We start from the raw sequence: 144,179 nt of genomic DNA, 5'->3' as shown, positions 1-144,179 counted from the left end.
TTCGGTTACTAATTTGATTGCGTGACTGGAAACGTACTCATTCAGTAGGTTGCAATCATGTATTAATCTTGTCCGGAACATATAAACATACAAAATAAAACATCTCCTTTTATAATATTAGTATATATACTACCCTCAAAGGGTAGCCTGAAATGCATGCAAAATTAACTTTTAGAATCACGAATTAATATTCTATATATGCACTACTTGAATTCAAAAATTAATTTGCTCGAAACGAATCCCAGTTAGAATTCATTTGAATAAATTTTGATGCATTAACATTCTGCGACTCTAAATGTTTCGCTATGTTCAAGACTAATAGAGTGCTATATACCTTATCCTCTGCAGCCTCAAACACATGTCAACGTTTTGTTGGTTCTTATGCCACCATCGTGATTTTTTTTTTTTTTTTTTCACTTCTCTCTATTCCTTAGCATTCAGTTCAAACGGAGCCTTCAACTATTTTGTCATTGCAAGTGCGGTCAATCAAGGTCAATCAATACGTAATATTCTTATATGCGTGTTTACGTATATAAGAATAGATCAATACATAACCATAAACTGGTAGCGAAGACAAACTTTTGAGTTAAAAATTAGTATAAGTACACATATCATAATTTATAGCTTATGTCACTCAGTAAGAATGCACCTTTCATATAGTGAATTTTTTTTTTCAAATAACTGCAATGGTTTCAGAGATAAAAATCTGTCCTCTTGCTTTATAATATTAGTATAGATCATGGGTGCTCATAAGAAGGGTTTCGTGGCATTGGCTGCGCCATTGAAATTTTCAAAGCATTAATTTTAGAGTTTTTGAGTTAATTTCAATTGGCCTCGTTCCTCGGAGGGGGGCACCAATGCACAATTGGCCTAGGACAGGATGTTGACACCCAAGGCCGTAGCGAGAGGGAGGTCAGGGGATCAGACCCCCCCCCCCCCCCGCCCCCCGAAAATTTCAAAGTTTCACATAATATTTTAAAAAATGCCAAAAATTTCGTTTTCGGACTTCAATTCGGAAATATTCAAGTTGACCCCGACTCCCCCCTCCTCCCAGCCCAAAATATCACCGAAGATTGTCTAAACTTTCGGTTTTAGGGCTTCAATTCGAAAAAAATTCCGGGGGAGCGCCTTCGAAAATTTACCGAAAAATGGCCCCCAAACCTGTAATCCCACTAAAACTACCGAAGATCATCTAAAACCTGCCTTTTTAAAGGCCAACTTCAAAAATGTTTCGAGGGATTGTCTCTCCGCCCCTCCCCCTTCTCACCCGAGCATCATTAAAGATAGTTTTAAATTGAATTTTCAGGGCTTTAATTTTGAAAATATTCTGGAGAGGAAAGCTTTCAAAAACTAACCTTACCACTAACTAAAGTCGGTTTGGGGTCAAAATGTCGCCACCGAAATGTCGCGGGACGAAATGTCGCGGGACAAAATGTCGCGGCCAAAATGTCGCGGGTGCAAAATGTCGCCGGGCCGAAATGTCGCTTGTCCAAAATGTCGCCAGGCCAAAATGTCGCCAGGCCAAAATGTCGCCAATCCAAAATGTCGCCGGTCCAAAATGTCGCTTGTCCAAAATGTCGCCAGGCCAAAATGTCGCCGATCCAAAATGTCGCCGCCCAAAATGTCTCCGGGCCGAAATGTCGCCAGGCCAAAATGTCGCCGGGCCAAAATGTCGCCGGGTCAAAATATTGCCGATCCAAAATGTCGCCTGTTCAAGATGTCGCCGATCCAAAATGTCGCCGGGCCAAAATGTCGCCTGTCCAAAATGTCGTAGAACCAAAATTCGCTCATTCAGTTGGTAAGAAAAATGCAAATGCACAAAAATGCTGTTTAACACCAAATTTGCAGAATAAATGATTACTGCCTTTAATGAATGTCTCCGTTAAAAATGGGACTGAACTAACTGAGTTTCTTGATGAATTCTAAAAAGATTATTCCGTTTTGATTCGCAACTCTCGGCTGTTTTTCAGCAAACAAATAGAATACAAGCGTTACGTTATCTTATTTCTTGTGACTCGCTATCTACCAACTGTAAAACGTTCTGACGGCGTTCAGTTCTGACGTTCGATAAATTATTTTAAACTTTTCTTCAAGAATAGTGTGCGTTTGTATGTGACCGATTTTTTGGGGCCATTCTACGTCAAAACCTGTAGTAAGAATTCGAACGATACCCGCAAGTACCCATATATGATTTAGGGCTGCGTGGTTTTTTTTGCGTCAATTCGTTCAAGATAGTGGAGTAACTGAACGTTTTCATTGATATGCGTGACTGTCATTGGTCAAAAAATGATGAACGGAATCAAATAAAATGTTAGGAAGCAGCAGGGGGACAGATTTTGGGGCCAATAACACCAGAGGGTGGAGCAATCGAATGTTTTTTTTTCCTTTCTTTTTTATTATCTGTGACTGATATATCTCAAAAAGTAATACAGTAGACCCTCGTTTTCAGCAGGTTTATTTTACGCGGTTTCGATTATACGCGGTTGAAGATTTGACACCTTTGTTTTATTTACGCAGATGAGTTTCGGTTTTACGCTGATGCGGCAATGCAAACAGGTAACATTTTCCTCTCTTTCAAAACCCAAGCTCCTATAGATTGCAGATTACTCGTAACTAACTTGATTTTGGCGTGCTAAAAATCGAACTTGGGTCCTTGGAGACATTTTATGCGATTGGTTCCAGAGCTTTTTCTATTAGAAGTAAAGTGATTAAACTCACACAGTTCAGAACTCACTGGAAGAAGAGATTTTAGGAGTGACAAAGGAGGTCGAAACCAACGAGGATACCGACTCCGGTGACACACAACCAAAAACGCTCACATTGAAAATTTTGAACCATTCGTAGACAATAGAAATAATCTTTTTTTCTGATTTGTTAGTAAAGGAAGATTTTATCAAGGAAATGACGCAAGTGGTCATGGATGCGTTAATGCTCAGCAAAGAATTAGAGGAAAAATTCTTAATGACTACCAAAAGACTATCATAGCCAGCTCTTCTTCATAAACAGAACACGAAATTAGTTTGTTTTCTTTATGCATATTAGGCATAAAAATCGATATAAGTACACATTAAACTTTTTATACAATTAGTCATCACTAGAATGAAGTATTTTTTTTATCTACGGAACCTAATCCCTATTTTGAACCCATTCCCTATTTTTGATATTAGGTCTCAATTTACGTGGTTTCGATTTACGCAGCATTTCCGTGGAACATAACACCCGCGTAAAACGAGTGTCTACTGTACAAGGGTTAAGACAAAATTTGGTCTACAGGTATATCTTAAAGGGCGAGTTGCTCATTTATTTTTGGCTTCAGTCATCCCAAAAGGATGGATCACCGAATAATTTTTATCGTTTTATGTGACTGCTATATCTCAAGAAGTAATGCGAGGATTCATACAAAAATGTAGTATGCAAGTGAAATTAAACGAAAACAAGCCTTATTTTCGTTCTAAGTTGAGTTTCGTAATCGTTTACGTGAGTCAGTGAAATTAAATAAACAATGAAAAATATACTGAATTTAAATATGAGAGGTTGAGCAAGATATCAATAAAATCTTAATTAGCCGTGTATTTCTCTCATTTTTGTAGCACTTTAACTAGCGTGGGTGTTAAATAAAAACTGAGTTTGCATTCTTATACAATTTGCGTAGTAAAAATTCAATAATTAAAACAGCAATTTTTTCTGAGAGGGAAAAACTTATTTGTTTATTATTATTATCAGTATTCTTTTCTTTCTCAATTACCAAGCTATATTGAGCTGGAACTATTACTTTTTGAAACTCATTTTAAAAATAAGTCTAGGTCAAAATTGATCTCAATAATCTCATTGATATCAGTTATTTCACCCTACATTATGAATTTTTTTCTTTTCTATTTAAAATTGGAAAATGTGATTCAGCTGACAAGCGCTACTCCGCAAGCATGAAAGTATCCTCTTGAAAACCTCTAATAAAATAGCTGTTTTGAAATTGTCCCCCTTGATGTTCTATCGAATATATAAATTTCATGAATGTTGAGAATTGAAAATATTTGTCATCGCGTAGAGTCGTTTTTCAAAAATCTGAGTGAAAGACACCTGTTTTAGCAGTAAGGGGTATTATTGATTTCAAAAGATTTGACGGTGAACATTTCGACGTAATTTCAGAATTTTACTCATAAGACATGGGAGTTTCCACGGCAATAATCTGTCATATCTGTTAAACATTTGTTTTGCTGTCCCAAAATCCCACAAATGTCCTCTCAGAGGAAGGTCTCGAGCAGTCTTGTTAAACTTCTTCAGTTTCATTTCCAGAAAAAGTCTCAGAACAGTTTTGATCTTACTTTAACCAACGTATATCTCACTGAAAACGTACAGATTTTTTTTTTTTTTTTTTTTTTTTTTTTACAGTTCTTAGGGTGATGTTAAAAAATCTATGAGAAAATTAAATTTCATTAAGATACCTTTCTACTTTATTTCCACTCTGGCCCTTGATTTCGAATTTTTCCAGTGAAAGGGGAGAGGGAGGATAACGGGCATATAACCAATGCAAATTTCATAGGATTGCTATAAAAACCACTTCCACTTGTATATATAAAAAAAAATTCAAAGTCGGGGGCCATTCCGACTGATCCCCTAAATGACTGACTTGTCGCTAAGGTAATAATATGCTAGAGTGAAGGAGTTATTTGTTTTTACTTCATTACGCCAAAAAATACAAACCGCCTATTCTCTTGCCATATTCACATCGCGCCTCACTATTCTTTCATTCGCCTTTAGAACAGTTTAGTTTTACTTCCATACCAATTTTTCGTCTGAATCCTTGCGTTACATCTTGATCCTTTGCGTTACATCTTGAGTATTATTATTAATCAGATTAAACGAGAAAGAGAAATCCGTAACAGCAGCCTTTCGCATGTTTACGTTCGTAATAGTATACAGAAAAACGTATGTTTTTCTGAAAACTATTAATTTTCTGGAATTAATCTGATGTTTACGAATTAAGACAGGAGAAAACGTTTGGAATTTTTGAAGGAACTTACTTTGAAAGGCAATTAATATTCTTTCGCAACTTTTATGCTGAAAAGCATCGACGTACATTTAAATTTTTCGTACCAATTGAACTAGCGAATTTTGGGCCGGCGACATTTTGGACCGGCGACATTTTGGACCGGCGATATTTTGGACCGGCGACATTTTGGGCCGACGACATTGTGGACTGGCGAATTTTGGACTAGCGACATTTTGGACTGGCGACATTTTGGGACGGCGACATTTTGAACCGGCGACATTTTGGACCGGCGACATTTTGGCCGCGACATTTTGGGCGTATACCACTAAGGTTAACCAAAATTACGTTTTTGGAGCTTCAATTGGGAAAGATTTCCAGTCCCTTTAACGTTAACAAAGATAGTATTACAACCGTGTTTTAAAGATTTCAATTTCAAAAAAGTCCCGGGGCTGGGCCCCAAATCTCTCTTCCCTTAAACATTACCAAAGATCACCTAAAACTGCGTTTTTGTAACTATAATTTCGAAAAATTTTGGGAGGTTTTCTCTCCCCCGACCCCCACCCCCACAGCATAATAGGTCATAATCAACACTTGCATTTAAAAAAATTTAATTTCAAAAAAGGACCGGGGGAGCGCCCTTGAACCTCCCCCCCCCCCCCACTACAATACCAAAAATTACATAATTAGGGATATAACAATTGCAGTGGCGAAAAATGGACGGAGGAGCAACCTCAAACCTCTTCTCCCCTCTAACATTACCAAATATCGTCAAAATTGCTTTTTGAAGACTACAAATCCATAAACTTTCAAGGGAGATGCCCCTGTATTTAAGACACACGTGATGTAAAAAAGATGTCTTCAATTTCATAAACCTCCCATTCATTTTTCGACTTCGGAATGACCCAGAGTTTTGGATCATGCCGCGGCAGTAACTTCTGATTAAGAGCGGTAAGTTTAAGTGTTGCGATAAAAACACTTACTGGTGATCCAAAATAGGGTTTTAACCCCTTTGACAAAACCAGAAAGAGTTCAAAATTGCGTTTTTAGGGCCTTATTTGGAAACTTTTAAGGTCAGAGTCCCCGATCCCTGCTATCTTCCCTAATATCACTAAAAGTAACTTAAAACTGCATTTTCCGAATTTTGATTTTGAAAATTTACGGAAAGGCAGCAACTGCTTATTCGCCCCTTATGCCGTCGTACCAAACAAAATAGGAAATCATATTTTTTCGACTTCGATTGCAAACAGTTTCCCCTGTAGAACCTCTTTTTTTAGTCTAATGTTGCCAAAGAGAACTTTAGAATGTGTTTTAAGAAGGGAAAACTATTAAATTTCCATTTCCTTCCCGTAAACTCGCAAAAAGAAAATTTGTAGTGGCATTTTTAAAGTCTTATTGTCAAAAATTTGAGAAGTCCCGAACCTTCTTCCAATTTGAGAACTCCCAGCGTCATCAAGCATAGGTTTCATAACTTTAAAAAAAAAAATCCGAGTTAGAGCAACCACCTCCTCCTCTAACATGTCAACATGTACCCCAAAATTGCGTTTTTACAACTTCAGTAACAAAATTTTCCGGGGACAGTCCCAAATGCGTTTTTAAGGAAAAATTCCCAGGTAAGTGAACACAAACCAATTCCTTTCCTTTGGGTTACTACCAAATGTAGCCTGAATTGCGTTTTAAAAAAATGTCTATTGAAATTGCGTCTAAAGTACGGTACCGAACCCAGTATCAGTTTGGCATGTATTTCAAAATATTAAAAATACTCTTAGGTCTGCTCCTCCCTTACAAACAGTTATTTGTGCCCTCCTGACCCTCAGAGCTCATGAAAAGTGATTAGTGGTACATATTATTTTTCATGTCCAACTTGAGGGCCAATTAAAGGTCCTAAATGTCATTGATATGTTTTGCAATTGCGACATTTACGACACCACACATTTTTCTGAACCAACAAAACTTGTACATTATTAAATTTGTACATTATTAAAATGATATAATAAATTTAAACCATCCGAGAAAACATTTGCCCCGATTTTGATAAAGTAACTTTAACTCTCGGTAATTCAGTAAAGTTACTGTTCAAAAGAAAAAAAATCCAAACAAAAAAAAAAAAAAACAATAATACCGCCAACCCACTCCCACGTCTCCCTCCAAAATGTTTTTAATTTTGCTGCAGTGCGCCCCCCCCCCCACTGCCATATGTCTACCAATGCGTAATGTGCTTCAAAAATCATAGCAACAGGTGATGTTTCGTCGAAAATTTTTGACCCCCCCCCCCCCCCCGAAACAAAATCCTGGCTACGGTCTTGGTGACGTCTGTGTGTTTCATTTTGAAAGGGAAAAAAGATTATCATTGCTTTTTGATTGCAGTATTTAGCTTGAACGAAATTCTGAGAAATTTATGCAAAACCGAAAGTTTGAGGAGCAAAGAGCAATCAACAAAGCAAAGAAATTCGGAATGAGAAACGAAAAGTTTTAAATTAAAAAAAAAAAAAAACATTTCATGGATTGTAAAAACAATTTCTTGAAACAAATTCATTTATTTTTTAACTTTAATGGTCAAAAAAAAAAAAGGAAAAGTTTTCTCTCTTGTTATTTTTTTTAATATCATGTTTAAATGTGTGATATTAGAGAGATTTTATTACTGTTATTGAGCCACAGATGGCGCAACGTGGCTAAGCACCCACTTGTTGATCTATTTAAAAAACACTAGTTTCTCTTATGAAACTTTTTCATGCATCTTTCCTAAATCTACAGAGATTTATGAACTGTTTTAAATAAAGACCTTTCAACAAACAAGGTTTGTTCAGGTACATTTCCAGATTGATTTTATTTCTCACCCTTACGATTTCCTCCATTTAACACCTTGGCAAGTTTTCATTCAACCACATCCTTAAAATTATCGATTGAGTGGTCAAACATGACTTTAATAACGCAATGTTTCATCTTTTAATTTTAGATATATTTACCTACAACATCACGTTTTAGGAAAGAAATTAGGCATAAGTTGTTTCGTAGAAGAATTTTGCATATCAGATTGATGTATGATGTTCAATTCACTTACATTCATTAACAAAATTGTTGCCTTTTGTTTTATGTAACAAAAACTAATCAGCTTCTCACAATATAATTAATCAATTATTAATGTGTCATTAATTGCTTTAAATAATAAAAAAAATTATTATTTTAAATTCTACAATGTTTTTCATTGCGTCTCATAGAAAATAATGGAAACTTTGGACTCGTGTTTGTTGCATTATTTTCAGAAAAATTTGAAGAGGCAGGATGAGTGTTTTGCGAACGATGACGAGATTTGTAAACGTTTTATTTGTCATTGATGGTACTTAAAAAGTACAGAATGCGCCTTTTTTTAGTTTTTTGGTTACAATTTTTGTTAACTTCCGGCAGAACATTTTTTTAACTTTATATTTTAACGATGGCAAAAAGTTTTTCTATTTTCAGTTTGATTTTTTATTTTTATAATTTATTTCCAACTTTAAACCTAATGTTTATTAAAATTATTTAACGTCACTCTTTAGTTCGTTATTTTTGGTTTCTGAGTGTGTATCTTAGTTTAGCTGTTGTCATCCATTTGTTTTAAGCTATTATCTCTAAAAGTTCAGAATAAGCTTTCTTGAGAAAGGGGGCACCTGAACGCCTTTAGCTTATATTGTACTAATGAGATAAAAACTTGATGATATAAGGATCAAATTATTTTTAAAAAATCATGTAAAATATTGAGTTTTTCAATATATCGTTGCCTCAGAGCAACAGAAAGACATCTAATCCCAGAAATAACAGTAAGATATCCTACAGTTTCTTTGAGGCGACGATATATTTTTTTTAAATCTCTATAGCTTTTTTTATTTTTTAATAAAGTTTATTTATTAGTGCAAGATTCTGCAAACACCTTTTATTTCGTTACGAACTTCGAATCAAGTTATTTTATTTGCAAAGCCGTAATGCGATTGAAATTGTAATTTGGTACCGCATTCCGTCTCCATTAATATTATGGTTATACCAAGAAGGTACCATGTGATTTCTTTCATTTTTCACTTTTCTAAGCTGAAGCATAAGTCCACAATTCCTCAATTTGGTTTCTCGACCAAAATGGCAGAAAAAAAGCACTTATAAGGCAAAACTTAAAATAGAGAAATTTTCTTGTCGCTTAGGGCGAAAATTAAGTGCATCTTATGAAAAAGGACTTTTGAGATTTTTTTTTTTTTTTTTTTTTTTTTAGCAATGCGGTTTTCAAATTTACCGAATCGTTAGACAGAATTAGCAGAATAAGGATTTTTTCGGAGGTCCCATTGACCTAAGTGACCTATCGTGACGCCCCTAATAAAATCAAGGGTTATTTATGTGGAAAGGAACGTGCTACATTTTTAAGAGGAATGTTTTAAGCCTGAGAACTTAAAATTTTTATTCCCTTTCACTCGTAAATTACTTTTATCTAAGAATAAAAAATATCTTTGTGATAACAACTTTAACAAAATTAAAATCTCTCTCTCCATATATATATATATATATATATATATATATATATATATATATATATATATATATATATATATATATATATATATATATATATATATATATTCTGTCTTTCGCTTTTCCTCCACTTAATATCAAACGCTAGTTCTGCGAAATGCTCATTGAAATACCAGAGATATGGCAATTTTTCGACGGCCAAAGTTAATATTTCTGGGTTTGACTCTTTGTATGCTGCAAGGCGCTTCAGAAATTTTGAATAATTTATTAGTGCAGGAAGTGGTGCTACTAACCAATGTCTCAGAAATTCTTTCACAGTGAAGATACATGTGTTATTGGTTCTTTTGCTTCAGAGAATCTTTGACATCCACCTGGAATGATGGGTAACTCCTGGGACACAAAAGCTTACGCAATGAAATAGTGTTCCATACAGAAAAAATAAAATAAGCTAAGATCTCCCCCCACCATCAACCTTCTCTTACATGGAGAATCAGAAGTCAGCTTGAGAGAATTATCTTATTTATTTCATATCGTTCTGAATAGTTGTGTACCAGGCCCGTCATTAAGTAGGGATCAAAAGGGGACAATTGAACTCCCCTGGTTTTGAGAAATTAATGCATTTACATATAAGTGGGTGTGATTTTGGTTGTTTTTCGGTGTAATTCGCATTGAGTATACAACTTTTGAACCCCCCCCCCTACTCCTGGAAAAAAAGTCGAAATTACGGAACTACTCTCTACGCCTCAGCGTTTTTACACTTCCGCTTCAAAGTTAAAGTAGTCTATCGACCATGACAACTGAAATCATTCTAAAAACAGTACAGGTACTGCAATGAAATTTATTGCACAAAAATCTACTACCCTTATAGTATTTTCCGACATAACTGCCGTGATTTTCCTGGTATATTCAAAACGTGTTACAAAGTTTTGTATACCCTCTTCGTTGAAATGGTGCCGCCTGTGTAGTCAACCCCGGAATAACATGTTCTTTTAGTTCACTATCGCTGTTGTACCACCGATCGCCTGGGAAAGACTTCAGATAGCCAAACAAATGAAAGTTGCTGGGAGTGGGTTCACGGCTGTATGGAGGATTGTCAAAAGCGTCCCAGCTAAGTCCCCCTGTAAAAGTCCTCATGGATGATCACGCAGGCGGCAACATTCCACAAATCGGTATAGAAAAGTTTGTACCACGCTACGACAAATGTTTCGAAAATTACGGGAGCAATGTCAAAAAATAGTGTGTGGGTGGTAGATTTTTGTGCAATAAACTTTTTTGCTCGATCTCTACTTGTTCTTTTTTTTTTTATTTGAAAACGGAACTTACTTTCCGAACGTCACCCGTATGCTGTATCCAAGCAAATACCCCGTATGCGCTCATGAAGCGCCTGTTATTTAAAACCCCCTGCCAACCCCTGCCTGCCCCCTATTTAAACCTGCCAATATTTTTTTAATAATAGCTTTTATTTTAGTATATTTTTGGTTCACAACATTTGAATTCTCCCCTCCGTGGCATGTGACACACCTGGTGTGACTGTTTATGTTGCTTAAAATCTTGTTTCATTAAAAGTATATACTTATTTATTATTCTTTTCACAAGGGTCTCAAATACTAATTGTTTAAGTATATTTATTTTTTTAATTTTGTGTTTTAGTTCGTTTTAGTAGGACATGGAGTCATGTCACACAATAAATTCTCACCTCCGTTACCTAAACCCAAAATGCCATTCCTCATTAACATGTGGCAGTAATGACATCAAATTTTATTTTCTATGATGCAAGGGAGCCACCTTGTTTATTTTTAGCCATAGTTGAAGTTGTGAGATTTTTGTCGAAAAACAAGAAGATACATTTTGCTTTAAAAACTTGGTGTGGTTATTCTGAGTTCTCACCTCCGTGAACTTAAATTTCAGAGATGTAAATTAATGTAAAAAAAGAAATGAACGTGTTTTCATATGCTTAACATGTGCAGATGGTAGCAACGAAGAAAAAAAAATTTCCTGAAAAATGTATCTATTAGGCCTATATTAATGGGAAATTCCTCACATCCGTGACAGACATTATCAATGTCCTTATTTCCGACGTGATAATAAATGATGAAAGGGAAATACATCAGTAATAGGAATTCTACCAAAATTATAAATTGCCAGTATATCTTCAAATTTACTAAATACTATTTTTAACATACATTTGAAACTACTAATTAAGCCGTATTTTAATTAAGAGAGCTTAATATTATGCTCCCACTAATCATTGAAATAGCCGATTGTTTGCACAATCAACAAAATTACTACTTTGATATTATTGGCCTCGATTTTTAAATATTAAAAGTTTTTTTTCCCGTAAACAAGGCATCTTTTTATTTTTTTTATTTATGAGTAAAATAATTGGAACTTAGCCGGGCCATTGTTTATGGCTACTTCTAGTAGGTAACACTTTCATGTAAGAATGAAAAAAAAAAGAAAGAAATGAAAACAAAAGGTTTTAAAATTGAAAAATAGTTGCGTTCAAAAAATGACCCATATATATATATATATATATATATATATATATATATATATATATATATATATATTATCTCTAAATAAAAAATATGGTTTAAATCAAAAAATATCTTCTGCCATCAAAACAAAAAAAAAAAAAAACCGTGGTTTAATTGTCCAAAAAGTAGGTATTTTCCAAAATATATACTTTATACCTTTTTTTTTAATTTGACCAGCACTATGGAGACATGAGGTCTCAACCGAGCTGGATACTAAATAATTTTTTACAGTTAATATTAAATAGATATTGGGTAAATTTTGAGCACTATTAGAAAGCAACGCAACTGAAAACATTTTTTTTTTTTTTTTTTTGATGAAAAAAAACCTTTTTGGTGAGTTTGAACCCCTTGGGAAGGCAAAAAGTAACAACTTATTGCGATAAAACATTTCACATTAGATCTTGTTCACAAATGATGTCACGGTTTGACGGGGAGGCGAGTTTTCGAAATTGTGACAGTTTGCTACAAGGGGGTGGGAAAGGTAACGATCAGTGTGACATCACGCATTATTTTAATAAGATGTTTCTTAAAAATAGCGTAACATGTAACAAGAGGAGGGAAGGAAGTAAGGCGAAGTGTGACACTTGGAGACAAAATGGGGAATTTGGGATCAAAATATTGAAAAAAAATTCGATATTATTTATGGTCAGTTTCTTAATTCCACTGCACCACTGCATAGAAAGGAATTCTGCACTGTTTTATGCAATGCCGAAGAAACCATCTTTTTTTTCTTCTTGTGGACAAGATGGTCATTTGGATGGGAGAAGAGAGAAAAAAGGATATTTATATTATAGCGTATTTCAAAAAAAAAAAATTCCCCTAATCAGTTTCTAATAGCGCGGAAACCTTGCACATTGGCATCCTAATAACGGGTAAAATAATTTAAAAAAATATTTTAAAAAATTGAAATCGCGCAAGAGCCCTCAAGTTGAGAATCCAAGTCCACAGTTGAATAAATTAACAGAAATTATAATAAAAGTTTAAGCACCCTGATAATTCACAGTCGAGTTTCAACCGGAGATAATTCATGCACCAAATTTTTTTTTTTCAGATAATACCGTCAGATAGAGTGACTTATGACAGCAGGGGTTACATTGTGGCACAAATATTTAAGAGATCGGATACGGTTTTTATAATAGATAGAAGGTTCTAAATGAACTGCACTCTGCTTTAGTTTTTGCGTAACTTAATCTAACCTCATTGTAATAGTACTGATACATAAGATGCGACTTAATCTCATCCCATTCTGACCCCACCCCATTCCACGGTGCATTACAGTAAGTGTTAAGATGCAGATTTCAAACATATTGTATATTTAAAACAGCAAAGAAATGCTTTTATAGTTCAGCCAGAGCATCATAATTTTAGAAAATATTCTTTAACTGTCTTAAACATTTTAGCTGACTTTTACTCAGCAAAATTTAAAGCGCACATTAAATAAAAGAAGGTATATAAGTTTTTTAAACTTTCCAAAATGAATTTCTAGGCTGTAGATTGCGTTATACTTAAGTAATTCTGAACCTACAATTATTACAGAGCCACCCCTCGTGACAGAGGTAAGTATTGCGGTGTTGAAATCGATTGCGGAATTTGATCTTAGTGAAATAAAATAATTTAAAAGTCTAACACACGTACAAGATATCAGGAATCGAGAATATTGTTAAAGAAAGCACCAAGTCTTCAAAACACGTGAACGGTATTTAATTATTTAAGTTTTGTAACTTGAAATTATTTCAAATGTATTCTAATTTTTTTTTAAATATATTAAATTATTTTGAAGAAAACTATAAATATAGTGGAGGAAACTTAAATACTTTTTGAACTTGGGGAAGAAAAATTGTGGGATATGTAGGAGCACTTGAAATCTTGAATTTCCAAAAGATTTTCTATTGCATTCCAAATATATAAATATGTTTGTATAGTTCTTATTTTCAAACTATTTTTTTTTCATTCCTAGCATTAGCTGCGCATATTGTGTATCAAATGCTGTATTCAACAGTAACGTGATGGGTACAAGATTCACGTGCTGCTGACAAAGAATGGAAGATACATGTTAAACGTGCCTGGAGGAGGCGAAGAAGGTTCAGGAAGGAGAAATTTGAATCCGTGTTGCTCTAAATGAATAAAATCTATTCTTAAGATTTTCAGTTTTGCAAAGACAACGTGAGTCACGTGTTGAATGTTCATTCAAAGCCACGTGCACATGAATTCAACAGTGGTCAATATAATGAACTATTTATATAAAGTAGGGTAAAAAGAACTGCCTACTATAAATGCCACCTAAACTACGAAGCCAGTCGGAATTGAGACAGTATCTGTTGATGAAATGATCTTTGTGTTTACAGCAACAAGTAAGTAATATTCCTCAAGATCAAGTTGGTTTCTTGTTTATAACTCTGAAACTTCTTTGGTTTCAAACACGTTGAATGTTGTTTAATAGAGATGATGGTAAGGTTTTTGAGCTTCTGGAAAAAAGAAGATGTTTCTAAACCACTCTTCAAAATGCAAAGGTAAGTGGGTTATAACAAGTTTTTTTTCGTAATTATCTTGATAATAAAAAAGGAATGTCTTACATTATATTGTTTTGATAAAAATTTATTCAGTGATTTCTCTGAATGAGGCAGAATGATCCTGTAGTTTATTTTATTTTTTATTTTATTTATTTATTTATTTATTGTGAGTTAAGACAATGCGACTCAAATGTTATCATTATTTAAACAACAAAAAGATCAATTTTATGTCGTCGAAGCGTGTGCGAGAAAATATTCGTGACCTGAGAAAAAGAAAAGGGCTCAAATGTTCAACTAAAAATTGAACATTTAAGGATCAGAAATCTCTGATTTAAACGTGCTTTTTTTATCATGAATGCTGTTACGGGATAGGTATCAGAAAGAAGTTACCGTATGTGGTCCACATGAGAGGCTGTCCAGAATAGAGAGAAAATCATGTTGCTATCACTTAATTTAAACTTTTCTTTCTGTTTACATTTTTTTTCTTTTTTTTAGTAAGAGTATTTTGTCTTCAATCAGGAAAAGGAAGGAATGCAATGATAATTTAATATATATATAATATACCGTAAAAGCGGGTGAGAATGGTTTTGAGGGTGAGAATGATACAAACCTCAGTTTTGACGTAATAAGCGTTCGTAGTGCATTCTGGGCTAGCTCAGTTTCAATAGGAACTATTGTGCAACCTTCTCTGGTGATGAGAGAGTTGTTATCGCTGTCAAATCGACCTGCCAAGCGAATAACCTGGTGATTGTGAGTTTATTTGTAGTGAGCAACTGATGCTACGTGTTTGTAGGTAGCTCGAAAATTTATGTTGGTGGACTTTTAGTGCAGAAGGAATACAAATATCTTAAGTACCTTTCGCTTTCATATTACATAAAGAAAATTACTTCCAATTTTCATTCAAAACTAAAATATTTTGATGTTTATACAGTTACGAATGTGTAAAGTTTACAATTTGGACGGTGAGTATGGTACAGTAATTAGTCGGGTGCGTTGGGTTATCGGGGGAAAAGTACCCAGGAAAAATCACGGGTGTAGATGCAAGTGAGTTAGAAGTTATAGCGAGGTATTTTGCAGTGGCCAAAAAATGATGATAAGGTTTGTATCAATCTTCAAAAATCATGAAGAAAATGAAGCCTTTGTTTTTTTTTCTCGATTTCATGATGTACCTGACTCTACAAAGCTCAATTTTCAGCATAACTTACATCTACGATTCTCCCGTTAAAATATAAGAGAGGTAGATTATGGTACAAACCACCGAAACCTATATGTAAACGTTGAAACATGTGCTGTACCATTCTCACTTGCAATGAGAGGTTGAGATTAGTACAAAGAAACACCGCTCTGGAGGGGGTGTGGGTAAGGTATCAAATTATTTCAGGGTCTGAATCGAAAGCCAAAGTCCTAAATTATAATAAAAACGCAACTTCAATTTTTTCAAATGAATGTTGAGTAATTACAGTCAGAAAGGTATTAAAACTGTACCATAGTCACCGGCTTCTACGGTGTAATTATATATTATATATATATATATATATATATATATATATATATATAATGAAAAAAGGAAAGTGAACTAACAAAAAACGCCTAAACTTGAAATCGAATTAGACCTTTACATTATTGTTCCTTTTAAAACCCTCAAATCTAAAGCAAACCAGGTATTCCTAAGGTTCCCGCTTCGATCCCAAGCTCAGGCAATTTTTCATCTCTTTGTCTCATTTCAAGTTAAGTATTTCAATGTGCTATGTATTATATGTAGATATGATGTATAAGCTGGTTTTAATGTCAGCTGAGTTCCACTTAGCGCCATCAACGAAGCTGTTAATGATTTGAAATAAAACCACTTGAAGTCTTTATGATTTTATTGGGAGCAAATAGCGGTTTTGCAGTTTGAATGATTTATGACATAACACATTGTCATTGGCATATACTATAAGAGAAATATGAATCTAATTTTTAAAATCATTTTAAAACGATGCAAGCGGTGTTAAAATCATGATGTAATGCAATTATAAAACAAAGAGAATTCATAAATGTTCAATCACGAGTAGTTAGTTTCACTTCGTTTTAAATTACAGAAAATTTCGCTGTTCCTAAAGACGATATTAGTTGGTGGCAGGGAAGAAAATCAGAGATAATGTGACAGTTCTGAAATAAGGAAATCGTTTAAATAGTTGGGAAAAAATAATTATGACTCTTCGAGAGTCTATATTTTATTGTCCTTTTGAAAATGTACAGGTATTTACATTTTTTAGAACTTATTTCCGATTTTCAGAATTTATTATCACATTTTAGTAACCCATACTCATTTTTTTATTCTGAGAATATCACATGGTTATTGTTGTACTTTGATACTTTTCTCTGTTATAATTCATCTCAGAAATTAAAAAAAAAAAAAACAATCCTGTCACAAATTTCTGGGACCCCCTTTTCTCATATTCCTTATTTTATTGATTAAAACTTATTAATCTCCGATTCTTTTCCTTAGTCAAATTTCATTATTTCACCCAATTGAAAGGAATTTTCGAAAGCGTAAATCAGGGAGAGGGAAAAAAATCACTTTTTTAAAAAAAATTTCTTCTAAACATTATAAAATTTTTAAATGTTGCACTAGAACTCATTATTCGAGAAATAAAATGCTGTATTGGCTATAAAGATGAATTTAATCAGATCATTATTCATAGGCCTTAAAAAAAATTAAATAGCACTAAAACTCATTCTTCAAGAAATGAAATGCTTTATTTCCATAAAAATGAATAAAATCAGATCATTATTCATAGGCAATTAAAGAGTGTTGCCATTACTGCTGTTATTAACATACTATTTTTTTCTTTTGATGAAAAAGTACATATCGATGAAATGTTTTTTTCTCCTTGAGCATCGAAAATACGACTAAATTTGCCTAGTTTCGTGACCGGGATGTTTAAATATTATTTACAAGACTTATAATATAGTAATAAATATATTAAATTTAGCTAAAACGGAAAAAAATGAGAGAAATGTCAATTGCTAGGATCAAAAAGTCATTGTTAAAAGGCACCAAGAGAGAAACATTTAGAAAACCTGATCAAAGCAAAAAGATTTTTTTTTTTAATGCATCTTTTTTGCTTAAGAATACGCATTAGACCAAAGGATTTGTTAATGAAAACAAATCAAAACCAGAATATTATACAGAACATTAGAACAAAAAATCTATTAATAAATTTGTGCGAACATTTTTTTCTTTTTGGATCATATAAGTAAAATCAACATTTAAATAAATCAATTGCAACTGCATGCCTTTCCAGTGAAACATACAAAGGTTCTTGAAACTAATGTAGTTCATTGACATCGATTCTTTTTTCATTAGTTTTGATCAGTGTAATCGATCTGCTTGAAATTATTTACAGTGAAAACTAATTCAAAAGTTCAAATGGAGGCAAAATTATTGTGCCGTGTCAATACGGTGCTTTGAGCGTTGTATGACATCATTTCCATTTTCTCATGCGTTAAAGAAAAGGTGAAATGTTTGCTGGGCAGAGGAGGTCGCCTTATCCCCCACCCCCCCGACAAATGAGAGCAAATGTTAATAAACCTTCAAAAGGAAAAGAAGGTTTGGTTGTTGAAATTAAAATCTAAAGATTTTTATAAAACAACTGAGACCGTAAAAAGAAACAGAAATTAATACTCTTCATTAAATTGATTACCTATCTCATGAAGAAGCTTTAAACTTTCAGGTAATTTGTAAAACCTTGATTATGACGATGAGAATTTAAAGAAACATAAGGAAGTTCAGGTATATTTAGAGAACATTAGTTTTTAAAAAGTGTTGTAACTATTAAACAAACCCATGAAGCATATAATTACCTATTAAACACTATTTTCAAAAAGATTTCCTTCATTTTTAAACGACAACTAAAGCAAACCATGAAACTCTTTTTAGATTGTATGTAACGTGAAGGAAACGAAGACCCCCCCCCCCTTTTTTTTAATTCATTAAACTCCCGATTATCCGCGGAATAGGGTGGCACCGAATTCGCGGATGATCCGCAAAGTAAGTAAAATATGATACTAATGTGTACAATAGCTGAAAAAAGGATCGCTCATTATTACATATGGATTACACACATAATCGAGCTGAAACAGTTTAAGCAAGAATCATGCATACCAAAAATGCTTAGGAGAGGGGAGAGGATTTTTTTTTTTTGAAGTAGAAGAAGACTGATTCGGTCACTCTTTTATACACATAAGTCGTGCTAATCTGAAATCTAGTAAGTAGTGTCGATTCAAAAATCAGTTTTCAAGTAGTCAGGTTTCGATGACCATTGAAAATTTTATATCATTAAAAGGGGAGGGAAAGATAGAAGTAAGACTGTCTAGAAATAGATTCTGCACAAGTGAAAATGTGTTCACGTGTCTGCATTCAATTTAACATAGCCGGTTTTTTTTTTTTTTTTTTTTTTTTTTTTTTTTAATGAAAGGCCGCGAATAATCCAGCCTGCGGATAAACCGAAGACGGATAATTAGGAGTTTACTGTATTGCGAAGACCTAGCGTTGAAAAATATGGGTGAAGAAAGTATACTGATATTGTTTTTTTAGTTTGGACTTTTGCTTCATATTTTATTATATTTAGAATAATACTGAGAGGACTCAGTATTATTCAGTTTGCTAACACTGAGAGTATTAGCAAACATTTTATTTACATTTCAGCTAAGAGTGCAACTAATGAGAGAGTTGGAGTATTAAATCTAATATGTAGGGTAAGGGGGGATAAAATGAGTCACTTTTATCTCACTACAATTTTCACTCTCGAAATTGTGTAACACTGAAATGAACGATATATATTTTCTCCTTTTTTTTTTACCTTCATTTTGACATTAGAGGCATCCGTGGCTTTGTGGTAGAAGCTTCGTCTTCTAAGCCGGAGGTCGTGGATTCGATTCCCGCCGGTGCCCTGGGTGTTATTACCTTCTCTTTTGTTGTAAATCTTTCCTATGTGTTTCAGGAAGCAATGCGCTTGGCACGTAGTCCTCTATGTATGTGATGCTGTTTAGCTTCTAAATAAATCTTGACGTTACATTCTTTAGAATAATTTTATGCAATTTTAACATAATTTTTTTAATTATAAACTAGTTAAACCAAACTTAAAAGTTCTGGCCCATCTCACCCCACCTTGAGGTAAAGCGGGTCACCATGGTGTAAAATGACTAGTTATTACTTTAAATTCCTTGCAGTAATAAAAGATGGCCTATTGCACATTCTGCTTGAACATTCAAACTTTATAGTAATATTGTCGATGGTTATTGCAAAAATGACTCTTCTTAAAACTTCTACATCATTTTTTTCCACGATATCAATAATCTTTCTTTTCTGGGGGAAAACCATAATAATCCTCTATTCTTGATTTAATTAAATGCTGCACGTGTATCTTTCTCATCACTAACAACAAGTACGATTTGAACAGTAAGTCATTTAATTGACTTTTTACCTTGTTGACTTGTACTCTCAGTCAACTATCGGCATTTTTACGACTGGCAAATATTTAATGCTACCAAGTACCTATTGCGTCTTAATTATTGATTTGGAACTTAAAATTTCTAGTTCACATTGAATTGTGCTGATTAGACTGTCTCCTTTGAAGGACTTGAGAAAATAATGAATCTTCTGCTACGCCAATTGACCATGTGCTACAGTTTCATGTACTTGTAGCACCAGCCAATTGGCGTTGATTGGAGAGATCAGTCAACTGCAGTCGAACGGTATGTTTGTTTTTTGCACATAGACACAATTAAAATGGGACAAAACGTCAAATGTCACAATGTTTTATTGGTCCACTTATTTTGCACCTATGATTGGAGACATTACACCACAAGTACACCTGAAAGTAAGTACTTCTAATTTGTTTTACTATGGTGTTCCTTAATTGAATGGGTATCTAGAAGAAGGGCAAATATGTTACACTTAATTTTCACTACTATTTAGTCCTTCCTGTAAAATTTTAAATGTGTAAAAAATGCCCTTCATCTGGGGACCTAGTCAATTGTCTTTTGCAATGTTGCGTCATTGAAAAGAAACCTGAGGTAAGATCATAATAATCATACTGAATTACTTCGCATTCTGATAATGTGAAAGATGAAGCTGTTTATTTACATATATATTTTTTCCTTTCTTAAACGTAATATTTCTAAACTTTGATAACTTTGCAAAAATCTTTAAAATTCTTTAAGTATTTCTTTTGCTGTACATGCATCGTTCTATAATTGAAGAAAGGATTATGATATAGTTATCCTACCAGAGATGATGGCAGATCAACTAGACTTAATTTTGTAGTAGGTATGGTCAGAGTGCGCACGTGCACGTTGCAAACGGGTTATAAAAAATGTAATGTTTTTGTTTTCGCGAGGACGCGTTAATTGCGCTCTAATAGTTTCAGCTTTTTAAGTCATTGTTTTTCCAATGTAGTACATAGTAGTCGTTGGGTCCTGCACTGTACGGGTTTTAAATGCAATATGTCACTCAGAAGAGAGGAACAAATAATAAAGAACTAAAACAGCAGAAAATAACCCATCTCTCCTAGGTGTGTATCGTAGCAGGCCCCCTCGTGGTGCACCCTGGGTAACGCAAAATCTGCTACAGCTTTGCCACTCCTCCAGTGTTCTTTGATTTAATGTTTTTTCCAACATGACATTTAAATATCATTTTAAACAGGATGCTCTGAAGATATCAAGGGGCAAGTCCTGGGCAGTTGTGAAACCCTTCTTGTGTCCCTGAAGCTCCCAAAAAGGCGGCTTTGGCTACCTTGAGACTACTAACAGGGCATGATTGTCTACGGTCACATATTCACAAAATTGGAATTGCTGACTTTAATAACTAAATAAATAAATAAAATCTTTCCTAAAATCACTTGCACATGACAGTTATTTCACATTGTCCTAAACATAAAATATAAGGAAAAATTATCCGCATTAGAAACAAATCGTTCTATGATAATGTCGCTAAAATCGTCAAGCAAACGTACCTTTTCATGCACACTATAAATTCAAATTTGCTTGGGAAAATTGCTTTCTTCGAATGTGCCTTCTCAGAAAGCAGGGTCTGACTACCTCACAGTTCCGCGGGTTCGTAGACCTGAGCACCATGATATTATAGGCACTAAAATACCGTAAATTTCTTTCTTTATCCCTCGACCGTTCTTCTGAAAGAGGAGCATCAATTTGTATCAGGATTAGTATGGAATAAATAGGCATATTTGAATGACTATTTAATACAACTATGAAACGGAACGAATTTTCTTGCCAGGGGGCACAACTTCTATCTGGCTATAGGCGTCACTTTGGCTTGATCGGGTCTAGAAAACAATGTATATATTATGGCTGATTCAATTTTATTTTTCTGCCTTTATCGATTGTGACAAAGCCTCAAGCATGCAACTTGTAGTCAATTACCATTTTTTACACTTTCAATTTTACTTGTTCCGCACGGTATCGAAGTCCCGTTTAAAAAAAAACAATAAATCGCAATGTAACAATACATATGTCGTTTATAATGACTTATTTTTATTAGTAAATTTCTGATCTAAATTTCCATATAATCTAAACTCATTGCAGGATTCTGAATTACAGATCTGTTGTGGTTAAAACGTTTATTTTGCGTTGGAAAAATCGCAATATAACTTTTTAAAAGTATAGCACAACAAAATAATTTATTATCTTGAGCAGTGCATAAATGAATAGTATCTCAAGCTATACATTTATGTACTGTTAGCCGAGGTGGTTAGAGTAACTTGCTAACGCAAATTACTCTAACCACTTTATTTTATTAATTAATTGATATTATTTTAGCTGAATTCTGATTCAAATTTCCATAAATATATAACCTAAACTCATTGCAAAATTCTAAACCACAAATGTGTTGTTGCATTAAAATCAGAAAAGAAAATCGGTTATTTTAACATGGTAAATCGCAGTGTCATCTTTTATTATTTCACAAGGGTGTTTTTTAGGAATATGCCATAACTTCCTTAATAGTTCAACAAACATCTTAAGTAAGGCATCCTTCTAAAAGTTTTTTTCATGTATATCGGTAAAATACAAATAAGCAATTCACATTTTATTTTATTTTTTTTTTTTTTCAAGTCTCTCATTATTTCTTATACCCTCACGAACATGTGCTTAATCACCCCCAAACCAAAGTACATCTTTACTTTACATCAGTGAGGACAACTTAAAGGCGATAAGTCATTCATTTTAAAGAGGGGGCACCACGCAAAGGTGACTGATATCACCTCCCCCTACCGTTTTTTCAGCCTAATTTTCCTTAAAATTTTATTAAAAAAGAACAAAAAAGCATGAAAGAAGGCGTAATGCATTTTAAAAACATCGCTAAAAAAAGGTCGAAAGTAAAAAAAATTATAATTGAAGGTATATCGATTATTTAAAAATTGGAAAGTAGAGTATTGAGATGCCGAAAATGTGTGTCTGTCGGTCTGTCTGTCTGTCTTTCCCAAAATAACTTAAGTGACTAGTCCAATTTGAAAAAACTTTTTTGTTCAAAAGATTTCAGTGAGGGCACCTCATTCCTATGTTTCACTTTCTGGTTTGAACAATTTTTTGTTCAATTTTGAACAGTTCAAAAAAAACTACTAACATTCGCGCCTATGGGGATATTTAAGGCATACATAAATTCCAAACTTAAAGGCGGATTTGTTTCTAACAAACTTTCTTGGAAAAGCAAGTTCGTTATTGCTTCAAGCAAACTTTCTTGTATGGGAAAGATCTTTTTGATTTGAACAATTTTTCGTCCAATTTTGAGCAGTTCAAAACATTTAACATTAGCGTCTACTTGGAAGTTTAATGCAAAAAAAAATATTTGATTGGAGGTCAAAATTTCAAAAGTTACTGTTAAATGGGAAGCCTTTATTTTGAGCGCTAAAAAAAGCTGTAAACGGAAAGTTAATTAAAAATACTTATATTTCAAAATCTCTTAATAGCGGTCATAATTAGAGCTCAATTGGAGTAGCTATTCTTCAAAAAAGACTGAATTACACAAGTTCAGCTTAAAACTATTCAACGTCGCTACATATTTTATATTTATAGCTGAAACGCCTTAAGATAATGTTTACTAGTGTTTTAAATGTTATGCTATCTACAGAGTCCATAAACATCTGATAACTTTTACGTAATTTGTTTTTTTCTTTCGTCATCTACTTGTCAATTTATCTTCCATGAATATGTAATAATTCGCTTGAAATTCAAGCTAGTTTTAAATGTTAGCAATATAGTTGATGCAAATTAGCTCAGTAGTTTTCTTGCTAATAAAGTCGTAATCACTTTTACTACAGTGTAGTTATTTAAGGAAGGATTTTAGTCAGTTTTCAAAAATGTCTTATTTTGACTTTGTACGGAGAATTCTTATGTTTAAATAAATATAGCTTGAAATTTCAGCATTTGATATTTTTAATTTTTAAAGTTCATTCGTGAATTCTAAAGGATGTTATTAATTCATTTTTAGCCGAAAAACGAAGCAGACGGACCTTAAATCTGACTAATTCAAAAATAAAAGTGGAAGCTACCAAAAGTTTAACGACCTTGATAAGGCATAAGAAAAAATGATAACATAAGTAGTCTCTTTGTTTGGTTTCGCGGGAAAGACGAGGGTTGCTTTCTTGCACTTAAGTAGTGCCATAAGGAGCAGCATCTTGCATTAGCAGTCCCGTTTACTCTCTCGATCGGTGAAGTTAACGTCGTTTTCGTTGCTTACAACTGTTTCCAAGTAGTAATAGCTGCCATTTATGTATGTCATTAACAGATTTACCATTGTCGCAACATCAAAAATTTTGCTGATGGAAAATAAAATTTAGAAATACTAAATCTTGGGTAGGAAAAGTCAAAAAAAAAAAAAAAAGAAAATTAATTTGAATTCTGAAATTTCGAATTCAAATTATGTTTTTCGCAATCACGAACTGAGACAGGACCCTACTCATTGGAGTTATTGTTTCTAGAAACAGCTCCTGCTCCCCCCCCCCCAAGCCTGCCTCTCCTCCTGGGCGGTTACGTGTGCATAGTTGTGTGTGTAAGTGTGTAGGCTTGTGTGTGTGCGTAGACCTGTGTGTATGCACGTAGGCGTGTGTGTATGTGTATGTGAGCGTGCGTGTGTGTAGGACATGGATGCCTCCGACCAGGAGAAGCGGATAGCTCAGGACCGGAGCAGCCGCGCCGCGCTGCCTGCAGAGGACTGTGGGCAGTGGTGCTGCAGAGGCTTCTGGTCCAAGTTGAAAAAGGCACGGAGCTCAAAAACGGTCAAATGAGAACAATAAGCAATCGTGATTGCTCAAAAAAATAGAAGAGCAAATATTTATTTTTTTACGCATCCAGTGTAAGCAGAATTAAGCAGGGCGTTGCATTCACTGAAGATCAGTGTTTGCGATTGCATCCTGAGTAGGCTATGCCGTTTAATTCAAGTTTCGCGCTTTCAGTGGGAGCTAGTGGCTGCTGCTACGGAGTTTTGTATATGATTATAGGTGACAGCGGTGCTAAGAGTTTCGTTTTTCAAATAAGTTAAAAATTTGTTAGAAAAACTTAGCATTAGAGTTATTATTCTGAATTTAAATTAGAGTATGATATACCCCTTTGAGATTCAGATTGTTTTTTGAGCTGCATTTTGTAACTTTTTTTTTTAGATTGTGTTTTTAAGAAGATTAATTGCGTTTTCAATTTACACCTCCAATAATGATAAAGTCCCACACAGATACAATCAGGCTAAACTCGGAAAGGAGAAGCTGCAGTCTCTGGCTCTAATGGTGACTGAAAAGATGGCGTAATTAAGCTCTAGAACAGGGGTTCTCAAACTGTTTGGACTCGCGGCGCCTTTCAAAGAATCAGAATTTTATCACGGCATCCTAGTCTATCTCTATTATATACATATATATATATATTTCAAAATTCCTTCCGGGGTTTGAAAGCCTAATTGAAACAAATATGTACTACCAATGCAGCAACAATATTGTCTAGAGAATGAAACTGTACAAGTTTCTTACTGCGTTGATCAATTCGATATCTGGTGGAAGAGAACTGAAGAGCTGACGCAAAATATGAAGCGTGTGTTTAAATTTTAGGAGAATGCCATAGCAATGTATAACTAAAAATATAAATGTGTAGGGTCCGGATCATGTGATCGTGGTATTTCCTTGGGTAATCTAAGAGTGTTTGGGAATTTATGTTCTCGACAGATGATGAAATGCTTGGGTTTTTCCAAGGCCAGCTGCCGATATAGTCACGAGACGTCGTGGCACTTAAAGCCCTGGTTTCCTAGAAGCGAATCGCCGATCTTCGACGTCGCTCATCGACGTAACGCTGAAATCAAAGTTAAGTGGATTCCGACGTGACCACTCAGAACGCCGAATCGGCTCGGGCGCGCATGAGCAGAAGAATCAAGTTTTCGCCTCGGCGAGGAACGACGCCGACGCTAAGCGTGTTCGCTTCTAGGAAACCAAGGCTTAAAGCCCGGTTTCCTAGAAGCGAATCGCCGATCTTCGACGTCGCTCATCGACGTAACGCTGAAATCAAAGTTAAGTGGATTCCGACGTGACCACTCAGAACGCCGAATCGGCTCGGGCGCGCATGAGCAGAAGAATCAAGTTTTCGCCTCGGCGAGGAACGACGCCGACGCTAAGCGTGTTCGCTTCTAGGAAACCAATGCTTAAGAGAACAGAGCGGAATCGAGTAAGACGTTGACGGGCGAAGACGGTCGCCGAAAGAATATGTGTCTTTTGTGTGTGTGTTCTATGTTGTGTAACGTCTATTTTGTGGAATAAACTCTTTATGTTAACTGTGGCTTGAAGTCATTTCCCATAAATGTTTCTCACATAAATTAAAAAAGCGGGATATGCGAAGTTTTGGAGAAAAACGAATTTCAAAAACGTAATTGTGAATCCTTTTCGTTAAACAAAAAATTTTTAATGGAGAAAATTAATTAATCTTTCCAGAAATGAATATCTGAGTTTTGATGCATTATAGATTTGATGAGACTATTAAAACTAATGCGCCATTTAAATTGGATAGTGCAACATTTATTAGGAATTCATGAACAAAACAATTAATTAAACATTTAATTTGCATTTACAAGTATTTCGGCCAGTCTGATTTAAAAAAAAAATCTATAGCCTTCCTCAATAAATGGACTGTTCAACACAAAATTAATTTTTCAATTCGAACCAGTAGTTCGTGAGATTCGTGCGTTCAAACAAACGAACTCTTCAGCTTTATATTATTAGTATAGATATAAATTTTCCCGTTTTTATAGCATTTTTAATGTTGTTGCACTCATATTAGTCATAGCGTGATAATATGCAGCCTATAGCCTTCCTCAAAAAAAAAACACTATTCAACAAAAAAACGAATTTTTCAGTTCGAACCAATAGTTCCTGAGATTAGCGCATTCAAAGAAACAAACTCTACAGCTTTATATTATTAGTTAATTAATAAGAAAAATATATATAAGTGATACGTATACATATTTTTTTACAAATCAATTTTTAGCATCGTTTAGGATTTTCTCTGAAATTTGCCATCGAGATTTGCCTCGTCGTTGACTCTAACCTACGCCCACTGGATCGCCAAGCCCGCAATTTCAGGTCGAGCCACTGTGGCCACGCCTGTTTTGCGTTCCAAGCATTTTGGTTAATAACATAAATTTTTCCCGTTTTCATGACATTTTTTATTGCTGCTGTAATCCTATAAGTCATAACGAGATGTTATATAGCCTATAGCTTTCCTCAATGAATGGACTATTCAGTCCAAAAAGAATTTTTCAACTCAAACCAGTTGTTCCTGAGATTAGTTCGTTCAAACAAACTCTGCTGCTTTATATTATTAGTATGGATTTAATTGAACTTTAATCAAAAGATAGAAGAATTAAGCCATATTAGAATGTTGTTCCTAGTATAAATCTTAAATTGTGAAAAAAAAAGATGTAAAAAAAAAAATACTTTTTTTAGTTTTACATTTAGAAAAATATATATATCAAAAGGTTAATTGCCTGAACCGGGTATCGAGCCCTGGACTACCTGCTTATGAGAGGAATATGCTAACCACCGCACCATTCAGGCTTCGAAACTCAGGCTCTTTAACGTGAAAAATACAAAACATGCATCTTACTTATATCACTTGAATCAAAAGACAGCAAAATTACGTTATTTTTGAACTTTGCTCCTTGTGTAAATCTTTATTTCTGAAAAAAAAAAAGAAAATTTAAAAAAATATTTTTTTTTATTTTATCATTTAGAAAAAATAAATATCAAAGCTTAATCGCCCAAACCGGGAATCGAACAGTGGACCACCTACTCTCAAGCTGAGAGCACTATCAACTGCGCTATTCATGCTTCGGCGGGGTTTTAAAAAAAGGTAAAAGCAAAAAATACGTCTTAATTATATTATTGATTTAATTGCACTTTAATCAAACGACAGCAAAATTTAGTCATATTGGAACTTTGTTACATGCATAAATCTATAGTTTTGAAAAAGGAGAAAAAAAATTGAAGTTTTACATTCAGAAAAATATAATTTAGATACGTTGACTGATCCGGGTATCGAACGCACTAACCACCGCGCTATTCGGGATTAACAGCTGTTGGTCTTAAACGTGAAATATACGAAAAATGCATTTTCTTTATTTTTCTTTTTTTTTTTTTTCTATTTAAGAGTCACAACTGACTACAACTGTATTTATGTCGAGGTCTGCATACTAGTGCCTTGCCTCCATTATTTTATATACCGATAGATGGCAGCACCATCACCGGATCGAACAGTTAATGAGAATTTAGAACTAGTTCAAGAGCTAATAGCTACCTGGTACTAGCACCCCAGAGGTATCGTTTCACTTGGAGGACATTGAGACCACGAGCATATTTAACGTCGCCCAGTCCCCTTTAATGACGACGGTGGGTCTTCGACCAGCGGGATCGAACGAGCCCCTCCGGCCCTGAGTCCAATGCCCTACCGATCAGGCTACAACGGCCCCATTTTCTTTATATTATTGATTTAAAAATGCACTTGAATCAAAAGACAGAAATTACGTCATTTCTTAACATTGTTCCAAGTGTAAATCTTTATTTTTGAAATTAAAAGAAATATAAAAAAAAAACTTTTTTGAGTTTTACATTTAGAAAAAAAATATATTAAAAGGCTATAGGCCGAACCGAGTATCGAACCCCAGACCACCTGCTCACAAGACGAACGTGCTAACCACCGCACCCTTCGGACTTCGAAACACTGCGTCTTAAACGTGAAAAATACAAAAAACGCATCTTCTATTTATTATTGGTTTAATCGCACTTGAATCAAAAGACAGCAAAATTACGTCATTTTCAAATTTTGCTCCTTGTGTAAATCATTATTTTTGAAATTTAAAGAAAAAAAAGGTATTTTTTGGAGTTTTAAGATTAGAAAAAAATATATTAAAAGGCTTATTGGCCGAACCGAGCATCGAACCTTGGACTACATGCTCACTAGACGAAAGTGCTAACCATCACACCATTCGGGCTTCGAAGCTCGGCCTCTTTAACAAGAAAAAAAAAATACGTCTTAATTATATTATTGATTTAATTGCACTTGAATCACAAGATAGCATAACTACGTCATTTTTGAACTTTGCTCCTTGTGTAAATCTTTATTTTTGAAAAAAAAAGAGATATAAAAAATATTTTTTTAGTTTTACATTTAGAAAAAAAAAAAAAACATTGAAAGCTTAATTGGCCGAACGGGGTATCGAACCCCAGACCACCTGCTCATAAGACGGACGTGCTAACTACCGCACCATTTGGGCTTCGGAGATCGGCCTCTTAAACATGAAAAGTACAAAAAATGCATCTTACTTATTGATTTAATTGCACTTGAATCAAAAGACAGCAAAATTACGTCATTTTTGAACTCTGCTCCTTGTGTAAATCATTATTTTTGAAAAAAAAAAAGATATATAAAAAATATTTAGAAAAAAAAACTTTGAAAACTTATTTGGCCGAACCGGGTATCGTACCTCAGACTACCTGCTCACTAGACGAACGTGCTAACCACCGCACCCTTCGGGCTTCGAAAAACGATGTCTTAAACGTGAAAAATACAAAAAAAGCATCATCTTTATGTTATTGATTTAATTGCACTTGAATCAAAAGACAGCAAAATTACGTCATTTTTGAACTTTGCTCCTTTTGTAAATCATTATTTTTGAAATTAAAAGAAATATAAAAATATTTAGTAAAAAAACTTTGAAAACTTATTTGGCCGAACGGGTATCGTACCCTCAGACTACCTGCTCACTAGACAGATATGCCTTACCGCACCCTTCAGGGCTTCGAAAACGACGTCTTAAACGTGAAAAATACAAAAAAAGCATCATGTTTATGTTATTGATTTAACTACACTTGAATCAAAGAACAGCAAAATTACGTCATTTTTGAACTTTGCTCCTTTTGTAAATCATTATTTTGAAATTAAAAAGAAATATAAAAATATAACCTTCACCTGCGTTCGGGTTACGATGCTCGGGGTCATTAACAGAAAAGTACAAATGTGTCTTAATTATTGGGGCCGTGGTAGCCCGATCGGTAGAGTGTCGGATTCGGGGCCGGAGGGTCCTGAGTTCGAACCTCGATGGTCGAAGACCCACCGTCGTCATTAAAGGGGACTGGGCGACGTTAAATATGCTCGTGGTCTCAATGTCCTCCAAGTGAAACGATACCTCTGGGGGTGCTAGCACCAGGTAGCTATTAGCTCCTGGACTAGTTCTAAATTCTCATTAACTGTTCGATCCGGTGATGCTGCTGCCATCTATCGGTATATAAAATAATGGAGGCAAGGCACTTAGTATGCAGTCCTCGACATAAATACAGTTGTAGTCAGTTGTGACTCTGAATAGGAATTATAATATTGATTTATTTGCACTTGAATTAAAAGACAGTAAAATTACGTCATTTTTAAACTTTGCTCCTTGTGTAAATCTTTATTTATGAAAAAAAAAGACGTATAAAAAATATTTTTTTAGTTTTACATTTAGAAAAAAAAACATTGAAAGCTTAATTGGCCGAACGGGGTATCGAACCCCAGACCACCTGCTCATAATACGAACGTGTTAACTACCGCACCATTTGAGCTTCGGAGCTCGGCCTCTTAAATGTGAAAAGGACAAAAAATGCATCTTACTTATATTATTGATTTATTTGCACTTGAATCAAAAGACAGCAAAATTACGTCATTTTTTAACTTTGCTTCTTGTGTAAATCTTTATTTTTGAAAAAAAAAGATATAAAAATTATTTTTTCAGTTTTACATTTAGAAAATAAACTTTGAAAACTTAATTGGCCGAACCGGGTATCGAACCACAGACCACCTGCTCACAAGACGAACGTGCTAATCACCGCATTATTCTGGCTTCGAAGTTCATAGCCATATTAGAACATCGTTCCTAGTATAAATCTTCAATTTAAAAAAAAATGAAATTTTTTAATTAGTTTTACATTTAGAAAAAAATATGTTAAAATGTTCATCCGCCAAACCGGATACCGAACTTTGGAGTACCTGTTCACAAGACGAACGTGCTGACCACCGCACTATTCGAGCTTCGAAGTTCAGGGTGTTAATGCGAAAATACAAAAAACGCATCTTATTTATATTATTGATTTAATTGAACGTGAATTAAAAGATAGAAAAAATAAGCCATATTAGAACATTGCTCCTTGTATAAATCTTTAATTTTTACTAAGTAAAATTAATTGTGAAAAAGAACCAGGAAGATAAATCGCTTTTTGAAAGATTTTGTAATTATTTCAAGAAGGAATACCATCCAATTCTCCCTCCTTGCTACACATTTTAATGTTTGTGAACTGTTCACTTCAATTTCTCCTGAAGAATGCTAACGGTTAATGTGATGCTGCCAGCCACTACAATATAAAGAAATGGCCTAAAATGGTCTAAAAGTGAAAAAAAAAGAAAGCGAGGATAGCTATTTTCAAAAAATGATGTACAATGGGGGAAACTTGTGGAATATTTGGAATAAGGAGGTTTTTTGCATAACATATGCTGGAATATCGTCAGAAGCATTTTTTCGCCACGCAGGGTTTATTAATTTCATCATATTGAACTACTCATTTTTTTAGTTCTGTGCGAAGACCTCAATATTACGTAAGAGTAAGACCTTTTTACTTCCTTTTAAGAAAAAAAGTATTGTATTCACGAAAAACTTTTGTCCCAAAATTACGCCTTTATTTCCATTTTGCTCACCCCCGAATGAACGTCGAGTTTTTCTTTTCAACCCAACAACAAGTGGATATATATCTAAGGACGAAATAGACACCAGAAATATCCATTTTGACAATCCCCGAATTCATTACGAGTTTTCTCGCGAACGTGCGTATGTATCTCGCATAACTCAAAAACGGTATGTCCTGGAAAGTTAAAATTTGGGGTCTACGTACCAAATTTTAACTTGTGCAATGTTGTGCACCTCCTCTTTTGGTTGCATTCGGATGCTCTTAAGGTGGTCTTTTACACCTTTTTGGGAGGAAATCATTGTTAATATCAATGCAAACTCATGTGGTATTACAATTTGGTAAGCAGTTGGCGACATTATCGTCTCGCTTTTGATCGGCAAATTTTTTTTCGCCAACTTAGCGAAAAATATTTCGCCTTTTTTTTATTTGGTTTCATTTTGCCCACTATTGGCAATAATTAGAAAGTTAACCATTGAATCACATTAAATTGAAATTAATCTGTACAAAACAGTTCCTTTTTTTGCTCCAATTTGCAACAATCTTCGTTTATCTTTGTTTGTGCAAAGTTTCATGTTGAGATCTTAATGGGATCATAATTTTATGAATTTTTGAATGAAATTTGATTTAATAAGTAATGATATTTTTCAGATTCTACTAAGTTAAATATGGGGTTTTCTTACTAGTGATGGTCTAGTGAGTTGCAAGTAAACATGACTATGCTTGAAATGAGCTTTCATGAACTTGTAGATTATTATGCCCCCCCCCCCTTCTCCCCCACGCACTGCTACTTTTAATTTTTTTTTCCAAAACTGTTTTAAAAATGTAAAAAATAAGATAAAACATAATGAATAGTAAACTTATAAAAAGTTGGTAAATATTCTTCTTTAAATCAAGACGATGTACATTTCCTCCCTCTCACCCTCCCAACCATACTTAACACTGTACTAGTATCACACCTCACCTGGGGATTAAGTTGAGGATTTTTTTTACCTCTTTTTTTTTCAAAAACTTCAAAAAGTGTAATTAATTAATTCAAATCTGATATGGAAAGTTATGATTCATTCCATCTTCTACCGCATCACCAACCTTCAATTTTGGAGGGAGGAAAGAAATAGTTTGCCACAAGATCATAGCAAAATAGTAGTCAAAAACAACCGTTGAAGAAATAAAGAAAACAAAACCCAATCCTTCATAATTAAGTGTACTATTCAACACAAAAAGATTTTTTTTCAATTTGAACTGGTAATTCCAGAGATTAGCGCGTTCAAACAATATCTTCAGCTTTGTTATTAGTTAAGAAGAAAATATATTGATACGTATATATCTATATTTTTACAACTCATTTTTAGCATCGTTTAGGAACTTTTTTTTTTGAAAAATACCCTCAGTAATGTTTTTATTGTTGCTCTACTCCTGTTAGTCATAGCGTTCCTCAATAAACGGACTATTCCACAAAAAAAAAATGTTTCAATTCGAACCAGTAGTTCCTGAGATTAGGACGTCCAAACAAACAAATGAAGGATGATGGCTGACAATCGCCTGTTGAGTTTCTATCAAAAGAATTTTGGTGTAGCACCATCATGCGATGTCCAACGCCCCTACCCATCCATGACGGCTCGTCTTCTTAGTTGAGCATCCATCCTCCAACAGGCCAGATTCAGAGTCAGAGCATTGACTGGTAATAAATGCAGTCTAAAACTATGTTGATGTGGATCTCATTCAAGATCAGTCACTAAGTTAGAAAAAATGAAGCATTAATACACGCAAGGCAACAAAAGGTTACTTAAAATCTTTTTCAAACATCATTTTTCTACAGCTGATACATTAGGGTTGTTTCCTTGAGTCTAAAGTACTTATTTTTGTCACTACAATTGATAGAAATACTAAAAATAAATAACATGGAGCCAGAAAAAAACTTTTATTCTCCCAACAGTTCTTTTTGGTTATTTTATTAAGTGTACAATTTTGGAAATACATGTAAGGAGTGGTTTTATAACGTCACAAGTGATGTACTGAGCTTCCATTGCTGCGCTAAATGTTTACGCTTTGCTGTCAACCGCGATGATAATTTGAGCTGTACACTAATGGCATCAATGAATCACTTGTGCTGTGCAGAAGGGCAAATATGAGTTTCAATCTGCGCACCGATTAAAATAATTGTTAAAAAAAATTAAACTTTGTCATTTATTTAAAACTGTTAAATCCTATGTTTTTAAGTATGCTCTTTCAGGAAAAAATGCTTTCAAACTTTCGGAAACAACCCCTTTATTGCATTGCAATGCATTTACTGTCCTAGTAATCCGTCATCCTTACATAAGAGGCATATATAGATAAATCAAAGCATTGGGCAGGGTGGGGGAGCGAGCAAATGTGTGACATTTATAGACAGCACTTTAGGGATTGTCCACAAATGGTGTCACGCTTTAAGGCCGGAGGGGGTTTGTAAGCTATTGACAGATTGTGGTCAATCTTAGGAAGCTGGTAACAAGAAGATTGACGACACACTTTTTTTTTTTTTTACAGAAATATGCATATGAAAAGTAGTGTGGAAAATGACAAGGCAAAAAGGGGCTAAGGTGAAGTGGGAACTTTTTTGACTAAGGGCGGGAAAAAATTATTCAAATAACAATGTGACATTTATTGACATCTATTTATGATTATTTCTTGATTTTACTGCAAGCGGGATAATTTTACTTTGGAATTGTTTATTTTTTACTGTTTGGAAAATTCATTTATATTCTGATTGCGACACTATTTTACTTTTTTTATTTTTTAATGTGATTGTTTTTTGTTTTTACAGCATGCTTGTTTGATTTACTGTGAATTGTTCGTTGTTTTTTTAACTGATTTCTCTTTAATTTTTCTGTAAGCGGGACTAGTTTATTTTCTATAAGTTTTATTTTTATTGCTTGGTAGTTTCATGGTTCTATTGCATGCAGTACTATTTTACTGTTTGTATGTTAATCATAATTTTGTGTGAAAGATCTTTAATTTTCGTGTATGTTTTTTGCTTAACTTGACTGTGACTGTTCTGATTTTACTGCAAACAGGAATATTTTACTGCAAATTTGCTCTGTATTTTTACTGTTTGGAAATTCCATATATATTCTGTTCGCGGGAATATTTCACTATGAATAAGTTTTATAACTTTGGAAATTTCTCGATTTAATTGTCTGCGGGAGTATTTCTCTGAGAGCGTGATCATTATTTTTCTGTCTGAGTTTTGATTTTACTGTGTGTGTGTGTGTTTTTTAATTTTAAGCGTGACTATTTCATGATTTTACGGCGTGTAGGTTTATTTTACTGTGTGTGTTCTCCATTTTTGCACTGTGTTCAGTAATTTCTTTGAGTTTTAATTTCACTGTCTGCGGGTGTTCTTTCTTTTTCATTTTTTACTGTGACTAATACATGCTTTTAGTGCAAGCAGAATTATTTTACTGAATGTGGTTCCTCCTTATTTTTCTGTCTGGGAGATCTTAATTTTCTAATTGTAATTTTTATTATGACTGTTCCATGATTTCTTTCTATCCGTAGGTTCTTTAGTTTTATTGTGTTTCATTTTTTTAATACAATTTAAGTTTAACTCTTTCATTATTTTACTGCATCTGGTATTATCTTACTGTCTGTGTGTGTTTATTTCTCTAGCTGCGTTTATTATCTTGACTGTGTGTTTCAATTTTTTACACACGTTTTGATCCAACATTTAGTACTTATATTTTGAATGTCTCTGTTTTACTCTTTTTAAATGGACATTTAGGAAGGAATTATTTAATCCTTGTATCAGCCAGGGTGACGCTATTCTCAATTTCTCTCGACGATCACGGATGTGTTTGACTAGGTTGCATTTTTTCGTGGGTTTTCAGTTTTATCCTGTGTGTGTTCCTCTTATTTTCGTTTGTAAATTTATATTTAACTGTGTGTGTGCAATATATGATTTTACTGCTGCGCTTTTTACTGCGAGTGTGGGTTTTTTCGGTCCTTATTTTTCAATCTGTGAGTTCTTTAACTTTACTGTGTACTTTAGTTTTCGACATTTGCTTTTTATACGTTTTCTATTTCTTCTTTTTTTTCGTACCGAGAGTGCTTTAATATTATCCCCTTGTTAGTTTATGTTATTGTGCGTGTTTGCGTTGTTTTTTCAGTTTGAGCTCGAATTTTTCTGTGTAAGTTTCAATCTTCTTCACAAGTTTTAATTTTGCATTGTGCTACTAATATTTTAACAGACTTTTAAAATAATCTGTTTTATTAAAGTAAAATGATATTTTGATGCACATATTAAAGTTTTATCTTCGAACGGGACACTGCTTTTGGCTTTTCTTCTTCCTTGGGATGTTTCATAACTGTGGATGAACATAACTGTGTTTTTCATTTTGACTTTATTTTTGCATTTAGAAATATGCACGCAGGACTAACGGTTGCAAAAATCGAGGTTGTGCGGGTTAAACGGAGATCCTATATTTTGCTAAGGAAATTAAATCATCTATTTAGGATTATTTTTGCGATTACTGTATTTCGTGTTCAAATGTGTTTGCGTTTTTTACGACTCATGAATATGGAGAAGTCAGTTTTGCTTCTAATCTATTTCGTTATATTTTTTATGCTTTATAATCGCACTTATGTATCTCGCATTAGAGCGATGCTTGATGGTTTCAAACTAAACGCAGCGCGACTAATTTTTCTTCTTTTTTACTTCCTTTTACAAAAAAGGAAGTATTGTATTCGCGAAAAAATTTTCACTCAAAAAGCGACCTTAATTTCCACTTTACTCACCCCCGAATGAATGTTGTTGTTTTTTTTTTTTTTTTTCGACTCGACCACACGTGGATAAGTGCCTAAGAACGTTAGACACGCGAAATACCCATTTTGACAACTCCCGAGTTTTCTCGTGACGTCTGTATGTACGTATGTATGTAGCACAACTCAAGAACGGTATGTTCCAGAAAGTGGAAATTTGGTACGTAGACTCCCAGTGGAGTCTAGTTGTACACCTCCTCCCTTTTTGGTTGCATTGGCGACAAATTTGGCGGTTTTTATTTATTTTTTAATCTGGTTTCAATTTGTCCACTGTTGGTGATATTTAGAGAGTGAACTATTGAATCACATATAAAATGCCAATAATGAGGAAATGACATTAAATTGGAGTAAAAGGAAGTCATGTGATGCACACATCAGCTCGTTGGTTTGATAATAATATAATGATTTTATGTAATCAGATTTTAAGTTTAAAGCAATAATTTGTTTCACCTGAGAAACATTCCATTTATCGCGGCAATCATTTACAACTGTCTGTTAGAAATCACCCAAACAACACTTACAAATACTACAAAATCAAGAACAGTGAAACTTTTTTGGATCTTCTAATTCGCATAGCCTTAAAAATCTTTTTTTTTTTTAACGTTGATTGTTCTCTATGGTTTTACTGTGTGTGTTTTAGTTTTAATGTGTGCTCTCCCCCCCCCCCGCCATTTTTAATGTAACTGTTCCATGATTTGTAATATTTTGTGTAAGTGCTTTCTCCGTGGAGTTTTTATTTTTAAGTAAGTGTTTTTCTGTCGATGTGTTCCGTAACTACACTTTCTATATTTTTTTTTTTTTACCTTTTACTGTGAATGTTTCATGTTCCATAATTTTACTGCCTGCATCTTTATTTTACAGAATGTTTGTCCTTTTTTTTTTACTGTCTCTAACTTCTTTAACTGTGCAGTCTCTGTTTTTAAATTTTTACTCTTCCTGTTCAATGATTCTACTGCATGCGAGATTACTTTCCTATCCGCGTGTTCCTTATTTTTCTGTATTGTTTCTTTTACTTTACTGTATGCGTGTTACTTTTTTTGTCTTTAAGTTCTTCTGACTCTGACTCTTAAAATTTCAACTTCACTATCTGCGTTTTATTATATTTTAATGTAACCGCTTATTGATTTTACTACATGCGGAAAAATTTCTTGCCTACTTTCTTATTAAAAGTCAGAGAAAGAAGAAAAAAGCATTGACAGAATGCTTAATATATCATAAAAATATCACTGAAAAAAAAACAAATAAAAATCGAAAAACTAAAATTTGAAAAGAAGGGTTTTGAGATGGGGAGATTTGTCTGTCGATCTGTCGACTCGGAAACTTAACATTAGAGCCTACGGAGAAATTCAAGGAAAAAATACGTACTCTAAGGCGGATGTTTCAAACAAACTTTGTAGGAAAAAGTTTTTGGAGAAGAAAATGTATTTAAAATAACTTTTTTATTTGAACAATTTTTTGTTCGATTTTGCGCAGTTCAAGTCCCTTAACATTAGCGCATACAGCGAAACCGAAATAAAAGGCAGACTTTCTTCAAATTTTGTTGGAAATAGCTCTTGATGAGCAACTCTCGACTCAGACTCCTAGAATTTTACGGCAGTCGATCAGACTCCTGTACCCGAAAATAAGTTGTACTCCGACTCCACAGCTTTGGCAAAAATTTAGACACGGGGGGAAAATGACCGACTCTGACTCTTAAAAATTTTAAGTCTTCGACTCCTTATCCCAAAATAAGTCCGACTCCGACCACATTGACAGAGTTGAGGACTTTAAGGGGAAATGACAGATTCAGAATCCGAGGCTTTGAATTAAAAATCTTCCGACACCCGAATCTGTCTCATTTACACTAAAATTTAATTGACTCCGGCTCCGCAGCCATGGTTTTTACAGTGAAATAATTACTGTTGATATGATTTGTTTTTTTTTTTTTTTTGTTTTTTACTCGAAAGTTTTAATTTATGTATTCAGTTCTTGGCGGAGAAATTCGGAGTGCTTAATGTTTCTACATAAAAATAGGTGCTGACGATTTTTTTTCTTGCAACAGAGGAAAAACTTTTTTTTTCCTTGACATATTGTATTTTTTTAATGAGCTTATTATTTTTAATTCCTGTTTTTTTTCTTATTGAAAGCGATTCAAGATTTTTTTTTAATGGAAAAATGTATTAGCTGCTTTGTTTAAAAAGTGCTACTACTTTATTTGTTCGGTTATTTATTTTTTACGCATCTATATCTTCAGGTGAGAGAAGTACGTTTAGTTCTAGAAACTACGTTAAAATTTTTTGAAGTAATTTGCAATTTTAGCTAATGTTGAGAATGTCGATCAGATACTAGAAAGTCGATATTTGTACACGGGAAGGTAGGCTCGTTTAGTTCTGGAAGGAACTTTTTGTTTCATATATGACCCCTATTTTTTGTCTGTAAGTCCTTTACTATTAGCCCAGTCAATAAAGGTTTTGTGTCGCAACTAATTTAGGGAAAGCTAAGTTTTTGCAGGTTGATAGTACATAAAGTATACACTAAAAAAATACAAAGTCCCGACCCCACCCCTCTTGCTTCCCCCCCGGAAACATTGTTGGAGCAGTATTATGATTGTACACGCTTTTCGTGTCGCAACTAATTAAAAGCTGAATTTTGGCATGATGTTAGTACGTAATGTATCTTTAAAAAGTACAAAGTCCGACCCCCTACCCTCTTTCTCCCCCCCTCCCCCTCGAAACATTGTAAGAGCAATACTATGATTATACGCTTTTCGTATCCCAACTAAATAGGGAAAGCTGTTTTTTTTTCCTAGATGTTAGTATACAAAGTATACACTAAAAAAACACAAAGTCCCTACCTATTACTTCCCCGCCCGTCGAAACATTGCAAAAGCAGTATTATGATTATACGCTTAGAGCTCGAAAACTAATGATGCTGCGGTATTCCTTTTATTTCACTTCTTACAATATTATACACCAGTGGTGCCCAACCTACGGCCACGGGTCACATCCCCATGAAACTGATCAGTGTGAACCGTTGTTTTGCGAAATGTTACAACTCGAGGACTATGTTGCAACTGGTTTCTGAAAAACAGGTTGCATTCAAAAAAAAAAGCATCAAGTTATTATAACTACAATTTTTTTTATAAGGGGTCATCTAACAGTTTGTTGGCTTGGTCTGGAATATTGTTACAATGCATTTCACAACAGTATTCACAAATAGACGTACAATGGAACCCAGTTTTACGACAGCTACAGTTGGTAACACAATGTTTTACAGTTGCAAGATATGGGTAGGAGAATTTCACTTGGAGCAGAGGTAATTGTCATGATCTTAGGAATCAGTCTGTTGCTTGAAATATATTTCCAAACCCATTATTCTGCTGGCAACTTAAAACCTAACCAAGTTTGAATAAAAGTTTGTGAAAAGCAAGTAATCGCAGAAAATGTCCCTAAAGTCCACTTTTGATTTATCAAAACTTCCACCAACTTCAGACGTCATTCGTCAACATCTTTTAAAGGTTTCCAGAGTTTTTAGGGTCAACACCACCAGATTCAAACTTGGTTAGGTTTTAAACGTCCCCCAGAAGAGTGCGGTTGGCATTATACTTCCTGCAACAGACTTATTCCTAAATTCATGAAGATTAACTCTGCTTCAAATGAACTTCTCCAATTAATATCTTGCAAATGAAAACATTATGTGTTTCAAACTGTATCTGTCGTAAAGCTAGGTTCGATTGCACGTCTATGTGTGGGCACTAGTGGAATGCACTGTAACAATATTTAGGACCAAACCAACCAAATATTTGAAGATGGCCCCTCATATAAGACTTAAAAATAATAACCAAAAGCATTATTAAACGTTAATAATATCCGCTGCGAGAAAATAATCTCAGTTCAAATAAACTGTTCTGATTTATTTAAAGCTTAAATAGTTAGCCAAGCATTAACATTATTTTGTAGACTATCGCCAACACAAACGAATTATAAACTTTTGTAACAAATAATTGCATTATGGCAGTAAAAACTGTAAGTGAACGTCATTACATTGTTGATCCATTTGAAGAAAATGATAATCACATTATCTATAAATTTTGTTCAAACATTTCTTTAAAAGACGTAATGATAAAAAGCTATTAATTTATTGAAGTTACTTTTTGGTTTTTGTTGCGAGTTTTCTGCATATGATTAAGTTGGTAAAACGGTGAAACTGAGTTATCTACATAAAGTGTATGTTTCAGAATTTGTGAATAACAGTGGTCCCCAACAATGTTTTCAGAAACCAATTTCTTAATATTCGGCTAACAATTTGTAACATTGTCATTAATCGTGCTCTTCGAGTTGTAACATTTCACAAAACAACGGGCAAAACGGATCAGCTTCGTGGGCCGGATACGGCACCTGGGCCGTAGGTTGGGCACCACTGGTGAATAATATTGTTAAGAGTGAAATAAAAAAAAAGGAACATTCCGGTAACATCAAATTTTCAAGCTATACGCGTATAATCATAGTACTGAACTGATCAGTGTGCAATGTTTCGGAAGGAGGGGGGGGGAGCAGCAAGAGGGCTTGGGATTGGGACTGTCAAGGTTTTAGTGTACGCTTTATATACTTACATCGTGCAAAAATTCAGCTTTATCTTAATTAGTTGCGAAAAGAAAAGCGCATAATCATAGTACTGCTTTTGATGGTCTAAGTGTTTTGGAGAGGGTGGGAAGGAAAGCGAGAAGGGTAGGGGTCGGGACTTTGTGTTTTTTTAGTGTTTTCTTTATTTACTAACGTCCTGCCAAAATTCAGCTTTCTGTTAATTAGTTGCGACACGAAAAGAGTATAATCATAGTACTGTTCTTGCAGTGTTTCGGAGCAGGTGTGGGGAGGGAGGAAAGAGGTGGGGGGCGGGACTTTGTGGTTTTTTAGTGTATACTTTATGTACTAACATCCTGCCAAAATTCAGCTTTCCCCTAAGTAGTTGCGACACGAAAGGCGTATAATCATAGTGGACTGCTTTTGCTATGTTTCGGAAGGGGTGAGGGGGGAAAGCAAGAAGGGTGGGGGTCGGGACTTTGTATTTTTTTAGTGTATACTTTATTTGCTAACATCCTGCAAAAATTCAGCTTTCCCTAAATTAGTTGCGACAAAGCCTATTTTTTTACCATCATTGACTGGGCTATATCTGTGTTTTTAAATTTTTACTAACTGTTTCATAATTTTCCTGCATGAGAGATTATTCACTGTCTGCGTATTCCTTTTTTTTTTTTTGTTTGCGAGTTCTTGAACTTTACTTTCAATACATTAAAAAAAATCTGAATATTCCATATTTTTACTGATTCGAGGAATTTTTACTGTCTGGGAGTTCTTAAACTTTCCTGTCTCTTTTTAAATTTTTACTGTCATTGTTCCAATGTACATTGCAGCAAGTTTTTCTTTTTTTTTTTACTCTCAACTTTTTTTTTTTTAATTTTCTTGTCTCATTTCTTTCACTTTACTCTTTCTGATTCCCCATGATTTCACTGCATTCCAGATTATTTAACCATCTGTGTTTTTTATTTCATTACTTTACTTCTTTCGAAATTATTTAACTGTGTGTTCCTCATTTTTCTGTATGCTAGTTCTGTAACTTTACTGTGCGTATTGTTTTTTTAACGTTTATTGTGACTATTCCATGAATTAACCACCACTAGAAGCGAGATTTGTTCTTTTTGTATCTGTCTTCTTATTTTTCTTTCTGTGAGTTCTTTAACATTACTGTCTTTTAAATTTTTTTGCTATGATTGTTTCATGGTATGCGAATTTATTTTACTGTTGTCTAACTTTTCTGATCGTGTTTTTTAAATTTAAGCTGTGATTGCTCCACAATTTTACCGTATGCGAGATTTTTTTTTCTTTCTGCGTGTTTTTCATATTATTTATTCTGTAAGTTCTTTAACATTACCATCTGTGTTTTTAAATTTTTGCAATGATTGTTCACTGGTTTTACAGTCGACTCCCGCTACAACGCGATTCGACCTACACGAAATGGCTATAACACGAGTTTTTCCACGAGTAACGAATTTTAGAGCTAACGCGAATTTTTCGCTCGAAACACGAAAATATTTGGAAGGGAACCGTGGTGATAAGTGTCGGCTTCGTTATTGACTACTAAATAATGACTTCGGTAATGAATTTTCATCCTTTTAGCATCACGGACTGCGCAAGTTCTCACACATAACACTAGTCGAAACACCGCTTTGTTAGAGTGCGTAAATAACAGCTCCTCATAGGTCATTTATTTATTCTAAATGTGAAAGGTAATGACATATGACATATTGTGGCACCTAGGCACGCTGTTTCATCTAAAGTTAGTGAAGGTGGGAACAAAAAGCGAAACTTGGAGACAATTTAAGAAAAGGTAAAGATTTTTGATGCGTTTAAACAACTGAAAAGTGGATCAAAGGTAGCACGACAATTAAAAGTCAAAAAATTGCTATCCGTTTTCGGTTCATAACTTATTTTTAACATGAAGCTCGCAAAGTAGTGTCTAAGCAAAATGCAATCAGTATGAAATTGGAAGCTGCTTTTGTATTGTGGATTAGGTATAATGACCCTGAAAGAGGGGTGTTACCATAGATGGAAACGTTATAAATGTAACTGCGAAGATACTGGATTTAAAAATAATTTTGAATAACGATCTGATTGAGCAGCATAAATCATCTTCAAATTTTTAAGTTATAAATGATAGTATAGTATTATATCTACAATACAGTACTATTATAGTGCAGCGCTTTATTATCACTACGCCACTGTCGTATATTCTACTGTTTTATTTTTTGTTTCTTTCTGCCAATGAACATTGGCTTTGTGTAGTGTAACAGTATTTTGTGTTGAATGATAAAGCTTTTTTTAAAATGCAGTAAAAATTACGCTCTAAGAAATGGTAATATAGAGTTAAAAATGGTTTAAAACAGTTTGAAATGTGTTTGAAAATGTCAAAATAATTCTGTATGTTAATAAAAAAAAGTCATAGAGATACCTTTTTCCACAACGCGAAATTTCGACTTACGCGAGGAGTCTTGGAACGCATCCATCGCGTAAGTCGGGATTCGACTGTACTGCATTCGGGATACTTTACTATCCGTGTTTCTTATTTTACTTCTGTTTTTTCTTTCAGTTTTCTGATTTTACTGCACGCAGGTTTTTTTTCTTTTTCTTTTGCGTTAAATAAGTTTTTTTTTTTTTTTTTTACTGTTTTAAAATTGCATGAATTTACTGTACGCAGCATCGTTTTATTGTGTGTGTGTTGTCTTCTTTTTTCTGTGATACTTTTAATCTTCGTCGCCATTTTCGCTCAATTTTTACTGCAACTCTTCCATGATTTTACTAAATACGAGATATTACTCTGTGTTTGTTATTTATTTTATTTTTGTGAGTTTTTTACTTGCATGCGAATTTATTTTACTCTGTGCGAGTATTTTTCTGTCTTTGAAATTTAATTTTACTCTATTTTTTCTAAATGTTTACTGTTACATGATTCTACTGCATGCGTTATCATTTTAGTGACTTGTTTCTGTTTTAGTTTTACTTGATTTATAACTTTAATTTTTTGCGCGATTTTTTCATGATTTTACTGCTTGTTCACTCTTATTTTTTGTCTGTGAGTTTTGTAACTTTATTGTCTGTGTTATTAAATTTTTGCTGTGATTTTTCCATGATTTTACTGCATGCAAGATTCTTTTACTTTGTGTATTCCTTATTTTTCCGATTTTAGTTTTTAAATTTTACGCTTTGTAGTTTTTAAAGTAATTTGTCTTGTGACTTTTTCATGGTGATACTGCATGCGGGATTATTTTACTGTGAAATTGATCTTAATATATTTCATTTCCAAAATGAAAGAATAATGTGCTTGAGGGATCATTTTAATGCGTATGTGTTCGTTTTTTTTTTTCTATCTATCATCACTTTGATTTTACTGTTTGTATTTTTCATGCCAGTCGTTATTTTTGTGCCAGCGAATTCTTTAACTTTATTGTCCGCGTTTTAAAAATTTGTGTGCGATTGTTTCATGATTTAACAACATGCGAGATTATGCTACTTTTTTTCTAGCTACTATTTCATTAACTTTACTGACTATGAGTTTATTTTCTGTCCGTGAGCTCCTTAAATTTGCGATTTAAGTTTTGAAACTTTTTGTTTTAATATTTTAGTGCATGTGAGTTTATTTCACTGCGTGTGTATGTTCCATATTTTTCTCTGCTCGAGTACTTAAACTTACCTGACTCTATAAGTTTGTGTAGTAACTGCTGCTTCGTTTTATTGCATTTAAGATTCATTTACTGTCTTCCCCCCCCCCCCTTGCTCTGAGTTCTTTAACTGTACTCTTTGTATTTATTTAATTTTTAGCATGATTGCTCCTGGATTTAAATGCATACGAGATTACTTCTGTCTTTTGTTTCCTTATTTTTTCTGTTTCTTCTCTGTACTTTTTTTTTTTTATTTTTATTGTAACTCTTCCAAAACTCTACTGCATGCGATTATATTTTAACGTCTGTAGATACCTTATTTTTCCGCGTGTGATTTATTTTTCAGTTTATGATTTATTTAATTTTAATGACTATATGTTTCTTATTTTTATGTCTATGATTTCATTATTTTTACTGACTGTATTTTTACCTAGAATCTTCCGAGATTTTTCACCATGCGTTATTATTTTTCCGAATGTGTTTTCCTTTTTTTCTGGCTGTAAGTTACTTAACTGTTAGGGTTTTTTTAATTGTTTGCTGTGATTGTTTCATAATTTTCTGTCATGCGAGATTATTTCACGATCTGTGTAATTATTTGTTTACATGTGAATTCTTTGTCAGTGTTTTAAATTTAACTTTTGCTGTGGCTGTTTCAAGATTTTGTACCATTTGATATTATTTTACTGTCTATTGAGTTCATTACCTTTCTGTCCGTAAGTTCTTTAGTTTCACTGTCTTTTTTTTAAAACTTTTTACTGTGAATGAAATTACTCCACGCCGAATTACTTTAGGCAGTGTGTTCTCTTTTTTTTTCTGTCTGATTTCTTGAACTTGACTGTGTTTTCCAAATTTACTCTCTCTAATTTCATGTTTTTATTGTGACTGTTTCATGATTTTCCTTTATGCGAGATTTTGATCTTTGGGTGTTTCATATTTTTTTGCGTGAGGGTTTTTTTGCTTTTTGTTTTTCTATTTTTTAGTGTGACTGTTCCATAATTTTACTTCATGTGGGATTATTTAATGTTTGTGGATGCCTTATTTTTCTGTCTGTGGGTTCTTTAACTTTACTGTATCTGTCTCTAAATTTTTACAGCGGTTGTTCTATAATGTTTCTTATGCGAGATAATTTTGCTGTCAGTATTTTATAAATGTTTGCTCCTATTTTTCCATGATCTTACTGCGTGCCGCGTTATTTTACTGTCTGTGTGTTACTTCATTTTCTCACTTAGGGTTCTTTCACTTTACTGTCTGTGTTTTTAAATTTTAGCTGTGATTGTTTCATGATTTTATTTCTTGTGAGATTTTTTTTGCTGTCCGAGTGTTCCTTATTTTCGAGTCAGTAAGTTCATTAATTTTACTGTCCGTTATCTTTTATTATTTTCTTTTAATTTTAACCCTGACTGTGCAATTATTTTACTGCATGCGAAGTTATTTTATATAAAGAAAAATAAGAAGTTTACTGACAATGAGATGTTTAAGTGTACTTGTCTGTGCTTTTTATATTTCTGCTTCGATTGCTTTATAATTTTTTACTGCATGAGTGGTTTATCTAACTGTGTACTTTTTTTCTATGTCATCGATTTTTTTTTAACTTTAATGTCTGTTTATTTATTTATTTATTTTTGCGACTACTTCATTATTTTATTGAATATTTTTTTACTGTGTGGCTTTTGCTCAAATTTTTATCTTTAGTATTCGTGTCAATTCTTCGTTTTACAGCATTCGGATTTATTTTACTGTCAGTTTGTTTCTTATTTTTCTATCTGTGAGTTCTTTAACCTTTTTTCCCCCAACTTTTACTGCAGCTAATCCATGATTTTACTGCATGCGGCATTATTTGAATAATTGCAGTATCATTTGTGATTTTTTAAAATCTTATTCTGAGTCGATTATTTCAGAAAGGGCGTAAGTCCTACGGGAATTCATTGGACTTACGCCCTTTCTGAAATAATAGATTCAACGATGATTTTACTACAGGCGGGATTTTTTTACTTTTGTCTTCTTTCCTTGTATTGCTGTCTGCGAGTTTTTTTTTTTTTTTTTTTTTTTTTTTGGTCGATTTTTTTATTATGATTTAATGATTTTACTTAAAATAGGAGAATTTTACTCTGTGTAATCCTTATTTTTCTGTAACTGAGTTTTAATTTTAGCCTCAGTGTGCGTTTTCAAATTTTACGGATAATGCTCTAGGATTTTACTGTATGCTGCATATTTCACTGTTAATGTTTTCCTTATTTATTTGTGTTTTAAATTAATGTTCCTCATCCATGATTTTACTTTAGGAGAGTTTATTTTTCTTTGTGTTCAGTAATTCCATCGTTTGCGTATTCACTATTTTTCTGTCTTAATTTTACTGTCTGCGAGTATCCCCCCCCCCTAATGTATGTGATCCATGATTTTACTACATTCTGGATTATTTGACTTTCTGTATCTTTTCTTTTTGGTCAGAGATCTCTAATGTTCGTGTCTGTTAGTGTCGTTTAGTTTTAGCTATGGCTGTTGCATGATCTTACTATATGCGGGATTATTTTCTGTAAGTAAGTTTTTTTCTTTTACCGATTTAAAATTCCACGGTTTTCTGTAAGCTGGATTATTTTACTGTGTGTGAGTGTTTTCCTTGTTTTTTAATTTCAATATATACATATATGTGTCACAATGACTGTTCTATGAATTTACTGCTTACGACATTTTGCTGTATGCGTTCCCTTTATCCTTTCTGTGGGTTTTCTAGTTTCAATATACAGTGGCTCCCAAAAGTGTTCGTACACCTACGACTTTTAATGAAATAGGACCCTATCCATTGGTTGGAATTATTTCGGTATAGGTATTTAATTATAAGATCTATGATTAATTTTCAACAAAACTACATGAAATTTTTAAAAAAAAATATTTAAACTTCATTTTTTAAAAATCAAAAACCAAAATGTGCCGGAAATATTATCTCACAAAAGTCTTCGTAAACTTTAAAAAATGTCTATATATTATTGAATAATCTAACTTTTTATTAAGTTATTATTTAGTAGAATATCATGCAGTATCAACACCTTTTAATCGTCTGGGAATAGATTTTTTTTTTTTATTTTTCTCGCGTAATTTCTGAGCAAGTATTCAACTACACTTTGAGTCTTACAGTTTCTAGCTCTATTTTCGTTTCAAAGCGGTATTTTCGTAATCTAGACTCCAGATATCTTTAAATTTGTTACATTAAGTTCAAATCTGGAGATTGAAGGGGTATTTTCTAAACTTTGGGACAATTTTTGAGGCACTAGACGCAAACGTTGAAAGCCGTGCGCTTCTTATCGTTATCTTGATAAAAATCAAAGTTGTTTCCGATAACCAAATTTTTGGCTGAGTTTAAAATGTATTTTAAAAATATTTAAATGGACAGCATGATTTATCATTTCATCAAAAAATTCCAAACTACCAAATCCTGATACCGATATGCACATTCCCACAAGAACCCCTTCACCGTCCTGATAAACAGATCCAACTAAGTTCTTAAAATAGAGTTCCTCATTTTTTCTTCTACTGACAATTATACAACAATTTAACCAAAAATGTTAAATTTAATTTCATCTGTAAGTAAGAAGTTATTCCAAAACGCTTTGGAGCTTATTTATCATTTTTTTTTTTTTTTTTTTGCTACAAAAAGCGTAAGCTTTCCGTTTTTGGCACAAGCAAGAAATTTCTGCGGGAAAAGTTCCCAGTTAATCAGAGAACTTGGCGAAATATTTTAGGTGAAAATTAAATTTAATTTTTTTCATTCAATTCTGCAGAAACTTTTTCAGCACTCAAATGTGTATTTTTCATAAATTTTTTAACTTGAAATCTCCGATCACGCTTTGTCAACTTTGCCGGTTGACCTTTTCTTATCTTGTTTTCGGTCCTATTCCTTTCTTTAAAGCAATTTATCAAGCACTTCACAAAAGAATGGAATCTATTAACTAATTTAGGGACATTTCAAACCAATTTACCGCTATCGTGTGGAAAAAATTCAAATTTCGAATGGTGTTTGGTTTTTTATAAATACTAGCCATTTTAAAGTAATAAGCACGATATTAAGGAATAAATTTAAAAAAATTAAAGTCAAATTACTCTTAAGGATCACCACAATGCAAATAAAAAAAATGGCATATGATAATTTTAATCGTGAATTTATTCGAAAATATTTGAGTGTACCATGACTTTTGTGGCGTATTATTTCTTTGTCTCTTCGTTTTTTGACCCATTTCAAAAAGAAGATCCGCCAATATTTTGAAAAAACTGCAGGGTTTCATTAAAATTACATAGGAATGCTGTGAAAAAAATAATGGACTTCCTATTCGAATTTAGTTTTGCGTTATTTTAGTTTTAATAAAAATTTTAAAGTGTACGAACACTTTTGAGAGCGACTGTGTATGTATATGCGTGTGTGTATATATATATATATATATATATATATATATATATATATATATATATAATACTTATAATTTTAACTCGTCTTTTTTCAATAGAAAAATACTCAGGAAAGACTAATTGAATCCTTTTATCAGAGCTAGCACGGCACTATTCTCGATTTTTTTGGACAGTAAGGAATGTGTTTGACTTAATTTTATTTTTTTGTGTGTAGTTTAATTTTACTGTGTGTGCGTTTTCTGTATTGTCCCCCCGAAAGTTTGATTTACTGTCAGCGTATTTTTTTTTTTTCGACTGTTCTTTGATTTTACTGCCTGTGGTTAATCTACTGTGAATGCGGCCCTTATATTTTGGTTTGTGAGTTCTTGAACTTTACTGTGTACTTGTGCTTTTTACTTTTACTGGTAGTGTTTTTTTTTTTTTTTTTTTTGCTGTGACAGCTCTTATTTTATTCATTTCGCGGGTTTATTTTACTCTGTGTGTTGCGTTTTTTTTTTTTTTTTTACTGTACATTTTTTTTAAAACCGTTTTAGTTTGGCACTGCGATACTACATTTTAATGTTTTTTTTTAAGTTCGTTTTATACAAATATTTTTTGTTTTTTCTAAAAAGGACGGATTTGATCTTTTTCATCTTCTATCGAGACTCCCTTCGTGTTGCCTTTGGATTTTTTTTTTTTTTTTTTTTGTCCGTATGTTCTCTACTACACGCGAGTGATCCATAATTCTACTGCTTGCGGAATTATTTTTATGTGTGGGTGCGATTTCTCTGTATGTGTGTTCTTAAATTCAACCGTACGTGCTCCTTAGTTTTACTGCGTGCAAGGTCTATCATTTTACAGCTTGCGAAAATATTTCACTAATAGTGTGATTTTTAACAACAGTGCCAATGATTAAATCTGTTTTAATTTAGCATTGTTACACTATGTTTAGAATATATCTATGTTTTGGTTTTAAAATAGAGAAAAAAAAACACTTTTTCGATTTCAACTTTTATTCTCTTGCGTGATAATGTGTATGGTGTATGTTCTATTTTATTTCATTTTTTTAAGACGGCTTGCAAAAAAAGTAATCAAAATAAATAAAAAAAACTGGGCTACTTCAGCGTTACATGTGTTATCTAACCAAAAAACCATAGCGTAAAAATCAAAAATGAATAGTTAGCAATCGAAATAGCAGATTAAAACATACTTTTGGGAGCATGAATTATCTGCCCACGTGTCCTCTTTATTGAACTAGGAAGTCTTAAAACGGGCCAACATTTTAAGAAAAGTCGTCCTAATTTAGCGACTTCCACTAAATAATGGAAAGCGCGAACCCCACGATTCGCAGATGTTTGGTCGCTTGCAAGCAATGATATTGGTATCTCATTTCTCGCCGAGTGTCCAGATTCTTTTTTTTCTTTTTTTATTTTTACGGTGACTGCTGAATAATTTTACTCCATCTGAAATAAATTAAATGCGTGTTTTTTTTTTTTTTGTTCACGAGTACTAACTTTACTGACGTTTTCATTTTTTTGTTTTAACTGTTCTATGATTTTTCTGCATACGAGTTTATTTTACTGTTTGTGTGTTCCATATTTTTTCTATATGTGATTTCTTTCTTATTTTACTGCATGCGGGAGTTAGTTTTCCTTGTGAGTTCTTTACCTTTACTTGTACGTAATACGTTTTTGAAATTTGTATTGACTGTTCCTTAATTTTACTGCATGTTTGATTATTTTAATGTGTGTGGGATCTTATATGTTTGTCTATGAGTTCTTTAACTTTACTGCCTTTGTTTTTAAATTTTTACTGTGACTACTCCATGATTTTAATGCATGCGAGATTATTTTTCCATCTGTTTGTTACTTATTTTTATTTCCGAGTTTTTTTCTCTACATTGCATTTTTCTTTTAATTCGATTGTTACTGTTCCATAATTTTACTGTAGTGTTCCTCATTTTTCAGGCTGAGTTCTTTAACTTTTGTGTGTGTTTTCTAACTACTTCCATGACATTACTGCTTTATTATACGGATCTTACATGATTATTCTACTGACTTTGAGACCTATCTCGACAACGAGGGAACGAGAGCAAATAAATTTTGCATAAAAAATCTCTCAACATTATCTTTCCATGACTACCAGCAAAAATTGTTTCATCGTTTTACTGTTCGTGTGGTTCCCCGATAAAGGTGGAAATTTTATGACGTTATTGTGCGGCGCTCTTGAGTTTTAGTGTCCCGTCTGTGTTCCTTTACTGTGTGTGTCAGTGCTTACTCGATTCCCTTGCACACGTTAGTCTTACGCCTGTTACATACAGTCTGTCTCCGTTATATGCAAGAGCTCTATTTTAGAACCCTTTAGTCCTAGATGCATATTTATAGTTTCAGAAATTATAAAAATAAGATTGAGTTAAGATATTATTTTGAATCGAAAATATTGTGAAAAAATATGAAATCTAATTTTTTATATAATTCTCAAATTATTTAAATTTTCTTCAGGGAAATCGCAAGCATGAAAAAACAATTTGAACACACAAAAATAATTATCATTACGACTAATTTTTACAGAGATATAAACAAGAAGTTTTGTCCCTTACATCATTTGACACTCGCAGTCATTTTCCCCTTGCAGAAATGTGTGTATCGAGTGTTTTTTCGATGACTTTTGCGATGTATTTTATTATAGCGTAACATTTGTCTTTATTTTCCAATAGCAATGAAAAAGTATTTTGTAGTTTTATTTCCGACAAAATGTTATTCTTTGTAAGGGCGATAAGTCCCAATCCCACATTTTCATGCATATAATTATAAGGAGTATTAGCCGTAAAAAAAGTTCGATTTCGTAATTTTCCACTACTTGTTTTCGCTCCAAACCTTTTTTGTCATAACTGTGTTTTTCATTTCGACTTTTTTTTGCATGAAGTTTGCACACAGGACTAACTGTTGCAAAAATAGAGGTCATGCAGGTTTAACGGAGACCCAATAGTTTGCTGAGGAAATTTAATTATCTATTTACGATTATTTTTTCCGATTATTGTATTTCGTGTTCAAATGTAATTGCATTTTTTACGACTCATGAATATGGAAAAGTTAGTTTTGCTTCTAATTTATTTTGTTACATTTTTTATGCTTTATGATCGCACTTGTGTGTCTCGCATTACAGCGATGTTTGACGGTTTAATACTAAAAGCAGCACAACTAATTTTCTTTCTTTTTTTGGTTTTATAATAGTATTATGATTTTATGTAATCAGTTTGTAAGTTTGAAAATGCAATTTGTTTCACCTAAAAACATTCCATTTATCGCGGCAATCATTTACAGCTGACTGTTAGAAATCTTTGTGTTTTACAAAACGAAATTTAAAACTTTTTCGCTTCGTTATGAAATTATTCAGCATATTTTTAAAAATATTTTTAATAATATAAACATTCAATGCAGTCTTTTTTTTTGCTTAGAAAATTTCTATAATCAATTTTTTACGTATTTATTCATTGCTCGTGTGTTTGTGTTGCTCATTTAGCTTCTGTATCACGCATATGTGTAATTTGGGTCACGTCACATCACTGCCAAACAACACTTACCACAAAATCAAGAGTAGCGAAAAGCTATCAATGATCTCCTTCCTTACTTATCCTTAAAAAATATTTTTGAAGTTTTTAATCCCAGTTCAAACAACCTGACATTGAGTAATAATTTTTCAGAAACAACCTAATTAGGGCCAGTTGAGGTAAAAGAAACCCGAGGTGAAGGGAAACGAGCTCTATTACCACACTTGTGATCATTTTTGACACTGAAATGTTGGTGCGGTGGAAGAGATTCTGAGAGCTCGTGTTTCCAAACAATTGTGCTGGCCTTGTCGTTTGGCGATGGCAAAGTGAAAAGAGTTTAACATGGTGGCACGAGGGTCCCAGACTTTAATTTTTTGAAATGGAACTCAAAATTTCGACGAATAAAGATAGTTTTACCGAATGGAACAGCGAATTTTGCCGAATGAAACTTCAAATTTCTTCGAATCATGATGATCATTCAAATGGTACTCCAGATTTCAAAGAATGTTGAAAATTCCATCGAATGATGATAATTTAGTCAAATCGTCAGACAGAATTTGCCAACAAAGAAAAGTTTTTGAATAGTCACTGTAACGTCACGCGGCTTCCCATCAGGGCGCCTACGATTGGTGGATCTTGCAGTGCCCTCTTAAACTGGGAAGTAACTTGTTCCAACTCGCATTATTTGTCGCGCAGATGGTTACGAAAAATATTCATTCATGAATTTCACCTTCACGGCTATATTTGATCGGCAATTTGGGGTTTTTATATTTCCCCCATGCGCAAATATGCACAACTTTGGAATAAACAGAAACAGCTCAATGTTTCTTTCTTCCTATTTTTTAGATGTATCCCTACATTTTGATGTAAATGACACCTTTGAGTTAATTTTTCGTATTCCAGCACATAAATTTTTGCATAGTTTTCCTTCTTAAAAATATTCAGAACGAGTTAAGTGACCTACGGAAAACAGATTAAGTATTATTGGTAAATATCTTGAGTTTCAAAACTGGTTGTAACAGACGGGGTTATAGGCCACACTCCTACTTTACGTCTACTTTATGGATCATTTCAACTTGCCGCTTAAAATTAAACACTATGGGGTAAATGCAAAAGTAATTTCATTCGTTTTTTAACAGTCTCAAAGTCGAAATTTTCAAACCCAAATGCTCTGAGAATCTAGTCTTAAGACAAAATACAAAAATACATATACGTATGTTTATCCAAAAGAAAGGGGAAAATCTAAATTTTAAACACTGATATTATGTTTCCCTTTACCGCTTACAAACACTACAGCAAAAAAAAAAAAAACTATATATTTGTGGATAGTGTAGTTTGGCAGCGAAGTGACGCTTATAGGCACCCAAGTTTGGCGCATGATAATAGAGAACTAAGTGCTGCACTTACCTTTCACCTGGGTATAATCTTCAAATGTAAAAAACTTTTTCGAAGTCCCTCGCTATTTATCTAAATCTTCTGGCAGCCTAGAAAAGTGGATTGTCAATTATTTTACATTAGAAATTGGTTGTTTAGTACTTAATAATGAGCGAGTTTTTGCAGTGTTTTATTGATATATTTTGTCTGTTCATATTACCGTAATAAAAATCGAAGAAAAACAGACTCGACGAGTGCTATCAAAAAATATCCGACCTTTAGATGAAAGAAAAAGAATTGACATATATTTGGCATTAAAAATCTAATCACCTTCAAAGAAGTATCTTCGCGACTTCACTATTCTTTCCCAGAGTTGCTGACATTCTAGGAAGCATTCAGAGAATGCTTGGTTCAAAATGACGTGTAATTCGGCTATCGTTGCAGCCATGATCTCCTTTTTTGCCTGGAATATTGTACCTTTCATTTAGCTTTTAAGTTTGTCGAACTGCCTTTATTTACAAGAATCCCTATCAAGAGAGTAAGGAGCTTATTTGTAATACAAGAATTAGATCCCCCCCTCCAGAATACGTGGAAATCAAATGGGAGAAATGTGCTGAAGGATCGTTATTGAAGGCTGTCTGCATTTTCCAAATGAATCCCCATTGGCTGTCCGGTTTCTGTCCAAAATTTGGTTCAGTAGCGTTGCTTCTGCCGATTCCGTGATTTTCTCTAAGTTAAAAAAAACGACGAGAGTCCTATACAGTCAAACTCTCAGCGGCTGACGCTGTTGACAGATTGAATAAAAAATTTTTGAAAAGAAAATAGAACCGACTTCAAAATTGCTCCAAAAAGTGAAAAATAATTTTATCCTTTAAACACCATCGATAATACTTTTAAACATAATTTTTGAAGCTGGCACAAAAACAAAAAGTAAAATCCAGAGCAACGATGCTTCGTTCATATTTTTTTCAGAAAATCATCCAAAGTTAGTAACGAAACATTTATATCGTTACTCAAATATGCTGTTATAAATGCATAATGTATGTGGAAGTGAAGAAGTTAGGCCTGGTTAAACTTATAGTTGTAGTTAAGTTATGGCTGTGAATGATCTTATCTATCGTTTTTATGCCAACTTCAAAAATTATGTTTAAAAGTATTATCGATGGTGCTTAAAGAATAAAATTATTTTTCACTTTTTAGAGCAATTTTGAAGTCGGTTCTATTTTCTTTTCAAAAAATTTTTATTTCATTCTTTCTAGTGTAAATGTAGATATTTCAGTAAAAGTAAGAAGTCACCTAGTAAGAAGTTCGGCTCTATATCACTGTATTGCTTTAGAAAAGCCTTTATTCAAAATTATCATTACAATTACTATTAATGTTACTGTCATATGGCACCAAACTTTTATAACAATGAGTTTCATATTGTCGCGCAGATAAAGATAGCGAAGACTCGTTAGTCTCAACTCGAGAATGAACGTTACATCTCCTTATATGCAACTTGAGAAAGTGCTGGAACTTTCCAGACTTGGAAAGATACAGAAATTAATAGAAGATTCGAGAAAATACGGGAAACAGTAGAAACGAAGTTTTAGTAAAATTCACTTTGTCCTAGTCGGGATTTGAACCCGGGTCGCTCGTGTGGGAGGCGAGAATTCTACCCCTGAGCCACCGTTATCCACGGATAACAAGAGCGAACTTCGCTACAGTATCATTTTAATCATTTAATAGGGAAATTGCATAAAATACTGTTTTTTGCCCATAACTTTTTTTCTAAAGAACAAATATGGTCAAACAAAGTAATGGGACCTAAGTTGAGCCATCCCCTATCCTTTAAAAAAAGAATCATCAAAATCGGTTCACTAGGTGAGACGCTATGAGTGGACAAACAAAAAAAAAACATACATACGATATGAACTGATAACCGCCTCCTTTTTGAAGTCGGTTAAAAAAATTCACGCACGCTCACAAAGGTTAAAAGGCCAGAACTCATGCGTTTGATTCATATCCATCAAGTTTTCATGCAAATTAAAAATAAGTTATAATACATTTTTAACAGTCGTCGTATATTTTGTAATGAATTTCGGAACCAAACATTACACTATTTAACAAAATATTTCCAAAAGCAATTTTGCCTCTCTTACAATATCCGCCAAAAAAAAGTAGTTTTTAGTAGTTAGTTTTTGTTGTCTAAATTAATAATGCATACTTAGTTACCAAAATTTTCTTTCTAAGTCATGAAATTTTAATGGTGTGTCATACTGTTTATATCATTTTTACGCCAAAACGCATCAGTTATTTATGCTAACTTTTTAAGAGCTTTTTTGGCAAGTAGAAGCATTAAATTTAGAGTTTAAAACAAACTAGTATTTTCCCAAAGTTTGAGTTGTGTCACTTTCCTTGCCGGAGTGCAATACAACGGAATGGAAAAAAAATTAAAATTTGATAAGCGCTGATTTATAGTGCGGGAAAGTTGCCTTTTGTAGAGATATTTTGTCATATACAGGTAAAAGGATTTTAACAGCTAACAATTTCTTGACGATCCGCTACCTCCTCGAAATTTACCATCCGCATATATACACTATATGACCAAAAGTATTAGGACACATACAAAAATTCACATTTTTAAGGATTTCTCCTGAAATAAGAGATCAATTACTTTGTACCTTTTGTCACATAAAAAGTATGCTCCAGCTGTTATTTTTCAATTAAAGTTATAACACCCTTGCGTTTCGAGGATCAGTAACAAACTGAGAAACACAAAAATGTTTCTCGGTACAACTGTTCATCGTAAAAGGCTGAGAATAAAAGAAATGTATAGTTTAGAAATTAGTTAACTTACTATAAACAATTATTTTACGTATTTTCGAGAAAGTGTCCCTGATATTCACTACGATGTAAGCATTTCCTTCAAAACTACGAATTTTATTTGAAAGTTTTTGGCTCATAACACGCCGAGTTTTTCATCAAAGCTTACCAAACTTTTAGAAAACTTGACAGCATACAAGAAAAGTGTAATACTGAAATTTAAAATTAAAATGCTAAAATTTTTTATAAAATTTGGATATTTAAAGCAATTAATTTTTCATTGCGCATTCGCGAAAGATAGTAACTTATAACTTCCATAATCTAACACAAACTAGATTCCTCAACTCATGATAAAATTGCAGTTGAATATCTTAAAATTTCAGAAAGTTTTCAGTTATCCAATGAGTCGAATATCAATAATTCTTGGATAGGCGAAAATCATGAGGGTTCGTTCGCAAGGTTGCAACATATGCTTGCAATCGTTCAGTGTTTCATGATAGAAACTTTATTTGCGAACGACCCCTCACGATTGGACGCTTATCCAAGAATTATGGAAATTCGGCTTTTGAGATCGCTATTGACTTTCTGAATTGTTAAGATATTCAACTGGAATTTAATCATATGTTGAGGAATCTAGTTGGGTTTTAGATTATAAAAGAGGGACCAGTTGAGCCTCCAGGGACTACTTGAGCCAAAGAGAAAAAAAGTGTTTAAAATCCGTTCTGGTCCTATAAAACTCAATGTATAGACTTAAACTTTCTTCGTGACAGGTAGAGGCTAGAGCATGAAACAAAGTTTCTGCTATTCCCGCCTTCTTATGATTGCGGTTATGATTGCCAGTTGTTTAAACTTTAAACAGTTGTTTTTATTGTCTGCAAACTTTCACATGTTAGTTCATGAAAGCATCTGATATCATCAAGGTAAACATAGTTTTATGTTTTTCATTAAAAAAAATACCAGTGTTTCAAGGATATGGCTATACAGGGTGTTCCGTTTTAACCTTCAAAAGACCTTTATTTTCGCAACCGTTAGTCCTAGATGTATACTTCCTATTGCAAAAATGTTCAAAATTAGGTGCAAAGTTAAGATATTGAAAGTTTGAAGTGAATATAAAAAAAAATTCAAAAATTACAAAATTTAACTTTTTATACGGGCTCCTGGTCCTCAAACTTATATTTAAAGAAATAATCTCCATTAAAAAGTAATTCCAACGCAAAAAGTGTGAAATTAGTACGACCAATATTCACCGAGATATGAAACGCAGCGTTTTGTGACTTACACCACTTTTCTTTCGCCGTCAATAATACCTTTTTGGGGGAAATATGGTGGTAACAAGGATTTGAAATTACATGTGTGCATAGAGTGTGTTTTTTCAAATTGTTCGAGGTTTTGTAGTGTGTTTTTGCATATCACAGCATAACATTTTCATTTTTAAATAGCAATGAAAAATATAAATACTTTGTTTTTCTTACTTTGACGACTTGTCATTCTTCTGAATGGGCGATAAGCTCCAATCTCATCATCTGTATCGTCCCTTAAATTTTTGAATTGGATTATCTCCTTGAGTTTTGGGCTCACAAATGTCAAGTTTTTTGTCTCAGCAATAGTTTTCAATTGAGATTATTTCTCTAAATATTAGTTAGGGGACCTAGGGACCGTATAAAAAGTTAAATTTTGTATTTTTTGACTCATTTTTATTTTTGCTTCAAAATTTCAATATCTTAACTCTGCATCTGATTTTGAACATATTTGCAACTGGAAGTATACATCTAGGACTAACGGTTGCGAAAATAAAGGTCTTGCCGGTTAAAATGGAACACCTGTATAGTCAACACAGTAACTAATAGTAAAAGTGCACTGGTTGCCTTAAAATGGCAACCAGTGCACCTTTCAAATCGCACTTTCCAATTTTGACTTTGCACCAGTGCAATGGGCTACTTGAACCCAGCGTTCAAGTAGCTCCAGACCACATTTCATCACTAAATTAATCTATGTAAGATTTGTAATGTTTAAAAATAAAGAGGTTAGTTGCTATTTATACCCGTTTATTTGCACACACACACAAATCTGGGGATAAAAAGAGTCCAAAAGAGAAAGAGAATTTTTTAAAGTAAGAAAGAATGCGGATTATTAAAAGGAAAATTACAATTGTTCCCAGATACAAATAATTCCGTAGAAATGCCTTAAAGAGTGGTATCAGCCCATTTTGACTCAAGTATATCAATTCTAAAAAAGAAACTAAGAGATCGTTCACAAAACAAGCCTGGGCATCCTGTAGTATTTAGCAGCGAGGAAGAGCAGGTATTATATAATATCAGAGAAAATGAATCCACCCAAGCCATTAAATTGGGGAGATTTCATTCTTTCCAATGTTTAAATAATGAGCATTTCAATTGGTTTCAGCTGCAGTTAAATTATATTTCTATTTGAGAAATTATGTTTGCCTGAAAATGTTTTTATGCATACGTAATTTTGTATTAATTTATATCAATAATTTGCAATTTATATAAATAATTTGCTCACTAGAATATACGTTTCGAGTTTTCTTTCAAAATCATTGGTCCTTGATACCACCACCTGTTTTACAGCTTTTTCTAACGGATTTCCTGAGTGGAACCAAGTAGAAAACTGAATTATATGTATTTATCCATTTCTCAAAAGCTAAAATTGCTCTCTCAAAACTTTTTTTTTTTGGTACCTATTAACTTAAATTGGGTGAACACACAGTAAAATGGATGCTCCAAGTTGAAAATAAATATGCATTTTTATGTCATACTCTACGACAGTTAAAATATAATGGAGCTGAATTAAAGAAAGGCATTAGATTAGAGGTAAAAAGATGGATTTATAAGAACAAATTTATACTTCTGATAATAATGCCAAAACTGAATCATAAGTACAACTTCATACCCTGATCCAAACTTTGAAAGTATTTTAAAATTGTACAGCAAGTGTAAATGTAAGTTTTGTAATGACTATTCTTCTTGGTCGGGTGAATGTGAAGGGTAGAGTGGAGCTTGAAGTGAAGCCACTTCCTTGTGGTGGGTTCTCGGTTGTTAATGCAATCTATACTAATAATATAAAGCTGAATAATTTGTTTTAAAGCTCTAATCTCGGGAACTACTGCTCAGAATTGAAAAATTCTTTTTGTGTTGAATAATCCATTTATTGAGGAACGCTATAGGCCACTTTGAGATTTCAGATTGACCGAAATATTTGTAATTGCTAATTAAATGTTAAATTAATTGTTTACTTCTATTAATTCCCAATAGATGGTGAGGTAAGTGTACTCCTTGAGAAAGCGCTAGCCGATAGTATCGATAGCTGCGAGGAACCATGCCACACGGCTCAGACGCGCGGTCAGCTACGCTGTTGCGTTCAGCAAACATATTTTTGAATGCAGTTTTTTTTTTTTTCTTTTTCGGTATTCAGGTACAAAATTTGATTTTGTAGGATTTTTCTAAAGTGTTTTGTTTTCCTTATTCCTTCAAAGTTTGCTTTTGTTCTTTAATTGGAGATAGTTACTTATCTAAGTAAATAATTTTACTTGTCGTAATATTCAACTGTATAGTAAAAACATTATGAAAAACTACCACAAGCTGCGGTATTATTTTCCAGGACTGACGTAACTGTAAGAGAACGAAAAGCCAGAAGATGGCGCTAATGATTGCATATTGAAGACTTTTTTTTTTTTTTTTGGACATGCGTAGTGCAATTAGGACCATTCTGAAGTAAGCGGCACTCGTAGAAAGGCGCATTAAAACGTAGCTCTTCAATTCCTGTTGTCACCATAATGCGGACTTTTTCAATTACTTCCAGCGTGCGTACGGACTGCGGCCGACCTATCATCATCGATGCTTTTACGTCCGTCCCGAAAGTATTTAAACCATTCAAAAGTTCAAGTGAACTTGTTTCAACATTTCGCATGTTTCTGCAGCTGTCTTGCCCAATTTGAAGCAAAATTTAATGTTAATTCTTTGCTCCATTTTCACTTTGACGACAGGAATTCGAAAGCTACGTTTTATTGCGATTTTCTACGAGAACCACTTACTTTTGAATGACGCTCAAGGGCGTATATAAGAGAAGGGCTGAGGGGGCCCCCTCCAAAATCTGGGGGGGGAAATTAAATGTTGGTAGTTATTTTTGGTTTTAGTTGCTCACAAATATTATCCAAACTTTTTGCTATAAAAAAAAGAATAAATATTATAGTGATAATAATTTTAATACATTAGATCAGAGATTTCCAAACTGGGTACCGCTGGAAGAGGTGAGGGGTACAGCGAAGTGTCCATGGTAACAATATGTACATAAAACTAGACTAGGAAGCTGTGAAAAAATTCTAATTCTTCAAAGGGTGCCGAATTGCTAAAGTTTGGGAACCCTGCGTTAGATGAAAGCATCAGGCAATGGTGTTCAGAAGGGGTCAGGGGATCCGTACTCCTTACCCAAGAAAAGAACGTGTCTTGGGAAATCGAAGTTTTAACAAAAAGAAAAGCAAATAATCTTTGGGGGGGGGGGCATCTCAATCCTTCCAAAAAAGATAGAGAAATTTTTAAATTAAAAATGCTTAATAGATGCAGCTTATTGCTTAGCAAATAAAGTCCCCGACCCCTTTTTTTTCTTCGTAGTCAGTCTGAAAAAAAGGGTCTTCAAAATGTCTCTCTCCTTAACTTTCGTCCCCAGCAAGAAATTTAAATTAAGTTTTAGTTGTTAGGTTGGAGTAATAAAGGAGTACTTTGGCGCATTTCACATGCGCGCTGAATGTTCACGCTTGCTGTCTACCGCATTTCCAGGTTATGATAATTTAGAAGAGAATTAAAAATTGCGCTCTGCGGTAATGGAAACAGTGAATGGCAGTTCATTCGTGATGTCATGCACAGAAGCATGAAAATTAAAATTGAGTCAGCGCACCGATTAAAATATTTTTTTTAATTTTAAGTTTTGTCAAAATATTTTTAAAAAACGGTCAAATCTTATGTTTTTTTAGCTCTTTCCAAAAAAAAAAAAAAAAAATATTTTTAAAATTTCGGAAACGACCCCATTGCGTTTTACCTTTCAGGGGAGGATTGACGAGCTCTTCCTTTCCAAAGATTGCCTAATGTTGGGGAAAAATCTGAATTGCTTCTGAAAAGAACCTTAAAATAAAAATTTCAGAAGTTGCTGACTATTGATCAGGTAATTAAGTTCAACACCTTCGATTTCTTTCACATCTCCACCGCCCCATTTTTTCCCCCTTTCCTAGTCCCAGTAGGAAGTCTCCTTCCCCCTCCCACTAAAACCATTACAGAGCTTTTCAAACCTCGTTTTCTAGGCTTCAGTGTCGAAAACTTTCCAGGGAACAATTACCAAACGCCTTACCTTCTGAAAGCAAAAGCATCGAAAATGCTTTTTATGAAGCTTCAATTAAAAAAAAATGGTCGAACCCCTAACGTTACCAAATATGGTCAACAGTCGCGCTTTTAAGACTTCAATTACGAAAAAATTTCGGACGCGGGTCCGATTGCTCCAGTATGAGATCTGAAAATGAAAAAAATTACAATTTCGAAAAATTAAGGTGGAGAACGTTTAAATCCCTCCACGTTGTATCACTGAATATCTCTTTGAAACTTCGTTTTCTAGGACTTCAATTTCGAAATAGTTTTTTGGGAGACCAGAACTGCCCTGTCTTGTCATGTCCTTAACATCATCCAAATTATTTTGAAACTCGTTTTTAGAACTTCAATTTCAAAAAATTGGGCGGAGGAGTGATGGATTTCGGTCTATTTTTTAAAAAAAATCAATTGGAGGCAACTTCAAACAGTCCTATTTCTTTCATTACACTAACGTCAACAAATATAGCCTATAATGGCGTTTTTAAGACTTCAATACCTAAATATTTCCGCTAAAGGCCCCCCGAATTTTTCCGTCCCGTAGCATCACCAGAAACCGTCTAAAACTACGTTCTTTGGACTACAAAAATTTTCGAGGAGAACCCCCGAACCTCTCCCCCTGCCCATCAGAAGCTAGAAATTTAAGAGAGTCTTTTTTTTTTTGCGCCACTGGTGACAGTATGAAGTCCTTGCCCCACCTTGAAAAAAAGACCCTTTTAGGAACATCCGAATGTAACCAAAATAGAAGGTGCACAACTAGACCCCACTAGAAATCTACGTACCAAATTTCAACTTTCTAGGACATACCGTTTTTGAGTTATGCGAGATACATACACACATACGCACATACATACGTACATACATACGGACGTCACGAGAAAATTCGTTGTAATTAACTCGGGGGTCGTCAAAATGGATATTTCAGGTGTCTCTACGTTTCTACGCACATATCCACGTGTGATCGAGTCGAAAAAAAAAAACTCAACATTCATTCTGGGGTGAGAAAAATGGAAATTAAGGCCGATTTTTGAGTGAAATTTTTTTCGCGAATACAATACTTCCTTTTTTTGTAAAAGGAAGTAAAAATAAGATCAGAGCACTGTTGCTCCCCCCCCCCCAAATTGAAATTACAAAAAAAAAGATGTAATTTTTTTGTTACATCTTTTTAATGATGTAACAAAAGAGGGGGGGGGCTAATCTTGGTTATATGGACCCCCTCCAAAATGAAAACGTATATACGCCACTGACGCCGATTGCACTGCAAATGCGCAAGAAAACACTCAATATGCAATCATTAGCGCCATCTTCCCGCTTTTCATTCTCCTACAGTCACGTCAGTCTTGAAAATTAATACCTGGATCTTGTAGTATTGTTTATTTGGCGAAACATTTTTAATTGCAGAAAAAAATAACGTTTCACTCGCTTAAGGGTTGCGGTAGCGTGGTTGCTTGGCGCGTTAAGCGATCACACAATACAGTTGAAGGATTACTTTGATTTTTTAAAGCTACTGTTAATCATTTTGTGTGTTTTGTCGAATAGTTTTAAATTTCAAAGAGACTTGAATAGGTTTTTTTAATAGTTGTGTACGCATTTTAGTTAAAGAAAAATGATCATTTCACATCAGAAGGGGAGGAGAGGAATGCGTGTTTTTTTTTTTTTTAATTCAACGGATTTCCTTTAAATACTTAGTGCGGGCGTCGCCGTGCGGGAACTGCTACTAAAATATATTTGCATGTCCAACGAAGAGATGCACTGTGCACATTTATTGCAAAAAAATGTATACTAGACCGTAAAAGAAGAAATGTTGAAATGTACAAAAAATGGTTTTAAAAGAATAGATTTTCGGTTAATTTCATGTAAATGCACGGTTTGTTCGCGCACTAAGAACTGTAAAGGAATGTAGTTAATCATATTGAAATGAAGAAAGAAATAAGAAAAAGGAAAGAAATCATGAAGAGTGATAAAAGGAAGCATTTGAATGGTTTTAGAACAAGAATTTTAAAAATTTGTATTCTCTGAATTTTTTTTTAGAATTTTGCCATTGTTTGCCTTTTTTTTTCCAAACCTTTTCGCTCGTTTTCTGGTAGCTAAACCTTAATATTTTCCAAAAATAATACTAGAAATGAATTTCTCGGGTGCAAATACATTGCATCCCAAATGTGAAAGTCAAAGAAAAAAAATTATATATATATATATATATATAAGAAATACTATCATAAACTGTATTTATAATCTGGACAAGTCAACCAGAATGAACTTCACTACTCAGTTCAATAGGCGCCATAGACTGCTCTATGATACTGGTAGACAACACATTAGATAGCAATATAAGGATTGAACAAGAAAGAAAAAAAATCTTTTGAAAAAATGAAAAAAACAGTACCCCTTTGGCTACTTTTGTGAGATGTCGGGGACTAATGCTGCTTTTAGGCAATTTCGCCAGCAGCACTCACGAAACATCTCATGGTTTTTTTCCCCTACCCTTGGGGAGTACCCCCTGATGAGGCCCCAGGGTAATTTGGGATTTTTCATTTTTTCGTTCCTTTAAAAAAAATTCTCTTTCTTGTTCAATCCTTATATTGCTATTATATATATATATATATCCTAATGCGCAGTGAAAATTGCTTTAAATGTTCATATTTTCATACCTGCCAACATTTACTGGGAAAACATCCAGTACGGTAACGACACCATTAACAGACAAGGGTGCAGTAACAAACAGTCGCAAGTTTGTATTTTATTAATACAAATTTTAGGCGGGTATTATTCATGTTCCTGTGATCCATGAATACGATGCAACCATCTAGAGTTATCCGAGTAATTTTATGAGCCAGTTGGTATTTACAAGGAAATGGGGGAAGCTTATGAACAGACACAACGAGGTCTGCTGGTGTTTCATGTTTATTTTAATTAAATGAAGTTTTCGGTCTAAAATAAAGAATTTTTGCACATTTTAAAGAGAAAAAGGAAATTTTGACCATTACTCAACCTCTCCTTATCCTATCTGTTACTGGATACCATCAGATTTATCGGTGTCTGTTACTGGAGGGGGGGGGTAGTACCTTTTGGCGAAATTAAGCATATAAAAATAGAATAATCGAATTCAAAGGATCCAAAAGCAGCCAAACCTTAGATAAGATGTTGTTGCATGGGAAAAATATAGTTTTAAAAGTTTAAATACATTAAAAGGCTCAGAAAATTGAGTTAATGTTTCTGCTGCCCTTGCCCTAGATAATTAAAAAATCCAGTAGATGATTACTACGGATTTTTCATAGTTATTTAGCGAAAAATAAGGATTTTTTATTATCCTTCTCAGTACAACCAAATGTTCTATACATTATATACCCAATGAAGAGAAATTATAAAAATCCAGTAATCTTCCGGACAAACCAGTAGAGTGGATAAAATTAAATTTCGTTAAATTTTGAACATTTTAATTTCAGATTCTAGTGTTCTACTTCTCTTGTATACTACAAGTTTTCTGATTGGTAAGCTTTGATGGAAATCTTTGCGTCTAATGACCAAAAACCATCAAATAAAATCCGTAGTTCTGAAAGAAATGCAATCTTAGTGAATACCAGTGATTTTTTTTTTTTTTTGAAAATTTGTAAAATTATTGTGCATAGCAAGTAAACTAATTTCTGAAATTTACATCTTATGCTCAGCTATTTACGATGAATGATGATCGAAAAACATTTGTTTTCCTCAATTTGTTACCGATCCCCGAAACGCAAGGGTAATGTACCTTTTATGTGACAGAAGTTACAAAGCAATTGGTCTTTTTTTTCTTGAGAAATCCTTAAACATATGAATTTTTGGAAGTGCCCCAATACTTTTGGTCATATAGTGTTTGATAGCAAATTCACTGATCGAACAACGCTCCTGACGTCACCAACAATGAAACTCGCGCCATAGCATGCGTGACGGTTTATAATTTGACAATATTTTTTGGCAATGTTTCAAATGCAGGGAAAAACTTTATTTTGACGATGCTGAACTGGATCCGGTAACTTAACTGTTGTACTGGTAAGACAGTCAGTTTAGGAGAATGAAGAAGCGAAAAAGTGGTCAACAATGAACGCTATCTACTGGAGTTTAGGATTCATCACTGGAGTTAGGATTAGAATGTTAACCATAAAAATGTCACCAAACAGGCAATTGCTTCGTTCAAATGTAGAAGCAATTTTCACCCATCGTACCTTGATGGAAGATTTTTCCAGTTCTTGCAGAAAAACCGAAAAATGTTGCAATTATTGAACCCAAAATAAAAATTCGCTGAAACAGCTTGCAGTAGCAGGCCTAATACGTTATTATACACCGTATAGGATTGTTTTTAAATATCACACATAACTCGAAATAGGGTTAAATAACATTTTAATGCTCCGTCTTTGTTAAAAATGAAAAAGCATTAGAAGTAATATTTTGTAAAATTTAGTTTCTGTTAATTAGTACATGCAGGTAGACAATTTAGTTGTAAGTATTTCTTGTAGTAAAACAAAACTAGCACCTGCGGTTTTTTCATCAACTTTGACGCAAATTGCGAAATTTGTATATAGTAGATAACCTGAAACTTTCAGAATATCAGTACAAAATGAAGAACAAAGAAAAAATGAATCTTCTTTTCTCTCAAATTTCAGTTGTTGGCCCTCAAGTAGGGTCAGAGTTAAAGGTCTGGAATATTTTATGCTAAATATGTAATCATTTCGACTCAAAAAGGAATGAGACCTTGGTTAAAGGAAATTGACCAATGCCAATTTTTTTGAAGTGGAAACTACTGGTTCCTACGCACATGCTAGAACAAATAATTTGGTGATTCACGCATATCTTTGAGAGCTGCGATCAATTGATAAAGCTACTTTCGTTACTTTTTTGTGTCCAGATATCTGCTAAAACCATGAGTGACCCTCGAAAATAGCAATTGCACACGAACAAGGCAAAACCAATAATGAAAATAACATTTTCAATTGACCTTTGCCCTTAAAGCCATGCGTGATGCTAGCATGTACCTATAGCTGGGGAGAGCTCAACCCGGCAGCATCGCAATGCTGTGATTAGGATCTGCGTAACCTTCTCAATGCTCCCAGGTTAGATGCCCCGACTATAGTATCAATTAATATCCATATCGAAAAAAATCTAGCATGCATCACTCATTTTGAAGCAAAATGATCTCATATTTAGCATCGTATATTCGACTTTAAACTTTGAAACCAACTCAAGGGCCAACTAATCAAATTTGATTTCACTTTTTCTTATTACAGTAACTGCTAACACATTCTGAAGTTTTTACTAAAATTGAAATCACGAACTATCAAAACACTCCAACTTGAAAAAAAAATGACAGTTAAGTAACAAATTGAATATCTAGCTTGCAATAGCCAACAAAATTTCAACTCGAAACAATAGAAATCGTTAAATAAATTCTCATTTTTCTGTGTGCACATACTTGAACTGCATGGTAAAATAAGACTGGTGAATGCGTTAGATCAGGCTTTCCCAAATTTAATTGACAGCGGAACCCTTTCAAGATCAATGTTCATCGCGGACTCCTGTCTACAAGGGAAAATCACTGTTTAAAAAAGTGGCCGGTAGTTTACAATACTTACGTTTATTTAAAAATTAAAATGGACATACAAAAATTAAGGAAACAAAACGATTAAAATTTTAAATTGTACCTCAAGTTAATGTTTTGACAGGTACAACTTTGATATATTGGGGGTTTAATTTTTTATAGCAAGCATATCAGGATATCTATATATCAGGATCACAGCTTATAGTCTGCTTCGGTATAAGCTTTTGACGACCGCATTGGTGAGTGTTGGCAAATGGAACTACGTGCTTTGCATTTCCAGCGAGCGATTGGTATTTTTTTTTTTTTTGTTTTCCAAACGAAGTCAAAAAGATTGACAAAAATTGTGAAATCTTAGGAGCCAGGTAAAAATTTTAAGCGCTAAACAAATTTTCTCAGAGTTTGTAGGAAAATTCAATGACAAGGTTTATGAAATAATATTGTTCTGAAAGAAATAATTGCCAAGGTATTATTTTTAGTCACTCGAATCACCCGACTCTTTAGGATTGGTCGGAGCCTGCTGGTAGGACTCCTGGAAAGTAGATTTCATGGTGCAGTCTGAAATTATGTCTATCGAACATTCACATGACAATAGACTGAACGCTTCGACCACGAACTTTCTGAATTGTTCCTCGAGCTGTCAGAAAGTAGAGCTCACAAGACAACTCCATACTTCGAAGGTGAAAATCTGGGTTTAAGTGTTATAAAAGCATTATTTCATCTCATTTCAAGCTTTTTAAATTTTTTTCACAATGGTTGCCGCGGACCTTTACTAAGCGTCGGCGGATCACCAAGGGGTTCTGCGGAACACACTTTGGGAAGTCCTGGTATGAGTTCGACTATTATCTTGACTACGCACAATGCTTGACCATAGTCTTATATTGCGGCGTAATATTTCTGGATTCATATCAGCTGATACCTCTTTGTAAAATTTTATGCATCCTCTCACTGCTTGAGTTTATGATATTTGCAGCTTTGGAAATTAAGCAACTCAGAAGAATAGATATCAAGCACCATTTTTTTTCAATAATGTATCCGAAAATCCTTTGTAAGTGCAGCCTCCGACTTTCCCCACTTCTGCCAGCCATTGATTTTATAGTAGCCTCTTAGCTTGGAAACTAGAATCTGAAGTAGTTACATTTTAGTTGGTCAATAGGATTCTTTGCGAGATCATTTTCTTTGGTGACACTTCGATCATCTCTAGTAATCGCTATTAAATTTTCAGTATTTCGAAAATAACTTGTGCAGCACAGTATTGATCAGAATTCAAAAGGAAGAACACTATATCGCGTTATTTTTCAAAGAGAATGGAACCATCCTAGTATGGGATGAGAGTATACATCCCAAATATGGAACCATCCTAGATATGGGATGATGAGGGTAGATACAGCCCAAATATGGAACCATCCCAGCAGAGGAGGATTTTCAATGGTATACATTGATGAATACACCATCGTATAAATTGAGCTAGAGTATAAATTATGTACGTTACTATCAGCTTACATAAGCAAAATAGCAGCACAATTTGATTTGCTTATGCTCCAGGTTCTATACTTATATGCTAGCATAATATATTATGATACTATATTCACCAAAGCTGTTTACTATTAGAATTCACCACTCCTATTAAGACGATTCCATACATCACTTTGAAACAAGTCAAAAATATTATCTCTCTACTGAATTGTGATCAATATTGTGCTTCTGAACAAAGGTTATTTTGGAAATCTGAAAATTGATGGCACGTGATTCAAACATGATCATACACCATGGTTTGGGTCAGATTTAAATAGAAGGCAGAAGGATTCGATTGGTATACAAAATAATAGTTCTAGGTTTCAATTTCGAAGCTTAGATATCACCATTAGAGAATTGGTTGGCAGGATTGGGGGGGGGGGGAGTTTCAGATAAATCTTTGGAAAATATATTGCTTGATATCGAATCTTTTGAGATGCTACACTTCCAAAACTTGCCATATCACATATACTCAAGCTGTGAGATTATGAGTAAAATTACGCAAAAAGGCATTAGCTACGATTTGCGGTGTAACCAAGAGAAATGAATTTATTAGAGTGAGATTAACATCATATTAGATTTCAGATATCCACAGTGTAAAACTGATGCCGATCCTTGTCAGTAGTCAAGACACTAGTCAAGTCATAATCCAACTGATGTGTTGTTGTTTGCTAAGTGGTTAGAGTTTGAGAGCTCAAAGTTATGAAAATTATTTTGCAATTTCTATCATTCCGAGGTGTAACTTCTGCATGCAATTGCATGCTAGATTTACAGGGTTTGTCCGGAAATTAATATGACTGAGTCGATTAAAAAAAATTATTGAGCCAATTGTTAAAATTCTTTAAAAACTTTCAAAATAGGCTCCTGCGCGGATGCAGCGCTGCCAGCGTGATTTCCAAGCATTAAAGGCGTCACGGTAGGCATTCTCCGGAATAGCCTTGAGAGCCGTGGTGCATGCTGCTTGGATCCCCTCTGTTGTCTCAAAATGCTTGCCTTTCATCGGCCTTTTCAGGTGAGGAAACAAAAAAAAGGCCGGGGGGGGGCCACATCTGGGCTGTAGGGCGGCTACCGAAGCGTTGGGATGCCGGCCTTGGTCAGGTAGCTGTTCGTCGTCAGTGAGCACTTTTGGGACCAACTTCGCGCACACCTTGAGCATGTTCAAATGCACCGTCACAAAACCATGAACCACAGATTTTGGTAAATTTAACATTTGGGCAAATTAAACGAATACTTAGTCGACGGTCTGAGTTCAAAACTTTCCGCACACGAGTCACCTTTTCGGTGTTTGTCGAAGTCGAAGGTCTTCCAGCACGGTCTTCATCGGCGACCTCTTCCCGGCCTGCCAAAAAGACCTGGTGCCACAGAAACACACCACTTCTTGCTAAAGCAACATCTGGGTAAGCCGGCTTGATCATATCAAACGTATCTGTCGCAGATTTACCGAGTTTCACACAGAATTTAGTCGCGCACCCCTTCTCTAACGAACGCTGCATTTTCGGCTTGCACCATTCACAGAAACACGTCGAGCGAAAATGCCTGTCCTGACTCTCCAGGTGCTCGTAGACAATCGACTAGCCGCTCGTTCGTTAGTTAGGAACGCCCTCTGCCGAATCCAGCCGGCGCGTGCACGCTCCGAAGTACAGTCGCGGCGGAAAAAAATCAGTCCTATCACTTTCCGGTCAAACCCTGTATGTTTCCGAACTTTTATACTTAACTTTTGTTTTCTACTATATGTAAATTTCAGAAATTATGCCCAAGTTGATGGATCAAGTTCGCTTTTACTACCGGAGGATTGCTTTTGTCACTTAGCTTTATCATATGTATAAAACGTTATATGTATAAAGTGTCTTATCATATGTAAGGATTGATTACAAGGGAAGATATTTTTTACAAAAACTTATAAAACCTTTTTATGAAAGTTTGGATCATTACGATGTTACTCAAATTTGAAGCGGTATTAGTCAATTTCGAGGTTTATATGGGGAACATTAAAACACAGTTTGTTATGATCCCATACAAAGTGTAATTCTACACATAAAGCATGCTATTATATGCTTGTACACAGTAGACCCTCGTTTTAAGCGGGAGTTACGTTTCATGGTAATGCCGCGTAAATCAAAACTTGGTAAATTGAGAACTAATAGTAGTGTTAAAATAGAGGTTAGGTTCCGTAGATTAAAAACAAATACTTCATTCTAGTGATGATTAATTGTATAATAAGTTTAATGTGTACTTATGGCAATTTTTATGCACAACATGTGTAAAGAAAACAAATTAATTTCGTGTTCTGTTTATAAAGAAGAGCTGGCAATTATATTCTTTTGGCAGTCATTAAGAATTTCTCTGTAATCCTTTGCAGAGCATTAACGCATCCATGACTACTTGCGTCATTTCCATTATAGAATCTTCCTTCAGAAACAAATCAGAAGGATCATTTCTATTGTCTAGGAATGGCTCAAAATTTTCAATGTGATCGTTTTTGGTTAGGTGTCGCCGATGTCGATATCCTCGTTGATTTTGGCCGCCTTTGTCACTCCTAAAAAGCTCTACTTCCAGTGAGAACTGTGTGAGTTCAGTAACTTTACTTCTGAAAAGAGCTTTGGAACCAATTGCTTAAAATGTCTCCAGTGGCCCAAGCTCGATTATTAGTACGCCAAATCGCCAAAATGCAGTTTATCACGTGTAATCTGCAACCTTTAGGAGTTTGGAATTTGAAAGAGGGGAAAATTTTATCTGTTTGCATTGCCGCATCCGCGTAAAACCGAAACTCAACCGCGTAAAATAAAAGTGTGAAATCTTAAACCGCGTATAATCGAAACCGCGTAAAATAAACCTGCGTAAAACCAGGTTCTGCTGTACATCAAATTTTTACTTCGGATGAAATCAATGCTACTTTTTTTTTTGCAATAACGTTAAATTTCAAGACGCTAGTGGACCCTCTAGTTCTTTTTATAGTTATAATCCTCTTGTATAAGCAGGGGCGGACTGATGGAGGGAGGGCCGATGTGCCCTCCCGCCTGTACGCATACCTGTGGGCCTTCATTTTTCTTTCTTGCGCCCACAAACCTATGCGCCCTAAGTTGTCTTTTGCACCCTTGATTTTGAGTTAACTCGTTTTTTTTTTTTTTTTTTTTTTTTTTTCTCCCCGTCCTCAAGTCTGTGCGACTTCGTTTCAATCTTTCTTTATCTCTCAAGCCTGTGCGACTTCGTTTCTATCTTTCTTGATCTCAAAAATCTGAGAGACTTCAGTTTTTTGTGCCCTCGAAAATTTTAATTTTTATTTCATTTTATTTGTACCATTGAACGTGTGCGCCTTTTTTTTTTCGCCCTTGAACATGGGCGTCTTTCGATTTTTTTTAATTCTTTGTATCCTGCACGCCTGTGCGATCTTTTTTTCTTTTGCATCTTTAAGCCGAGCTTCTTCAGTTTTTCTTTTGCGCCCTCCAGAGTGTGAGCCTTGTCCCCCCCCTTTTTTTAAAATTCTATTATATATTACTTTATTAGAGGCCTCCGTTATTAGCGGTCGAATGTGTGCTTTTTTTTTTTTTTGCGCTCCCCAAACCTGTGTGCCTTCATAATTTTGTTTTTTTTTTTAATGCGTCCTCAAACTTTTGTGCTACCTTTTTTTTTCGGATTTTTATTTATTTCTTTTCTTTTATTTCATTTTATTTATTTTTCTTTTAATTTTTACGTCTTAGTTTTTTTTTTTTTTTCTTTTTGTGCCCTTTGGGAGTCAAGGTTAGCACCTTCTTGGGGGACCCAATCCGCACCTGTGCGTGACAAAATCTCTCTACAAAAGGCAAATTTTCCGCACTATAACTTGCGCGTATCATATTTGATTTTTTTTTACTCCAACTGCACGAGTTACATTATTTCGATACTACGCAGGGAAATGTGAAGTGAAGAGAAGAGAAAACCCTCACACCATGTGCAGCGCCATTTATGTATGTTTTAACGGTTAATAAACATAGTTGATTCGAGAAACGAAACCAAAAGCAGTTCAAGATATCAATATATATAATAAAAACTCCATTTTCAAATCTAAATACACCTATCGTCGCCGCACAGCAGCAGTAGGACTTAGGTATCTTAAATGTTATTCTTGGGATTAGATGTATCATTTACTCTGAGGCGAAGATGCGGGAATTATTTGCGGATAGTAAAAAAATATTTTAAAGTCCAAAATGATAAGCTTGTGCAGTACATAATTAACATTAGTCACACTTTGATTGTAAAAGTATAACTCATTTTGAAAAATGTACACGGCGCAAAATGAAGAGGGAAGGGGGGGGAGGGCAAAGTGAAATAGTTCATTTTATTCACTATGTTTTCATGCATCATAATTCATTTACATTCCTTTATTTACCGATTCTTTTTTCCATTTACTATTGAATTAATTCATTTATTTTTTTTAATACAAATATTTGATCCATCAATCGTTTAATGTTTTATTATGAATTCATTTATTCGATTAAAATATATTGTAAGTAATAAAATACAAATTATTTCACAGAAAAAAACCTTTTTATTTTTCACTCTGCACCATATAGGGGGAAAGGGGGCATATATGAACATGGTATGGTTTACTAGGATAACTTCAAGAAAAAAATCTTTAAAAATTCTCAAGTAACGGAAATACCAGTTCTACATTTTGACCAAATTTTCAGAGCAAGGAGCCAGTTTATGTTCCTGTGATGACAGTTTCTTTGTTTCAGCAGATGCTGATTTACTTCTATCATTGTCTTCTTCGTGAAAAATCATATTTTAAACTAATTAATTAGCTAAATTTAATTATTGCCAACCATTTTCTGCACATTCACGTAAAGTTATAATGTTTGAATTTTTAATTAAATTAAAAATTCTTTATTTTTGAAAATAAGTTCTAAGGTTGATGACGGGGCATTTGTGAACACAACATGTAGGGGCACTTGTGAACAGTTCCCATATCCTCTCCGCAATATAACTATTAGTGTAGGCTTATAAGTGTTAAGAGATATAAATATTTATTATTATTTTTCTATAATCAGTTTGTAAATTTATTGTTAATTACTATTACATAATTACTAATAATTTTTATATCTTTTTTTATTTTTAAATTCTTTAATGACTAAATAGTTGGCCGAAAATGTAGTGGTATATAATATTTGCAAGGAAAATAAAGGCAAAATATTTAAGCTAGAAACTGAAGTTAAGAATAATTTTAAAATTTATCATCGTAATGTGCATGAAGCTAACGCACTATATAACAAGAATAAACTTCACGTAATAAAATATTCTTTGCATTGTTTAGTCTTAGAAGATGGTTTCTTGTCATTCCAGTGATTAGAATATGCTATGAAACTTTAAAATTTGACAGTGAGATAGTTATATAGTTCAGAAAAATATTTTCTTAATGACAGTTACTGACACAGTACAATTCGAACTGACACAGTATAGCTTACAAACCCTTGAATGTAATTGGCGTACGTATATGCTTCATTATAACGAGTTTTTCGTTGAAATATGATGCTCGTGCTGCATTTCCAATCGTGTTCACATGTGCTTGTTTTTCACATCCCCCCTATAGGGACACATGTGAACGATTGAAGATATTTTAAAAAGTCCATAAAGTATGGAAATATGTTTAAAATCTGAAAAAATTCACGGCACGAAGAAAAGACTATTTAACCATGGGGACCCTTTTTCTGTGAGAAATTGATAATATTTTCTGAGAAATTAAGAAATAAAAAACAATGTTCACATGTGCCCCGTTTTCCCTATATGGGGAAAAATGAAATTTTCGCTCGTTTTGTGAAGGAAAATATTTACCTTCAAAAATAAAAATTTTGTTTTGATGTAACTTATAGTAAAATATATATTTCTTTATGTGTTGTTTTTCAACAAAAAATTCCAATTTGTTCACTTAGAAAAGCCATTAACCAGAGCATTTTTTAACATAGGTAGTACGCGACACTAATGTCGCGTAGTGAAAAAATTCTGTCGCCTAGAAGATGCAAAATCAAACTACTGGGCGACATTGGAAAATTCAACAATGATTCCACTCCTCATTTTTGTTAAACGGATTTCAAACCTTTCTTTTTTTTTCCTCTTGAGCAACAGACATCGGGCATTTTCCAGCGGTCAACCAAAAGCAGTTTTTCTCTTTTTTTCCTACTCGTTTAAAATCGCCCGACTGGGTACAAAAACATGTCATCCCCTGCGGGTTAAGGGGTGCTAATCGTTGTCGCCATCCAGTCATCATTCTACCTCGGGCAGACTCAGTGGTGTAAATTCCAGACTAATCAGTGATTCACTCGGGGTGTGATGATTTTTAGCGGGAACTTGAGGGCTTATAAACAAAATGGGCAGTTTAGAGTAAGAGTTTAAGAACGAAAGGCGTTTCCGTTGACAGAATTTTTTTTTTCTCGCCACCACTCAGCATGAAACGTTGTTCTTTCCTTCATCAAAAAGGTAAGGGAAATAAATGATTAGGCTTTGATTTTAATTTGTTATTTAATTCAAATACATACGCTTTTTGTTTTAATATATGTCTGGATAAATAAGGAGAAGAATGTCGGGATATGGTTTAGAGCGGGGGTTTTCAACCTTTTTTACTCATGGGCCACATTGCAAATTTTTGGAGATGAGGCGGGCCAACAATACTTTAGTTCATATGGTTTAGTTCGCACCCCCCCCCCTCAACCTGCCACATTCATCCGTAATTCTTTTTAGAATAAACGCTCAGTAGCATGGGGTAGGGGCGGATACAGAAAACCTTTTGAAGGGGCCCGGTAAATTGAATGCCCCCCCCCCACACATTCATTCGATGTTTCATAACAAAGTTTTCATGAATTTATTTTAAAATGTTTTATTTATTTATTTGTTTATTTTTTAAATATTCCTTCTGGTCAATATGAATCTACTTCTATAAGTTCATGAATATTATTTGCTAACTAGAAAATCACCCGTCAAGGTATGACGGGTGAAAATTGCTTCTACATTTGAACGAAGCCGATGCCTGTTTGGTGATATTTTGATACTTAAAATTGTAACCATAACTCCAGTGGAGTAACCCAAAGCTCCAGTAGGTAGCGTTCATTGTTGACCATTTTTTCTTTTCTTTATTCCCCTGAAATGACACAGTCTAACAGTAAAACTGTTAAGTTGCCGGTGCCGGATCGAATTCAGCCTTGTCACAATAAAGTCTTTCCCTGCATGTTAAACATTACCAAAACATATTATCAAATTATCATGCCATGGCGCAAATTTCATTGTTGAAACACGCGGGTTACTCGATCATTTGCTATTATATATATGAGGATATGATCCCTCCGAAACTGAAAGCTGGATCCAACCATGCATTTATTTGACTTCTAGAAAGTGGTAAATGCTAGCCAAACGTTCGCTTGTATCGCGACTCGACATATTTAAAAAATACTAATTGTTCTATGTTCCTATTTGTAACAAGCACATCTTTTTCGTTTCAAATGTGCATATTTGATGCGTTTGTTCTTGGTTATGCAGAAATAAATCACCAGGGTCATTTTCCAAACTTTTGCCTGAACAACATTTGAAAAATTTCAAACATAAATATCATCAACTGTTTTATTTCTTTCGGGAAAAATTTCTCGTAATACATAGTTTATTTTTAAGGGTACAATCATATTTGAGGCAGTGAGAAGCAAAGGGATGCAAGTGGCAAAATTAAAAATTTGGAGATAACCAGTGCAAATGGTAGGTGAACCCCTTCTGTGTCTTCTCGCAAGAGATGGTACTAGTAGAGTACCCTGGTAGGTGCTGCTGTATAGCATGATTTAGAAAAAAAACTCAATGAAAGCCTACCTAGGACGTAATCTTTATACGTGCTTTACTCGAAACTTGAAAATGTCCACGTGGATCCTTTTGCTTCTCACTGCCTCATTTGAGCTTAGTATTTCATACAACTAGAGATATTTTACTTTAAAAGTAAATTTTTCACCTTCAATGTCATGAATGTTACTGGACAACATGACAGTATTTCTACGAAGTATTTAAGTGTTTATTTTTACAAAAATCATACATTTTATGAATAAATTTGTCCCTTGAATCGCATTAAAAAAAATAATATTTTTTAAATAAAAATGCACAATATTCATCATCATGAGTGTTACCAAGTATCATATTTTCACTTCCTGTCAAAATTATAAATGAAAAGAAAAAAATATTTTAAAATAATATGGTTAGGAAGATAATATTGCTTTTAAGTAAGCTACAAATTTTAATAGAGTTATTATACATTTCTTTTGTTTTTTTGAATTGAATTTTAGAACTTGTTTACTAGGTAACACTCACGACACATATGGTTAGACTTTGTTAAGATGTGCCGTTTCCGTTAATAATTGTGGTTTCTCCAAGAAACTGCCATATGATTTCTTTCATTTTAACTACACATTAAAAATAAATAAATAAATAAAAAATATATTATTGATTCCATCAAAGAAAAATTAGTGAACGAATCGCGATAATACGTTCCTTTGAGTTCGAAACCAGTGAGTTAAATGTATTCTGCCACTCTGGGCATCTGACTCCAGCATTACTTCTTTAGCAAACAAAACTGCTTTTGTTCAAAATATGCAGTGTGTTTTGTGTTCATTTTAATTATCTATATCCCTAACCTTACCAAAGATAGTCTAGAATGCGATTTTATGTTTACAAATTAGAAAATTTTCCTGAGATGGGAAATCTTCTGGGATGGGAGGCCTTTCAATCTCTCCTCCTCTTAAATCACCATAGATCGTTTAAAACAGCATTTTCAGAGTTACAATTTCAAACAATTTCTGAGGGAGCTCTCCAAACCTCTTCTCCCCTACCATTACCAAAGATAATTAGAATGCCTTTTTAAGGCAGTAAGTTAGAAAAAAATTTTCCTAGTGTGGGGCTTCTAGTCTTTCCTTCACGTAACATCATGAAAATACGGTATTAACCTGCGTTTTTAGCACTACAATTGAAAAAAAATTCCGCCGGAGAACCCCCGAACCTCACTCTTCTTTACATAATTGGAGATAATATTTGCGTTTTTAAAAGGTTTCAATTTTGAAAAAGGAGCGAGAGAGGGACGTGGGGTTCTCCGACCCCTTAATATTACGAAAGACAGTTAGAATGCATTTCTAAGATTACAAATGAGAAAAATTTCCAGGGAAGGGCCTTGAAATCTCCCCAAAGACAGGGGAGCGCCACCAAGCAACTTCTCCCCTAACATTACCAAAGATCGTCTAAAATGAGTTTTTAAGACTACAAATTTGAAAAATTTCCGGGGGAGAAACCCCCGGAACCCCTTATTTCGGAGTTAATATTATAAAGCAACATATTCTCTTTTCCCGGTAATCTAATAAGCGAGCTCGACTACTTACAATCAGGATCTTTTTGTCAATATTTAGATCTATTAAAGGTTTACTCATAAACCAGAAGCTGAACCTATTCTCTTTGTATGTATTTAAGATACGCTTGAAATAATTAAAGGGCCGTTAATTCCATACGTTCCCTACGTTTTTGATCTCACGACGGATATAAAAAGATATTATAGCAACAGTTAGACATTTAATTATTTTCAACTTATGTCGCCTAGTGAAAATTCCTTAAAAAATGCTCTGCCATTAACTATTTCACTTTGCCATCTTTTCAACAACTTAACTACATAAAATCAAAATTTTAATCTTTTACATTTGTAAAGCACAAAAAAAAATTACATACCTTAGACTTCTTTTTCTTGACCATCGACCAGAACACAAGATTCCCGGTACCTCACGAACCAACTGCATTAGATTCCCTAGAAAAGAAAAAGATGTTGCGATCAATATTTACTAACATATTTCAATACAAACAAAACTTTCCAATAGTATATGGTCGAGATGACCATCCTGTACCGTTGCCCCTGCACATTCTGAAATTTCTTGTTTTTGGAAGGGATAGAACGAAACGCTGGATACTTCAACCAAAACTAATACACTCCTAGAAAGGTGCATTTTAAACTTATGACTCATTTGCAGACTAGCGATAAAGTTCAGCGCAGTTTTTAAGAACTGCGTTTTGCAAGCTATCAGCAATGATTTTTTTGAAAGAATCGACAATGCTGATTGCAAAAATGAATTGTATGAAATTCTGGCAAGAATTTCATTCTTATTTAAAACCAGTACCAAATGTACTCAATTTCTGAAATTTAAAAATTACATCAACTCTTTATTTAAAAAAGTATTCTCATTTCTGTTTTATTTTTCCTATCCTAAACTTGTTAAAAGAAGCATTGTTTTTCAATAAAAAAAAAAACGTGCAGATGCCTAAAGTTTGCATATGTCCCGCTTTGAGGGAAAAATACGTAACCACTTTATGTGTGGTACGATCTTATAACAAGAACTCTGACCTTGGAAGACCTTATTTCTACTTGGCTAAAAAGGAGAAGTCATAGTTCTGGCACAAGGTCAATAATTTTTATTGGTGCAGTAAACAGGCTTTCCTTCCACTTATATGTCCAAGATTAGACTGCAAAATTGCTACATTCATCTATCTTAATGTTAAAATCTTTTTTTTTACATTGATTTGGGAAACGGCACTGTGTTTTGGCTAAGTTGCCTAATAAAAAGTGCCCACTCTATTGTTATCAAATTAACATTAATTGACAATTTTAGAAAAAAGTTACTCACTTGTTATTGAAATAAACTATGCCAAACTTCAAAGAAATATACCTAGAGAACTGGAAAGTTAATAGTTGCCGTTGAGAGCATAACCACTACCTTTTCTCGGCCATGTGTAAACAGGTAACATTTTGTTACATTTATAAATTCATGACGAGTAATTAAGATTTTTTTTATCCGGGCGTGATAAAAATGAACTTTCGTACGCTTATAGGGTGACAAGAAGTAACTTGGTCACACATAATACATTATAAATTTAATTTTAATGAAAGTATTACGAACAAACTTGAAAACAGATATTAATAAAATTCTTCGTTTAATATAGTTTCCTATTTTCAAAATGGCTACCTTCGGCCTTAATGCATAGCTTTAAACGTGTCACAACATTTTCGGCTATCGGCCGCAACTCACTGATATTTTATCCCATGCCTTGCATAAGGATTTCTTTAGGGAGGCCAAAGTTTCATGAGGTTTAACATATCGTTCAAGATGAACCAAGCAGAATAATAAATTGGGTTTAAACATGGGGGATATGGTGGACATTCTTGAGCTTTAATGAAGTACGGAAATGTGTCTTGCGCCAATCTTGGGTTTCTTTAGCTCTGTGTGCTGGTACAGCATTTTGTAGGAAGGTCAATTTTTTTTTTTTTTCGAAGAACTTTTGCAACAAAGGGAAGACAACACCTTCCAAAATGCGTTTGCGGTTTGTTTCTTGATCAACAAAAACAAGTGATATTTTTCCATTAGCACATATCCCACTAGATTGGGGTTTGTTCACGACGTTTAACAATGCAAGAAGGTCTTGGAGACAAGGATGTATGCTAAACCTCATGAAACTTTGGCATCCCTGAAGAAATCCTTAAGCATGGAATGGAATAAAATCAGTGAGTTGCGGCCCAGAGCCAATAATTTTGTGGTACGTTTAAAGCTCTGTATTAAGGCTAAAGGATAGCCTGTTTGAAAATTTGTAAATATATTAGACGAAATAATGTATACGTATTAATTTTGCAGATTGGTCTCTATATTTTCATTAGCATTAAAATTATAATGTATTAACTGTGTCCAAGTTACTTCTTGTCACCCATTGTCGCATTTGTTAATATTTCTGGGGTTGCACTGCTCCTATAGTTTTTCACTATATCAAGTAATGAACAGATATTAAGTAATGACTATGATAAATCGATCAATTTAAATTTTGTATCTCATCCTTAACATCATCACAGTTGAACATCAAGCTCACAAGAATTTAAGCGACGAATAAATATCATAAGCTTTCCAATAATATTGGGAGTAAGAATTAGTGACAAATTAATGATTAAGCATGTAGAATATTCACTGCAGTTTTCCAGAATTATCATGTATATTTTATAATGTAAATCTTTTACTTTACGAAGTCTCTCTTGCTGCAAAGAATGCAGTGACGCAGCACATTTTCGCAATTCAGAAGGTCTATGTGCTTTGAGGCTGTCGACAAATGTCACCTATTTTTCCGTATTTTTGATACTGCCTCTGCCTATGTAAAAGTGGTCGTAAATAGGCGCTCTACCTGTTAAAAATTACTTAGAAGGGGGTTAGTGCATTACACCATTCATTGAACAAGAGAGGCGATAAGCGGCTGCCTCGTCAATGGCTACTGCTCTCAACTCTTCAGCAGTCCAAAGAGTTGACGGCGCCCCCGGGTTGAAAGTTTCCTGCCCCCCCCCCATATACACACAGAGAAATCAAGTCAGTTGTAACATCGGAGCATCATATGCGTGAACGCTGCTTGCATTTTCTACGTATTAATAAACAGAACAATCAGAGGAGCTATGCAGAATACAAATTAAAACACAAGCAATGAATTTTTTTCTAGTATTTGTAAAACATTAATACCTAAAAAACTTTTCGAAAAATGGAAATGGAATGTTAAAAATACAAATATTTATCTAGTAATATGGTATCCCACAGCATTAAAACTGAATTAGTTACTCATATTGATCAAACTAAGAACACGAATAAATAATTTGCTGATTATAAATTGAAAATTTATTTATCGAAATAAATGACATCAAAATTAAATTTCGATCTGGACTCATCCAATGATTCTTTTCGTTTTTCTTGCACCAACTTAATACTTGCTTTCATATATGTAAAAGAAAAATGTCATTCTTTTGATCAAATATTTGAAATTTTTAAGGGAAAGCTCTCAAATACACAACTTCGAAAATTGCTCATAACTGCGTTTTTGGAGCTTTAATTTCGAAAAATTAATGGTAGGAGTCTCCATACCACTTTTCTTTAATATCACAAGCAATGGGTTAACGACACTAAATATTTATGTGAATAGCCCCTGAATGTAAAACATTGCTTAAGTTTTTCGAACTGAAATTATGAAAAAAAATATTTGCAGGGAAGTGCGCCAGATCCTCCTTTCCATAAAATCTTTGAAGTTCGTTTAAAGTTGCGTTTTTGAAACATCAATTTTGAAAACTTGAGAGGGGAGAAGACATTGATTTCAATCTATTTAAAAAAAAACGATCGGAAACAGTTTCTGCTCTCCCTCCCTTACCTAACGTCAATAAACATGTCCTATAATCACGTTTTTAAGGCATCAATTTCTAGAAAGTCCCGCTGCGACTCCTCTTTTTTCGTTCTAGCATCTGCAAAGAAATCTAAAATTGCGCTTTTAAAACAGAAAGTTACAAAATTTTTTGCCCGGACATTCCATCCTCCCCCCCCCCCCCTTTTCCGATCATGTCTTTTTTTTTTCCTTCAATGTACCCCCTAAAACTTTTTGGTTACGTCACTGCATGCCGGGGCAGAATTCCAAGGAATTTGATGGGAACTAGGGGGGAAAGGAGAAGTGTCTTCTGTTCGATTCTAAACAGGGTCATTCCCTAAAGGCTCGATGAATGGGTGAACTCGACCATTTTTAATTTATTTGAAACTCATCCATAAAAGCTGCATATGAAAGATGTTTAAAACTACTTTTATTTCTTCTCTTATCTGGAACTTTGATTTTTTAGAGGTCATCAAAAGCCGTTTTCGTAGTCAAAAATGGGACTTTTAGACCTTTGATTTTTGGCCAAAATCTATTTGAATTACATTTATGGCAGTTAATGTTCCACTTTGATGTTGAAGTGCATAAGATGCCAGTCTTGCATACTGAGTTACGTGGCTGTAACTTATTAAAATAATGCCAACAGGCTCAAATTCAAGGTCAAATGTAAAATTTTTACTCATATCAAAGGCGGGATAACTCGCTTAGGGGAAGAAAACACAAAATGAAATATTGCAAAAACTAATCACTGGAATCACGTTAATGAGAAAATTTAACCGTTGTTGTGTGTTTGTACACCCTTTATCGATTACAACCCCTCAAAAATCAGAAAAATTACATTTTTAGACCCCTATAAACCAAAAGGGGATGGAAATAAAAATAAAATTTCTTGGCCAATTGAATATTCCATTCAAGTACTATGCATTTTATACATATCGTTTTGTGTACTTGGTTAGTAAAAAAGATACAGGTCCTTGAAATTGAGTTATTTTTCTAGTTGATTCACACACTAAAACAGAAATAAAAAGTGAAAACTTCATAGCACCTTTTAAATTACGTATATACTGCTGTATATAATATATTGTACTGAGAAAACATATAGTAAATATAAAAAAAATTATTTTAATTCGATAACTTAGAAATATTGGGATATGAATGAGCAGTTCATGCTTGACTGGCAGCTCAACTAGTTAATCTGTAGACTATATTGATAATATACACACAAAAATTTTCGACGCATACAAACATACTTTCTGTACATTAACTTCTACCCTAAAAATAAGCAAAAACATTATCGACATAACTGAAGAAGAAAATAAGTGCTTTCTTCATTTCTTGCTTTGAGTGTAGTTTTAAGAAAATGAACTCGCACAATAGTACTATAGTTCTGGTGGTGACACAGTATGCGGCGTATTGAAATACTTGACTCAAGTAAGTACACTACAAAAATAGAAAGAACTTTGTTAATTTATGTAATCAAGAAACGGATGTCTACTTGAGAGCTGAATGGTATTTCCATGCAATATCACATGTTAATAGACAATGTGACGGAATCGGAGGTCTGCATGTTGGCGACTGGCTACCACAAATCCAGAGATTTACTTAAAATTGCCTTTTTAAGCTTTCGATTCCAAAAAATTTCTAATGGAGAATAGTTTAGTGGGAATAAAGCAAAGTAACTTCAGAAATGAGTGAGTTTCCATACTAACAATAGGGAAATGTTGGAATTTGACGCTTTTTTTTCATGCTTTATTTTTAGAGGAAACCAAATAATCGAATTTATACAATGAAGCAAAAGCGCAACAGATAACGAAAATGCAAAAATATAAAAAATTAAATATTCGCTGATATTACTAATTATCTTACTGCCGCAGAGCGCCCATTTACTTCCCTAACATATCAACATACTGCCTAAAATTGCGTTTTTTACTTCCTTTCGCAAAAAAGGAAGTATTGTATTCGCGAAAAAAATTTCGCTCAAAAATCGACCTTAAATTTCCGTTTTACTCACCCCCGAATGAATGTTGGTTCTTTTTTTGACTCGACCACACGTGGATAAGTGCCTAAGAACGTATAGACACGCGAAATATCCATTTTCTTGATTCCCGAGTTAATTACGAGTTTTCTCGTGACGTCTGTATGTACGTATGTATGTCGCATAACTCAAGAACGGTATGTCCTAGAAAGTTGAAATTTGGTACGTAGACTCATAGTGAGGTCTAGTTGTGTACCTCCTCTTTTGGTTGCATTCGGGTGTTTCTAAAGGGGTATTTTGCCTTTTTTGGGGGGGCTGGAATCATTGTTAATTTCGATGTAAACTCAAGTGGTGTTATAATTTGGAGGACACTTGGCGATTTATCGCCAGTGATTTTCCGCCGTTTTGTCGCCAACTTGGCGATATACAATATTTTTTAATCTGATTTCAATTTGGCCATTGTTGGTGATAATCATTGAGTAAACTATTGAATCACATTAAAATTGCCAATAATGGAGAAATAACATTAAATTGGAGTAAAATGAAGTCATGTGATGCACACATCAGCTCGTTAATTTTCAATACCGAAAAAATAAATAAATAAATAAATAAAATAAAAGATATCTGCCTGACCCCTTCTCCTAATATGATACAGCACAAAATGCACTTTTAAGACTTCTGCTTAAAAAACTTAAAGAGGAAGGACCTCGAACCAATCGTTACCCAATGTTAGTACAAAAAATGGATTTCATTATCACACAATAAGAGTTTTCTGTATTTTTTATTTATGCTTATCATATTAAATGGGCAATTTAAATTTGAATGAAATCTTGTTATACTATTCTGCATCGCCAATATAAAGAGTATCATTCACAGCTAAAAATGTCTGGTTTAGAAATATACAAAATTTTCGGTTAAAGTCGATTTTTTCCAATGACATATTAAGCAGTTTGCTATTTATTTCGTCTTTTGAAAATAATTCTAATTTATCAAGAAATTCAGTAGATAAAATACAACCAAAATCATACATGAGGCAAAGTTTAGTTTCCCTCTCACAGTAAAATATGTATAACAATATTCAGGACCGTGGAAGAAGGGGGGGGGGCAAGCCTATATGCATTGCATAGGGACCCATGAGAGATTTTAGGTCCGCAAAGCGGGCCTAAGAGAAAAAAATAATCCTCTCCCCCTCCTTTCTTTTTTGAAACCTTCTTCAGGATGGCGACAGGAACTGTGCAAAAAAGTTCCTCGACTTTTCCCTGATTTACGTTACCAATGATAATGGTTTCCTTTCTTTGTTCTACTTGAAATCCATTGTATGTTTGTATAAAAATGCAGTATTTTAAACGTTTTAAGTGTTGTAAAGTTAATGAACTAAAGCTATTTTAAAAAGATGCTACTTTTTTAACAAAATGGTTTTAAAAAAAACAAAGTTAATTTTTTTGGAAAAAAAAACTACAAAACAGTATATTAAATTTTTCTGCATAGAAAGATTATAGAAAATTTTAAAAAAATACTTTACTTCTAGAAACCACTTAGCATAAGAATGTTAAGAAACTATTAATATCACTCTTAAAAACATGTGTATTAATGGTAGAACGAAGTAGTAATTGAAATTATTTTGAACTAAATTTTCAAACAGTTTAATAATTGTTGTAAGAATAACAAGTAATAGTGAAAGAATGGAAGTAATGTAGTTATTCTTATATAACTAATTGACACATTTATGCAAAACAGAAGAAAGCTTTTGACATCCATTCATGGGGAGCTTTTCTCTAATCAAGTACATAGGTTTTAATGAATGAATACAGCATTTTAACAATAAAAAAAATAAAGATATTTACTTAAGTACACAAGTTAAGTCTATTTCAAACGATTTAAGTATGTAACAAAAAAAACCTTAGATTGCTTTTGTAACAAACTTTGAAATGCAAGAGAAAAAAAACAGAAAAAAAAGCAATTAGTCAACTTTAAAATATATAAAAGAATACAACTTGGTTATAAAATAAAAGAATCATTTAAGTCTGAAGAAAAGAAAACCTTTATAATCTACGGCGACAGCAAACAGTATAGCGGCAAAAAACAAAGTTGTTTTGATTGAAAGTTCAATTTTAGCAATTAAATTAAAAACGCGAAGAAGTAATAGCTTTTAAGCTTTTATCAGTATTAATTCAAAAACCAAAGATTTCTTCTTGAAATCGTGATTACAGTACGCTAATTACTTCGAGACAATGGAATAAAGGCAAAGGAGCTAAGGCATTAATGAAGGCTTCCTCTTTGTCTGTATGGTTGTTATTTTACGTCGCATAGAAAGCGTGAAAGGAAATTTCAAGCTGGGTAAAATAAACTTAACAGACATAGAAGCAATCTTAGGATGTTCATCCTGCGGTTAATAAGTAAGATTCAATTCTTTGAGTAGAGGAAAAAAAAAGATTTAAAATTATACGGCAGTGTAAAATCGCACCTCATTAATTTTACCTTTTTTTAACAGATAATTGGGAGAAAATGTGTAGGGAACTTGGATACTTAATTTTGTAAAGCAAAAAAAATTTCTCATAAAATCAATTTTCCCTGAATTTTATTTTTCTCGAAATTCCATGATATTTCCGTGATTAATAAAGTTCCCTGACTTTTCCCTGATCTGTCGCCACCTTGTTTTCAGTTTAAGTGAATTCAGTGAAAGTGATCAAGTTCAAAGTGAGAAATGTTATTCATTTTTTTCTTCATAGCCCCCCTATCGACTCCATCAACCAAATGTGAAGTTTTGTTTTTGAAAGCTGAGCACGAATTTCAGTAAAATGGACAAGTGGCAAAGAAAAAAAAGAGACTAAAAATAAGCGCTTGTATTTTCAGCGTTCGAAACTCAAAACATTGGCAAACGCCACAATTTTAAGAAAATGTTTCAAAATATGTATGGATTTGAGTTTTAAGTTCAGTGATACAAACCGAAACTAACTCTAGTGTTGTTTCTAGAGTAAAAAACGGTCGCCCAGTGGGGAACATTTTGAAAGAAGCATTCCTCATCAAAGTGTACAGAACGTCCTTACATGTCTAAAAGGGGCGCCGTTACGTCACTGTATAAATTAGAATCAGTACTGGATTTATCCATAAAAGCTAAACAAGCAAAAGCCTAGGTCCCCCGCTTCTTTCGGGACACCAAATTCTCGAAAATTGCATGATTCGAGCCTTAAAAAAGAAAAAACCTTAAAAAAATAGATTTCATTTTCAGGTGCTTAAAAATCTTGAAACTTTGGAAAATTCTAAACTTTTTTCAAATGCGATTAGGCATGTCAACAGCATGGTTTTCTCGTTTCTGTATACCATATTGCTTTTTCGAGATTTACTTCTGTGACTCGCATGTTCACATTTTGCTATTTATTTAAACGCGATTTCCGTATTTAGGAAGTTCTTTTGTTATCGCTTGTTTTTTAGTAGTTCTATTGCATACTATCAACATGTTTAACACGAGAAGAAATTATTACTACCTCTATTCCTTAACATTTGTTGCAGTAACTTGTTATCAAAAAATATTAGTAGTACAGAATGATTGGTGTTTCTTACTATAAGTTAGAACAATAATTTAAAACTATACTGTCAAGTATTAAAATATATCTGGGATTGGAAGAAGTACTTTGAATTACTTGAATTGTTCTAGAGGCCTTGAAAATAATTTAAACAGTCTTGTGATTAATTTTAATTGTGTATAGTCTTAATTTGCAAATGAGTACTAGTTAAAAAAAGTTTGTTTTCCAATTTTTTCCTGTTTTATTATTTCCAATTACCCAGTATAAGGCCTCAAAATGTAGAACTTTTAACTGCATTTTCAAATTTTTTACCGGGGGAAAATTTGGATTTATTTTACCCTCAACTCAAAGGAGGTTCCTGTATTGCTCTCTAGATACCTCTTCTTCTCCAAGGTTAAAAAAAAATAATAAGTGGGAAAGAAACACATTTTTAGCCTACTTTCCCAGTAAAAGTCAGAAAGAAGAAAAAAGCATGAAAGAATTAATGCATCTTGAAAATATTGCAAAAAACAAAAAAGTCAAAAATAAAAAATAAATATCGAAAACTTAAAAATTGGAAAGTAGGGTATTGAGATGGGGGAAAATGTCTGTCGATTTGTCTGCCCCCCCCCCCCCCCCAATAACTTTTGAGTGAATAGTCCAATTTGAACAAATTTTTTTTGTTCTAAAGATCTCGACGAGGACACCTCTATCCTATATTTCACTTTGATTTGAACTATTTTTTGTTGTTTTTTGAATAATTCAAATAAAATTAACATTAGCGCCAACGGTGAAATTCAAGGCAATTTGGAATGTGAGGCGAATTTGCTTCAAATTAACTTTGTAGGAAAAAGCTTTTCTAAAATATCTTTTTGATTTGAACAATTTTCCGTTCAATTTCGAACAGTTCAAATCCCTTAACATTAGCGCCTATGGGGAAACTGAAAGCAAATGTAGATTCCCCGTACTTGAAGGCGGATTTACTTCAAAGTTTGTTGAAAATATTTCTTGACGACAAACTCCAGACGCCGAGTCCGAGAATTTAAGGGGCACCTGACTCCGATTCCTGTGCCCGACAATTATTCAGACTCCGACTCCCCGACTCGGTAGCTTTGGCAAAAATTTATACACGAAGGAAGAATGACCGACTCTGATTCTTGGATATTCGACTCCGACTCCTTTATCTCAAAATGAGATCGACTCCGACGCCATGGTTTTAACTGTGAAATAATTATTGTTGATATGACTTGTTTTTATTTTCACTCTAAAGTTTTAATTTAGGTATTCAGTTTTCGGCGGATAAACTCGAAGTCATTTATGTATCTACATAATAATACTATGCGCGAAGATTTTTCTTTCTTTTTTTTTTTTTTTTTGACAATAAAAATTAGTTCTTTAAGTTGACATTTTATTGTTTTTATTTTGGTAAGTGCATTAATTCATTTAAATAGTTATTTTTGGCAACAGGGAAAAAAACAATTTTTTTATACGATGTATTTATTTTAATGAGCTTATTAATTTTAATTATCATTTTATCGTTCTGGAAGCGGTTAAAGAATTTTTTTTAAAACGGGAAAAAGTGTATTAGCTGCTTTGTTTAAAAAGCACTGCTATTTTATTTGTCCGTTTATTTTTTTACGCATCTAATTTTTTAGATGAGTAAGGCATATTTTATTCCTAGAAATCAGCTTAAAATATGTAAAAATTATGTTTGAAACAATTTGCGGTTTTATCTATTTTTGAGAAGATTGACCAGGTACTATAAAGTAATATGGGTATACGAGAAAGTAGGCTCGTTTAGTTCTAGACGGAACTTCTTGTTAAATATACAGCAAACATGGACGGACGAAAAGACACAGTGGGGGGGGGGGACTTAAATGGCCTGTTTTTGCTGTTGACATAAAGTTGTCCGAGCTACAAAAATGGTCCTCCATACTAAAATAAAGGGCCCCGTTAAACCTAAATCCGACCCGATATGCCACGACTCTCTTTCCAAAAAATATTACTAAGTTTAGGTTAAGAAGATGCATCACACAAATCGAATTTTAATTGCGAAAAAAACTTTCAGTAAAAAAACCCTTTTTATTGGGTCCACTGACAATATTTAGGAAATTTATGTAAAAGCAGAGCCCAGAAAGATTAGGTTAAAGTAAAAAGTTAGGGGCCCTGCAGAAAAGTGCATAGGGGCCCATCAATCCTGTCGACGGCTTTGTTAATATTATGATACGAATGTTCTTTAATCCAATTTTTATTTCTTCAAATTAAATGTACCCATTTAGAACTAAAAATTATGATTAAAATTTTGGTTACATGGCATTTAAAAAAATATTCCATGTGATGTTAACAGTTATATAGGTTATAGAGAGAAGGTTTTTTTCCTGTACAAACACAGTGTACGGAAAAATTTGTTGAGCATTTTTCAGACAGTAAAAAAGTCTCTTTTTTTTCCTCTTTAAAAAATACCAGATTTTGAGAATAAGTGTTCACTACATTTGGTGCACGTAGTGAACGCCTGGTTCTGCAAGGTACTTTTTGGCCGATTGAAACTGGTTCGGGGATTTATTCTCACCACTTTACCCTATCATGGATCTTTCTATTTATTTAAAGACCATTTTGTTATTTCTAACGACTCGAGGAAAAATAATTATCGATTTCTCTTCACTGGGCCGTGGTAGCCCGATCGGTAGAGTTGTCTGATTCGGGGCCAGAGGGTCCCGAGTTCGAACCTCGATGGTCGAAGACCCACCGTCGTCATTAAAGGGGACTGGGCGACGTTAAATATTCTCGTGGTCTCAATGTCCTCCAAGTGAAACGATACCTCTGGGGGTGCTAGCACCAGGTACCTATTAGCTCCTGGACTAGTTCTAAATTCACATTAACTGTTCGATCCGGTGATGGTGCTGCCATCTATCGGTATATAAAATAGTTAGCAAGGGCACTTAGCGAGGCAAGGCACTTAGTATGCAGTCCACGACATAAATACAGTTTTAGTCAGTTGCGACTCTGAATAGGATTTCTCTTCAAGCAGAGGTTTCTGCCAAGGCTTCACTTTGTGGTCGGTTTGCAGTTAATTGCGTTACAATTGTATTCCGACAAATTATTTTGTTGGAATTCTTTCATGGTCTTTAATTGTTAAAAATTGCATCTCTAAATATTGTCCACGGGGGCTTCTCATCGAACATGCACCAATATTGACTACAGATTTATATAAATATACTAATTTTCTTTTTTTAATTATAACTACTTCAGAAATTAAATTTTCAAAAAGATAAATTTTATCTTGTAACTACTAATTTTGGTACATGTATATGGATAGAAATTTGAGATGCAATTTCATGTGGAATCATTTCAGTTATAAAAACTCATTTTCTTATTTAATTGAGAAGCTTTATGAAGTAATGCCAATAATAGAAAATGATCGCTATTTTTAAGTTTAAACACAGAAAAGTGGTCTTTAAGAACTGTTTCTAAGGAAATATCTTCCACTTTTTAGTATTTTTTCGGCCGAATATGGCAGAATAATTTTAAAGTTGAAAGTAATCGTAGCAAATTTTTAAAACATTTTCACGAAATCCTTGTTATTAATCTTTTATAATGCATATTTTACTATTAACCACAAAACTGTACTTTAATTTACTAAACTGTGCTTCACAAAAATGAGTTAAATATTCGGCAGACGTATAGCAAAACATTCGGCATTCGGCCAGATCACTATTCGTTGCATCACTGCCTCCCACTCCATTCCAACTAGCAAAACGCCTCCAACGATAGCCTATAGCCCACAGCCTAAAGTTGAATTTTTTAAGCCTATTCCTATTCTATAGAGGAAAAATTTCAGGAGAAGCCCAGTACTCCCTTTAGTCACCAAAGATAACTTAAATTGATTTCAATTTCGAAAAAAAATAATTTGTAAGTGAACCCCATTGCCCTAACATTATCAAAAGTTGGCTAAAAGCGATTTCTAACGTAAATTTTGAAAATTTCCTGAATCCCCCTCCCATCAAACCGACCCCTATTCTCCTAACACCACCAAGGATTGATTAAATTTGCGTTTTAAAGACTAATTAAAAAAAAAAAAAATCAAGGATCTAACACAGCTTTCGTCCTTCCTTTGACGTCACTAAAGATATGCTTCCTTTAAAGCAAAGAATTGCACATAAGATTTTCGAAATAAAATTATCTTACTTTTTATAAGTTCACCTGATTTCTTTTTTTCTGCAAAGAACTTTGATATAAAACTTGAGGGAACGGCAGTAGTTTCAATGCTTACAAGTTTTAATCGTCTTTACAAGTCGTGTCGTAAACACAATTGTAAGACGATTGTTGACAAGTTTTAATTGTCTAACTTTAACCAGTCGTAAGAAAGTCATGTTTTATATCAATAGAAAGATAGTCTGTAGCGTTACAATGGTTTTTTAATTTTTATTCTACTATAATTAGGAGAGAAGTTACAGTCATTTGAATGTCACAACTTTTCGTTCTTTTTCAGTTTAACAGCCCTGTATTTAGATTTTAAAGTAAAATTCTAAAAATTGGCAGGATTACTTATCTTGTCATGTGTCCCTCACACCAATTTTCGTTAAAATCGGAAATAGTGAGGTCAAGAAATTATTATTATTATTATTATTTTGGATTGATTTGACGTGGAATTACCCCATTATAAATGGTCCCCGTTTCACAATTACGATGAATTCATCTTATTCTAGTGGAGGATTTTAGAAAAGGTGTTAATCTTACTGTGATGACTATTTTCAAGGACGGTTTTCATTCTTATGCTCGATTCTTTGAAATGTTTTTGGCGCTTTTCTAAAAGGAATTTCTGAGTATTGTTTTGTTTAGTCTAATATATATATATTTTGTGTGTGTGTGTGACTATTGTGTTCCTACTCTAACGTGATTTTTCGAGGACTATTTTATGATCAGGATTTTAGGATCAGGGCTACGAGCTCGGAGTTACAAGGGATGACACTTGTCGCTGCGACCCCCGTCGCCGATTCCTGCAAGTCTGCAGCCTATTTCTGAATTGGAAACATTCTTTTCAGTTTCTGCATGAATCTGTTGAAGCTTACGTAGAAAAACACAGTTCTGAATGAAGCGGGTAAGAAAGTAATACTAAATTGGTATTTGAGTCCCTACATGTTGAGAGGTCAAACAGACTTGCTCCGGCAGTTACCTGCGTCTCAGTTTTTTATAATTTTTTGAAGCTTTTTAGCCAACATTTTGCAAGCAATTTTTTAAATTCAACATTTATTTAAGTATTCCGTGGTGATGTAATGCTGGTTTACCTTGCAGACTTTTTTAGGTTTTTAAAATCTGCTTCGCAAACTGCTGAAAACTTCAGCTACCGGGCTTTAAGAGATTTGGTACCTATCCATAGAATTTTTTTCGAAATTGTAGTCTTAAAAACTTTTAGTTAGAATCTAATAATCATCCGGAAAAAGCTAGGGTGGCCTTCCCAGTGCGTTTTTCGAAATTTAAGTAAAATTTAGGCTATCTTGGGAAGAAAGGGTTATTGGAACCCTAACACGGAAATTTCTGAAATCGAAATTTTAAAATATCTTTGGCTGCGTAATGGGAATGGTAAAGAGTCAGGGGCTCTTTGCGGGAATTTTTCGACGCTGATGTTTAAAAAAACTCAATTTTGGGCTATCTTTGGTGTCGTTGATGCTCTAACTTCACAAAAGAAAAGACATTTTTAGTAACAGTAGTATGAGGGGGAGGAGGTTCGGGGTTCCCTAATGAAATCTTTTTTGAAACTGAAATAAAATGTAGGGTATCTTTAGAAAAGAAAGAAGCAGGGCCGGCGAAAGGCCATGTCAGCCTAGTCGGAAACTAGGGATCCGGTCCTCGGAACAGCACTTACTAGACCGGTTTATCTAGCCTTCTTAAATTAGTCTAGAAGATGCTGCTTGGAATTGGTAGAATATAAGTTTTATGAGTTTCATGGTGGAATATGGCCCGGTGTCCCGGCAACTAGACAAACCTGTCTTGGCGGCCCTAGAAAGAAGGGTACACTCACGAAAAGTTTTACATAATTGATGATGTAAAAGTAATTTTAGACTATCTTAGAAGACGTTAGGTCGAGTAGAAGGGAGCGACAGTGATCTCCTTCGGAAAATTTTCCAAATTGAAAGACTAATAGCGAGAGGGTTTCTAGCACTTAAATACAACACACGCATACTGGAAAATATTAGGACATGACACTGGAGGAAAAGCTCAAGAATGTTGACCGAAAAATGTTTTTTGAATGTTATGAGTATTAGTTTTCGAAAATCGACAATAATTATTTTAGACCAAGGGTTCCCAACCTGTGGGTTGCGATCCCCAAAGGGGTCGAGATCCTTCCATTTAAAAATATATCATTGCATAGTTTAAAAATTAAAATACATTGGGCAAATATAGCATCATTTTAAAGTAGCATCAATACATGCGCATTGTGGCGAACCCAGGAGAGGGGCTATGGGGTTGCAGCAAGCTCTCTTTATGCCAGAGTGCCTGATCTTCCAATGTCGTCTAAGATTATCTTACATTTTGGTTTAGGGACTTCCATCCTTACAAATTTAAACAAAAGAGTCCCGAATCCACTTGCCTCTAACATCTTCTAAATTTGTGTAATATTTCGTGCTTGATATTTCAATTTCGAAAAATTTCTGTAAAAGACTAAACCCCAATCCTTATCCTAAAAAACGTCATGCGCAAGATAATGTAATTGCATTTTTAGGACTCAATTTTAGAAATATTCTGCGAAGATCCCCAAACCCCATCCCGTTCCGTAACTTGCGTCAAGAAGTGCATTTTTAGGATTTCAATTTCGAAGAAAAATTTAGTGGTTGCTGCAACCTTCACCTAATTAAAGATCGTACAATTTTTTTTAGGGCTTAAATTTCAAACAAACCCCGGATGAGGGTCTTCGAACATTTCGCCTCGTCATCATAGACAATCTGCTATTCTGTTTTTGTGACTAAGTTTCCAAAACATTTCTTCGGAGCGCCACCCAATCCTTTCTCCCCCCCCCCCATTTTAAAACTCGTCTGAAATTTCGTTTTTGAAACCTCAATTCCAAAATAAATTCGGGGAACCGCTTTGAATCCAAATTTTTTTCTTGTCGCTTACAAATGCGTTTTTCGGACCTAAAACTCAAAAATTTTCCGGGGCAAGATCGCCCGTGCTCCCTCTCTTCCTTTAACTTCAACAAAGATGGTCTGCAGCTGATATTTTTATGACATTTCACTTTCATTTTTGAAAAATTCGACAGCCTCATCGATCCTCCTCCCAGTTCGTAACAAATAGTCTAAAAGTTCATTTTAGAAGGCTTAAATTTCAAAACATTTCAAAGGCAGACACTCGGAGCTTGAATCATTCACAGAAGTCCCTGAACCTTTCCTCCTCCTAAAATTACCAGTGATCGTGTAAACTGAAACTTAACTATAATTTCGAACTTTTTCCGGGGGAGGATCTTCGTGAATGTTATACATACGACAATAAGTAAGTATTGTTAATTCTCTTTCTCCGCTTATGTAACACAATTGTGTAATTTGATCAAGAGCATCTATTTATGTCCCCCCCCTCCTCCTCGAGAAACACTCAGGACTCTTTACTATATATACATTTGAAAAAAATTGAGTGCCTGGCAAACGGCCTCCCTACAATTTTTTGATCTCCTTGTTAAAAGAAAATGCCTTTATTCACTTAAAATCGGAGACACATACTATATTACAAGATTTTTATGACCTCAGCTCCTCCGAAAACCAAATCCTGCGTTCACCACTGCTAGACGCAAGAAATTTGAAATTGTTGAAACGGATCCTAAACGTCACACTCTTTTTTTATTATTATTTCTACAATGAATGTTACCTTCATGAAGCATAAATAAAATATCTCAAGCCACGAAATTATGTAAAATATGCGCAATGTCTGCTAATACGCACCCACACATTCATAGGAGGTCGCAGGTTGTTTAGTCAATGAAAAAGGGGTCGCGACATGAAAAAAAGTTGGGAACCACTGCTTTAGACACACTCCATGTAGACAGTGGTGGATTTATCATACTGCAACTGTCGCAGTTGGGATTATCTTTAATACAAGAGTCAAAAAAAGGATACAAAAATGCATCTGATAAATGTTTACATAGATCTGTGATAGACAAAGAAGTCCCCAAAACTGTATATCCGCCATTGCATGTAGAAAGAAGGCCTTAAATCTCGTTCGTGTGTTTTTTAATTTGAGGGGCGCTAATATGTTTGAAAGGGAAACCTCTTAACCCACCATAACCTTGTAATTGTTCCCATGTTCCTGGTAGCTGAAAAAAGTATTTACACTTACGATAAGTTGGTGGGGACATGGGGGAGGGTGGGGGGCGCCATCGCTCGAAATTTTTTTTTTGATTGTAGAAACAATGCAATTAAGTGTAAATTGGTTTCAAACCACCTTCAGGGAATTCCCGAAACCCAAAGGTACGTTTCATCGAACTTTTTTTCCAACTGCAGGACAGTACGAGTGGTTTTTTATTTATTTATTTATTTTTTTGCTTTTCGATGAAATAAGCACTGAGTATATACCCTTTGACCTTCCCAACCTGGAAAATTAAGAACTGACACGAGTGGATAAATATATATTTTAGAATTTCAGTGTGTTTGAAGTATATTTATTCACTTAACTATTAGTGTTCATTGTTATTAATGAAATACAATTTTAGTATTTCTTTATAAGGTACTATAGACTATATATTTTCTTTAAAATGCTCTAATGCAGGAAGTTTAATAAGCAAATTAACTTATTATACAAATCATGTAGTTTTAAAAGATGACAGAAACCTATCGAAAGGAGGGAAATGTGCTACCGACAAATATGATCCTAAACAGCAAAGTAATAAAGATAAAAACGTCAAAAATTGCAGAAACCAAGAGCATTTCATAAACTGAAATGTGGTACAGGAATTATAACAGTCAACCTCGTGTGAAAAAAAAAAAAAAAAAAACATTGCAAAGGCGGTGTGTGTATGTGTGTCGCTCTATTTATCTTCTGAAACTTCTTTATCAAGTTTTAGTTTCAAAAAAGTCCGAAAAGGGGAATAGGAATTAACAAAACCTAAGATAAGTTTAATAGTGAGATCTTGATGAGCAATTGATTACTTTGAAAGTAAGATAGATGCAAATAGTTACAAGTCTTAAAAAATCCAAGTTTAAGATGTTTTTGGTTACATCGCAAGATGGACGAAAGTGGGGTATCAGTGGTAGTATTCTAGAAAATTTTTGAAATTGCAGTTTTAAAAGCACTGCTTTAGTTAACCTTTCGTAGCATTAAGAGCAGGAGAGGAAGACGAGGGAAAGGGGACCGCCTGAAGAAAAATTTAAAAATTGAAGTTTTTAAAACAATCGCGTTTTTGGTAAAGGTAGGGCAAAGGATAGGTTTCGGCTCTCTCCAGTTCCCCTCCCCCACCACCAAAGTTTAAGTTACTTTAGGCTTTTTTAGCCCGTCAGGGGATCGGAGACCCTATGGGAAACCTATTGAAACTGAACTTTAATGTACGCAGTTTTAGGTTACTTTTAGTGATGTTATCAAGGTTGTGGGGGAAGACTCATAGAAATTTTCCAGAAATGTTTTGACCCTGAAATGCAACTTAGGTCATGTTTGGTAATGATCGAGTGAAAGGGAACAAAAAGTTTCCTCTCGAAATTACCTTAAAAACAAGTCAATTTTAGGCTATTTTGGAAAGGAAGGGCTTGGGGACCCTCCTTTAAAAGTCTCCTGAATTTAAAAAGGCAACTTCAGGCTACCTTTGGAGAAGTTAAGTGGCAGGTAGTGGTTAGGGATTTCCCTCTGAAATGTCTCAACTTAAAGCCTAAAGACGCAGTTTCAGATTATCTTTGGTGCTAAAGTCAAAGAAAGAGGTTCCGTCGAGAATTCGAGGACCGTCCCCTGCAAATGTTCTGATATATCTGAAAAACGCATACCTTTTTAAATGACGTTAGAAAAACAGTCAGGATTCAGGAGCTACAGCCAAGTAATTTTGGGATGTTCAAGTTTTTAAAAAAAAAGCTATATGTTGAAAGAAAGAGGTAGGAAGTGCTCCTTCACAGAAATTTCTTTGGAGTTGAAGGTTTAAAAATGCACATTTAGTAAGTGCATCAGCTCAGGAACAACAGCTCACCCCTCACAACTGCAACAAAAACATCCAAAACGAGAGCACGCCAAAAGAGAAAATTATCCCTAAACTTGTGGACATTTAAGGCACTAAGAAGCAAAGAGATATAAGTGGACATTTTGAAGTTTTGAGTAAAACGCGTTTAAAGTTCGTTATAAGGTAAGATTTCATTGAACAGTACTCAGAAATCATGCTTCTCAGCAGCAGCTACCAGAACTACTAGCATTATCTCTTATCCCAAAACAAAGAGATTCACCTCCCATTTGTACTAAGTATCTCCATATGTTTCCTTTTTTACACTTACATTCCATTGCTTCTCCTTGCCTCATTTGTGTTTTTAGGCTATGTTTGGTACTGTTAGAATCAGAAAAGCGTTTGAGGACTCCCTTGGAAATTTTTCAATCGTTAAAGCTCTGATGCTCAATTCATTATCCTTGGTGATGCTAGCAACTGTGGGGGGGGGGGGTTCGGGAGCTCTGTTTTCAACTCACATTTTGAAGACTTCAGACAACGGGACGTTAGACGTAGAGAGGGGCTATTCCCTACCGGAAAGTTTGAATTTGAAGTCCTCAAAATTCAATTTTAAGCTACGTTTAACTAAGTTATTGGAGATAAGGCGGAACAGAAGCTCCCTTTGCAAATTTTTGGAAATTAATGACCCACAGAAGCGATCATTTGTCAGGTTTGGAAACACTGAAGAGGTGTGTTAACCTTGAAAGGAAAATTTTCAAAACTGAAGGTCATCAAGCGTAATTTTAGAAAATTTTCGGTCTCGTCAAGGGGGATATTATAATCAATTTCTGAATCCAACCATGCGCCACACATTGAATTTGCTACCCTCTGAAGTTGCTAACCGGGACACGGGCCCTTACTTCCTCCCAATATTATTAACATGATATTATGATTTCATGTTAATTAATATTAACACTTTAATATTAATTAACATGAAATTAGTTAAGTAAAATATACTTAAAATGCACTAAAATATGCTGTTATGAATAAAGATAAACCAAACGTTTAATTTCGTTGTAAAATTGTCATTTCTCTCTGGAAGTTCTCTACTTTCCGGTCGTTAGGCTTGATAGTGTTTTAGCACTTACAAATAAAGCACACAAAGAATTAATGTAAAATACCTTTCACGCGCTCTGCTGACGACCAAAAATGCGAATGAGATGTATACTGTAAAATCAACGTGGTACATTCAATTTCTCGCCAAATCTTTAAATTTGGAAACTTAACTTAAAATTTCGGCAGTTTTTGAGAATTTATGTCTCGGTAACGGGGGACGAGGGCAAACAATTTATGCGTCAAACAATGTCTGAATATGCTTTTTCGATTGCTACCTATTTCATTTTTTTAAATTTAGCATTCATATGGTTCTCTGATAAAAGCTACAATAAAATATGCTATAAGACTACCATATAAGGGTCATCAGATTGCCATCTCTGTTCCACAAAAAAAAATTGTAAAAATAGTTTGTTTTTTAACAACAATTTGTTTTTGAGTCAATAATCCCTTCTAGGTTTTTTTAAAACGGCGTCTAAATGATGTATAAGTACTTATATATTTGTAAAAAGTAATTCGAATAGGTTCAATACTTTTGAAATTATTTTAAAACATGATGATTTTAATCATTATTTTAAAACATTACTCCTGACAATAATGACTGAGAGAAGTCATTTAATTCATGTACCATTAAAAGACTGATGTCTTCAAGACCTGTATTATTTTTTCTACACTACAGTCTGCTTCACATCTCTAATACGTCATTGTACGTCAAAGAGATAGTAAAACTTACCCTCAGCGGAAGAAAGAACAAAAAACGTCTTTTTAACCCGTTGCAACTTTCCTCTATTTTGGCTATTGTACTCAAGCAAACTTCAAATTATGAAAACTGAAAATTATATAATTTCCTCTTAAAATCGTAAAATAGCGCTCGAAAAATTTTATACCATTGTTTAAGAATAGGACTTTACTTAACAGTTAGCCAAAAAAGATTTTTACCTTTTTGCAGCTTAGCATACAGAAAACACCGACTGCTTGGATCTTCAAGATATCTTGGATTGAAGACGATATTGGAAGTGACAAGCATGGCTCCCTCATACCGAACAAGCAAGAAAGAGAATAACAAATGCATTAATAATATGCTAAATTAAAAAAAAACATTACACAGTATTTAACAAAGGCTACTTGTAGGGAAATACAGGATACGGCAGCATGATTTGCTTATTTGCAGTCACCGTTATGAAGCGAGAAGAGGCCACAAAAGGGCCCAGTTAATCTCCTGCGAACGAGTGGTTTAAGAAGTTGATTATCTTCGTCGTTTATTACCAGAAAGCGTTTAGCAGTAGAAGCTTTCTTTTCAAATGGTCGCTCGATAGTAGAGACGCAGCGAACCTTCCGCATATACTTCAATATTGCTCCCCGTACCTGGTAGGCAATCATTTGTGATGTGGGTTGACGCATTGCGGAGTACGAGGACAACATCAGCCGAGAAATAGCGAACATTACTATCTCTATGTTAGATCGAGTTGGCCAAAACTTCATCAACCAGGTCACTCAGTGTATCACCAAGAAGGGGGGGGGACATTAGCTTGATAAATTTTCAAAACAGGGTCCAAGTAAATTTCCATGAAACATATGGTGAATAAATATTTAGAATAGTACCTATCTTCTTATACATAGTCTTGTTTTATTGACCCTTCAAATTCTGCTGCCGCACCCAGTATATATGAGTTAATATATGAAAAGTGGACGCGTACGATTGCGTTAGAATGACTGCAGTTATAGCAGCACAACTGAACACTGATTTCAAAGGCGGCAGAAAGTATACCCTTCATACGTCGTTCAACAATGAAAATCGTTCGCGGGAAAGATAATTGATAAAAAGTTCAATTGTGCTGTATGAAACTGCATCCACGTTCGAATAACGCGTGAAAGTACGGATTCCGATTGCGGATAACTGTGAATGGAGACATTTAATGGCGAGCACTATGTAAGTCGAACAGCTGCGAACATCTGATGTCCAAGTTTTTGTGGAGCCATGACTACGGTGATATCATCTACTGTTATAAGAGTGAATTTTATGAGCTAATTGGTACTTACAAGGCAGTAGTGGAAGGTTATGAACAGCTACTACGAAGTCAGCTTGTGTTTCATGTTCATTTGAATTTAATAAGGCTTTAGTTCTCAAAATACATACTTTTTTCACATTTTGAAGAGAAAAGGGGAATTTTGTCCATTACCCATCCTTTCCCCATCCTATCTGTTGCTAGGTGTCATCAGATTTTTTGATGTCTGTTACTGGGGGGTCGGACTTTTTTTCGAAATTGAGCAAATAAAAATAGAATTAATTAATTTGGAGGATTCAGAAGCAGCCAGAGGTTAGATCCGATGTAGTTACATGAGAGAAAAAGAGTTAAAGTCTAAATGCATTAAAAGGCTAAGAAAATTTCGTTTACCTGAGAGCAATGTCTTAAGCATGTCTGTTACTGGTGTCGTTATCCTACGTCAACTTAGTTCTATATTTTGTAATTTAATATTTCCTAAAATTAGCTTATTACTGGTTGTTTTCTCGAACTTTGTGTTCAAGTATTATCTTAAACTTCTAATTTAGCAAAGTTCTCACAAATTAAAATTGAGCTGCCAAGGAGTCAATAAAATACAGCTCAGAGAATTACATTGTCTTATGCATCTTTTTGGTTAAGAAACAGTTTAGAACATTTTCACAAGGAAATTTTAATTTTGTAACAGAAAAAGTACACAAGCAAAAAATTTTAATACATAGGGGAAAGCTGCTAAAGCTTTCTAAAAATATATAAAAATATGTACGTTCAACACTTTTTACTATTGACATTTTTGAAGCTTCGTGTGCCCAAAGTATTACACATATTCACAAAACTGGTTCAATATGTATCCTCGAAAGAAAATTCTTTACTCTCAGTATCCATGCATGAATCTCTTTCAACTCATCATGTAATTGTTTTACAAGAAAATGAACAAAAAACCCACTTTGAAGTGCTTATTCATTTTCAGCCTATTTCACCGACAGACAAAAACGTACCTTAGCTGAAAATGGCATAAAGATCAAATAAGTGATTAGAAAAATAACAGATGCTCTAGTGCCGGTTCGACCTTCCGAACATGAAGATTAGAACACTCTACACACCTGCAACGCTGTGCCCATAGATTCGCAATCAGGTTCAGGGCATGATTGAGAAAATGGAGAAGGCTCAATCAACCCTCCAACCTCACGACATCTTACACGCTCGTACAGGAAGAAGTTTCTTTCACCCTTTAACCGGCAATAACAAATTAACTGTAGGTTGGAAAAATTGCTTCCCCAACTATCATGACACATGAGGGCTTCAGTTCAATAAGAGACTGGGCCGTATTTTTCTTATATTTGAGCATCGGTCACGCACCATTAAGTTCAATTCAAAATATGTCTGAGAGAACTTCCTACTTTTATACTCTTAAGTTGCAACTTTTCAAATTTAATGCGATTGCTCTTAACGCCTTCTAAAATGTGTGCTTTTGTCCGTTTTTGCTTTGAAAGCCGCATTCCTTCTCAAACCTTTGCAAAAATCATTCATCCTTCCTAAAGCAAATTCCGAGATACATTTTACCATGAGTTGATTTGTTATTGCCGGCTGAAGAGTTGGAACATAACTCTTTGGAAATGTCGATTTGAACCCAGTAGTAGGGGAGCCCAAAGTGTTTTGGGGATTTACTCGAACGCGTCAAATAAACATATGAGAGATACCTTACATTCTGTTGAGTACCTGCACCAAATGTTGGCCCTTTTTGTTGGTGAATGCGTCAAGGACATCCCGTCAGATTAGCAAAAAGACATTATCACCAGATTTATTAAAGCGCGTCAGATTAAGATAAGGTGGGTTGACTACTAGCTTAGAAGTCTACATTTAGAAAATCGGACGATTTGAGCGTGACTTAAGGGTAGGACAGGGTTAAAAAATTGCCAAAAAAAATAGTTATTTTGACATTTTCGAGCGCAGCCGATTTTATTTTTTATTTTAAGAAAAAAATACAAGACTCACGATAAAATATAATCGACCGATTTCTAGAAGCCAAAGTAATAAAAATCGGCTATCAAGTTCAGAGCGTACACATGTGTAGCAAACGATTACAGCCGATCACAAAGCTACGGTCCTGTTAGAGCTTGACCACGGAGAGGTAGAGGGTGTCTAAACCGCTGAAACGGAATACTTCATTGGTTAGTAGGTATGAATGCGAGATTTTTTTTCTAGCTGTCTGATTAATAGTAACCCTGTAAATAATCGTCAACATCAGTCTTTTGAATGGTGGCATTTTTATGGTTCACTTAACACCCCACTAAATAACTGACAATTCAGAAAAAAAAATTTTTTTTCAATTTCCTACCCCTCCAGATAGCAAATGGACAGATTAACATACCTGTTCACGACAAGTTGAAGCATCAAAACTATCAATATCCGACACGTTCGATATGTATATGTAACTGCTCTTTTTTGCATTAATGAATATCAGTAGACACTTTCAAAACCACTACCGGGGGATATTATATAACATTTTCTTCTTATAACCTAAACTACGAAATCTAATAGGTTCCCGGGACGTTCGAGTAAATCCACATTTAGCATCATGGGCTCCCTTACAACAGGTATCCTTTTCCATCCACAAGCAGTTTGCCAATAACATTCCCATCTAATACCGAAGAGAGACAGAGATACACATAAAGGTAAACTATACACACCGTGGTCCATCATTTGTCTTTTTTGATCGTCAAATTCAACGTTTAGCTCAGCAGTTGCATGTCGAGTGAGTTCGTTTTTTCTCATTCTTATATGCGAAGAAGTTTTGCACATGTCGATGTTGACTGGTATGCTTTGTTTTCCTCACGCAAAATGTTTCACCTTGAAAGTAACGATTCTTCATAAGTACTTTTGTAAAATTTGACCAACATTTACTTACATTTTCTCACGTTTTGCGAATTAGACTTAACGTTTGGACACCAACGTAATCTCTCTTCATTTATTTTTATTTCAATTTATTTACCAAAACACCAACCTCAAGGACGAATTTCCATGAACAATTTTGTTTCCGAGTCTTGTTGCCCAAAGATAGTTCACCAGTGTTTTAGTTGACTAATTCAGAATTAACTTCGGACTAGTCCTCTATAATCAAATATTATTAAAACGATCAAAGAGGCGAACAGTTTCACATAGTTTTTCAACTATATTACAAAATTCGTATAATAAAATACCGTAAAACCTGTAAAGTTGACCACCCTTGTAAGTTGACCAACTGTCTAAGTTGTTCGCCGTTTTAGATACATAATCAGTCCTATATCATATAAATGAACCTCTATAAGTTGACCACTAAAGTAGTGCACTACAAGTGGTCAACTTACACAGGTTTCACTGTATAATTGGTTAAAAGGCAACAATCATTACAACATTGCAAGTTCTTTTGCGGAGAAAACGCCACCACCCAAAAACCTTTTTTCTCGTTTTTTGTTAATCAAAGTTGATAGGGGATAGTTTGGAGTGTCTCGAACGTTCTTCACAGTCTTTCCAAGAAGGACCCGATCAAGTCTTAGTGAGACCCTGAACCCAGAGTTCATGCGAGTCTTAACCTCTCACTTAATGGAAAGAATACGACTAAAAGTACGCATTTTTTCTTTTTTAAATACAATATTTACTGTATTTTTACAAACGGCTATATAATTTTAATGTAATTCTATTTTAAACTACAAATAATAGATACGTTAAAAAAAATAATTTTTTAACAAATATTTAGTTTTTAACATTTTTTTCATTTAAAACCAAATAAATGTAAACTATACTACATATAATGAAATTTCAAAAAGAAATAAGAGCCCTAAATCTTAGACAGGAGGTTTCTGTGCCTGGGTCCAGCTGGCCCATACGCAAACCAGAGCCTGCTTCCAAGAAAACAAAATATATGAAAAGCAAACAGTTGATTTTTCGTTCACATATGCATTTGCATTTCAGTTAATGAATGCAAAATGAGTTGATTTGAAGTTGATGATTTGAAGTCGAATATTTGTTCTGTCTCATCGTTTTGGCTGGATTATTTCTAATTGGGAATGGAACACGTATAGATGACGCTATTTTACCATAAACTACGGTAACAATAGGACAGTACAGTTTGCGATCAGAGAGAAGGTTTTGCTAGTGGTATTTTTTCACATGCGTGAGCAAGAGCCACATTAAAAATCTTTAAGGATATGATTACTCAGTGATTTAGTATCAAAACTATCACAATTCACTTTTCACAATTTCAAAAGAAAAGCAAAAACATTCCCGGTTTGAGCTGTTTTTCGAAGAAACCCGGTTTTTGACAACAGTTTTTGACCCGGATTGAGCAGGTTGCGTTTCTAAACACTTTGCTGCGAAACAGTATCTACTAAGCTGTATCAAATTATGAAATAAACTTTTAAACATTTATAAATAGAGCTGATTTCAGATCTAAAAAACTGTACGTCTGCAACGCACAGCGGTGAAATCAAAGTGCAGTTACCAAAACATTTCTTTCTAGAACTATCTGTGTCTCTTTTATGATAACTACTGATTAGTTGCATAAAAACTGACTACAGATATCTTTACATTTTGCACCTATTTTGTGTCCATTTGAGAAAATCCTTGCCCCCTGCCCATGATACGAGTAACACAGTTGCTCCCGTGGGTAAAGTTGCATATGATAAAATGATTTGGTGTATTTAAATTTGTGAACTGGCACCAATCTTTGAACAGTAGTACACATATTACTAGCTTGCTCATAACTTGAGTGCGAATTAGGCAATTAGTGGCTGTCAGTATGAATATTTTCTAAGTTGTCGTTCAGCTAAGGCATTTAACCACGTTGTAAACTATTCGCTTTTCTGTCTACAGCATGAGACGACTGACTTTTCATATTGATTGTCAAACTCCGTATTTCCACGCGTCATGAATAGTTTAGACTTTTCAAACTTTAAAAAAAAGCGATCCCAAACTTAATGTGGCGGCAAAAAATCTTCACATTGATCAGCTAGTTCGTGTTATTGTTATTTATTGACTGTAGAAGTACCGCTGGTTTTTGCTGTTTATGACAGATACCTACAATTAACAAATTTCTTGGTTGAAGAAACAAAGTTGCACTTACCCCCCAACTCCAACGTATTTCATCATTCTTTTTCTCGAAACAACTGTTTATGTTTGATACTTTTTCTACAGTTTTCATTATTAAAGCATTATTTTAACTTTGTATTCTTGAAATAATAAACCATTCAACTTAGTATGAATTTACATTTAGAGATTAACCTTCATAGGGTATTTTGTAAACAAAATAATGCGTAAAACCCTAGTGACGTTTGCTTACTTAAAAACATTTTTAAAATATCCATATCTAGGTTCACTTGTAAATCCATTAGCTTTTTTTAGAATTAGTCTGCCGTGTGCAGGTAAAGAGCAGTATCTGCAAATTTTCATTTTTCGCATTTTTGTCATATATTGTAGATTAGCTTTATTGTAAAAGCTTATTTATTTGGTTTCGGCTGAAAATAAGGAGCGAAAAAAATATCCTATTTCAAAATTTCCCTATTGTTATTTGAAGAAACGAGTTTCGGATTCAATACTATCTCGAAACTCATTTCTACAGATACAGCCATTTACCTGCCCACGGCAGTCTTTTTTTTTTTTGTTAACCAATGACAAAAAATAATACAATGCGCAAAATTGTCTTCCAGAAGTGAAGTTTTGAAATATTTTAAAGGTAACTTTCAATTTCGAAATTCCAGCTAGTTTTTCTTCCCCAGAAAATTTTTAGGAGCGATGCACTGACAAAGACACGAGTCAAAAAATTTTGCCATCATAGATTGAAACTGGGCTCGAAACCGACGGGTTGCCGACCACTGAAAGGTAACCCCGGAAGAATTGTATTCATAGACTACGAGTTTCGAAGAACACATGTACAATGTATTCCTGCGAACTACAGTTTTCAACTACATGTTTTTGATCAATTCTTTTGAGAAAGAATAAATGTAGATTTATTTTGAATAAAATTATTTACAAATATGTTCTTTGTTTGATTTAATAGTTATGATCAGAGGCAAAATTGTTACGTTTTATTTTTTTACTTGAAACAGAATACCGTTTTGCGTAACCGACACAGTTTCAAAGAACACGGAGTCAATTGATCGTGTTCTTTGGGGAAGTGGGTAAGAGTTACCTGAACTTATTCAAACTTTAAGACTTTTCCCCCGAAATGTGGTGAAATTGAAGTTTGAACAACATCCTAAACAAATGACAAATAAAGAGAAACATGGCTCACCACTTCGAACTTGGTTCAATTCGACTTTTGTTCAGAATTTAATTATATGCTAAAAATTTTTGAATAGGTATTAAACAATAAATATGCCAACCCTGTGTATTCTTAAAAGCAAAAAAAAAAAAAACTTATGAAGAGAGACCAAAGCTTTAATGTACAGAAAAATTTCAAAACACTTCGAAGTAAAAAAAAAAAGTTCAGGTGCTCTCCAGATTTTTCCAACAACGAAGGGTGCGATGGATACTGCTGCCATGTGCTGGTAAAGGGCAGTAATAGCAATTTTTTTAATTTATTTTTTATTTTTATTGCATTTTTGTCATCTATTGTACATTAACTTAATTGTACAAGCTTGCCTCTTTGGTTTACGCTGGAAAAAAAACGCAAAAAAACAACTTCTAATTCCAAAATTTCTCTACTGTTAGAATCGAATCCATAACTCCTTTCTTCAAATATCTCAAAAACTCGATTATGCAGGTTCTGCCGTTATCCTGCCTACTGCAGAATACAGCAATGGGCAAAATTATTTCAATAAAATTTCTTTAAACATTTAATGTAAAAATTTGATAGCGTAAAGAAAATAAGAGCACATGGGCAAGAGCGAAAGATTCAGAGGAGTCAAGACTAGGTAGAACCACTGAAGATCAGCTCAGAATAAAAATGGCTTCGAAAAAAAAAATTTCTTAGGTAGCATGGCAGTAGTAACCAGGAATCGGGCTGATTTTAGGGTAAAGGAGTCGGGAGTCAAAGGTTTAAAATTCCAAAGATCAGAATCTGTCATTTTCCTTCCAATGCCGCAACTCTGACAGTGTTTGCGGGGTCGGACTCATTTTGTGTTAAAGGAGATTTTTAAAGTGTCCGAGATTTTTAAAGTGTCGAAGACTTTAAAAATCTCGGAGTCGGAGTCTGTCATTTTCCTTCCGACTCCCTACCTTCTTCACAATTCTGAAACGTAAACTTAAAGAAAATGCTGTTAGTCCACTTGTTTTGGATGTTCTTTTAATAGACCGGGGTACTTTCATTTCAAAAATTCTTTTAAAAAGCCTAAAACAAACTTTAATGAAATTACATTTCCTTGAATGCAAGCAATACGGAAATTACTCCGTAATTTTATTACTTTTCACCAAGCCAATTTATCACAAAAATAGATTTTGCTTATATATTTATCATCAAATGAAGCAAAAGATGTTACGCAAATGAGGCAATTTGAATCAATAAAATAGATTACCTATTTAAGAAAAACTGTTTAAGCAGGCTTCATCAAATAAGAACTTGCAGTTCCTTTTTCTGCGCTATTTTCAAACAGCTTCAAAGAATGCAGAAAAAGCTCACACATGAAGTTTGTTTTGTTCTTACCACGGAGCGTGCAGTCTGAAATATCCGAATATTTTGGCAACTAAAGCTATTCATCCAAATGTTTTAATGCTTAAATCATAACAGCCGAAACAGGAGTAATAACTAAACCTTCAAAATTGAAATTTAGATCCTTGAAAAAAATCATGACATTTTAACTAATTTTGATGAGCACAAGAGCAGAATGTGTAAGTTTCGTTTTTTACTATTTTAACCGATTGAACTTCAAATCAAAATAAAATTAAATTACGCATATAATAAATAAATAGTAGTAACTTGATACTAGAAACAGCATCTTCAGTGTACCAGTGGTTCAAGCAGTAACAACTCAAAAAAATAAATGAATAAATACAGTTTTTAAAATTGAAAAAACCTGAAATACGCATCCTACACAAAAATTTTGAAGTATTTTTCATAATTAATCTGAGTGATTTTTCACAATCATTCAAAAGTTATATCTTTTACTTTTAGAAAAGTATTCATGTTGACAGCCAACGCTTTATCACGTAGATCTAGAAGTCTGGGGTAGTCCAATTCAAGAATAGTATTGAATTGAAGCGGCGGCGGCGCGGCAATGAACGATTAAAATTAAATTTCCTTCCAAATTTCGTTACCATGGGAACTAATAGATTATTTCAGACAGTTTTAAACTGTAATAGCATACAAGCAAGAAAAATCAGTCACAGAGTTCATAGCAGGGGAACAGATCGGGGCTAGATAGATAAAATTGAAGGGTCAGGAAGAGGAACAATCGAATTCAAGCTTGCTGAAATCTTGCTTCGCCACAGCCCTTCAAATATTTTTCGTTTTGGTTGTACACCATGCTGTATTAAGTACCGTATCATTTCAGGGGAAACGGATATTTTATAGATGACTTAACTTATACAATAATTTTCAAATATATTTTAGTAGTATTTTCTTCACTGCAGTGTATTGGAACTGTTCTTGTAAGCTAGATTTTCTGATGGAGTTATAATCTATTTTCGTTCAACATTCCTTAAAAATTTAAGTAGGTAATACAGAAAGGATTCTGACAAAATTTGAACACTATATAGCTTTAATTAAGTGAATAATAATAAATGAATAAACATACTTTTTTAGTTTTAAAATAACTTATGATCATTGTTTTTTTTTCGGCGTCAAAAACAACTTGGATATTTTAGACCATTAGTACTGAAAAAAAGTTCTTTTAATTCAGTATAAATCTTATCCAAGTTAAATTTGCATGGTTTTCTCCTGTTACATTCAGTCGAGTCCAATGTTTCCCAGAAGGAAAAACAGCAATACCGTAATGATTCTTAAAAGTGAAATTGAACCATATCATGGTCAGTTTTTGTCGAAGTCAATTTCTACTTCAAATATTCTTTAGCTAGAAGTTGACGTGTTGTGACTTATTCCAACACTTAAGGTACGATATTGATTTCTGGAAAAAATACAACACTAGTGGACGTGGTGAAAAAAAAGCAAAACATACAGAAATTACCTCTGTTTGCAAACTGAAAATAATTCAGAAACCTTATGATTTGACAGATCATGCAATTACGATTTAAAGCACTCAACTTCTAATTGAACACAGTGCTTGATTAAACGAACTACGGAATCTGAAACATTAATTGCCACAAATGTATATTATGAGTTCGAAAAAAAATGGTTATTTTACTGTTATTGTATTAAACTACAGAGTTTGCATGTGAAAAATACAGCAGGAAATGTTGTCGTTTACAGAAAAAAATGTGTGTTAATTCATTGTGTAAAACACAAGTTTTTTTTAAACCGAAATTGGAATTTAAAACTGAATAATCCAGGTTTTAATTCAACGATCAAGCATATCACTGCAAATAAGCACAGCTGCCAACTAGGATGGTTTATGTTTTCTCGAAATTCAATGTAAATACTTCAATGTGTTTGGAATTGACATTTAATATCGATTATATAAGGTATAAAATTACTTTCAATTAGAAAAATCGTTATGACATCGAAAATTGTTTTGAGAATAAATAGAACAACAATTGGTTCCTTCGATATTGATGACCATAGGACATCTATAAATGACCCCAATAACACACTGCAGAAAATTCTTATGTTATAAGTTAAGTTTGAAAAATAATCATTAATCTTTTGAACACTATTAATTTATTTTAGAGTATCTGTAATGCAAAACGTCACTTTAGAAAAGGTAGAAAAAGTATTTTAGAGAAAAAGGGTAATTGAATTTCAGTAAGTCAAACAACTCTTCTATTACGCAGCATTGTTTTATAGAAAGACTCCTAAAAAGTAAGATTTTAAATACATTGAAAAGCAAGAAATAGTTGGAGGTTTTAGGGATACAGAAGCACGTTTGTAAAAACTGTAAATTTAAAAAAATATCTTTTGAATAAAGTAAAAAATAAATAAAACCGCTTGCCTCGCAAAAGAGGTAAAATTTTCTGAAATTAGTTTTGTTTTACATCAGTCAGTATTGTTTCTTTTTAATACAAGTTTCAAACGTTAAATCAAATATTGATGACTTGCATTATAGCATTAGGTAAACAAGAAATTAATGTGATTAGGTTTAAATTTTGAGGCAAATATAACTGTTTGCATCTTAATTAAAAACAGAAAATTTAAAAATAATTATGCATCCATTACAGGTTATTCTCGTTTCAAGGAAATTACGTTGTTGTTTCAGTTTCACAACAGCTTCCATATCTCGAAGTCATCAAAATGTGTGTTATTGGAGTTATTTTCAATGCGCGGACATTTTTATTTCAAAAATATAATTAAAATTGGCATTTCTCTTATCTAGGAGAATTCCCAGAAAATAGTTAACTACACGGTTAAGAGTTAACTACACGGATGAATAAATAATAGCTGGTTAAAGATGCAAACTTTGTCATTTAAACACTGCACATTTTGCTGCATGGTTTTCAGGAAAATGTACAATTTGTATTCATAAACGTGTTTTGATAAGTAATAAATAATTTTAACAGTAAAGAAAGAGCTAGTGTCAAGTCACGATCACATGAGTAGCAATACAGTGAAAGCATATTTACAATGAGCTTCGAACCACAAATGTTTTTCGTAGTAACAGGCTACGTAGTAATGGCGGTCAAGGAAGGTAATGGCAATTGGGACGGGACTCAACATTTCGTTAAAACGAATATTTCGTTGTATTGGTATTCGTGGCAAATAAGATTTTACTGTAGCAGGAAAGTGCTGGCAGTCAAAAGGCATTTTGAGGTCTTTTGATTGAAGGAATAAAGTTTTAGGAGCAAGAAATAAATGCATAGGCTAGAGATGAAGTTTGTGACACGCTGTGCAATAAAAATTACTCACACTAAGACAGCATCATTCAACTGGATCGCCTGCAACAATTTGATTCACGAAAATTAATAAACAAAAAAAAAAGGCCTTTTTTCGCAAATCATGCTTTTGTACTGCAGAATATATGTAAGATGCGCAAACAGTAATAGTCAAACTGACAAACTCGTCCTAACAAAACCATTAACCCAATCATTAGCAACTGGAAGATATTCGTCAGTCTCCCAGAATAAAGTGGTTCTAGGGCAAGAACCTTTCCCATTTTTTGTGTCTTTAAAGTGCCGTTTCGATAATGCTGAAATGAAGTAAATTTCGTTAATTTTGTTATTTTCTTTACACATTTGTCCGTAACCTATGCCAAAATTCAAGTATTTTGATGAGTTCACAATTGTCTTTCTGACATTGCAATTAATTTTTTCTTCTGTTTGTATTTCAAGCCTGGGGTACCTCCTTGAGAATTAGTTTTTATACGTCCTTGATAGATATTTCCGACACACATTAACACCTTCAATAAAATAAAAAATGGCAATATTTCCCCGTTAGTCAATTTATTGGAGATCAATTCGCTCGTGCTCTTTAGTGAGCTAATGCTTCAGTTGCGTCAGTCTTGAATGATTGTTTGAGGGATCTTGATTTTTAAAAAAATCCGAGGCGTTAAGTTCTTTCGCGAGACCTCCAATAGTGAGTGGAAGGCAACCAAGTAACGGCGACCAACTAAAGAAAGTCGACATCCTACGTGAAATTCTAAGAAATTTCCCTGTTGAAAAGTGAGATACATTAAGCCTAAATCTATAAAGTTAAAATTAAAAAAAAAGTTTTAAAAAAGCGTTTTAAAATACTTAAACTTGACAATCAAAATCGCTTTAAATGGGTTGTTACTCATTTCACTTTCTGAACATCAGCACTAATTTTGAGTCGGTACGCGAATCATCTTCATTAAAAAACCATCTATGCAAGAAATAATTTTTTGCTTTCAAAACTAAAAGTTGTCATGCATTGTAATAGTTTTGTATGAAATAATTGCATTTAATTATTCTTTAGATCAAAAAAAAAATATTTCAACTGTTCAACATGAAATACAATGCCAATTCTGAGTTTTATCCGTTCGTTTCTTTTATTCTGGATTTTTTGTTTTTTAAATTTCACATTAAACAGAACTTTAACTGCTATTTCAAAGTTTCTAAAAAAGTCTAAAAATGCATATATTAACAGTTAAATGATTTGCCTGTATTTTTGAATGTACCAAAGAGTGATGTTTTGATTTATAATATACTGAACATTTTTTAAACGGAAAAATGTCAGATACTGAAAACTGTTCGAAAAGTCTGCCACTTCAGCAATTAATTGAACTTTTGATAAATTTGTACCTATTTCTTAATTCAACAACTGAAAAAAATTTGAAATCTGTACCATATTTGGGCCAGTGCACGAAGAAGAAAACACTATTTCCGCACGTGACAGCACACTTCGTTTTAAAGCATGAATTTTTTTTTTTTTTGCCTAAGAAATATCACATCAATGCATGACTTGTTAGGCAAAGAACTTTTCTTTTATAAATTTTTTATTGAAACTTTAGAGACGAAATATAGAGCTGTCACGTGTGATACAAAATGTCACTTATTTTCTTCTGCGGAATGGCACATTATTTCCTTTTAGAACTAACAGTAAAATCTAGTTAGTAGGAAGGAGAAGTATATACAGTAGAACTTCAATTATCCGAATAAATTGGGAGCAGACATCAATCGGATAATCAAAAATTCGGATAATTTAACTTTGATTAACCTATTGTAACTATTGTGTGAACTGTATCATGGGAATAGCAGTACATTTCCGTCTAAACGCTTTTCCTGAAATTCCGAATGCGATTCGGACATTTGGAGCTCGGGAAATTGAAATCCTACTGTATTTTAAAAAAAAATTACAGCAATAAGTTCGGAGAATATATTGCTGGAATTAAGTCTAAAGCTTGTGCTATAAAGTGTCACGAGCGTGACAGGTGAACTTCATTTTAAATAGTGAAAAAAGGTATTAGATTAAAACATTTTTCTTAACAAATCGCTCAAGTTAAGTACTTTCGCTGGGTAAGCAATTTTTAAACTTTTAGCCCTTATTAATTTAAACGCAAGGAAAAGCTTAAGAAATCTTGAACTCTTAGAGATGGCGGATGACCTTGAAGCGGAAACATTTGTAATTGGTTTGTTATTCTGTAATAGGATCAGCGGGAACGCACCTCTTACTACTCGGCATTTTCCTCGCCGATTCTACCTAGTACAAATGATACAAATTAATCCACCAATACCGGTCGGTTTTGCCATCTCTCCGTGGTCAAGCTTTTCAAATTGCCTTACACGTGACAGTGGAATCCCTCATTTGCGGCTGGAAAACATGTCTAAGTATCAACATTTAGACTAAATATCCATTTCATTTTTTCTTAAAGTAATTTTTTTATTTTTAGAAAACTTTACTATTTGACACAATTTTACTTTTTATGTTAATGAAACAAAAGTTTCATGAATTTTCCATGTAGAAAAGAATTTTGAAGAAATAATTAACATTTAAGTGCGTCAACAGTCAGCAAGCATTTAAAACAAAAGCACATTAACACTAGAAAACCACATCATTACTTCTAGAGCAACCGGCGATAGTCACTTTAGTCCTTATGTTCTATTAAATATAATGTTCAGAAAAAACTTCTTTAATTTACAAAAAAAGTGTTAATGAATGATTAACTAATCCATTTATTCTCTCGCATTAGCGGAAAATAGATATCAAAGTAAAATAAATTGTTTAAAAGTCAATTTGGACCTGTTTGATCTATCTAGGAATTAATTTATAATGTGATGAAATTAATGATTTATAATATGATGAAATTAATGATTTATGATATGATGAAATAATTGATTTATGATATGATGAAATAATTGATTTATGATATGATGAAATTATTTATAAAATGTTGAAATTAATGCTTTATGATATGATGAAATTAATGATTTATGATATGATGAAATTATTTATAAAATGATGAAATCAATGATTTATGGTATGATGAAATTATTTATAAAATGATGAAATTAATGATTTATGATATGATGAAATTTATAATATGATGAAACTAATGATTTATGATATGATGAAATTATTTATAATATGAAATTATTTGCGATATGATGAAATCATTTATAATATGAAATCATTTATAATATGATGAAATTATTTATAATATGATGAAATCATTTATAATATGATGAAATCATTTATAATATGATGAAATTAATGATTTATGATATGAAATTATTTATAATATGATGAAATTAATGATTTATGATAGATGAAATTATTTATAATATGATGAAATTAATTATTTATGATATGATGAAATTATATATGAAATTAATGATTTATGATATGAAATTATTTATAATATGAAATTAATGATTTATGATATGATGAAATTATAATATGCTGAAACTATTTATAATATGATGAAATTATTTATGATATGATGAAATTATTTATAATGATGAAATTAATGATTTATAATATGATGAAATTATTTATAAATTTGATGAAATTAATGATTTATGATATGAAATTGATGATTTATGATATGAAATTGATTTATGATATGAAATTAATGATTTATGATATGAAATTGATTTATGATATGATGAAATTAATGATTTATGATATGAAATTGATTTATGATATGATGAAATTAATGATTTATGATATGAAATTGATGATTTAATATTGATGACTTATGATATGAAATTGATGACTTATGATATGAAATTGATGACTAATGATATGAAATTGATGACTAATGATATGAAATTGATGACTTATGATATGAAATTGATGACTTATGATATGAAATTGATGACTTATGATATGAAATTGATGACTTATGATATGAAATTGATGACTTATGATATGAAATTGATGATTTGATATATTGAAATTAATGATTTGATATATTGAAATTAATGATTTATAATATGATGACTAAAAAAACAGCCAGCATAAAAGAGAAATCAATTTCCAAGTTCAGAGATAGTCAAGTAATAAAATTTTAGTTATTTTACTCTTAAAATTACAGAAGTAACTGAACTGAAACTAATCAAAATTGTTCCTTCGTTCTTTCTAGTGTTAATGTCGTTTAAATAAAATGTATTCGGGTTAGACCCGACCAGTGATGAACACTACCCAGTGAATGAGTTCCTCATAATTGTTTGGCAAAATAAGGTTTTAAAACATTTTTCAGTGGCAGTGGTCACTTCTTACACATTTCCAGAAAGAAAATGTCTAGAAAATACAATGCTTGTGCGCTGGTTGGGATGTTCATATCACTGGGTCCGAGCACTTTTTTTCATTTCAACTCTCTCAAAAATCCCGACGCAGAACCACAAAAGTTCCTGATTTAAAAAAAATCATAAGTGTTTTACCGTTATGTGGCAAATACTACAATATTTAAACATACTATGAATTTTTGAAAATTAAATTTCGCTTAAGTGTTCATTCACTGGTGTGTCTACCCTATACACAGAAAAATAACACAGTAACATGCACAAAATAATTGCTTGAAAACTATTTGCATTAAAGAAATTTCAAATCCTAAATTAAAGTTCAAAAACCACCGCCTCAGTTTGTACCAGCAATAGACAGTCGGATCATTCACTGCTCCGATAGTTCGTTGAAAAAAAGAGAGGTTTTTTTGGCATTTTCATCAATATGGAGTCCAAGAACCATTTGCTACAGACCAGAATTCTTCATGCAGCGGCTTCTTTGGAAAATGTGAACAAGGTAGAGAAAGAAATATCGTCAAATAAGGCATTTCACTGGCTTCTCCATAAATTCTTAAAATATTATTTGCATCAATTTGACGAAACAATTTTTCGTCGGATGATGCAAGAAGCAGGATGCAATTTATCTTTTAACGTTTTTGCTTCACAAATTTCGTTTTGTTTTCTTGGTCTGAATTTTTTTCTTTCACGTTGAGTTTTTTGGAAAATCAAATAAGCTGTCATAGAGAAGCATTTATAAAATAAGTCCTTTCAACAGCTTCTCAAACAGTCGTAAGATCACTACGTTGCTTGTTTGTATCCATTTGACGAATAAATTTTCATCGGATGATACAAATGGAGTACAATTGATCTTTTAAAACATTTTCTTGACGAACTTAGTTTTGTTGTCATTGCTTAAAATCTTCCAATGAAATAACACTTGAAGTATCGTGTATTTTTCATTATTTTTTTTTCTTTTAAAGTTACAAAATGTTCTTCAGAAAAAGCAGTGAGGATGACAAGTTTGATGGGAGGAGAGCTTTAAATATGAGTGCAGGAGCATATTTTCGCAAAATTTGATGCTAAGTAGATCATCTCTTAGGGCAACTTGAAACACCCCGTTCTAATGAGCGCAACTTGAAACCTATTCCAGTTTCTTTGGAAAGAAATCTTTGTTTCAGTTGAGTAATTGTTGAATTAGCTTTCCAAGATTACGCTCATTTTCCGGTCATGTGTTGCATGCTTTTTAAATCAAACTTTGCTTTAATACGTTCTCTGTAAGTCAAATAAAGGTGAACTGAAGAGGAAATAAAGGGCACACATACATATTCTGCAAACATTGCCAAGTTGCATTGACTGCAAAGCATCATATTCGAGAAACTCATATGCGATGCTGACGTTTTGTCCAAGGATTTTGGGCAGTTTCATGTTCTCTAAGTGTTAAGATGGACAATCTCTAGTCTTACTCTAAACAAAAGACTACTTTCTGATAGATTCCAGTACATTTCTACAAAGTTTTCTATATTATTTCTTGAGTGAATTTTTATAGCAGCATTACGCATTTATTTTTCATTTATTGGAAAACATCTCCCATAAAAGAGGCTCTCGTCGAAGAAATGCAAGTAATCTCCTCCCTTTAAACACTTTTATAACCCAAGAGTTCATCCACTTTTTTTTTAATGACTTTTCCTCACATTCGTGCCTCACAAGTTTCTCTGAACTTAAAAAAATATGCATTTTTTTCTCTCTTATGTTTTATTTAGAAAATGTGGAATATATCAAATTCCAGCTCTTAAAATGTTTAACGTATTATATTTTGTAATAACAGCAAAAAGTAAAGGCTTAAGGCCTTTTTTCTTATACCTTATAAATACAAACATACTATAGTAACATAATGTATATATTCACGTAATTTACATTTACTTGCTATTATCACAGTATTTATAAAGTAAAAATCAACGATAATTTGTCTTTTTTTGCTACAGAATAATTGTTTTCAATAATTGGTCTGTGTAATAGAATTGATTGCTGACTGTCAACGCTCTGCCTGTTACCAAGTACTGATCCTGCTAGTTAAAGTTTTATAAATTGTCTTCATACACTAAAATCTACATTACTTCATACAATAAAATATACATTAGTTCATGCACTGGAATCTATAACACTTTTTTACAGGTTTAAAAGCATTTTTAAGCAAACATACCCAAAACAATTCGAAACAGGTGTTTTTTTTTTTTTTTTTGTCAAGCGCCACTTTCATGCTAGCTTTTTTTTTTCTTTTTTTCTTTATTTTTTTTATTTTTTTTTTTTGATGTTTTTTTTGTTTTTTTATGGTTTTTTTTTTTCAATTTTTTTTTTTTTTGGTTCTTTTTTTAATCTTTTTTCTTTCATTTTATTTTTTTTTTCTTTTGTAATTTTTTTTTCAAGCTGCAAAGTTTTTTTTTTTTTTTTTTTTTTTTTTTTGGCGTTTGACAAGTACATTTTAACATCACCATCTAAGATCTAACGAAATCTACAATCCTTTTAGTACAGAATAACAATAGCCAGAATAAGAACAGTTTCATACCATGCATTAATCTTTGCTTCTAAGCTTTAGGACATTTCAGGATTTCATAACAAGACGTTAACCTCGATAACAATTTCATGAAGCAAATTTCTATCTTAAGATCACAAAGTGATTTAACTAGCAGGAAAATAAATCTACACATTGTTCAAAAACAATGCAAAAAGCTATCAAATTTAATGTTATTTAACGATACATTTTAAAACTTTTCATTTACTAAAATTATCATTTTAATAGTGCTTTCAATGAAATAAATGAGAATTAAAAATGTAGTTTTTTGAATTCCAGCCGCAAACAAGAGTTTCTCGCTAAAATTTTACGGTAATAAATTGAAGTGTTTGAAGATGAATCACTTAGGAAAGACCAAAAAAATGTCTTTCCAAGAACGAATAGTCTCATCAGAATTTATAATTTTTCTTAAAGTACTTTCAGATTCATATTGACTTCAAACAGTACTTTTTAGGGAAAGAGGGAAATATTATCGTATGAGGAAAAAAAAGAGCAGAAATAATGAGGGGAAGTATTTTCTTCCCCAAATTTGCAATAGTGAGACCGATGTGATATCAATCACCACGTTAAACACCCCTTTTGGGATCAGCCTCTTGACTGGTAAAACGAAATTAAGGGGTATAGTTCAACTCTTACCATTATACAAATGCTGAAGTTTTTTAAAATTTGAAAAAATTTCATGTTAATAGCCTCCTTTACACGAAGCAACTTAGTTGACTCAACTTTGGAACGGGCGGTTAATAGGATGGTAGAAAATAAGGAATCGCCTGTCATCCTTCACAAACCAGGCTCATGTGCCACTACCATCCTCATCCAGATGAGTGTAATCAACCTTTTAGTTGATTACACTCATCTGGAGAGAACATTGCCAAGCATTTCCTCTACAAACGAGTAAACCCAGTTGTGAGTCAACTGTTACAACGTTGTGGAGCAGCTGCTCGAAAGTTGATTCAACTAAGTTGTCTCGTGTGAAGACGACGGAAAACGCATGTCAACTATTTGACAGGCAGCTGTTTCCAAAAATTGATTCCCCTAATAACCTCGTATGCAGGAGGCCTTAATGTCTCAATTGGATTTTGATCTGAAGTGGAAGTTTTTTCCAGCATTTTTCAGTAGTGGAGAAATATCGTGATTTACTGATTGGCAGATAAAACAATTGGTAGAAAAAATGACTTTTTTCGTATAACAGCAATTTTTAGCAAATTCCATTAACTGTCAATATGATTCTGAAGCTTAACATGCACTACGTGGTTATTTGAAATCGTTAACGCGGAAATTTTTCAAAATTGAAAATAAAATAGCAGTCTTCATCCTGCCTAACGCAAAAGTTCCAATATTTTTTTCTCAAATGAATGGGTTTTTTGGAATCAAAAGTGAATCTTTTGAATCCTCCTTCTAGAGTTAGCTGATTATCTATGTTATTTTCAGGAAAAAATGTTAGACTATGTGCTTTCAACCACAAATATTAGTAAAAGTATTTTAATTTTCAAGCAATATTTAACTCAATTATCACAAATTTTAAAATAATCTAAAAATCTGAATATTATGTGAGATGAAAATACTCAGTTCAGCTGCTTTAAACTACATGCAAAACTTAGTTTCTTGGTACTTTTTCAGTAATGCAGTAGACGCCGCTTAATGTGATCACATTTGGACAAAATGATTTGATAATAATAACTGATTGATTTTGATAAACGATAGAAGTTGAATATTGATTTCTGCTTAAAATTTTAACTCATGTGTTCTTGTGATAAAATAAATGCAAACCGAAAAAAAACATAGTAACAATGAAAATACGGTTTTGAGAATCCTCCATATTTTCTGGGACTTAAAAACGCATTTCCTTTCTGTAATATGCCATCATGGTTCGTATAGTTTTCATAATGATATTTGGGGGGGGGGGGGTGCCTTTTCTCACCGGGTTTTGAAAAATATTTTTTTAATGATAGGGGGAGGGTTTTTTTTTTTTTTTTTGTAGTTTGTCGTTGATTTAAGGAAAATAATTTTCCTAGGTAGACAACATTAAACGAAGTTTTGATTAAAAGAAACGATTTTTTTTTTAATGTTATTTATACATAACCGAACGATAACATTGACTGATAACAATAACAGTAATCACATGAAGTGGCGTCCACGGAATAAAATTCATTTTTAAATCGTATTGATATCTTACAATTTTAATCAATGTGATATGTGAAAAGTACATTTAAAAACTTCAAAAATTTGCGCAGATAAAAATACAACAGTTAATGTCGACAAGTTCATTGTTTAATATTTCTCAAACGTCAAGCTATATCAACTGCCAAGCATAGTTTTTTTTTTTTTTTTTTTTTTCATTTCGTTCCCAAGATTGACATCTTCCTCAAATTACCATTGGGGGTTGCATTCCGACTCAACGTATTGGTAGGTCGTTAAAGTGCTTAAAAGAATGTAAGGCAAATTTAAATTTCATAAAGTGGAGGCAATACATTTGTCTAAGAGCGAAATAAAGCAAAAGCGAAGAAGTAATGATCAATATAGTGTCAAATATAGTACACACTGTCAACTCATTCTTTAAAATATAGCATTATTACAGATGAACTATCAACAGCAGGCAACGAACATGTGGTTTTTATTATTTAAGCGTAACCGGTGATCATTTCAAAATACTGTATCCCGTAGAACTTAAACTAAGTTACAACAGTTACACTATAAATACCATCTTCCTATTTCTTTCAGTCGAAGCAGTGGCGGGGTCAATAAGTATTTTTGCGGAGGGAGATAATTGAATTTCGAGGATATCAGGTAAATTTTAGTCCTTAGCTACGGTATAAAGGGAAAATTCTAGGTTTGTGGGGGAGCTTGGGGGGGGGGAGGTAATATCCCCAAATCGCCCCCTGGATATGCCCCTGCTCTGTGGTTTCCCTACCTTCTACGACACGTGGTGTAACCGATTGGACCTAGAACCCCTATAACTGGAGCCCCTATAACTCCACTATAGGGGCCTTAGTTGGATCATCGCTCTGAAGATAGTCATGTTCTTCAAATTTTAACAGACTCATACCGGTAATTGGGGTCATTATAGAACATTGTTGAACGGAATAGGGACCATGTATAGTAGTTTACATGTGGATTTTTTTTTTTTTTTATTCTCGAACATTTACAGCACATTAAAAACTTTTCTCTGCACAGTGGCTCTCATCGGTGAGTTTTTGAACTAAAATTTGTTAAGTTCTTCTAAAACGCATCATTTGAATGATCTTAGTTGAAACTTCATCTCATTAGGACCGTTAGAATGCATTTTACAGCCCTCTCAAGGGAGTAACTTATTTCTTGCTAAACATACGTCAAAGATTTAACTGCATTTTCCCTCAATTTTTCACCATGCTACACTTTCAAAATACAAATCGTAAAAATGTTAGACATTGAGACTTATTTCCGTTTTTAATGGGAGAAATATGCTTGTAGATGCGTTATGATTATCTCCACCCTGTAGCTATCTTTACTTATCTTCTTAAGGTTCACCTAGAAATGAGAATTACTCCGAGTATTACCTTCTAGGACCTTAAGCATTACATTCATCAAATTAAAGTACTTCCTCCTTGTAAAGTAGGAATAAAAGAATAATGGTTTGATTTTTTTTTTTTTTTTTGTTGTTGTAAAGGTTTTTTGTAGAAGAGTTGCTTAAATAAACTACACCTCATTAGTTTGAAGCAATTCTGTACAGTTTTACGTTTGATATAATTAACTAATAACCTTCAGAAGAAAAATAGTCAAATATTTTAAACGTTTTAACTATTCGGAATAAAAATACTGTAACATTTTGAATGCAATAAAATTAGTAAATTTAATAAAACCCATCGAGCAGTTGGCAGCTCTGTCCCTATTACAGTTGATTCCTAAAATTCGATACATCTTTACCATTCAAAAAAATAAAATGCTTTTAAAACTTTTACACTGTAAACTATTGAATTATCTATGTAATTAAGTAAAAATTCATTATTACATTTAGAAGTGTTACTCTACACTTTTACGTACACTGTTAAAAAAACCTGAAAATTCAGGTAGTTTTCTGACTGATTTCAACAGAATATTTCCGTAATGCTTCAAAACGTATTTTTTCCTTACAACAACGGGAATATCACGAGAGGAAATAAAGAAAACGGAATTTTTCCTTTTCTAGAGTTGCCGCTGTGCTGTACTTAGTATTCTGATTAGCCTTCAAGTTATGATAAACATCACTTTTCGATAGTGCTTATTAATCGCACTGTTAGATTTTGTTAATTAAAAGCATATTTAGAATAACAACTCATATGCCACAGACAAAATAGATACTAGTTTGCTATTTCATGTCTGGAGAGTAATATACTCTTATATGTCGAAATTGTTTTTACGCCTTTGGACTTCGTATGTTTGGAAAAATGTTTGCGCCACTTTTAGACAGGCAGATGTGTTTTGATCGCCCTGGTGATTTGATGTGGGTTTTACTGAGTCAGTATATCAGAATTTTTTGTAGTGTATTTTGCTCAATACTTTGAACAATTATACTCGTTTGTCATACTGTGTGTTCTAGCAGTGAGAATAATTTTAGGCTCCCGTGTTATCAGTTTAAAATAAAGGCTATTGGATTACTTGTATCCAGATGCAATTAAGATACATTTAGCACCGTTGGTCACATGTAACTATTGTTGAATATCTTTGTACATGTTAATATACAAATGTATTTTCCCAGTTAATATGCATTTGATAGAATTCCGATGATAATTTATTTAGAATAAATAGAATTATTATAAAATAATTTTTTAATGCTCTAACGCATTGCATTCTTGAAAGTCTTTAAAACGTAAAATGCCAACATTTCGTATCTACCAGAGATTACCGTGGTATGCGAGCAAGATAGATAAAGTTTTTTTGTTTTTTTTCGCTTGACAGTTTGGAATACTAAAGTAACTATTTTAAATCTCTAAATAAAGGTAGATTGTTAATCTTTGGAAATACAACTAAAGTTTTGGCTACAATATGTTTTCTTGACAGTAATTAGAAATCTAGAAATATTCATTTCTCGTTTCGGGAAATCATTCATAATAAATATAAATTGCTTAGTTTAATTTACTAGGATCTTATCCAACAACTTATTTGAGATTATTGCAAGTTTCTTGGAAAAACAGTTCAGGTAAAACTGATTGATATTCTTAAATATAATGATTAAGTACTAAAAATCTATGTTGGGCCATTCCACCGTCACGTGCGGGACAAAAATATGCTTAAATTTCATTAAAATTTGGTCATATCTCTTAATATTTTAATGAAACAAGGGTAATCATTTTTTTTAATCTTTACATTTGATACAAAGATTTTCCTGAGACAATTATATTTTTGTTAAACAATTTTCTTATTTAAAATGAAATTTATTTGCATGCGTCACGTGCGGGACATCCAAAGTCAACCTCTGGTAACTTGCTTATGCATAAGCTAATATTTTTGCTCTATTAATACAGCAATGATGAAACAAGTTTAGATTTTGAAAGCTATGGCTCCAACGCAAAGAAAACATATCTTATTAGTTTAGAAATAATTATTTAAACCATTGAAAAAAAAATATGTATATGCCCGTTCTATTTTGTTCCGCACGTGACGGTTCCTATATTTCATAAAAAAAAGAACTAATTTTTGAAGAAAGTTTTAGCTTAAGAAGTCACACATGCATTTGTGATTTCTTAAACAACAAAATTGTGTTCATCATCCTTTAAAATAATTATTTTCTATGAAATATATGAAGCGTCAAGTGCGGGACAAAATTACCGTTTTCCGTGGAATGGCCCTGTTGCTATTCCAAAGAGTGAAAAATTGGGATATCGCCGGGGGGGGATGGGGGAATGCAGCATCTCAACCAAAAATTTACGTGTATGTCCGTGATTCTGTTTTTAAACACAATAGATATGCGGTACCCTCCATCAGGTATATTATTAAATAATGATAACGTCAATTTGTTTTTAATAGTATTTTATTTGACTTATTCTGCAAATAAAAATATATTTTTCATGTATGTTTTTCCATGCCACCCTAGACAATGTACGAGGGGGTGTCGAAGGGAATACCGAACAGCATCAGCAGGGATAATTGGTGTCATATTCAATTCCATCATTCTCTCTGCTGGTACTATTTGATTAATTTGATTCATCTGAAGTTGATATAAAAAGTTTTGGTCCGTCATGGATGGTTGGCGGAGAGATGTATGGTAGGTAAGTTTTCTGTCCAACTGTCAATTTAAAAAATCTGAGTATAAATGCAAATAAAAAAAGTAATAGTTTTAGGATGATTAAGTATTTCTGTATTATATATCATTTTAAAGAAAATATTTTTTGAAAATAAAATTTTTTTACTTTTAATATTTTAAATTCTTGTAGAGGGTTTTGTTTTAATAAATGTGAATGAAATCCCATCATTATTTTGTGAATAACCTAATGTTGAATTATATCCATTCGTACCATTCACAGAAAATTGAATACTGGCAGAGTCAAAAACCGAAAAATGACAAACGAAGAGTTTTTCAATAGAAAAGAGAAATGCAGGGGAAACTTCTTCGTTATTTTAAGAAATTTGTTTAACAGTGTAGATAGAAAATCAAGATTATAATTTCAGTTAATATGGGAAAGTGAGAAATGGAAAAAATATCACAATGAAAAAATAAGGAACGTAAATTCTGTTAAGACACAGAAAGATCTAAAATTGAACTGAAAAAATAAGAAATAGGAATTTTCGTTCAGTCACGGGAACTTTATAAACGGAAAAATACAACTACGGAGAAATAAGGTATGGAACTTCTGTTGAGTAACGGAAAATAATTTAACGAAACGTAATATTTACGGCAACTTTGCTGCCGGTATTTTTTCCGTTATTTTCAGGAAATTTTTTTAACAGTGTACTCGAGCTACTTGTTTGAGGTTTACTGAAAACTGATCAACGGTAACTGTTTACAGCATAAGTCGAAATCCATGCAAATTTACTAGTAAAAGGGAAACAAAAAATAGAAAAAAAAAACATATGAAACTTTAATTTTTTTTTTTTGGACAGTAAAAAATTGAAACTGTTCAGACTAATAAGGAACATACGGTTATTTAAGCCACTAGAAGTATTTTAAAATTTTTTTGGCTTTTAAAAAATGATCTTGAAACACTGAAAAATTAGGCATTTCTGTCCTCATAAATGACTAGCATTTTTAAACAAATTGTATCACTCAAAAAAAATGTATCGAACTTCTGATTTTGTCTAAGATCTACTTTTCTGCTTAACGACTCGAAAATATTAATTTCATTTTACAATTGAAGTTCTTAATCATGGAAAAGAGCAAGAGGGGTAAGTAAAACCAAAAGTAGCAATTGGAAATAGGTGTAAAAATTTACTAAAGGTTGTTTAGCGATTATAAAAATTTGGTTCAAGTTATTTAATAAAAAAGTTATCTCATCTATTTTCATACATTTGATATGAGCCAAAACAGAAAATTTCAGACTGCAAGTAAGCAGGTTTAGAACAACTATAACAGTCTACAAGACAATTACTTCAAGTAATCTGGTCGCTTCAACTTTTTTTTGTTGAGAATGCCCCCCGTGAAGCTATAAATGAAATAAATTTGCGAACACTAAAAAATACCTAAGCAAAGGTGATTTGTTTTTATTAAAAGATCCGAGTTAACAATGACATCATTATACGCGTATCCCACGCAGCAGAAACTGCAAGGAATTGCTCATAAATACGATAACAAATGCAGTAGAAAACACTCTGAAAACAGAACTAGAATACAAACAAGTAACCAGTATAAATCTTTAAAGGAAGATATTCACATCGGTATCAAATACTTTATACATCTAAAAATTAAGTTTGTTAGCATCAAACCGATTGTGAAATTTCTTTTTACCTGTCATGCAAATGATTGTATTGATACGGAGGCAAAGAAAAAAAATAACGATTTTTGCTCAGACCATTGTGTAGCACTACAATTAACTTTCCTAAATCCAAATGGAATGAGAAGTTAGTCATTTTTTTACTAGTTCTTTTTATCGTAAATCCCAAAAAAGAAACTCAGTTCTCTTTCGTTTGGTTTAAATTAGGTTAGGTCTACGGAGTCGGAGAAAAAATGACCGGCTCCAACTCCGGGAATTTTAGAGCCTCCAACTGCGACTCCTTTACTCCAAAATCAGTCCGAGTCCGGCAGCACTGGCAGAGTTGCGGAATTTAAGGAAAAATGACAGACTCCGACTCTTGACATTTTAAATCCTCGACTCCCCACTCAGATTCCTTTACCCCAAAATCAGTCCAACTTTGATTCCGTTTCCGCAAGCTTGCTTTAGGCAGTAAACGAATTTGTTCAAACTACAGGCAAATAAACAGCTCACCTATGGCATCCACCCACAACAGTTTCACACGCTCATCTGAGATTATTTAGTTATGACTATCCATAACAGGACTAGAGGCTGATTTCTTCTCATTAAAGAGGAGATTACCTTCACAGTGGTAGCTAAAACTGAATTATTACAATAGCTTGTGTCCGCAAACCTGATGCTGCTCACCTTGCCGCGATAGCTGTTAGCTTTTCCCCAAAAGCTTGTGCTATAAGCCGTTATTGCCGCAAGCTGAGAATAAGGCAGAACTACAAGCAAATACCTATCAGATTTTTCCGATTCGTTTTGGGGCGGAAATTAGACTATTTCTTTGTTAAAAGCCAAATGAGATCAGAAAATTAAGACGATCCATGAGTTTACGCAAATCTTTCGTAAGATTTCGGAAATTCTTTCATAACCAACAATATTCATGAAAAATAAAGGAACAGAAACAAACATTTTTTAAGTATGCGTATGCACTTTCGATAAATATTCTAAAACTTTTTTGAAAAAAATTGCAATAATTTTCTTAACCTTCTCAAGAATCTTGGATAAAATTTGGCGAATTATCATTTTTAGCTGTTAAATTAAAAACATTTTACACTATGAGACATTGCAAATCGACTATGAGTTGGCAGGAAAAGTTAATTTTCTGTTTTGTACTGAATAAGAAAACAGTTCTCTTTTGAATCCTTATCAACGTGAATGATTTGCGTCACAAACTGTCTCTAAACTAGTGCAGAGGGGGGTCCTTAAATTTTGATAAATAAGGAACTACAGTAATCAGATAACTCTGCCATGGTGGATAAGGAACTACCACCTATTTGATTTCCTTTTTTCGCAAAGTCTTTATATCAGTGGTCGGCAACGAATGACTCGAGGATGACCAAGTGACCCATGAAAAAAGTTGTAATGTTGCACTTAAAATTACATTGAAGTTTCTTACCCAATTTTGAGTAAAATTATCTAAAATATCTTAAAATTATATAAGTTATAATAAAAGTAAAAGTGGCTAGTTGATTTAATAAAAGCTGATACTCCATTAAGTCTCTTCCTGCAAAACTTTAGATTAGCGGTCGCCATTAGGCGACTCACTAACATTTCATTGAAAACGGCTGCCAAATAATTAAGCCCCAGTGGCCAAAAGTTGCAATCATGTGTTTCTTTTTTGTTATAAATTATATCGTGCTTAGAGAAATACGCTTGCAATACTTTCTGGGCCCTTTTTTAGTGTCTATGGTAAGCATTATCTTGAGTGTGTACAAATAATTTTTTTTTTCCGTCGTTCATTTCAAACTGAATATTTTCAACTTAGGAAGCTAAAACCAAAAGATTCTTAGTGTTTTTACCTCTACTAGTATTTAAAAGAGGTCCATTTTTGCGGACAAGGCGATTTGGGGGGGGGGGTAAAGGGTTCATTTTTGCGCTTACGGCCGTTTGCAATTTCAAATTCTCCGATAAATAATCGTGTCAGGCAACAGACATTTTCTGACTAATAAATAAACTATAGCCCAGGCGAGTTCTCATGTACTTCCATTCAGTTATAATTACCTGCATTGTATTATATTTAAAAATTTGTAAAATATTCCGTTTTGTTGTACGCTAATATCTTTTTATTAAAAAGCATATCCAGTGAAATTTTGCTTTTGCAGAGTATCATCATCATTTAATTTGTTGTTAATATTACTAACAGCGAGAAGGATATTTACTTTCTGCGCTGTGTACGTATTTTGCTTTTTTAAATGGCTACCAAAAGTGCAATAGTGGCTACTTTGACTTGGAAAGCCAGGGGCTACAATTCAGAATTCCTTTTCCAGAGCTTTACCTTCTTACAAATAATTATGCTTCTGAACTTTTCAAATCCCTCAGAAAGAGGTTAACGATTAATATAAAGCTATTTCCCCCATAACGGCTATAAAACAGTTGAAAACTGAAAAGAAATTAGTGTGGGAAGTGGCGCACTAGAATTCAAAATAGGGATGTGTGATGACAGAAAAAGGTGGTTATATTTGGATTTTGGGGGTCATTTCACAAAAGGATCAGCAAAAATGGTGTCAGAAGCTTTTTATGTGTCACGCAGTGTTATTTTACAGTCACTCTCAACAACTATTTCTTATCACTGCTATCTACATGCAGAAGTGTTTTGCTGAACTAAGGTTAATCACTTGATCGTTATTACAGACAAGGACTCAAAGAAATATAAAAGTGCAGTTACCTTAACCACAGTAATTCTTTAAGAGACCCTGGTAATCAATAACAAAAAAGAAATCAAATGAGTTTAACTACAATGCGTTCATGTTTATTTTATAATAACAATACTAAATGTACGTATAATAGTTCCAGATGCGATTCAAAAATTAAAATTGTTAAAATCAAGTTAAAGAAAAAATCTGACTAAAACATCTCTAAGTCCAAATGGGATTTCCGATTTAACTTTTGTGTTTGTAAAAATGAAATAGAACTCAAGAAGCTATGAAATTTCATTTTATAATTATGTTTTTTTTTTTTTTTTTTAAGTTCGCTGTGTTACAGCTTGGTGATCCTACATTGACGTGAACTAAAGGAAATATTATTCTGTCCTTTCTAAACTTTCTCGGAAAAGCGTTCAAGCTCAAAGAGATACAATAGTGGGAGAAGAAAATATCTTAGTATAATTAAATCGAAATCAAACTGAGTATTTAAGGATTTTATGTAGAGTTTCATTATAGCGGAATCGATCCCGGCATTCAAAGTAACATGTTTCATTTAATCATTCAAAACAGCTGAATCATATTGAGTCGAGTCATTCAGTGCAACTTTATATTGAGTGTACATTAACTCGTTAGCTTACACGCTTCCTCTCACTGTATCAGTTTCTCTTCTTACAATGTCTATTTTACATTAAAAATTATTCTCGGTCGAAAGAAAATGACAAAATAGCACTCCCTCTAGCTGAAATTATAACACGAAAAGTAAAATATCAAATAACTTTGAATGTAGGAGTTAAATACTCACAAATATGCTCCAGGAATATGGATCCTAATCGTATCGATTTTAAAAGACGAATCATGACATAACAGGCAAGAAGATCGTGAGGTCAACAGCAGTGAATTTTACTAAATGTTTCTAAAACTTTTAAACGAAATTTCGCGAATTTGATGATGAGCGTTTGTTGAATCATTTACCGGGTATACAATTTCCTTACAAATTAAAAAAAATCAAAAAACAAAAATACTAGGAATCTTTACCCAGCTAAGAACTCCAGGATTGCTCAACATTTTTCGAAAAAGAGGCATCCTTTAACCTTCCAATTCAATAGTTTGAAAAAATAGTATCCGCAGAAATAATAATCATTTCTTCAAAGCATCAAATTAACTCATACACAGAAATTACGGTGACTTTTTTCCCTTTGGAAATAAAACTAAATTTGCAAAATTTAGCTTTTTTCATAAACAATTAATAGTTATAATAATAAATTGTAATTTGATTAAATATTAAGCGAAATCATATGAAACTAACACAAGAGAATTATCAAATTAAAGGGAATTTCAAATAAACCTCTAGCGCAGTTCAAGTATGCTCCTAATTAAATTCACATAATGTGTCATTATTATAAAATGTCTTATATAAGGGAAAGACATTTTATTCTAACTGAAATTAAGTTTTGGTTTTCTAACTCAACAAAAGCAGAAAATCTATAGCGAGGCTTTTTCAAGATCATAACTGCACTTATCAATGTTTACCTCTTGGGGTAATAGCGATGCTAATTTGAGCATACACTGTTAAAAATTTTCCGGAAAATTTACGGTAATTGTTACTGGCATCCATGTTGCCAGTAACTATTACTGTAAAAATCAAATGTTACTGCAAAATTTTACGGTTTCCTCGGTAGGCCGCAGCAACCAATTGGAGTTGGGATCGCTTATTTCTCCGGTATAAATTACCGTAAAAATGAGCGATGCGTTAAGTCCGCCATTTTACAGTAACAATTACCAGAAAATTTTCCTGAATTTTTAACAGTGTATTTGAGCCCGGTTACTTTTCTAGTAGTTTTGCAAAAGGATCTCAACTCAAATCCGCACCAATAACGCGTCTCTTTCTCACTGTCACTGTTCTGAGTTTCCCCCAAGAATGCAAACGTTGTCGCAACACCCAACCCTCTCCTTTCTTCCGAGTGATTGCTTAATCTCAAGTCAATATGGAACATATCTATGTGGTCGACCGCGACCTTTATAAGGTCCCGTGACAGTCATTGCGGAGGTTACAGCTCGACTGAGACACATTTCATAATACCCACACCCCCCTCAGGTTGATTAATCCTAGATTACCCTTCCGTACCACTCACTTGCATCTAACAAGAAAAACGACGTGGCAAATTTGTGCCACGTTGATTCCTTCTTCACATCCATCTTTTCAACTTTCCCAAAGAGTACTGTTCCGTTTTGAACTTCTGTCTGCATGAGCTCCATTCTTTTCTTTTTCCCCACCTGATTGGGCCCATTAGCTCCATTTTCCCAATCAATGCCCAAAACCCGATTGCTTACTTAGAGGCACAACGTCGCCAGGGCAGAGTGTCCGAATCCACATGCTCAAAAGCGTCAACCAGCACGAAAAATCCGCATCTGCTATTTTCCTCTCAATCACCAATTTGGTCCTAGCCTGGCTAAGGTACTTTTTCATCCATCACGAAAGAGACATCTTAGATAGCCAATGCATTTAAAAAGTATGTATGTGATGAATGTGTACGTGAATATTCATACAGTGGAAAGGTATACGATAGTTAGAGCAAACCTAACCCGGCAAAGAAGTAAGATTGTGATTAGGATCTGAGTAGCCTTCACAATGCAGCCAGATTAGGTTTGCTACAACTATAGTTATTCAGGATATGTGAAATGTGTGGGTGAATGTTGTTTGTAAGAATGATGCATGTTATATGAATGTAGGTGTAAAGTTTGAAAATCAAATGTTATTGTGCATGAAATGCATTCATGTTATAAAGACCTCAGAAATGTGCCACAGTGTATTGTTCGTAACAAAAATACAAAACAATAGTTTAATCGAATGTTAGAGAAAATAAGCAATGTTAATGTATGTATACTAAGGTGATTCGAAATATCGGTTTTTTTTTATTTCGAAATCACGTTACCTCTCAAAAGTTGTAGTTTAGTATCCTCCTTTGGGGAAAATAAAAAAAAATCTAAACTGACATCTTCAGTTCGCGCATGAAGTTGAAAGTTTGAAAAAATATGCTAAAAATGGATTTGAAAAAAATAATTCTAGTTTTTTTATATTTTTGTAACGCAACAGGCATAAATTGTTAGTATATAGCGTAGTTTGAACCTAAAAAAAAGTTTATAGCTTTTACATTAAACCTTTTGTTAGCGCATATACTTTAAATTGGGTCAAACTCTCCTGAAGTTTAAAACCCAAATCTTAGGCGTATGTGTGAACTGAAGATATGTAAAAGCTATAATTTTTTTTAGGTTCAAACTACTCTATATACTGACAATTTATGGCTGTTGCATTACGAAAAAATACAAAAAAAAACTAATTTTATTATTTTCTGAAAATTTTAATTTTCAACAATTTTTTTCAAACTTTCAGCCTCATGCGCGAACTGAAGATGTCAACTTCCTTTTCCCCCAATTGAGGATTAACACCAAACTACAATTTTTGAGAGGTAACGTGATTCCGAAATAAAGAAATTGATTTTTCGAACCACCTTAATATACATACATTAACATTGTTTATTTTCTCTAACAGTCGAATTTTTTTTTTTTTTTTTTTTTTGTTACGAACAAGACACTGGCACATTTGAGGTCTTTATAACATGAATGCATTTCGTGCACAATAGCATTTGATTTTCACAAACTTTACCAACATCCATATAACATGCATCATTCACACAAACATTCACCCACACTTTTCCCGTATTCTGAATAAATATAGTTGTAGCTAACCTAACCTGGCTGCCATTGGCAGTAGGGTGGTTCGAAAAATCGATTTCTTTATTTCGGAATCGCGTTACCTCTCAAAAGTTGTAGTTAGGTATCCTCAATAGGGGGGAAGGGGGGGGATTCTATGTTGACATCTTCATTTCGCGCATGAAGCTGTAAGTTTGAAAAAATGGTAATTGAAACTTTCAGGAAGTTTTTTTTTTCCATGATGCAACAGCCATAAATTTTCAGTATATAGCGTAGTTTGAATCTAAAAAATATTTAATAGCTTTTCCATAATATCTCAGGTTGTGCATGCGCTTTAGATTGGGCAGGAGATTTCAGTCCAATTTAAGGCGCATGCGCAAACGAAAGATCTTATGTATACTATAATTTTTTTTTTTGGTTCAAACTACGGAAAATACTGACAATTTATGGCTGATGCGTTATAAAAATATATTTAAAAACTATTATTTTTTGAAAAATTCGATTTTTAACATATTTTCTCGAACTTTCAGCCTCATGCGCGAACTGAAGATGTCAACTTCGATTTTTTTTTAATTATTTTTCCCCAATTGAGGACACCAAACTACAACTTTTGAGAGGTAACGTGATTCCGAAATAAAGAAATCGCTGTTTTCGAACCACCCTACTACGTAGATCCTAATCACAACCTTACTACTTTGCCTAGCATAGCGTCAATTTTCGTGTGTGCACTGAATGTTGTGGATTTATTTCATGCCCTCCCCTCACAAAAATGCATTGGCTTCTAATGAAAAAGCATTTCAAATTTTAAGTGTTGACCCCTATAAATGTGTAAATGATCAGAGGAAATCTGAATTGATCAAGCAAATAACAAAATCTCTTTAAAATAAATTTAAATATTTTGTTTGGAGCACCTTTTGATATTCAAAATAACTAAGTAAAAAAATATTTATTTACGTTTTAAGTTTTATCAAAGCCGTAGTCAAAATTTTGTTTTTTTTTTGGGGGGGGGGGGTCATGAATTTTCGACAAAAAGACGAAACAGTCACCTGTTGGTATGATTTTGAAAGCATATTGCGCATTGGTAGACATGAGGAGAGGGGGGTAACCGAAAAATTTGAAAAATTAAGAAGCCGAGGGATGGAGCAGGCGGTATTACTGGTCGTTTTTTCTTTTTTCTTTTGAACAGTAATTTTACTGAATTACCAAGGTTTAAAGTTACTTTATCAAAATGTAAGCTAATGTTTTCTCAGATAATTTCAATATATTATTATAATATTTAGTCAAAATTAAATAATGTACAAACTTAGTTCGTTCAAAAAAGATGTATGGTGTCGTAAATATCGCAATTGCGAAAGACACCAATGATATAAGGACCTTTAATTGGTCGTCAAGTTGGACATAAACTAGCAATATGTACCACCATTCATTTTTCATGAGCTTTAAGGGACAGAGCGTCCAAATGAATTGTAAGGGAGGTGGAGACCTAGGATTATTTTAAACATTTTGAAATGTGTGCCTAACTGACATTAGGTTCGGTGTCTCATTTTCGATGCAATGTTAGAGGGAGAAGAGGTTTGAGGAGGTCCCCCGTACTTTTTTCGAAACTCCAATTATTATACCTCTAATATTAATAAAGGGGCGGTTCGGGAGCTCAAAGAAATTTCTTTTAATTGTAGTTCTGAAAATAGTTTAAGAAGCTTTTTGGTGAAGCTAAGGGGAGGAGAGATTCAAAGACCCAACGCCAGAAATTTTCTAAATTTGTAGTTTTAAACATGCATTTTAGACAATTTTTGGTTATGTAAAGGGGGGGGGAGAAGTCTGCGGTCCATTTTCGAAATTGAATCTTAAAAATTGTAAATTATTCCCTATTACGCTGTGGAGAGAGGAGATGGGGTTCGGGAGCTCACCCCCGAAATTTTAAGAAATTATAGTTGCAAAAACGCAGTTTTAAACTATCTTTGGTAATGTTAGGAGGAAGAGATAAGGGGCCAGCCCTCTGGAAATTTTTGAAGTTGAAATCTTCAAAACACGGTTGTAGGACCATCTTTGGTGACGCTAAGGGGACCGGCAATCCTTTGCAATTGAAGCTCCAAAAACGTAATTTTGATTGACTTTCAATGATGTTAAGGGAAGGAGTTTTCCGAAGCTCTCCTCAGGAAAATTTTCGAAATTCAAGTCTGGAAAAGCAAATTTAACAGAATCTTTAATGAAGTTGGCGAGGGGGGGGGGGCGGAGAGACATTCCTCCAACAAATTTTTGAAGTTAGCTCTTAAAACGGCGGTTTTAGAATATCTTCGGTAATTGTTAGTAAGAGAAGAGGTTTGGAGGCCATTCTTCGGTAATTTTCGGAGCACTCCAGCGGAAATTTTTAAAAATTGGAAGCCCTAAAAACAAAAGTTTAGACGATCTTTGGCGATATTGGGAGGGGGAAATCTTGAATTTTTCCGAGTTGAAGTTCGACAAACGAAATTTGACGGCTTTTTCATAGCATGCAAAACTGAAAATTTTGGGGAGAAGGGGGGTTCTGGCCCCTTGCTCCCCCCTTTCCCCCCGTTGGCTGGCTACGGCTTTGAGTTTAATAATGACAATGAAATCATTTGAAATAAGAATTTGTTTAAGTGCGCAATTTAAAATATTTCAAAACCCTTTTATAGGAATGTTTTCAGAAACTAGGCAATATAATACACAGAATTTAATAGTATCTAGGAACCTGAATGATCAAAAAAGTTTTTTTATCACTTGGTTAGTACCAGACCGTAAAGAGTAACTGCAGCTGCTATTCATTTAAATGACGTAGTCAGACAATGAAAGCGAAAAGAATAAAGATTGTTAACTATTCAAATAAAATCGAAGATTAAAAAATATCAGTAAGGAAAGGCAGTTTGTATTATGAATATTTTTAATTTTCAAATACGTGATTCACACTTGCTGTAAGATGGCGGGAAAATTTAAATCATCTCAATTGATGTTATCGATGTTTAAAATAATGTAATAAGAAAATCGAATTTTTATACAAGAGGGCCGCACACATTATTAAAATGATTCTCGCGAGCGACAACACACGTAAAATTTAAAATTATTTTCTAAACATAGAAAAGAAAATTAAAAGCCAATAACTGTTTGCTCTATTATACGCATATGCTTTCAAAAATTCCTACATACTTAGCTCCAAATTTGTAACATTTTCATTTAGTCTTACTTTTCGATTTTTTTGTAACATTAAACAAAACGGGCCACGCGGATCAACTTCGCTGGCCGTAGGTTGAGCATCACTACACTAACCAAACAGAATAAATGCTTTGTGAGAAATAAATGACCCTCTAGAACTCCGTCAAAATGAATGACCTTAGAAGTCGCGCGTGAGAGTTTTTATCACACTACTTATTTTCGGCCAGAAAAATGTTAGTAAACGAAATATTTTCACATAAAAACCTTTTATTTATTGTAACTACAAAATGTTGTACAAAATAATCATTGATAAAAAAAAGAACACCCCCCCCCCTCTTTACGCATTTCGTTACGGAGCGAGTTCAAAAGAGTTAAGTTTTGCTTAAATTTTAAAAACCTAGCACTTTTATTTCTCGATGTAGGGGAATCTGGGCGAAAGTAGAGTCAAAGTTAAGATGACTGTGTTTTTGAAAAGGAAAGAATTGGGGTTTTTTTTTTTTTTAATTACAGAAAGAACATTGTATTTTATAATAAAACTAGCCCTGAAACTTTTTTTTTCCGGCAGTAAAATTGTGCCGTCAAAAAAAAAGTGGAAAAATTTCACTTTGTTTTTCATAGGGCAAAGTGAAAACTAATACTTTTCGAATGAAATAGTTTCTATTCGATTGGAAAAAAATATTTTTTATCAAAATAATGAGCAAATAAAAACATAATGAAAAGATAATGAAACAAACTAATAAGTTTATTAGTTAATACATGGGGGAAAATAAATGAGTGAATAAAAATAGCGAAAGAATAAGAAAATAAGTGAAAGAATAAATTAATAAGTGAATTATTTTATGAAGGAATGTAAATAAGTTAGTAAATGAAATGATTTAGTAAATGATTGAGTAAACAAAATGAATTACTTCACTTCGCCCATCCACTTTGCCCCGCATGCACTTTACTAATTGTGAAAAATATTAAAAATACAAATAAGCTAAATATTAACTAAACAAATACTGCACCGAATATTAGAAGGTCAGAATTAATATTTAGAATGTGAATATCGAGAACTTTATCATTTGATAATATCAAAATAATTTTTGACTTACAAAATATTACAATTTGAGCATTAATTTTTGAAAATTGCTTAGATTATTATATGCTTTGATTTTCAGAGGTAATTTTTTCTTGACTGGGATCTACTACCATATGTTACTTTAAAATATTACTAGAAAAGTGGCAGTAAAAGCGGAGTAAATATTTTACCATTTCACTTTGCCCCACATTCCCCTTACTAAGTGAAAATTTTTTCTACACTGAAGCAAAACTCAACTCGTTAGAAGCTAAAACCATTAAAATGTTAACTATTAACTTAGTCATTCTACGTAATGTATAATATGCAGATTTAAGACAACAAATATTTAAGATTTGTGCCAAAAATTGATTCACTATATTAGGTACTCCAAACAAAGTATAACAAAATGTAAAATCATGCAGTGCGATTTAGTTTCCTTCATAACCATTTAAAATTATCTTTAAATTTTTGACGCTCGTTCAAGTTAGACTTCCTCAGATTCATTCATTTGCAACAGAAAGTAAAGAATTTATTTAAAAGCAATTTACTACTGCACATATTTCTATCTTTTTCATTTCATTTCTTTTATAAAAGTTAAATTCGATTCATAAGGATGTCATGTTGAACGTACATATATTCGAGAAAATATCCTTAAAGACACCACATTCAAAGATAAAAGCAATACTTTAGCGTAGAAAAACGAAGACAAAATTTCCTTGACGTACAAATATGCTTAAACTGTGACATTAAACTCGATAATTAAAAGCATTAGATAGCATTAAAATACAGAATTATTACTTTTTACTTATTAAAAGAAACGTACCTTGAATGTTGTGAAGTTAGTCCTGCATATTGGCCACAACTTGAATAAGATATCCTAACATCTGTTAAAAAAAAAGAAACTATTGTTATTTCATTTTAAACACATCTAGACACGATTAGAAACTAAAGAGCAGACAGCCTAGCAGAAACAAAACACTATCAATATAGGGAAGTTCAAGAAGAAAAGATGAAAACTTAACTTCAAAAAGTGCAACTTGTTTTGTCGAAAAAAACATCTAGAAAAATCGTTGAAATGTTCAACAATTCTTTCCTTTGCAACACTACAAGGATGTGCAAAGGTGTTAAAGCGACTTGTAAGCATTTGTTATTTTCAACTTTGAACATAAAACACTCAAGTACTATTTCGTAAGAAACGGTCGACCATCCATTCACTGGGATGGCAAAATGGCAAACAGCTAAGTTGTTGCTCCATACACTAACCCTGAATTCAATGTTTAATCTTTTTTATTTTCAGCTTTTGTATTTACCAGCAATGAATAACCTGAAATAATCTGTCTGCACTTAATGCAATTAAAAATATCTCGTCGTTACAAAATGTTAAAAAAATAAAACTAAACACCCACTTACCAAACAGTCCTTGCCGCAAAAAGTCAAGTTAACGACGTGGTTATCTTTCAGAAACTACCTTGCTATCTGTCGCGCAACGCAACAGCGCAACTGGAAGTGCAAGCGCTAAAACTTAAATTGAAAGCGATTCTTTCGCCAAATCAGATTTCGAGTCAGAACTAATTCTAATCCGATCCGCTAATTTCGGATGGAATCATCCATTACGTTTTGAGGGTGGAAAGGGAAAAAGAGGGGTAGAAATCAGTTAAAAGTTGTTTTTAAATTGCTATTTAGTATTTCGAAGCTAGGTTAAGCATTTTAAATAAGCAAAACACGTTTTGATCATTACATGCAGGGGCACTCCGAAGTTTAATTTTTGGAAGGTCGGAAATTCTCAATTTGCCGAATGAAACTCCAAATTTCGCTGAAGGGGAATAATTTTGCCTAAACGAAGTCAAATTTTTCCGAATGATGAGAATTTTATTGAATCGAACTTGAAATTTCGCCTAATGATTATACTTTTGCCGAATGGAACTCCAAACTTTGCCGAATGATAATAATTTTGCCGAATCGTGAGACAAAATTTGCTGAATAAAGAATTTTATGGAAGGTCATAGTGACTCCTGTAACCTCCCGTCGGGGTGTCCCTGTTAAATCTAGAATCTAGAAAAAATTCAGTCTAAGAATCATGGGGTGTAAACTATTAATTTAACACAATACGTTTATAATGTAAGCCAAAACAAAGTGGGTAATGTGTGCAAATTCGTAATGCGCAGTATATAAGGACAAAACTAAGTTTTGTGTTTGGAAATTGGAATGAAAAGCATAAATTTTAGTCGCCAGTCTGCTAAGTGTTAAATATTACACCAATTGGGGGAAAAAAAAGTCGAATATTACAATTATTTCATCTTTTAGTTAAGTTTCGCATTATCTATCATCTTTCATTTCACGGTGTCCCAACACTTTTAAAGGGGACGGGGTTTGGTTTTCTTAAAGTACTGGAGCACTTGCTGACGTGTAACACATTTTAGAGCCATCCCTGCCTGTACAAAAAAAAAGTGCAATGTTTTTTCTGAACGGTTTTAAAGCATTTCACAAGTTCTCAGCGGGGAATTCAGTTTTCATACGCAAGTAATTTAAGTCGTTGAAGTGAACCTTTGCGTATGATTAAACTCTTTCAGATCATGCAACTAAATGGCTGTAATAGATTGAATTATCACGCCACTTACGGTTATAAATAGTTTTAATTTTTCAACAACATTTCATATATATCATTTCCTATTTTAAACGAAAGTTCAGATTATATTTACATGAATTTATAGGATATATTTTAATCCGCCATCTGATCATTTTTTTAAACTAAGTCGATTTAAAACATGCACATTTCTGTCTATCAAAGAGACAATACAAAAATATATGCACTAATTCTATGCAAACTAAGGGACTCATTCAACTCGATTTTGTTCCATCCACCAATAATGTAGAAAGAATTTTCCTTGTAGGGGGGGGGGGGGCAAAACAACTTTCTAGCTGCGCTAATAGTAAATCAATTGACTGTATTCTATTCGATCGAATTTTGTTACAGTTGAATTTGGCCCCTAAATTAGAAATTACGCTTTGCCTGGTGAAGACGTTGAAAACAAGGTTCAAGGAAAAGCTTTGCCGTAGGCAGGTAAAGGGCAGTAACTGCAAATTTTTCCTTCCCCCCCCCCTTTTTTTTTTCATCGATATTGTGCGTTAGATTTGCCGTACATACTTGCTTATTTGGTTTCCGCTGAAAAAAAAGCGCGAAAAAAAACTTTGTCAGCATTTAATCCAAAACGCGATTCTTCAAGTTTCTCGAAAATTCATTTCTGCCGATACTGCCGTTTACCTTAGCACGGCAGAGCTCTACTTTGCATTACTTTCCCCAATTCGAGTTTCTTTATGAATTGTTTCTTCTCATTTTTTGAGCAATAAGCACACTTTTGGTGAACATTTTTTCTTGATTGAAATACGAGATAATTTTTGTACAATAGACGAGTGGTTAGTATCTACACTTCAGAGAATGCATTACTACTTATACGTTGTGTGGGATCACTAGATAGGGATTTGGAGGGTTTTGAGCATGCATAGAAATCTTGACTTTATATTATTTCTGATTATTGTTACAGGCAGGGACGTGCACAGAAATTTTGGAGCCCGTCACAAATGATATTCACGGGCCCCCTCCATTCCTTTACCCCAACGTCCCTACATATATTTCACCTCTCATTTTAAAAATCTCGGGCTCCCTTCAGTCACGGGCCGGGGCCAACAGGTGTCCCTTCTCCCCCTTGTGCACGCCTCTGGTTACAGGCACTATCGTCATTATGAAAACACATGTCATCGCCCAACTAAAAGGTCGAAATCCCCGGGGACGGGGGGAATGCATTGGGCAAGGCCGTATCCAGAGGGGGGCCTGACGGGCCCCCCCCCCCCCCCCGAAACCTAAAATGTTTTGTACCGTAAAACAGAAGAAGGTTTTTTTTTTAAATTCTTAATGTCAGAAAAGGAAAAGAACAAAGTTTTTTTTTATTCTTAATTTTGCTACTATTCAAAATTTATAATATTTTGCAGAAATACAGAAAAAGCAGTTCTAGTTCTCATTAGCTGCAAAGCACACTTGAAATTTAGACCTTTAATTACGACTTCCTGCTCTCTTTCCCAATTCAATTCAGGGCAGTCCAGGGTTAAAGCAGGTCCTTTGTCAATTCGGTAGACTTTTCAAGTCTACCAAACTGACTTCTGTGCACTTCCTCCTCCAGGTGCGTGCACAGAAATTTTGGGGCTGTCACAAATGCTTTTTTTGGGCCCCCTCCATATTGTTTACCCATATTTTCAACCCTAGGTTTAAAAATATTGGGCCCCATTTAAGCTCGGGTCCTAGCCAACAGGTGTCCCTTCTCCCCTCTGTGCAACCCTGTGCCCCCCGCCCTCCTCCCCCTAAAACTCTTACAAAACTTACACTGTACTGATTTCGAGCCGGGGACTCGCCAAAGGCTGGGCCCCTAGTTTCCGATTAGGCGAATATCTTGTTACCAAGATGTGCCAAATTCAGCTCCTTGATACATCCTGAGTAAAAAGTGCAAAAATCACGATTCTCGCGTTTTTGTAGCATAATTTTCAAGATCATTTTCGTGACTGATATGTTTCATGTCTTGCATTTATTTAATGCCGAATTCAGTATCATGGAAGTCCTTTTGTTATTGCTTGTTTTTTTTTTTTTTCTTACCTCTACTGCATACTGTTAATACCTTTAGTATGAGAAAAAAAATAACACTTACTCTACTCTCTTTCATTTTCTACACTACTTGTGATTGGAAAAAAAAAAGTTTGTTTCGAGAAATATTTCGTTGCATTTAATTTTTAACTTAAAACGGGTGTGTCTTACAAAGTTATAATCATTTTGTAAGACTGCAATCAACTTCTGAAAAGTGTAAATAAAGAGCTTCAAATAATTTCAACTGTTCGAGAGTCTTTGAAAATTATTTAAGTTTTTGAAATTTCTTGTAAAGTTCTTCAATTTTGTGTCTTTAAAGAAAATAAAGTATGAATTGTCCAAATGGCCAGAATATTACTCTTCTGTTCTTATTTTCTGAATGTCTACACCATTTCTTTTAAACTATTTTGTAGAATTTTCATACTGTAGGGCATTAAATGAAAAAAAAATGGGAGTAGGGTTAGTGATCAAAAACAAACTTCACTAAAAGCCGATACAGTGAAACCTGTGTAAGTTGGCCACTCGCGGTGCAGTACTTTGGCGGTCAACTTAGACAGGTGGTCAACTTATAAAGGGCGGTATTGATTTTTTTTTTTTTTTGTCATTTCTTGCACCATGTATTTATTTTTTTGAGTAATTCACCCTTACTCATTCTGTTCAACTCACTTTTATTGTTTAACATCATTGAAAGTAAAACAATAATTAAAAATACTATTCAAATAGTTTTGTTATTTTTTCCTTGTTTTTAACTATATTAGACACTGTAGTTTTAGAAATTCCATATGTGCCAGCTAATTTTCTCTGGCTTTCTTCATTTTCAATTAATTTTAATATTTCATACTTTTTATTAATTTAAAGTTTCTTTTTGAAGTCTTTTTATGTAAAACTCATAGCACAAAGAGCAACAAGCTCGACTCTGCGTATCCGCAGTGCGAGGGGTCCGCGTCCTTAAAGGTTGCTAACGGCCCTAGAAATTGAAGAAAAAAATAATAGAAAAAAACTAGTACTAAAACTTATTCACTTTACAAATAGAAACTGCTAGCCACTAGGGAGGGGCCCTACATATTTTGTAGAAGAGGGGCCCAAAATGTATAGATCCGGGCCTGCTCTTTGTAGCCCAATTCCTGTGTTGCCACAACATATTGCAACTGAAAGAAAAGACTTTGAACTTTTCTACTGACACCTATTTTCATTGAACAGAGTACAAAAAGATATCTCAAATAGAACAGCAAATGAAAAACAAGTTTGGAGAATAAAGAGCAGCATAAGCTTTATGCTGCTGTTTAAATGCTGCTGTTTAAAATGCTAGTCTGTCATCAAAGCATTAAAAACATTCTTAGAAAGCTATCAAAAAGAAAATAATAATAATAAATAAATAAATAAATATATAATAAAATAAAATAATTTGCTGAAGAAAGTTTAAGAAAACAAACCAAATGGTCAACTTACAAAGGGTTTTTTACAATACTCCAAACCAAATTTGGCGTACATTAGTGGTCAAGATAGACAGGTGGTCAAGATAGAGAGGTGGTCAAGTTACAGAGGTTTTCCTTCTTTATATGAGCTAGGACTAATTCCGTTCCTGACAAAAGCGGTCAAAATAGACAGGTAGTCAACTTACAAGGGTAGTCAACTTTACAGGTTTTACTGTATGAGCAGATGACTGGGTGCTTCTCTTTTCTCCTCTCTCGTTTTTCCTCTCTGTCCATTAATTTCCATGATTTGTCGAGCAAGCAGTTTTTATTTTGTTTGATCTTGATTTGCAAAAGAATGTATAACTTTTAAAAGACTTTGTTTGCCTAGTTTTTTTTTTCATATTTTTGTCGAATTACCTAATATAAGGCCTCAAAATACAGATTTTTTTTTTTTTTCGAAAATTTCTCTTGGGAAAACCCCCCGGATCCCCTGAAATTATGTATGTTCTACATCCGACTTAAAGGGACACTCTCCTGTTATCCTTATCGCTACAAGGTGACTAAGAAAAATAACAAGAAATTAAAATAACAACGTCCAAACAGTGGAATCATTAAAAATCGAAACAAAAAGTCTTCTATGTTAACATTTTTATGCGTTTGTTGTGTCTATATATATGTGTGTGTGTTAGGGC

This window comes from Uloborus diversus, chromosome 3 (genome assembly GCF_026930045.1).
Source record: "Uloborus diversus isolate 005 chromosome 3, Udiv.v.3.1, whole genome shotgun sequence".
Classification (NCBI taxonomy): domain Eukaryota; kingdom Metazoa; phylum Arthropoda; class Arachnida; order Araneae; family Uloboridae; genus Uloborus; species Uloborus diversus.
This window is presented reverse-complemented; position numbering follows the sequence as displayed.